The sequence below is a fragment of the Amphibalanus amphitrite genome, unplaced genomic scaffold, assembly GCF_019059575.1.
Source record: "Amphibalanus amphitrite isolate SeventyFive unplaced genomic scaffold, NRLGWU_Aamphi_draft 000531F_arrow, whole genome shotgun sequence".
In the NCBI taxonomy this organism is placed as follows: Eukaryota; Metazoa; Arthropoda; class Thecostraca; order Balanomorpha; family Balanidae; genus Amphibalanus; species Amphibalanus amphitrite.
The window spans coordinates 298,465-439,302 of record NW_024882025.1 but is presented as its reverse complement, the minus strand read 5'-3'; the positions used below and the strand labels follow the sequence as shown (position 1 = coordinate 439,302).

Genomic DNA, 140,838 nt, shown 5'->3' with positions numbered 1-140,838 from the left:
TTGGCATTAAAAGACCACTACCCCGTGCTCCAACGGCGCCTGGTGTCCCGCAGGTCGGACAGCATTTTCATGCTGGACGGTACTCCATCTCATCGATCTTCCGGAACTAGGCGGTGTCAGGACCATCTGTCCGATATCTGGGGGAAGGACACTTGGCTAGGGAACAGTCCTGGCCTAAATCCAATCGAATTATTTTGGAGGATAGTGCAGCAGGAGCTGGACATATACGAACTTTCCGGCGACCTCGGACAGCTCGGAAGGGCGCTCAAGTCCCAGGCGCCCCTTTTTCACATGGAGGACGTCCCTTTAAGCTTTATAGGCACCCCTCTTTCCCGTGTAAGCGCCCATTTGGTCATCAGAGGCGCCCCTATAGGTCTCAGAGGCGCCCCTCTTTCTTGTGCAATGCGCCTCTTTTTCATATGCCATGCGCCCCTTTTTCGCATAAAGGTGCCCTATGGACATTACATGCACCCCTATAGACCTTACAGGTGTCCCTCTTTCTCGTAGAGGCGCCCCATTGGGCTTCATAGGCGCCCCTCTTCGGCATGCAGGCGCCCCTCTTTCGTGCAGATGCGCCATTATGGCCAGGACCTTCGTAGGCGCCCCTCTTTTGCATGGGGGGCGGGAGCGGGGCGGGGGGGCGGGAGCGGGGCGGGGGGCGGGGGCGACCCCATACATAGTTAGGCCTCAAAGGCGCCCCAACAGGCCTAGGAGGCGCCCCTCTTCCCGTTCATCTATAGAGCCACGGCACCACCTTCCCTTAGGCGACGGCGCGCCCCTTGAGGGATGGCGCCTCTGATGACAGTTTGTCCGCACCACTCCGTTCAATGTCCCTGCTTCAGCAATGGCGGAATACATTACACGCATGGTAGTGTGTCGGTATGCAATGCTCTGCAGACAAGAATAAATAGCAGAAACCCCGGTAATGACCATTTTTGGAAAGGCAAAGAACTGGGGCATTACACTATGAGCCATAAAGCCAGACATTGTTGCTCACTTACGAATGGCATAGCAAAAAGAACGTAACTGCTCCATTTTTGACTACGTAAGATACGGTTGGCAGCTTTTGCTGCCACTTAAATATAACGCACGATTGGAGGTACTTAGAGAAATTTATGTCGCACCTAAGCTCTTCCCATTGATAATCACACATTTCTTTACAATAATCAATAATAAAAAGGTAACATTTATTCACACCACCTTCGCAACTGACTTCTTTGGTGTCCGCCGCACGGCCGCCATCGCGCGCCCCTTGCACCCCCGCGATAAATTGTTTATTTCTCAGCCCATTCGCTTTCTCGATCAATAATTCGGAGCGCACATGTCGTGCATTGTTTTGGTCTTCCGTTCGGGTGAGAACTTTGAAAGTTCACCGCAACGTTTAGGAATGCGGCGCTATTTTGTCCTGTGGCAGCAAAAGCTGCCAAGCGTATCTAATGGGTTAATCAGCATTGTTTAACGCCTTCTCCCCGGCCGAGTACATGTGTGTGTGTATGGGGGGGGGGGTATTAAAGCTAAATTAAAGCTCGACCTTCACTTGCGTTGATACTCAAATCGTAGATGTGATCAATGATCATATTTGGCGGATTAATTTTTACAAAAAAACTGGACCCATCACAAGGTTCTTGATCGGGCCTCATTGGTCAGACGGGTTGGTCGGGTACCAGTCGCTGCGACTCATGACGGAGCATACGCTTGTTCCGCCCGATCATTGGCGAAACGGCGAGGAGGCTGTATGCGCCCCTCCCCCCCCCCCCACCACCTCAGCCGAGCCCTATGCAGAAAACCGATCGCTCCGGCCGAGGCAAAACGCAAACACACTCCAGCACCAGCCGAACCGCGATCGCCTTCCTTGTGTCGTGAACACTTTCCAGACATCGAGACATCTGGTTCCTGTAAGCATGAAGCCAAACTTCCTGGAAATATCACAAGTTAAGTCATGTATAAATGATATATTTCACGTCGACAAAAAAAAAAAAGATCACAAGACACTGCAACAAAAAAAGGTTACGATGACATGAAGTTTGCCGCTGGCCTTATTAGCTACGCAAATGCTATCAACAAACCAACAGCGCAATGAGCAATCGCAGACACTGCAAGGACGGTTTGACTGGCCACGTCACACAACACACGGTGTGTTACCATAATAGTCAGTTGTTTTGCAACAGTAACGGTTATACGCCGACCAGTCTGCTGTACGGAGCACAGAGACATCACGTCCCGCCGGCTGCCTGCCTCCCTGGTCGGCAGTGAGAGACCCGTGTGACCGGGGCGCGGTCCCACACCCTCAGAGAGACCCTACAGCGCCCTCCCTCACAACACAGAGACAGTCTCCATCACAGGAACCGAGCCTTGTCCAAAAAATCAACAACCACTGTGTGTTCCCTCCCTCCACCAACAAAGACCAACACTCTCACACAGATTGACGCTTCCCATAAAATCGCAGCTCCCTCACAGACACCCTTCACACAGTCTGGTGTTTGCCCATAGGCACTATACCCACTCTGATAGTCCTTACCCGGAGTCTGGCGCTCTCCATGGATCTGTCTGTCGCTTGGAGTCTGCAGCTCCCCATAGATCACTCGACCTCTCGACAGTCCTTCTCTGGCGTGCAGCTCGCCATGGTTTACCGTCCCCCACTGAGCCAGTCGTTCCCTCATAGAGGAAGTGCTCAGCCATGCGTCGATCGCTCTCAGTTCTATTTGCGGGCGGTTTCGTAGTTTGTGACGAACCAGTCGACCGACTCTTTGACGGCCTGGCTCAGCGGAGTGAACTGGAAGTCGGGCAGGTACCTGCCGGGGACAGGTTAGGTCAGGAACATGACACTTAACAATGTACTCGTATTGACTTCAAGTGAGCGAGACCGCCAAATTAAATTTCATGAGATAATGAAAATGGCAAATACGAGTCAAAATTAACAAAATATAGGTAGATATACAGCGAGGTATACGAGTGGTGTACGCTCCTTATGCTTGCCACACCTAGGTAGGAAATGCCGTTCCAGCAGTTCCACAGTCCACTTATTCGATTCGAAACTGGCGGATGCAAGTGGAGGTATAACAGATAAAACGGCAGATATATACGCAATCTCAATCGTGAACAAACTGCCTCAAAGCTAATTGTGAGACAATAACAAGCCACACATCACTGGCCAACCAGGTTGAACGACATCTCGTTATTTGACCAGCCCAGCCTCCAAGCGCAAGTCATCCCTCCCCGTCGACCATTTGACCCCCTCCACATCCCACCCCACGGACCTCCTCAGTTTGGCGTTGCTGGCCGTCTTCTTAAACTGTCCATCGGCGCGCGTCTCGTCGTGTACGACGGGCCCCTGGAAGCCGATGGCGTCCAGTACCTGCTGAGACACGTCCTTGATGGACACCTCCGCCGACTCGTCCACTGGTGGTCGGAGAAGACGAGTTAGCGTGGGAAGCGTCAGGTCGGAAAGTGACCGGAACGCCAGTGACATCTGGTTACAACGGAACGAACTCTCAGTCACGACAACCGATAGGAGGAACGCACAGTGGTCCGTGATGGTATGCAGTTACCGGCAGCAGCCATCACTGAACTATGTAGTTAGCAGATTGAAAAAGTAATGCGATATTTTCAGCATCAAGAAAACTAGTCGAATCAATATGAATATCACAGCTGCTCACCCTGTAAGACAATCAAATTCGCTTCAGCTAAGCGTACGAGCATCCGTCTCAACATCCTTTGTCCGGTGTCCCCCTTGCTTTTTTTGCATCCCTGCCCGTTTATTCAGCCATCCACCCACGTCTCCCCAGTCTCTGGCCGTGCCTCCTCCCTCTCCCTCCCTCCCCCGCTCTCACCTGACAGGATGATGGGGTCCACCTCGGTGTACTCTCTCAGCGCCCAGACCATGAGTCGCGCCAGGTCCAGTGAGTAGATGAACTGACGCAGCGGCTTACCCGTGCCCCACACCACGAACGGGCTGTCCGACTGCTTGGCCAGGTATGCCTGCAATGGGAGGGGCGGGGAGGTTAGAGAGGTGAGGGGATGGAGGGGAGAGCAGGGGAGGGCAGGGGACACAGAGAGGCTGGTGTAGCTAGACTGAGACGTATGTCTCTCTATGTACGTCTGAGATAAACAATGTTCCGAATTGGCAGAAGGTCACGCAGTGTCGCAATTATCGGTTAAAATACACTGGCCAGTGGCCACTGACTCAGCAAGACAGTCATACATTACGGGCACAGTGTTATCCCACACTAGGGCGGCGATCAAGAACTCAGATAAACATGTCACTCAGCAGGTCAGTCCCAGCATCGATTCATATCAGCACAACCTACAAACAGACGACCCATGTAATCTCACATGAAGTGATGCATCGGCATTTTGGCCCCATTTACAGAAAATGTTCTGCAAACACCAAATACCCATACATCGCCCTAGGGCACACTAACACTAAATACCTCTCCCTAGGGCGATAACGTCACCCTCTCCCCCGCCCAGCCTCATGTATCAGGAGGAACCGAGACTTTGTGAGTTGCGAATCATCTCCCCTGGCGCCCCCACCTTGTGAATGAGGCCGGGCAGGACGTGGCCGTCCTCCACGTTGAAGTTGTCGTGCGGCCCGAACACGTTGGTCGGTATGACGGACGTGAAACAGCGGCCGTGCTGCTGGTGGTAGGCGCGGTTCTGCACGTCCACCAGACGCTTGGCGTAGCTGTAGCCGAAGTTGGACGGGTGCGGCGGACCGTTGTGAACCTGTGGGGGGAGACGCAGGATCAGGGAGCTGCTGAAGTGTGGTGGGGTTACTGACAAAGACGGTTATAGGCAGCTGGTCGAGTGCTAGTGATTGATAGAACGAGCACTACTATTCAGCCGGTACACCTGCAGACTTAATTTTAGGAGGACAAAATGGGCAGTTTGCTCAGTGTGGGTTCCATCTGTTCCATCACCACAGTAGAACGCAACTCTGTAGCCATAGTTGCGAGTTGCGACACCCGGCCAGTAGGTGTCACCCTCAGCGTCTATACCAAAAGCCTTCAATGATCCACCCTTCGTCATACGCCGCACGGCCTCAGACTGTGGCCGACAGGGTCCTCGGGCGACGGACCGCCTAACCATGGTCTCTGGACCACCTAACCATGGTCCCCGGACCGCCTAGCCGTGGTCCCAGGACCACCCAACCATGGTCCCCCGACCACCTAGCAATGGTCCCCGGACCACCTAGCCGTGGTCTCTGGACCGCCTAACCATGCTCTCTGGACCGCCTAACCGTGGTCTCTGGACCACCCGGTCCTCACAATAGTCCCCGGACCGCCTAGCCGTGGTCCCGGGACCACGCGGTGCTCACCATGGTCTCGTCGATCGGGTAGCTGGTCTTGTCGGGGAAGATACAGGTGGAGAGGCACGACACGACCTTCTGCACGTTCAGCTGGTGAGCCGTCTCCAGCACGTTGTCGTTGATCAAGATGTTCTTGCGCTGTGGATGAAGCGTAAAGTGATCAGCTAGCATTCGGGGAGAACCATAAACTTTGACGAGTTCGCTCGGTTTGCAAATTGCGATTTCCGACTGTTCACTGTCAGAGGGGAGGTAAGATTTAGCTTCAAGGGTTGTTGTTGTTTGTTTGTTGGGGTTTAGGGGCGCGCCGACTGCGAGGTCATTTTGCGCCCATTAGCTTCAAGGGTATAAATGAGTATAAGTGAGCAGTTTGGAAATAGTGACAGTGGGCACACGGTGTATAGAAAATATACTGTAAGAAATGCTAACAATCTAGGTGTAAGAGATTTTAGCTCTGAGCAACCCTTGTGCAAATATACTTTATACAATGTTGGCAAAGGACAGACACTTGACACGACACTGCACTGGGTCTGTGTCACCTCCTCCAGCCGCGTCACCCGCCTGAGTCACTGACCAGGAAGTCACAGTTGTAGCGGAGGTTTCGGAACAGGCCTCCAACCATGGCCGCCAGGTGGATGACGTGCGTCGGTCGGTGGCGCTCAAACACGGCACGTGTGGCCGCCGGGTCACTAGGGATGGAGACAAGGGGAGGGACACGGTCAGCTGGTGGGTCAGAGACGCAGAGAAATGTGCAGCCGGCTTCGAGGTAACAGACAGCTGCCCTCGGTGGCTACTGGGTGACTGGGGAAACGACAGGGCGCCAACGGCTAACAGGTGACCGACACTCAACTATAACGAGAGACTGACGAATAGGTGACCACCAGAGTTCGCCAGCCACTCGCCAGGTTTTTGGCAGGAGACAGACAAGCAGACAGAAAGTACAAACAGAACATTCATTCTAACATATTTCCTCTTTCGCTAGATAATTACCAGAAACACAAAGCACCCATACAGCCCGCACGCCACTCGATTTTGGCGATGACGGCGATCGACAATCAGACTATGGGCTCTGACGTTATGATCTGGGTTTTAGGGCGCTCTAACTGGGGGTCCTCAGCCGTCAGCACCTTCAGCCCACTCACGTCAGGTCAGCATCCTTCGAGCTGAGGTAGACCCACGTCTCACCGGGCCTCTTTAGGCCGCCCTCGACCACGGTCTTGATCGCCTGACCCACCAGGCCCGTGCCTCCCGTCACCAGGATGACGTCACCCTCCGACGACATGACGTCACCTGCCAACAACGGTTACGTCAATATCCGACGATATGACGTCACCTGCCAATATCACATTTCATGCTGCCAGTGTTCTTTAAAAAGTTTTAAAGCAAAGGTACTTGAGAAATGACAAGGTCTTGTGATACTAAGCTTTTACATCAGCCCTTGTTTTGAGTAATGAGGAGTGACAATGTATTCACAATTCAGTGGCCTGCCACTGAACTGATGAAAGTATCAGTTTCAGTATCATGTATTCAGCAGCATTCTCAATGCATATAAGGCTTTTCATGAGTCACGTCAAAGGTAAAAGATAAAAGGTGAGTAAAAGACAAAAGAAACATTCATACAGTGACAAATATTATAAAAAAAAGTTTTTACGTGAGTTATTCGCGAAAAACCATGGGGGTCCATCCGACCCCCCTACACATACGAGGGATAAAATGCATCCCTGTCAGCTACAACCCCACCTACACCTCCATGTGTCCAAAGTTAAAGTTTGGGTTTAGTAAGAGTGGACTGCAGTGAGTGCAGTAGAAAGTTTATTTGAGTTCCACAATTCATTGCACATCATGTTTGGTAATCTAGATTTTTTGCAGAGAATCCTTTTGCCCTGGTGGTCCAGTACTGGTCCAAGCAATTTAAGACAATTATCAAACTTTTGAAAGTTTTTTGATATCACAAAAACAATGGCCCGCCATCTGATGTCATTATATTTTACCCTGTCACAATATGTAAGACAATTCATAGGCAGGTAATGTGCTGCTTTTTGATGCAGTGGAGAATGCCATTAGCATTTTGAATATGTGTGAGGATGCTAATCTTTAATGTTAGTGTGAGGTCAGGTTGTGCTATGGACACTGGAAGTGTCAAGAGAAGTGATTTTGGAATGAGTTCTAGAAAGCAGGTGCACCAGTTAGTTTCAGTTGACAAAAAAAAACTTGAAGAAATCAGTTTGTAGATCATAAATGCACACATATCAGTAGGCGGAACTATGGTCATGAGTACCCAAATATAGGAACGTTCCCATTTTTGGGAACGGAGTTCCCAAATATGGGAACGGGCGTTCCCATTTATGAGAACGGGCGTTCCCATTTATGAGAACGGAAGGCAATTTTTCGGCCGTTCGCCCACTAAAACTCAAAAGTGCATCACGTCTCAAAAAAGTGCACGCTGATTTAAGTATCTACTAAATTTCCATAAAGTTATCTTTAAAGGAAATAGTTCACTTTCACGAAATTATTTTTTTTTGCAACGATTTATTATTTTTTATGTTCAAAATAATCAGGAAAGAAAATAAAACCTTTTTATAACAAAAGATTTTTTTCTATATTTTGATATAGGAAGAACTTTTCAGTTTCTGTAAGGCACAGCGATCCAGTATGAAAAGAGCATGGGTCCCGAAAATTCTTCAGAAACAGAGAAATTATCGCAGCCACCGGCATTTGGGCGATCTGCTCGATCTGATAATGTTCCCCTGAATGTCCTAATTGATCAGTACGAGAATTTCTCTAGAGTTCTCGTAGATAATTTCTCTAGTTTCTGAAGAATTTTCGGGACCCATGCTCTTTTCTTACTGGATGGAAATATATGCAAGGCACACATCCTCAACGCAAGACACCTTTTTCGGGACGAGAAATAGAATATCTTTGCCTAGGGTGATCGTTGGGCTGTAAAAGCTCCTGATTTATGCTCGTCTCAGCCCAAGCTACGGAACTGCTATTCCAGTTCAAAACCCATGTTAAAAAGTGAACTATTTCCTTTAATCTGAGGCCTGTTTCACTAAAAACTTGCGATTACAAGTGTTTGAACTTTACAATTCATAAGTATTTTTGCAAACTATGTAAAATCGGATTTCACTAAACTTCATCACCAGCGGCACCTCCGATAAAAAGAGTTGGTAAATAAACTTGTAAACAGTAAAGTTGTTTTTAATCAAGAACTATAACATGTTACAGATATTGCTTCTTTTTATCAACTTATGTCTAGATTTCATGTCAGAAATTGCAGGAATAAATTAAAAATAATGATGCTGTTTCTGAATGGTATAAATGATAGTTCACAATATCTTATTATTGAAAGAAAATAGCACGTAAAGCATTTGACAGCAGAAGACTGTTGAATGCAATTATGGCGCGCGAATGACAAAACATGACGATATTTATTTATTGCTCGTAGCTGGTTCGTAGAGAATGTGCTAAGTGAAAAAGAGCGTATAATGACTCAGCATATCATATTTGTTTTAAATAATTGATTGCTTTGCATCATTGCACAAAAAGTAATAAAATTCCAAACGTAAGGGCCACTGGAATTTCGGGTTTGTAAGTACAACGTTTTCTTTCAAGTTTTTGGTCTTCGTGAAACAGAAAGTTTGCGATTTCGATATTTCTTACAAACTTTTTTCTTGTAAAAAAGTTGGTAAATTTTAAACTCAAAATTCATGCCCGAAGGTTTCGTGAAATCCAAATTTCAAATGTTGGTAATTATTTCTTTTAAACTCAAGTTTTTTCTTTGTAATTACACACTTCTGACCGTGGAACAAGGAAATTGACCGTGGAATGATATTTTTAATGATTTTTTAAAAATGACAGAATGGTGGAAATATGGGTTATACGACATTTAACATGCAATTTTAAGGAAAATGAAGCATTTTTTACATTTTGAGGTCAAGTATAATAATTTTCGCCTGGTTATGAAGTTTCATTCTAGCGACACCAGATGCTGACATATGCAAGCGAACACGCGGACAGTCCCGAGGTAATATTGTTGACTTTTGGTGTCGGGGCGATCGACCGCGTGGAACGTCAGTGATTTTACCGAACTACTGTTGTAAACTCAGTTTCAGTGGTTTAAAATCATTCAGCTGTATTTTATCAGCCCTGAAAGACATATTTTATTTGGATGCTAGCTGTTTAGCGTTGTTTTATAAGCAGCGTCATGAGGGTGGTTTTTGTCTTCGGCGTTTCTAAGCATGATCGTTTGGTGGGAATTTCTCTGATATAGGTCGCTCTGTGTGGCTTATTTATAATTTTTATGCTGATTTCGATCATTCCTCGTGCCCATCCTACCAGGCCTTTTGCCACTTACACTCATTAAGAAAGGAAAAAACTAGATTTTCATTGGGACTAGGTGTTTTGAGGGTGTAACATATTCAGCGTTCCCATTTTTGGATACTTCTTGTGCTCGTCAACTCTCGGTGATTAGCAGACAGGTGCTTGACATGTCTCCACCCTCGGCGCGGACGGTGGATATAGGTATGGAAGACCTTGTTGAACATTGCTGAGCGTTGTGGATTACGTAATCCTGCAGAGGGGGGCGTGCCCGCTGCGAGATCGACGGGAATAAAAGCGCAGAAGACCGGGCGAAACATGCAACGGTCTTGCCGGAAAGGTCATCTGATGATTGTTGCGTTAACAATAATTTGCGGCGTTGGACGTGATGCTTGTTAATGAAAAGAGCCCCTGAAAGGCGTCGGTGAAATCGTCCCCAATTTTGGGTACGCCGTTCCCATAATAAGGAACGCTTGCAGCGCCAGTGTACGAGAGCGTTCCCAAATTTGGGCTCGCGGCCCGGGTGATGGACTGCTTTAGAAATAGGGGAACGATTTGAAACTACGATGGGCCTTACAATATCAAACTCTTTCCCAACAATATTGAGACAACTATCAGGCGGTTCACGATCGTTTTATATTTTTTGGACGTCATTTAACGGTTCTTTTTCTTGTTTTAAATAATGCCTACATGGCGTTCCCATATTTGGGTCTATCGTTCCCAAACATGGGAACGAAAATGCGTTCCCGAAAATGGGTACGCTTGACCATAGTTCCGCCTACTGATATATGTAGATCACAAAAACAAACCAGTCAATACAATACAAATTTCTTGAACACTTCTTGAAAAGTGTCAAAGCCATGAGGCAAAAAAAGAGTGATAGGACAAACTTATTAATATTTCTGAATTCTAAGGTCTTTCATGTGATATCAATAGTTAATTTCATGTCATGTTATGATAAGGCAGCTAGTAACTTGGAGAGCCCTCAAGTTAGGTCATTTTCTCCATATTCCATAGGGTTGCATAATGCATTATAGCCATTTGACACTTTGCACCAATGCTAGCATGCATACACTCACACACACAAAAAATAGCTTGGCAATCATGAAAAATGTAAAATGCATAAAAAAGTTAGCATACCTAGCCTTGCATGGCACAATTTGCAGAATACAGAGATTAGCTGTTCTGCAGTGCCACAGATGTTAAAGTTGCATTAGAATTGGCATACCAATACCTGGGTCAAAAGCACTTTCACACAAAACAATCCAACCATACTGACTGACCCCAACAAAACACCCTATGCAGTAAGTACACTGAATATCTGGCAATAAAAGTGGCAGGTAAAAAACTTTCAATCTATATCCCTAAAAATAACACCGGCATCACAACCAAAGGGGACATTTGAGGCATTTGTCCATTACGCGGCACCCAAAAAATTGAATTTCATTTTTGTCACAAAGAAAGAACACTACATTGACATTTGATTAAGAAGTGCTCAGCAGGGATAAGCAAGCAGAATCTGATGACTTTTTTGAAATTGCAGAACTTGAACTTTTTCATTTTGGAGAGAATATTTATACACACTGTGGGAGAGAATGCCCCCTGCACTCTGCACTCTGCAGTATTCTGTATTTCAATGTAAAATATACCAATACACCATAGTCATCCTAACGCAAAAGCTAAAAAATCTCACCTTTAGGCAATGTTGAACAATTCTATGCTGGAAAATATCACAAAATAGCTCAAAACTGTAAATGTGGAAGAGTACAGCGGCGCGGCCGGCGGGCGGCGGCGCGTTGTCATTTGGTAGCAATTCAGTAAAGGCCTTTTGCTCAAAGAAAAACCCCGTTTTCCTTCACTAAGGATAGGACGCGTGTATTTCGAGTCTAGAACGTCATTTAATAACTGGCAGCCTGTTGCTTGAATCAACTTCGAAGTAGATTTACACAAAGCAGGTCTCCTGATTAGATCGACTCAGATTTGAGTAGAACTACACAGGAAGCCGCTTTTCAGTAGATCAACTTCTGCATGTCGATTTACACACGGACCGGTCGCGCGCTAAAATCTACTCGGATCTGAGTCGATTTACATCATGACGACTCTATGCGTATGTTACGTCGGGAGTTTAACTTTACACACGGACCGGTCGCGCTAAAATCTACTCGTTACAGTCAAGCTAAGATGCCCCTTGACGTCATAGTAGTAGAGGAATTCCTTCACTTTGAGAAGTACATACGGAATTTCTGTACACTTTGCCTCGCCTGGACCTGCCCGCCTTGGAAAAATTCATAAATCAAATGCTTATTGCTTATCATACAATGCAGAGTGCAGTAATGGCGACGCCATAAGCGTTTTACACCATAACCAATGGTGGATCCAAGGGGGGTCACATGAGTCATGACCCCCCCCCCCCCTGGAGCCCGGGGGCACCACCGGCCTGCCAAGGGCACCACCGGCGACCGGCCTATCAGGGATACCACAGGCCTGACGGGCATCACAGGCCCGCCAGGGGCACCACAAGCCCGAACAGGATCACCACGGGCTCGTCAGGGGCACCACTGGCTTGTCAGGTATACCTACCACAAGCCTGTCAGGAGCACCATCGGCCTAGCAAGAGCACCACAGGTCAGCCAGAGGCACTTCAGGCTTGTCAGGGGCACCACAGTCCTGTATGCGGTCTAGCAGGGGCACCACAGGCCTGCCAGGGGCACCACAGACCTACCAAGGGCACTACGGGCCTGCCAGGGGCACCTCAGGCTTGTCAGGGCCCAGGGACACCACAGGCCTGTCAGGGGCACCACAGGCCTGACAGACGCACCACAGTCCTGCCAGGGGCACCACCGGCCTAGTAGGGGTACCATGGGCCTGTCAAGGGAACCACGGGCCTGTCGTTGGCACTTCATGCTTGTCAGGGGCACCACAGTCCTTCCAGGGGCACCACAAACCTGTTAGGGGCATCTGCGGCCTAGCAGGGGCGCCACAGGCCCGCCAGGGGTACCACAGGCCTGCCAAGGCCCAGGCCTAGCAAGGACACCACAGGCCCGGCAGGGGCACCACGGGCCTGTCAGGGCCCATGAGCACCTCATTAGGCTTGTCAGGGGCACCTTAGGCTTATCAGGGTGGCAGGGGCACCACAGTCCTTTCAGGGGCACCGCAGGCCTGTTAGGGGCATCACCGTCCTGGCAGGGGCACCAGTCACCACAGCCCTACCCAGACCAGACCAGAGGCACCAAAGGCCTGTCATGGGCACCACCAGCCTAGCTGGGCCGCTGGGGCACCACAGGTCTAAAAAAAAAACCTGAAAATAGGGAACCACCAAAATTAAGTGGCCGAAACCCGTGTGTGGTTGGAATGGTGACTCTGGTCCTAATTGTTCTCGCTCGTAGCGCTATTGGTTTGGTCTGCAGAAGGGGTGCCTGTCTTACCTACGCTGACCGTGTTAGCCCACTTTCCCCAACATACAAGCTCATTTGCCAGTTCATTCTGAGTAGTAAGTTTATTGATCTTTCCCTGACCACCCTGATTAGTTCCGCTTAGTTACAAAAGTACATGCCTATTGGCTTCATACGAGTCAGCAGCGCGAAAAAAAAAGAACAAGACGGAAGATAAATTTGATGCACGGCACGGGTCGCAAGGCTGATGCGTCCTTAGCCAACACGTCACCAACAGTCACCATACTAGCCGTTTTCACGACGGGCTAGCCGGCGAGTGCACCTAATTTGACCAAATCTGCACCTTATATCTTTTACTGCAAACATCTTTATTTTATGAACTTATTTCAGTGTTTTAATCGATGATACTCTCTCGGAAAATATGACAAAGCAGGCATATGTAATATGAGCAATTAGTGCAACCCTAGCTGATAGCCAGGGCTGTGGAGTCGGAGTCGGAGTCGGAGTTGGAGACGGTCGGAGTCGACAATTCTGCCCGGAGTCGGAGTCGGAGTCGGAGTCGCTAAAATCTTACCGACTCCGACTCCGGAGACGGAGTTAACGCTACATTGCTCAACGTCATGCACTGCACCTGTTTGATTGACTGCACTCGAAATTAGATGTTGTCGAAAAAAGACCATTTTGCTGTTTTGGACGAACGTTTTCAGCGAAAGGAGCAGAAGACGGTGAACTCCCCGGAACCTGCTTTTTAATGCTGCATGTTACTTTAAATGCATATTTGCAACGCAAAGTCTTGGAAAGCACTAGGGGTCGTTTCAGGCAAGATAAAACATTTCCATTAGGAACTTTAATCATGATATGGTTTTCAATAGAACCGTCCGGAGTTGGAGTCGGAGTTGGAGTCGGAGTCGCAGTCGATTTTTGAAGCCGGAGTCGGAGTCGGAGTTGGAGTCACCCTCAAATCCATCAACTCCGCAGCCCTGCATACACACCTCATAAGTCATAACAGCTGAAACATCGAGTAGGTAGGTACTGCGCATCCCAAGGTAGCTGACCGCTGACACAAGCGAGACTTTTGGTACGGCCGGATGTCAAGTACCTCAGGGCAGCTGACACATGGGGTACAGCCGAATACCGGTGCACGGGTAGTCGTTCCACTCGCCGAAGCGCACACCATCCTTCACCTTCCAGCTCGAGACGCAGTGTTCCACACCGCCGGCGTTGTCCGGCTGAGTCGGTGACCACACCTGCCCCTCGTTGTCCGTGACCGGCCGGCCGTCGCACTATGGTTGGAAACGGCCTCACGGATGGCCGTGGGCAATTTCGGAATATATGTATATTTGGGGTGCCATTCTGTTGGAAATTGATGAAATGTTTTGAATTGGGCAGCAAAAATTATTTAGTTGCGCATTTAGTCTCCATTATTGTACGTGGAATCGGGAGTTTCTGATAGTGACTTTTTTGGTGCGCCGTCAAAGGTTTAAACAACCGCGCTGTTGATAGCATGCGGAGTACCTCCATGACGTTGTAAAACTGGATTATTATATATCAAAATAATCCTTGTTATGTTGGCTATCGAGTGGAGTGACTCTTTTTCCCATGCGTGTTCAAAATCAGGAACGGCATTGCATTCTGTTTGCAGTGTCACCACAGCAATATTTGCAAAATTACGTTTATGTTTCATTGGACATACAAAAAGTTCTCCATCGACCTCCATTGAGCTTTTTGGCAGAATAAATCTCTGTTCAATTCTGCGTAAGGGGAACGTAAAAGCAGACTGCGCACTTGTGCGCAAAATCGTCCGTGAAGCTTCATCTCCCGAGGCGTACCTACCCGTCGCTTCGTTAGCACCAGGTCGGCTCGTCAGTCTTGCAATCGCTTATCCTTATAAATGATGGTAAGAAGCTGGGTTGCGGAGTCGTGGTGGCGCCAAATCCGACTCCGACTACGACTCCGACTCCTGACTCGTTGCCATGACTCCGGCCGACTCTGTCTCCGACTCCGGACCCCTGCCAGTGTTTCGGAGTCGTGATGGAGCTGTTCCGATTCGGACCGACTCCGACTTCCACTGCGGGCTCCTGACCGACCCCGACTCCGACTCCGATTCCTGGCTCGTTGCCACGACTCTGGGCGACTCTGACTCCGACTCCGACTCTGACTCCGACTCCGCACCTCTCGTAAGAAGTAACTGCTCGCCCCTGCACCTGGAGTATGGATATCGTGCAAACGTGTATGGATATCCTGGAGTATGGATATGGATATCCACCGACAGAGCAGACATACAGACATGCTGTAAACGCCATTACACTGCCAATACCATGGCAAATCAAATGGCTATCTATGGTTTTTGATCATCGTTCTACATTTTCCAAAATCTTGAACTGAATGTTGGCAATTTCTCGTGACTACTTCACGACCATGACGCATGCATTTCTGAAATTGATCTTTTTTCAACCAGCCAGGTACTCGTATGATAAAATGAATGTCACCATCGTGTTCTACGCCCAAAAGTACGCATAAAAAATGTGTCATGCATGGGCTGCGAATAGGTACCAGTTTTAATTTTCGGGGTTATGTGCTTACCTGATTGACCTGACTTTGACCCTGGCCAGTGGCCTATGTTTGACTGACCCCTACATTGATCTGACACTCTTTTAGCACTTATATGAAGGGTTGTGACAGTTGTGACAGTTGTGACAGATTGTTTAGGACCAACTGATGACTGAATTTATTTAGGACCAACTGATGACGATATAATCGAAACGCGAAACGCGAGGCACCGATTGCGAGGTTCTAAAGTCTATGCTACTGAAAGCCCGATTTCAAGTGTTTGACCTGACTTTGACCCGACCTGTGACCTCGAAATTCAGCTTTAAAGTATTCATGTGAATCGTCTCGTCGCGTTCTTCTTTCGTTTGCCGCGCCTCGTGCGTTTCGCTGCGCCTATTTGTTCGCGAGTTATCGGCTGGGGGCGTTGAACGCCCCCCCCCCCGGCAAACGGCGGATGGGGAAATACCCAGCAACTGCCGGGTTAATCTGACGCATGTTTTGTCATTTGATCGTCATTTTGTTTCTTACTTTTTTGCCCAATCTAAAAAAAATCATAAATACTTTTTCTCCAAATTTTTGACCCTTTATGACCAATAGTAAGACACTGTGCGTCACTACGTTGATATTTCTCGCCCTAAAGCATAACAACAATATCCATTCAGTAATAGCAGTATTCAAAACATGTTCAAAATGCCTCGCGATATCGATAACATAACGAAAGACATAGGCGACTTATAACATACTTGCAAGGATGACGTCACACATGCGTGACGTGACGTGACCTCGTCATTTCTGAGTTATTGTATGATGCACGAAAGACACTGGTATACCTATGCAAAGTTTCATCGCAGTCGGTCTACGCATTAACAAGTTATGGGCAAAACATTTTTTCGCGTTGACCCCCGGCCATCCGTGAGGCCGTTTCCAACCATAGTGCGTCGGCGCCCTGGAAGAAACCCTCCTCGTCGCGGTCGGTGATGCCCAGCCAGACGTCCTCGTGGCCTGCCAGGCCGGCCACGCAAAGACTCTGCTGACGGGAGCGCGGCACGGCCAGGTGGGCGCCCAGCAGGGAGCACTCGCGCTCCGCCTGGGCGTACTCGACGGGACGGTGGAGACGGGCGTAGCAGCGGCCGCCGCACGGGATATAGCCAGAGGGGCAACTGCAGCGCCAGAGCGGGTCCTGCCGGAGCGCAGACGGGAACTGGACATCAGATCGGTTTGGGCGTTCACTGGAGTTTGGACATTGAAATGTGGAATATTATGCTGTACGGGATAAAATGTATTCGAATAGTTCCTGACACAAGGCTACGTTAAAGAGATGGGACAGTCTGGCCATATGCTCATTGCTCATTACTCACCTTCAACCAAAATTAACTAGGCTTCTTGCCCCTTTCAATCACCGATAGGAATTTTGAAATCGAACAGCATCTGTCGGCTCCATGGTATCTCCCAGACCCCTGCACACACTAAATGTATTACAATCTCATCACTAAGCTCTTGTGCAACACTCACTCACCACTCACCAGGTTAGGTCTGCCGCCAGACTCGGAGAACGTTTCGGCGAACAATCTTTTCAGCGCCTTCGTCGTGCCCTCGATGATGCGCTTCTCCTGATTGGCTTCCTGAAATAGAATAACTATTTTCTATCCCTAGTTTTTTCGCCATTTTGCCTGTAAAAAATGTATTTTAACCCGGCAGGCGGTGGGCCTACCAGCCACCTTCCGCGCGGTGGGGGGGGGGGGGCATTTTTTTGCCCCCCCCCGTATCTCCGAAACTACTGGACGGATCCGGAAAATTCAAACGGCGTTCGATAGCCCTGTCAAATTTGTCGAAGGAAACCAAATTTCATTGACCTCGGGGTCACCGATGACGTCACAGGTCAGGTCAAAGACAAAATGTTTCACCGTTCACGGGGCTTCTAGGGAAAGCGCTATAACACCGAGTAAAACGCATTTTGTCGAAAATCAGCGATGAGGCGTCAGTTGTCTAGTACATATGTTGCTATTAGAGGTCACCGGTCATACCAGGTCAGGTCACAGGTCAGGTCACCAAAGGTCACCCCGGGTCACCACATGAGCCCAACTTTACTAAGGTTATGCGATGCATGTTTTATGGCCAGTTTTTCATTTCCAACTCAATGGTGTTGGTTATAAGACCATCAGGTACGGTTAAGGTCACTTTCTGGTGGAGGTCAGGTCAAGGTCAGGTCAAAAAAGGTCAAATTTCAAAGTTGATATTTTTGCATAAAATGGGTATCGAATCGATGCAGCTCGTCACGGGGAGTCTAATGGTGGTCTTTGTTTGGCGCTACGAGGTCTAGAATTGCTAAAAATTGAGTTTGAAAATTTGACGTCATCAATTTTGAACAGTTTTTTCGCTATAACTTGGCCAAAAAAAGAGGTATCGATCTCAAATTTGGTATGTAGATAGAAGGCGGTAGGGACTATCACATATATTCCGTTTTTTTCGAAATTCAAAAAACGTTTTGGATTTTTCGGCTATTATATTCGAAAAATCTATTTTTTGATTTTTGGGGGTCAAAATCCAAAAAAAATCGAAAAACCGAAATAGTAGTTTTGTAGCCCTTTTGATTCCACACCTTTTATGTCTGAAACATTTTTATGTATCTCTAAAGCTGTAGGCCTGACAACTCTTCCCGCGAAACCTTTTTTTGGGTCGAAAATGGCAAAAATGACGTCACTCTGACGTCATTAGCGGCCAACCTATCATAGCCATTGGAAAAATTTTTGGTCACCATGTGCGCTAGCTGCTCCCGGGAGGGTACTGAAAGTTTGGTGACGATCGGCGCAGCGGTTCTCGAGATATATCGAAAAAACTAAAGGGGGGGCAAAAAATTGCCCCCCCCCACCGCCTGGAAGGTTAAGTCGACAACATGGCGTCGAGAAGTTTATTCCTTAGTGGTTAGCATAAAAATGAATAAATTATAACTATAATACGGCTATGATTACGGGCCGTTTATGTGAAAATGATTTTATACTTAAAATGGTTATGCTGCTGTAGAAGCAAGACGGCGGTGGAGCCACACATATTCGTCAAATCATAAACAAGACTGAAAACAAATGGCCATATAAGTAAAAAGTAAACTATCTGACCTGCTGCTTGCTGGGGCAGTGAGCCTGCACCACCTCAGCGACGGTACTCTGCAGCTCATCCCAGAGGTTCGTCACCGGCACCGACGTGCTGCTGGCGGAATGTAGGTAGAAGAGCAGGACGGCCAGCGACCAGCACCAAGTAGATGACGCCATCGTAAGGACGGTGATACTGTACAGGGGACTGGTAGAAGGTAGCCACACGGAACTAGATGGCAGTGACACGGGGCCAGTTATGAGCGTTAGAACGGGAAGGCTGATGAGACCTGCACGGGTGCCAGCGTTATGCACTGGCTGACAGAACTCCCAAGCAATGCGCTGTTCAGATACAGAGGCTGGTGCTGAGCTTATATAAGTGTCGCAGGATGAAATGTCCCAGATGACGGGTGGTATGTACAAATATTATGATGTGCCGGTAGTCGGTTTTCCCACCCTGGAATTCCAGCGTTCGGACCTCGAGTTTACGTCACGGCAGTGCAATGTGCGCGATGACACCTAACAGTTGGCAAGGCGTATCGGAAAGACTCTTGTCTAAATCGACTTTTGACCTGTTTCTCAAGATCATGGTGGTCTATTGTGATTTGACAATACATGCACCACTTATTACCCAATTGGCATTGATGCTTTACTACGCTTAGGATGCATGATAAACAACCCATGAGAGAGGCTTCATGAGCCCTGGTGGACCTGGTATTTTTGGCTGTTGCTAGGACCGTCCATCGACCCACCACTGTCATAAAAAACGCAACTGCCGGCCGCCAGCCAAGGCCTGTCGAGGACGCCAGTCATTCGTACACGGACTACTCTGCTGTCACTCCATACCGGAGGTCAGGGCAGAGCCAGCGTCTGACCCGACCTGACCTGGCGCGTACAGGTCACAGGCAGGACAGAATCAGGCGCCTGATGTCTGCATAGACAGAGACGTCCTCATCTTACCCCGTATGACACGACCTCCGGATGCCGCCTTCGTGGCACCACACTGACCGACTTCCTCGGCCGGCGTCAGCCTCGACCGCACCGCAAAAAAACGTGCCGGTGGCCAGGAGACAAAAAACGGCAGCAAAAAAAGCTCAGCGGCCGATGTCGTCAGGCGGCGGTCAGGCACATTCGGAAGAAGCCGCGAGTCTTGTCGCTTTCGCCGATCGAGTGAATTTAGAAACGGGAATGTAGTAAGGAACACACACGCAAATCATGCGTCCCATGCATCTGATCTGCTTTGCATCCGAAATCACCACTTAAAAATGGCAAGGCATTGTCTTCAAATTTTATCGGGGTCAAAACAATGAGTACCCATGAATTAAATATTCTGTTCTAGTGACAGTTGCCTGTGAGTTCAATTACCGTGTTTCCGTTTCAAAGCAAAACAAACGTGGTCGGAGTTATGTAAGGCATTGCGAAGCTTCAGGCTTCAAGCATTATTTTATATCAATTATCAGCTAATGAACAAAAGTTGATGTTGGTGTTGCTGATGTTGATATTGTTGAAAGTTGTTGAAGAAAGTTGAAAAGTTGATCGAATGCAATATACTACATAGCTGTACCTTTACTTACAGATTACGCTAAAAACGTAGGGGAGAGCGGGGCCAGTTGAAACACGGGGTCAGATGAAACATGGGTTTATTTTCAACAGCATGCAACATATGGCGTTGCCGACACCACTGCACATCCGCGCTCGACCACTTCCTTTGTCAACGGCGTTTGGGCGGCAAACGGACGGTAATTTTGACTTGACAACCTGTTTTTGTGTTTTTGAGGGGCGTTTGGGAGAAATCGTTTTTATGAATATTTTGTGATATCTCATATACCTTTGTTTGCTGAAAGAAGAACTCCTGGCTCCGGAATAACACCTTATTTGGCCCTTCATTCAGCATGATGCCGTCCCTCCAGCTCATTTGACATGTGCTTTACGGCGCGTGCGAGATGGCGGGAGCGGATGGGGTCAATTGAAACGCTTCTCTGAGGGTCAGTTGAAACAGGGTCACAGGCCGTTTCAATGGACCCCGGTGACCTTTGCAATGGTTATTGTTCAGGGGCTGTAAACATTAAAGGAATTAGTCCACCTTTGAAATGAGCTTTTAAACTGAAATTGTAGTTTAATAGAGCTCAATTTTTGACCCCTTTTCTCCAGCCTTTTGCTTGAAAGCACACTATAGCCTGAGATATTTCTCATTTTCCTCATCCGCCCATTTTACCATAGTCTATGTACTTTATATCACCTATTATGAGGAACTTTGCACTTTTAGCTTTCCTACGACCTATTGAATGTAGCATTTGGAAAAGTAAACCGGACAAAATATCTCCTTAAGAAAGTGGCCTTAAAGAGGAAAACATCCCATTGTTAAGGATAGGTGCAATTGACCCCATGGGCTGGTTCAATTGACCCTCGCATCGGGGTCATTTGAAACGGGCGTAGAGCTGTTTTATAAGCATGCGTTTGGCAGCAAAATATGTTTGAAACATAATTTTACATGTCTTAAAATAAAGCCAAAAGAGCATATTTTTTCATGGTATTGTGCATTTTTCGATATGACAACTAGATCTCGCTGTGCATGTCAATATATAAAAAGTGGTTCAAGTGGCCCCGCTCTCCCCTATCACGGCACTTTCATATAATGCCAAAAATGAAAGCATGATACCAGGGTTTTATTAAGTACCTACCATTGCGTAAGCAGCCCCATATTGAATTATTACGTTCTGTCTCGGCAAATGGCAGGCAAAGTTCCTCAAAATACATGGTCTCGCACGCTGGACTATTCTGTTCCGTGTGTGACCCATTTCATGGAAGGAAATGGGAAAAGGGCAACCCGGAGGAGTTTTTATCGGACTTTCTCCACTGACTTTTTTCTAGGTCCCACCCCACAATCTGACATCTTTACAGTAACCTACCGTACCCGGTCTTTCATTATAAGGCAACCGACAAAAAAAAAAAAATGCTGACCGCATACAATCAGCTAGTAAAATGGTGGTCAAAGCTGCATTTTTTGGGCCGATGAGCTTTTAACGATTTCCCTTGACGCTTATGGCGACTTCGCAGACATACCTATGCTGGCCAACAAGCCCAATAAAAGGACATATTATATCGACTTTTGCCACATTCTTTGACATGTGAGGGAACACATCTTTTGCTCCAGTTTAGACGGCTGCATGTTTTATTTGTTGAATGCTTAACCAACCAATGTCCAAATACGTTTCGTCGCAACTGCTTGTCATGTCTTGTTGTATATTCGAATAAAAAAAATAGCAAACAAATACTGGCGAAGAAAACGTGAATTTCCATGACCAGAATACCAATTAGTCTAAGAAACCAAAGTGTAAACAAAAGAGTGTTTGCTTGACTATAGCCGCATTCTGTGCAAATTGTAAGCAGTTTTTGTCGTGCTCATTATGTTCATTCGTAAAACTTTTCTCTGGCTTGTGTCTGTTATGTGATATTTGTTTTAGACCGCATCGTACCGTTTCACTCTTCGCTAGCTGCTCCATTCTCAACTGTTTTGGAAGTTGCGACTCAGAGTTTAGAAAAAAAACTCTGCATAAAGAACACACTACGGTACACCACTTTATTCCGACGATATACTGATATTAAAACTGTACAAGAACATGCCAGGCTGGCGGCCGTCCGGCACTGCCTCAGCCTAAGTACTGCACACACCATGCGAGAAGCGAACGCCGAGAGCCTGACCAATACTCCGCCCCTCCTGACAGCACTATCGTCTAAGAACGTCCTCAACAAGATCCTGGTGACACATACAGCAATCCAAAAAACGAACAGAAACAGGGGCCGGCTCCCCGGGACTGGGCTTTCCCAGCGATCAACACTCATCGAATCCCTGAAGTGACCGACTTCTGCGGCCGTACGAACCTACCACTGATCATAGGTCCGCCCAGTTATATACAAAGGGCTACGTCCCTCGCAGTCCCTGACCCCCAGCGCTCTCGTTCAATCACAACACACCGCTTGGCGCCCTCGACCAATCACAGCGTACCGTCTGTTGCCCTTGACCAATCACAGCGCCGATCACATGACCTTGACCGGCCGGGCGGCGCGCGGCATCGCCCGGCCGGTAGGCGTCGCCTCTCCCTTAGACAGCGTTACACACTGTTTTATCACCGCTGGCCGGTATCGGGCCGTCTCACACACAGCCCCAGGCCACTCACAGGGCGCCGCGACCGGTCAGTGCCAACACCTGCCCGGCGCGAGCCCACGCCATCCAGCGTCCTGCCAGTTCACCTCAGCGAGAGCACATCGTTCAATTATAATACAGCAAAGTACAACGAGACCAACACTGGCGCATCTAAAACACAGAGTCAGATTTAAGCCGCTGTGTTTGAGAGTCAATATGGTATCTCTGCCTGTCGCTTCATCACGTCTAAATACAACGAGCAATAACACTGAACAGCGGCACAAGACGGGCACAACACAGGGATGGCAGCAGCACCGACCCGGGGTGCTGATTCGACCCATGCCGCACCCATCCCCGCCCCTCATGTGCCTGGTCTGTAACTACTAACTACCCTGTTTGTCTGATTGCCCTGGGGTCAGTGGATGATTGCCACATGCGGATGCAGACGCCCGTCTGTCGGATCTACGTGTACCGCAAACAGCGACGGGGAGATGCGTCTCGGATGAAAGAGACGCGATAAAACCGCCCAGAGTCCAGCAGCGTGGCTCACGTATGCAGAGATCAAACTACGATGACCTGGGATTTTAATGAGGTAGCCATTTCAGAACCTGAGTTGGGGTACTTATTGTCAACATAATATTAGATTTAACGTCACGGCCCATTTTTACTGATAATCCTGTCTTTAAACATCATTTGAAGACCCACCTTGAATAATAATGAAGCAGAAAAAATACTGCAAACAAAATTCAAGCCTATCTGACGAGAACCAGAGTTTCCTGAGAGCCATAAAGTGGTGCAGGTACATACACATTCTTAGCTATTCTTATCATAAAATGATATCGATGAATTAACCTCCGGAGCTCAGCTGCAAAACGGACTTGAGTTGAATTGAATATTCCTTCTCGAAGGACTTGCCACTAGAATTAGCAGAATTAGAGCTATTGCAGTAAATACATAATTATTTACCGGGAGTGCTGCTTAGTTATAAGCATTTCTATGCATTTAACAATGGTGAACTTGGTTTGTCTTGAGGTCCTCTTAGATAAAAGCGGAAAACGGCAAAATAGCCATTAACTTCAACAATAAAAGATACAGAAAGGTACACTTTTCCCTGAGCGTTACAAAATTGCCATATTGGGTCGGCGACATACGCGGACACTACAGACTAAACGAGAGCTTTCATAATAAAGCCGAATAAATGCTATGGTAGGGATTGCAGCTCAATACGCTTAAGCGTTTTGGTGCTATTCAGAGTTACGCAATGGTAGTACATTGTCAGTGTTGATGTCTTATTCGAAATTAAACATATCTTGATACGTAATTCAAGATGTGAATAAAAGTTATGAGTTATCGTGTTACCTTAAAATAATAATTCCGCTCTCTCAAACGTGTACAGCTGATTGGTTATTTCAAACAAGAAGAAACTTATGAATAACAATTACGTTTAGGTTCAAAACCGCCTACGTCAATCACTCTCGTGGTTCAGAACCACAACGAAAGCGTAAATCACAAGGTTGTCTCGTGTCATGCTTCGCATGTCACGTGAAAAACTAAACGCAACTGAAACCGTGATTTCTAACCACAGATGGCATATAACGAGCGTGCTAAGAGAACGCACGTAATGCTTTCACGGTCGACCGTAGGTACTGCAGTAGAAGATAAGTTCCTCTACGGACCAGCAAGGGCGTCAGCCTCAGCAGAACACAAACACTTTTCGCGTCTACGGGATGAACGTCAGCTTATCTGTGTCGCCAACAGGTGGCAGCACCGTCTCACTGCTGGTCGTGCGGCGGCTGCGGCTTGTCCCGGAGCTGGCCCAGCAGGTCGTTGCCGATGGCGCCGCTGCGCTGCTGCGCGTAGCTGCTGATCTGGTGGAGTGAGATGAAGCCGGCGGCGTTGCCGGCCGGTTTCACGTCCTTGCCGAGACCCGAGTGGTCGTAGAAGTAGCGCGGCGCGGCCGGCGGCGGCGCCAGCGGCAGCGGCGCGCTGCTCACGGGCGCCCCGCTCTGGATCGGTGTGAACGCCGAGGAGGCGGTGACGGCGGCGCGCGAGAGCGGCTCGTAGCCGGCGCCCGGCGGCGGCTGGCCCAGGTGGTGCTCCTGCCGCTCGTCCAGCAGGACGCGGTGCTCGAGTGTCTCCCGGAGTCCGGCCGAGGGGTGCAGGCGCGGGTCGTCCAGTCCGTCAGCGCGGGACAGGTGCAGGGGTGCCTGCAGCCCGCCGCCGGCAGCCGCCCCGTTCACCAGGTAATCGTCTTTGGGCCAGTAGGGGTTTTCCAGCCTCTGCTGCTGCTGCTGCTGCCGCTGCTGCTCTTGCTGCTGCTGCTGCTGTTGCTGCTGCTGCTGGTGGTGATGCTGCTGCTGCTGATGATGATGCTGAGGTGGCGGCGGCGGCAGTCCAACAGGCGCCGAGACCCGCTTATCATTCCTATCTGCGTGTTTCTGCATGTGTTTCTGCAGGTAGGTCTCCTGCGTGTAGCTCTTGCCGCAGTACGGGCAGATCTGCGTCTTGAGGTGCTTCGACTCTTTGTGCTTGGGGATGTGCTCTAGCAGGCTGGCCTCGTCGGTGAAGCACTTGTAGCACGAGTTGCACTTGTAGGGCTTGTCGGTCTGGTGGCAGCGTGAGTGGCTCTGCAGGTTGGAGAGCTGCGAGAACGCCTTGGAGCAGCCCGGGTGGCGGCACTTGTACGGCTTGTCGCCCGTGTGAGTGCGGATGTGCTGCTGGAGGTGCGACAGCTGCGTGAACTTGCGCTGGCAGATCTCACAGCGGTACGGCTTGATGCCCAGGTGGATGCGCGTGTGCTGCGACAGGTAGGAGCTGTTGGCGAACGCCTTGCTGCACTGACTGCACTTGTACGGCTTGGCCTCCCGCATGTGCAGCTGCACGTGCATCTGGAGGTCGGCCTTGGAGGCGAACATCTGCCGGCAGACGGAGAAGGGGGTCAGAGGTCAGAGGTCAGCCAGCTCCGGCAAGAATTCAGCGCGGTCAGCGATCCCAAGTTCAGCGTAGGTACTTTTATATTTTCGAAACAGAGCTGGCCACAATATAAAATCGGAATGCTAAGATATGCAAACAAGTTTTCTGCGCTATGTTTCAAGATCTGTAAAGGCTACATTCTAGGCAACGATTAAATGAATCGAAAATGATTTATAGTCAGCGCCGCTCATGAGAATGGTATGGACGACCGACAGACGACAGATGTGTGCGGGATCCGGCGAAAGGGGTAGTGATACCAATCACCAGACCAGACAGACAAGGTCACCACCGCGCCGGTCGGCCGAGCGTGACGCTGAACCCGCCGATCGGTCCGTGACCGGTCCGGTCGTCACGCGGCGTCACTCGCAGCCGGGAGGGTGGCGCGATGCTGCCACTGTGCTGATGGGTCACCAACTCGGCACATACGTGGCATACTTAGTCACCAGTGAGTGCTCAGACCCATCTGGATAGATATGAAATTGCAAAAAGGACCAACGAACTTGTTGTTTTATGCATGCTTTTGTCAGACCCGACAATTCATAAAATATTGTGCAAGAAAGCTTCGGCGACGACACATCGCTGCGTCAGCATCAGTGATGAGTCCGTAACGGTGACTCGGACTCATCCCAGAGTCCCGCTCCGCCGGTGAGGCCGAAGGTCACCGGCTGTCTAGACGGTCCCCGGGGTCGGACGCCCGCCTTCCGGTCCGCGTGGGAATCTCTATCTATATCGGACCAATCGTGGGTCTGTCTGGCGATCCATTCATTTCGCCCGGGGCGAGATATAGGGAACGTCTGCCTGGATAAAACTTGGCACATCATTCAACGACTATAGCCAGCTTAGTGATCCACCAGGACCATGAGTTACTCTCGTCGGCAGCTTTCTCAATGGCCAGCCACCGACTGCTGGTGCCACGTGCCACGCCCGACGGCCGACGGCCGACGACTGGCACAGCGACAAAGGAGGCTCCTCCGCCGCCGGCGCCGCCGCCGCCGCCGCCGCCGCCGCCGGTATTGACCGTGGCTCCCCTCCGCTAGCCGTCTCAGGGTCGGCCGGCGGCCCGCTGAGGTCGCTGGCCCAGTGGAACAGTAGACGGACCGGTGGCTGACCGGTCGGATTGACGGACAGATAAACAAACGGACAGACGGATAGACGGCATACGAACAGGCGGAGACACGGACAGATGGGCAGACGGATAGACAGACGGACAGGAGGAGAAACAGATAGATGGACAGGCGGAGAAATACATAGACAGAGATAGACGGACAGGCGACAGACGGATAGGCGGAGGAACAGCTAGACGAACAGACGGTCAGACGGTCAGACGGACAGACGAACAGACAGACGGGCGGGGAAACTGGCAGACGGACAGACTGGGAGTTTAGACGGTCGGTCAGGTCAGCCGGTGGCAGTCAGTAGGTCGGTCGGTTGGACGAACTGACGGACAAGCATGAAATGGTCATCACATTTCTCGTGAATGTGAATACAAGATCACATGAAAAAAGACTTCTTGTCTACGGTTGAAGCGGACCCTTTTATGTACTACATACAGCGGGGCATAGGCGGCCAAAGTGGGCCCTTGTGTGCTGTGTCTTGTGGACCATGAACAAATGTCTCGCATCCGCCCGTCGCTTTGTGCTATCCTGATGCGATGCATGGCCTTGTTGGACAATTATCCGGCTCTGTGTTCAACAATGCTGTAATCAGTTTCCACTTACAGGCCTGCATAAACGACGTGATGTATCTGAGTGCATCCCTAGTTATTGGCACGGGTGTGGATATGCAAATTATGCATATTTTGGGATGAGCATTGACAATTGTTTTAGATAGGTATCAGTGGACTTTTTCGTATAGGAAGCGCAGATGTCGATATGTTGCTGTCGTTTGTTTTTAGTTCGGTAGGTGCACTAAAAATCCTCTGTGCGCCGGGTCAGACTGCCTTGGGCCACACTCCCGGTCAGACTGAGCCTGTATCTCTCCACTCCACAGTCCTCCCACATATACCAGACGTGACCTTCCCACCCGCCGGCCTGCCAGACACCCGGTCACCGACCCCCCCCCCCCCCCCCGCCCTCCCCCTCCGGGTGTCTGGGTCGCCGACTGGCCGTCTGATCATCGCCACCGCTCCGCCGCCGCTGCCGCGCCCTTATATATCGTCATGGTAACGGCATGCCGACGCGGCCGACGCCACGCAGCGCGGCGCCGCAGTTCGCGCACAATTAGCGTGTGTGACGTCACCTCGTCGCGCCGTCTGGCGACCTTGGGCGGCTGTCTGGTCTGGTGGCGGGGGCGGGGGCGGCGGCGGCGGCGGCGGGCGCTACCGACACCGGACGCCACACCGGTCGGCCGCCGCAGACCATATGACCCCGGCTTACCTACCCAGCCTCGCCGCCGCCGGCATACGGACAATATGACCTCAGTGTACCCGGGTCCGGCCCCAGCCGCCGCCGCCGCCGCCGTCGGTGGGTTATGTGAGTCTGGTGGCAGCCGGCCGGCGGTTGAGGCAGGCCGGCGGCCGACCCCGCTCAGGCGCAGGCGCATCGACGATGTTGTAAGTACCATTCGGCTCGATAGGCGATAGCTCAGCGCATCGTTTGGCGGCGTGGGCGTTATATATGACGGTGTGTGTTCTGCACGACGCAGAGTCCGATGTAGTAAGCACGTGCTGCTACAACATCTTCAGCAGGACGGAAAGACTGAGACATGGCAACAGACGACTTATGAGAGACAACACTGACGATAAACGAAACTTGCCGCTCAAGTCCGCCGGCTGCTGAGGGTAATCGCCTACTATATCATCAGGAAGACGATAAACGGAGAAGAGACACGATAGAGGAGACTGGAGAGACGAGAGACGACAGACGGAATCCATTCGCGCTGTCGACCGACGCTCTCACCATGCCCCCAGCAACAGCCACGGCCGTCGCGCCGGTATCCGAGCCGTCGGCTGTGGCCGGAGAGAGCGCAGAGCTCTCCGCTCCTCCCCTCTACCCTCGCCCACGACAGATCACAGACTAATGATACCCCAGACATGCTGGGTCGACGAGTCGACGCCGCTGGTACATCGTCGGCGAGCAAGGAGCGTCGACACCGGCGCGAGAGCGACCGAACCAGGCCAGACGCAGCGGTAAGTCCTGGTGCGACGACAGAGACTGAGTCGGCGACAGGAGAAGCACGGCGGTCAATGTCATACATGCATCGCTGTTGCACTTTGCAGTCTGCAGCCTACCACTCAACAGTCTACCGCCCTCTCTCGTTTCCACTGAGCGGTTCCCGTTTTCGACCGTCACCACTTCTCTCTGCCGTTGGCCGTTACGGCTCTCGAGCGGTCAGGGTCAGTGTCGTCCGAGCGGTGCCGTATCGATCTCTCCCCGCCCCCCCCCCCTCCCACGCCGTCGGCCGCGTGCTCCCTGACCTAGCAACGCCCTTCGCCCCCCCCCCCTCCCTGCGGAGAGTCACAGCTGCCCGGCTGGGCACGCCGTGAGCCGGGCGGGCGATACGCCTCAACCTCCGCGGTAGCGGCGCGCCGGACCTGGGTCAACATCGGCGAGGTTGAGACGCGCCGCCGCTGCCGCCGCCGCCGGGCCCAGCTCAGCCTAACAGTGCCGGATGGAAATGGTGCGGACGGGGTGCCAGAATGTGGGCTGGTCCCTAGAAGTCTGGATGAGTGCGTATGACTCTTGCACAAAGCCCCTTCCGTCGCTTACTTGTGAGGATAATTAGGTACTTGTCTTGGGTCACCTAAAAACCAGCACCGGGAAAAACTACATGGACCATCCCTTCTTTTTGCTGTGGGGCAAAACGCACAGTTGCATAGCTCGCCCTGTTTTTATCAAATAGCAAAACAGGCATTTGGTTCATGGTGTTCCTAATTTTCGCCATGAATAAAGGTTTGCTAGAGAGATTAATTCAAAAGTCAAATGCATGAAATACAATTTTTGAAACTCATGTTGAAAACATAATCGTAAATGTGTTGATAAGCACGATGTCGATGCGGTAAGTCGTTTATCGGCAATTATAAATTGGAGCCAACGGTATTGGATCAATTGTTAAAGGTATTATCAGGGTTTTTTCCGAAATTTCGAAGTTACTCAGTGAAACGTGTAGAAGAAGGTGGCTGAGGCCCCAATCCGAAGTCATTCGTCTCAAAATTGCCTAATTTCCAAATGGTGGGCCTCCAAAGTTGATCCGTCTGCCAGCCAGTACCTGGAGGAGGCAGTACCAAGTACTCGGATACATTTCCCTATAAGTCCATAGGCTTAACACTAGCTAGAGACTTCTAGAGATATTTTTTATGCCAGATAAGGCCGTCGCATACCAGATAAGGCCGCAACGGCCGTTCAACGTTACGTGGGGAAATGGGAGAAATCTAAAGACTTTTTTTCTCTGACGTCTCCACTCCAATATCTCTAGCGCAACTGGCAAGCGTTGTTAGCATTGGCTCGTGTCGTCGTAAATAAGATTTGTTTGACGTATATTCCGTAAGTTGAGTGTGTTGTTGTAATTTCTGAGGCTGTATGAGTTGGACGGAATGGCGCCATCCCGCCATGTGCGAAATCTGTGCGAAACAAAGCTGTTCCTATTCATATTTGAATGTTCAAGACTTGTGGGCTTTGTAGCCAGTGCGTGTAGCTTCTAGATATCCTGTGGGTTATCAAAATAATTAAAAAATTATGTTGTGTGCTTTCAAACTAAGCTCATCCCGAGTGTAATTCAAGAATGTCTTAGTTCAAGCAATTTAACTTGAAAGTGATATAGCTCCAGCAATGAAGAAGCTTGGATGGAACGTTGAATCAAAGTTACCTATCATTTGTAATGCAAATGTTAATGCTAAGTGCTGAACGTTACCAATAATTCGAGACATCCGTTGTAAGATGTATGACGCAGATCAACTTTGATCAAGTGAAGAAAATAGATTTCAGATGAAATAATGTCAATGTTCAAGGCTGAGCGACTGGCAGATTTCGGAGTGAGCACAAGTGGCCTTGAGACATTCTGTTTCTGTAGGTACTCAAAATAAATAAATTATCATGTTGTGTGCTTTGAGGTTAAGTGTTATCAGTGGTGCTTCATGGTTGTGCTTTGTTGTTGGTGTATGGGCATATTTTGAGCACATTGCAGCATGATATTGGTGGTGTGGTGTAAAGCAACTGATCTCCGCAGACTTTGCACTTACTTGCAAAGCCTGCGGACTGACTTTGCAGACTGGCTGACAATGAGCAATGCATTGCTGACTGATATCATTTATTCTGTGTTTGTAGCACAAAGTACAGAAGTGGCACATACATTGTTACTTTGAAAACCTGATGTGAATTTGATGGTGGCTGACGTTGAGTCCTTACGTATTGTGAGTAGTGTACAGCTGGTGCATTGAGCACAGACTTGAGACCAGTGACGTTTGTATCAGTAGACTGTGTTTGAGTCTACTTATATGGGTAGTCATAAAGCAGGCGTCACACTTCTTTTTGCAACCAAGGAGAAGCGCTATACCCAGAGTTGCTTTGTCATCCAACCTTACCCAACCAAACCTAACCTTACCTACAACCTAACCTACAGCGCCTCTCTTCGTTCGTTCATGGTTGCAAAAAAAAAACAAGTGTGACGCCTGCTATACTACTACCCTTATATGGCCTTGGTTTGAGTCATGAGTGTGGTGACCGAGTAAGCTGGTGTGTATAGCCATGCAATAAGTGTTTTGAAATATATTTTTGGGACAGTATTGAAATGGTGTGTTTTGGCCATCTGGCATGGATGATGGAAAGCCACTAACTCAACTTTAGGAACGCTTCTTCATTATGCTCATCTAAGGCACAATTATCTATTTTCTCTTCGCAAGGATTGATTACTAATTCACTGTCAATTATAACCTGGTCCAGAAGGTTTCGCTGGGCCACACGGTTCATACAGATTCATCCACAGTGCTCAGCAGTGCATGTTTTCAGATTTCAACAGACTGTAATTGTTTCTGTATGTACATATGCATCATGCAAGGGTACAACAGATGCGGTATTTGGTAAGCAGTTGGCAGCAAGGTGGTGTTTGTACTTATTGGCAGACCAGTTGAGCAGGACTAAAACTATCCTAGTTTCTCTCCAATTTACTCAGATCCGTCTCAACACATTGAACATATTGAAAGCGTCCATCCATGAAGATGTCTGCATGTATACTCATTTCCGAGAAGGCACGCTCGTCGCTCATCCATTGCCGAGCAGGCACGTGCGTGCCCATCGCCGGCGCGCATTAGCGCGCGTCCATGGCTGGGGCGCACGCGCGCGGCCATGGCCGGCATGCACGCGCGCGCGCCCATCGTCGGCACGCAAGCGCGCGCGCGTCCATAGCCGGCGCGCGCGCCGCGTCCTTACCCGGCGAGAACGCCGCGTCCGTACCCGGCGCGCACCCGCGCGCGTCCACAGCCGGCACTGACAGACCCTGACCGACGGGCGTGCTGCCGTCGGCGGTCCTGACAGATGGGCGGCGGGCCCGGCTCCCGCAGCTCCGGCAGCGGGCGGCAGCCATGGTCGGCATACACGCGCGCGCGCCCATCGTCGGCACGCAAGCGCGCGCGCGTCCATAGCCGGCGCGCACCCGTACCTGGCGCGCACTCGCGCGCGTCCGTACCCGGCCCGCACCCGCGCGCGTCCACTGCCGGCACTGACAGACCCTGACAGACGGGCGTGCTGCCGTCGGCGGTCCTGACAGATGGGCGGCGGGCCCGGCTCCCGCAGCTCCGGCAGCGGGCGGCAGCTCCGGTGACTGTTCCGGCAGCTCCGGCAGCGAGCGGCGTCTCCGGCAGTGCTCAGCAGCGGCGCCAAGCAGCAGCAGCGGCTGAGCCAACAGGCGGCCGCGGAGGCACGCCCCCCCGCCCCCCCCTTTGCACATTGTTCGTCCATGGAGATGTCTGCAAGCACGACCATTGTTGAGAAGGCACGTGCATCCATGGCTGAGCACTGAGCAGGCACGTGCGACCCCTTTGCACATTGTTCATCCATACATATCAATATAATTTACCTTATTGATTAGTGTGAGTCTTGCAAAATCTTAAACTCAGAAATACCACAAGGCAGGCTGCCTGGGTGAGTTGCTAATATGAACATAATGAACATTATACATTAGTGCAGTACCTATAAGTATCCATGCTGTGTGAAGGACTTGGCCCTCACGTTCATTCGTTTGGTGATTGCACATGGTGGCATGTGTACCAATTGTTCTCCCTAACCCTTCTTACAACTTTGACTAGCAAGTAGAAGCTGGCAAAATGCAAGGAGCTTACAAAGCATGCTTATATGTAGATAACTGAGGATGATTCTCTCAATTGAAGCATGATCCACACTCAGCAGCTTCTTCTGTTCTGTTCCACAAACTAAAACTGAAATGACTCAATTTTCCTCAAAATATATTCATTTATCACTCATAAACAACAAAAATATACATTAAGTAGGTACCAGGGCAATAAAAAACATACAACTTACATATTTTTTTTCAAGTACAGTCCTTTCACAGCAACAATATGTAGAAACGCACCAAGACGTTCACGGAGAGCCCACCCATAACAAACTATAGTTGAAGCCGGGGCTCTGCTGCAGCAGCAGGGGTGACGTACAGGGCACAGAGGTCATGTCACATCATGTTGTACAACCTGTTGTTCGAAAAAACAGATCAACATTGATTTTGAAAAACTGTAGCGCTTTCTTCAGTCACTTAGGTAAGCTTTCTCGCAAGACGTTACATTAGATTCACCACTCTTGACAAAATAATCAGATTGAAGCTTAGCTCTTGTGCCTGATGCACTTACATTTCAATTTATTGAAATAAAACACTCAAATTTACCCTTGAAAATTGTTGACATTTAAATGATATTAACATCAATGTTTTGATGATCAGCAAACAAGCTATTCAAATCACACCCATATAATAATTTTGGCAATGTTGATAACTCTTGCTGTCTTATTGAAAAGCAAATCTTCAATTTGTTCATATCCAAATCCAATGCCAAGCACTGAAATCTTGTTGCAAGGCCCTAAAAACAACAGACAAAAACAAAACAGTCTTGTGGAAATCGCCAGTGCGGTGCGGCGGCCTTGGCGAAATTTCCCCAGGCTGCTCTTTGTTTACATTTTAGCGATGGGCCAACTTGGCCGCCCAAGTACTTGTTTTGCGTGAGTAAGTACAATTTTGTCAATTTTGAAACGGCTATATCTCGCAAATTTTGGTACCGATTTACATTTTATGCATATCTTTAGAATCGGCAGAGTCTGGGGAGTTCATTGATTGGAAATTTATGCCGATTCCTTTCAATTTTTAAACCCTGATAATCCCTTTAATTGGCTGTGGTTGCTTCGATTGCTCCAAGTACGTACCGTATTAGGTTCTTACCATCCCCCGTCAGTTCGCTCGCTTTTGCGTGAAAAGATGGATATTTGTATCCAAAATTGCACTCGCTTATGTTTTATCGGTGTGCAGACACTAGACAGCTTATGTAATATTTTAGTTTTCTATGCTAAAATTCGTAAGCTATCTATTACACCATGATAAATTAAATGTCGATTTAAATATCCGCTTTCGACAGGAACATTAATCAAGCGTTCCCACGTGAAGCACCAGAACGTCCCATTTTTATCGACCATCTGTTCAACGTCCTCGGCCTCATACATAGTTCCCATGGGTTCCAATCACCCTGCAGTATCCGGACTGATATCGTCTCACCATCGCGACTTGCCAACTAGCGAGCTATCGCTCCCTCCCTCATCGGCGAGCGAGCGGGCCCGTTTGTGGAAGAATGGATCTCCCCAGCTGGGCAGGTGGCCGGACAGCCTGGGTGCCAGAGAGCTGAATCGAGCCCTCCGACGGCACCGGCGTTCTATCGTTCAGCTCAACAAGTGTGTCGGGGGTGAAGGGGGAGAACGCACGCCATCAGCCGGCCCTCAGCGACCGCTTCAGTTCCACGTGTCCTTCTCCTTCCACCGGCTGTACGGCACGTGGAGCCACCCGCCTGCCGGGCGGACGTTCGAGTCGTAGGATAAATAGTGCCACTTGAGGTAAAGTGATTGGTATGATTTTTTTATCTATGCACGCTCACCATGCCGTCTGGACACTGGATCCACAGTCATAGACAACGAACGATGTGATTCGAATCCCATTGGAATCTGAGCCAATACATGGGAAGACTATCGCATCAGTGCCGACTTATCAGAATTTATTGCGCATCATGTTCTCACGTGCTGAGATCATCCTTACATTTCTCTACTGAACCCTAAGCAAACTCAACTGGACTCCGAATCCAACAGACCTAGTAGCCACTGGCCACTGGACTCCCTTAGATTTCGTTTCAGTTTGGTTCCAATAAACTCAATTGGACATCGAGAGAGCTCCACTGGCGTTATACCTCAACTACAACTAGGTTCCCTAGGATGCCCTCGGACGCTGTTGGACTCCGACCAGTCCACTGACTTATGGACTCGCTCTCAGCTCATCCAACCACCACCGCGCGACTGTCTGCGGCCGACACACCTACCTTCTCAGCGTGCTGAGTCGACTCGGCCGGAGTCGGGGGTCCGGAGTCGGGGCGACTCGGCGGCCGCGAGACTGACTCATAGCTGGGCGGTGGGGAGTGGCCGGGGGAACGGTGCGTCCCCGAGCCGGGCGACGGGCCCGGTCGGCGCTCCGGCTCCCCCAGCAGCTCGTACTGCCGCCGCTCGTCAGAGAAAGCACGGCCGTCACCGGAGTAGTGCCGCGAGTCACCAGAGTAGTGCCGCGAGTCACCAGAGTAGTGTCTCGAGTCACCCGAGTAATGTCTCGAGTCTGCGGAGTAGTGTCTCGGCTCGCCGCCGCCGGAGAAGCTGCGTTGCCTGTCCAGTTCTCTGCTCTGTCCGTCCGCCGGCGGCTGGCCCTCGGCTGCAGTGTAGTCCCTGAGCACCGGCTGAGGATAGTCTCTGAGCACCGCCTGGTAGTCGCGTGAGCCGCTCTCCTGGACCGCCGGCTGGCCGGGGCTGAAGGCCCGCTGCGGGTTGTCGCTCCGCTCACCGGCACACGGGGGCGGCTGGTAGCCGCTGCTGTAGTCGGCCTGAACCATCTCCATGGGTCACACTGGATCCTCGAGCTCCGAGCAGGGGTCGACGTTCACTGCATCACTGACCGCTCTCCGCCGCCACGCCGGCCGACGCACCGCCCGCCCGCTCCGACCCGACGCTGCAACTGAGCCGACAAAAAAACGGCACCGCCACCGCCCGGCCCCAGCAGACGACGAAAAAACGACGGTAAAAAATCGATCACGTGACGCGCTCAGGGTGGGGACTGCGACCTCCACCGCCGCCTAGCGGGCCGATGGTGAACCAAGCTCAGCCGCCGCCAGCGTTACCGACTGGGGCACCGGTGACGGCGGACCGACCGGCGCGGCGGCGCGCTCCGTCAGGGCCAGAGGAAGCGCGCCGTGAAAGGGTTGGCCGGTGCCGGCGGCGGCGCGTCGCTCTGCTGGTCCAGTTTCAGCCTTTCCCCTCTCCCGGCGGTGGCTGACACAAAACCGGCAGCCTTGGGCGGCCGGCCACGTGCAGCTGATGGGACAAAGGTTTAAAGGGGCGCAGCGTCCGGCGCAGATAGGGTTACCGGTGCCACTTGGCAGCGTTTGGCAGCTCGAATGGGAGGAACGTCAGACGCATCGGCTCCCAGCTGAGACAGCCGCCTGACGGAGAGCGACTACAGCGCTCTAACCGAGTCAGCTGACAGCCCTGCGGAGGACTAGAGCTCGAGCTCTTCGTGCCTGAGACAGTAGTTTGCACAAATATGTTAGGAACCGGAGGTTCCGACTGTAGGTAACACACTCCGTCCAGTGGAACCTCAGAACTGCCCATAGTTACTCGTACTTCGAGACACGATTCGAGAGCTGCCTGCAGAGGGCCACCGCTGCTGCCCAGCTGTGCCTTTGCCATACCGAACGCAGTTGGCGGAACGCGACCATCGTAACCCTGACATTGACACACTGCCTGAACGTCGGTGTCAGACACCAAATGTGTCACCATTCCATTGGCTCACGTGTAATTGCTTGTTTAGATTTTTTGTTGACTGTGGTGCACAAAAAATGCCAGCCGGCTAGACAGTGTTTTTGTGCGTGTGTGTGGCCGTGGCCGGGTGACCTTCCACAGACCGCCGTCTAGACTGCCGCCCGTCGGCCGGTCAGACGGCTGCTGTCTAGACAGTGTCTATAGTCAGACAGCAGGTCAGACGGCCGCGGGCAGTCGGCGGGGCCGTCCCCGCGCCGCCGCCGCCGGCGCAGGTCGGGGGACGGTCACACGCCGGACCGGATACGGACAGACGACTCACGGAGCCGAGTCGGACAGAATAGGACATAACATAGAACTGAGTTAAACAGAGGGGAGGCTAGCAGAGGGCTATTTCGGGCGGGCGGGAGACTGACAGAGAGCTGCGTCGGAGTGATGGGGACAACGGCGGCGCTCCCGATGCACCCAAAGGCTAGAGTTGGCACTGTGTGATCTAAGCAGACACCGTTATAATTTAAACGAAAATCTAATGTATTTTTTTCTAAGTGAGGCACTAACGTTATTTAAATACGGGACACTGAGAGAAATATTCGCAATGGCCGATGCTCCTCAAAATGAGTCAATGCTTAGTTATTTGAACATATTTTCATATCGTTCTTTAACCCTCGCACGACCAGGCCATTTCTCATAACACGAACGACCAGGGGGGGGGGGTTGTTACGACCCCCCCCCTGGCGTTTCGAAACGGAAGGTCGTAGAGCTTAGCGGAAAAAAACCAACGGATTGCTATCAACGAGATCTCGCGATTGGTGGTATATTTTTTGGTCCTAGGTCAACATTTGACCTACTTATGACCGGTCAAAGGTCAAATTTTCCGAAAAAATCAAACTTTTTCAACTTTCCGCGGCGATTGCGGCAAAACGGTGGAAGATATCGACTTGAAACCTTCACTATCGTGTTCCTTGATCAATTCTCTATCGTTTGGTATGTATTTCGTTTCCCTAGCTCTAAAAATGGCGCGTTGGGAGCGCCGGAAGTCGGCAAGGTCACAGTCGGCGGCAGAAATTCGAAAAATCAAAATTTAAATTTTTGAAATCTGATTGTATTTTTGGATTTGGGAGGTCCATTTGCTCTCTATAGAAGCTAATATTGCTGCATATTCCCATTGAGGTGACAAGAATTATCAAAATAGTGGTTCGGGCGCTTTTCAAAAATAGTACCGGACGCTGTTCCTCTTGTGACGTCATAGCTCCGTGACCTGACCTGACCCGGTCAATTTTCTTGCACCACACGATAGCCAATGCTTGCCCCAACATGCATGGGAAGTTTCATCATGATCCATCAAACAATGTGGGTATCACCGGCAGAAAACCTAGGGATTCGGCGCACACGTTTGGTAACTGTCGGCCGGAGGCTGTACCTCTTATGACGTCATAACTCCGTGACCTGACATGACCCGATCAAGTTTTTTCGGCAAAAGATGCGCAAAGGTTGCCCCAGAGGGTATTGAAAATTTCAGCCCGCTACGACAAGCCGTTTAGCGTGCACTTCGAAAAAACCTCAGGGGGGGGTTGATACAACCCCCCCCCCCTAGGCGTTCTAGGGTTAATGGCCTCTGCTGAGGCAGCCAATACAAGTGATTTTAGTCTTTTAAGTACCTGTTAAATACTGCATATATCGATGTATATAGATACTAGATACTTATAGCATGCCCCCCGTACCGTGACCCTGACCTTCACCCTGACCTCCGGGCCTCAGCAAGCGACTGGGTCATTGATCTCCGATAAAAACTGGCACAAGAAGGTCTGCAAAAACGGTTACCGGGGCTGCGCTGACTTTGTTGCTGAATGTTGTCCTTTTTGTGATCATTTTTGCTGCACTTTTTCAGGCAGCCAAACCATAAAACGTTGGCCTCTGGCGATAAAAACGTAAAGGCCTTGCGGATACAATTAAGGTTCATTGTGGGTGTCCATAACCCTCGCGGGCCCGGGGGGGGGGGGGGGGGCGTTTTTCGCCCCCCCTGGCGAATATTTGCGATAGCTCCCGAACGCTTAGGGATAGGAAAGCGAAACTTTCAGTACCTTTTCTCCCATCAATTTGACATCTTCTGAAGTAAAAAATTTGGACCTAGCGCCATTGATGACGTCACAAGGTCCATTTTTCTAGACCCCTGCACGGCAAATTTCGGCGTCACAGACGCAAACTTCAAATAGCTGCTAAAAATAGAGTTTTAGAGATAAAGACAAATTACGAGCACGGTTGTGTAGCGCTTGACCTAGAGAAAAATAGAAAAATAGTTTTGGTGACCTGAGGTCAGAGGTCAGGTCAGCGACCCCGAAATGTGGTTTTAGTTTTTCGCAAATAACTTCGACAAAAACGGTCCTAGAGCTACGGCAATGGTACCATCGCATTCGCCTTGTCAAGCCGCGTCGAATGATGTATATTTTGTTCGGAAAAGGTCAAGTTTTATGTTGACCTCATGTGACCTCGAATGACCTCTGGTTGACCTTGACACATGAGAGGTCATTTATGATGGATGTTTACCCGCTGATCACGAATCTGGCATCTATTTTCCTCTAAGCCTTCATTTAGAGCTTCTGGACGGCAAAATTGTCTTATTTATTATTACTAACTTGAATCAGTGAAATAGCCTCTAGCAGGGATACTCTTCTGTGACCTTGACCTTTGAGCAGCCTTGTATCGTAGGATGAACCACAAATAGGGAACTGATAAGCCTCAAAACATTTCAAAACATCTTGGAAGCTAGCACGCAAGATGTGCGAAAAAGTGCCAAGTTTGAGGTCAATTTTTAGCGTGACCTTGACCTTGACCTTTAATTTTAGGCACATTTTCGGAATCCTCAGATTCTCTTCTTTCGTTTGACACCCAATTTTGCCGGTTTGATGCAGCCTGCCGTCCTTTAGAAGGCTTACTTTGAGATCACTACACATGTGCCGGTTTTTGCCTTTGACCTTGACCTCTGACCTTGAAAATTGACCTGAGGTCAAAAATTTTAGGTGCTTTAGAATCGTCTCGTAAGGACCTTTCGTTTGGTATCGCTTTTGTTTCCGTAGCTCCCTTATTTACGGAGTTAGACAGGGGGGGGGGGCGAAAAACGCCCCCCCCCGGGCTGCGGTGGTTGGGATTACCCCCCGGGCCCGGCCGGGATAATTAACAGAACCAGAAACCGTTTTCACGACGGCCATCTGGTACACATTTGGTGCACATCTGGTGTAGATTAGGTGCAGATTTGGTCAAATTAGGTTCAGTGCGTCTCTTAGTAGCGATCAGCTAGGGCTGCACTAATTGCTTATATGCCTGCTTTGTCATATTATCAGAGAGTATCATCGATTAAAACGCGGAAATAAATTCATATAATAAAGATATTTGCTGTAAAAGAGATTATGTGCAGATTTGGTCAAATTAGGTGCACTCGTCGGATAGCCCGTCGTGAAAACGGCTAATGTCGACCAAGTGTAAAGAAATGCGAGCAGTGGGATAGGTGAGGTAAAATCTAGTGAGGTAGGTCAGGCTGTGAGGCACACCACGGTGGGCAGTGGGGTAGGTCAGGCGGCGCCACCCGGCGCGCTGCCGTCTACGCTACGATACGGAGACTGTGCGAGTTGTGAGCTCCAACGCCCGCGTATTTACCGAAACTTTCCACGCTTCGAGCTGGTTCTATAACGTAGCTTGCGGAGCCGCGATAGGTTCAGAGCCACCAGTGAAAGCACCCCGGCGTTACTGGGGGCTCGGACCGGACCAACCCCTTTTCCCGGCATGTCATTACGTGGCCGGCGCGGCGTCCGGGGCTCATCAGTGACGTTACGTCACCTCAATTACTGGCGCCTCGCTCCGGTGAAGCTGACGCAGCACATGAGGTGAGTTGTGCCTTCGCACATTGTCGTCCAAATGGTGGCATAGGTAGGTGTTAGCATCATTATATAAAGGTCTCAAAGTTTGATAAAGTCTCACTGGAAAATTACATACTGGAGATGATAGAGGATGATGGACAAAAGTGCTTGCTTATCTCAGTTTCAACTCGAATGCAAAATGAAAAGCTAATTACTACACATTAGGGTGGTCCTTATTTTCGAAAATCGTATTTGGATACCTTGCGCCCCTTCAATCGGTGCCGTTTAACGAAAAAACATGTCTGTCAAAATTTCAGATCCCTACTTCATTATTTACTGGTAGCTCAACGCTCGTTCGTTCGTCAATGTTCGCTCAATGTCCGTTTCGTCGATCAACGTTCGTTCCCTCTTCCTCAGGTGTAACGGTTGTCTGCGTCGCAAACTTCTGGGTACATGGTGTCCCCCAGTTATGAACTCCTTGGCTCCAAGTTCCCAGTAGCGGCGGAACACCTTCAATTAGGGGGGGGGGGGGGGGCACTGCCGACTTTTGGTCCCATTCTTTCCATGCAACGCCCATAGGGCTATACTAAAATGGCAAAATTAAGGGGGGCACGGTGCTCCGGTGCCCCCTCCCGTTCCACCACCTATGCAAGCTCCCATCCCGCGGCCAATCTCTCGCCTACTTCCTCCACCGCCACCAAATCCTCTAGGAAACGGTCCGGGAAGCGGCCAACCGGACGTTAGAGAAGGTACTAGAGTAGAGGAGTTCTGGGCCAGGGCCAGGAATCCCACCCAGCACAAAGGGAGAGCGGTCAAGAAGGTGGAAACTCTCTTCGACGAGTGGAAACGCCTGAAAAAGAACAAGAACAGGACTTCCGCCACCCAAACAAGCAACGAGGACGTATTCAAGAAACAACGGGAAAATATCTTTGATATCGCCCACGGTGACGCAATGTCCTTGATACCTAACCATCCCGGAAGATCGCGCCTTCCTTCTCGCCCAACGTGAGCCAGGGAGACGGGATAGAATGACAGAGGCAGACATGGCGCTCCATTCCCAAGAAAAGAAGAAGAGGAGGAGGGATGACGCCGAAGAGAGGAGGAGGAGCAAGGCGTCGCGTCGGAGGAGGCGCGGGCGGCAGCCGACCAAGTGGAGCTGGAAAGCATAACCTCGAGTAGCTCCGAATCGTCCCCACTTCGCGGAGCCGTGAGACCTGGCCCCAGCATGGGTACAGCCACTCTGTCATCCCGAAAGCGTGGTCGAACCACGGCCATCACGCCGCAACTTTCCGCTAACGTCTAACGTGTGTGTGTGTGGGGGGGGGGGGTCGGTTGGACCCCTCTGCCTTTTGGCTCCAGATCGCGCTAGAGCTTTGCGAAAAAACGAGCGTGTTGCCCGTGACGAGAGGAAACCGATGATATCCAATTTAAGGTCCTAGGTCATTGGTTGACCTTCCAGGTCAGGTCAATGACCCAGTGGTCAGAAAAATCGGGACCTGCAAGAGCTTCGTACAGTGAAGCTGTATTGTTTTTGGGGGTGCTGATCACGAATTTCATGCTAGTTTTGATCACATATGATGTCTTCGTGCATTTAGACCAGGTCGGGTCAGGTCAGGTCAGGTCAGCCATTAGGCGTCCTGCCGGCTACCCATAGTAGGTCTCAACTACCACTGGTGGCGTCGTAACACATAACAAAGGCACCAAAACTACTTCGTAAATGTTCAAATGGATGCTAAATTCGAAATCAGCCCGAAAACTGCCCTAGAAACATTATACCTCGGAAAAGTGACACGAGGTCATCATAGGTCAATGACCTGACCTGACCTTCAGGTGACCTTGACACCCACCGTAATGCATGGGGCGAACATCATTTCACATGTTTGGACGTTTATAATCGCAAAAATATTAGAAACACGCGGATAATGAGAGCTGACATACGCTGAATCGCGACTCCGGCCAAACATGGTCTCGAGAAATAGGTCACAGGTCAAAGGTCATTTGGGTCAGGGTCATGAAATTTTCAGAGTATGTATAAAATTGATCATCTCGAGGATACTGAAAGTCTCGTCGCGATCGGCCGCTTTTTACGTGAGTTATTCGCGAAAACTCATGGGGGTCCATCCCACCCCTATACATACGAGGGTTAATATGCATTGAGCCACCAAAAAGCATCCGCCGATTTCGCTCTTTTTGCTCTTTTTCCACGTTTCTAGACGAATGGCATCATTTGAGGGGGCGCAAGCGCGAAAAAATAAAAATAAAAATTTTGTATGGAAATAAGGACCACCCTACTACACATACCTATTTTGTTACAAAATCGAGAAACCCCGAAGGCAGTTTTCCAGCCGGTTCAATCGAAGCAGATTTGGCAGAAATCACGGAGTGATGAAGGGCATAGGGTAAAGGCGAGTGGGCTCCGACCTAAGTCGCCGAGTTTAGACGGTCATCGTCACGGCAGACGACCGTTGTGTCGGCCTGGCTCTACAAATTCAAACGACCGGCCTTGTTTGTTTATCCCTAGCCAGTTCAGAATCAACAGAGCCGGTAGTCCGACCCTGCGCCAAACCCAGCACCAGCAGCGTCCTATGCACAACACTAACGCTCCCATGGGTACCATTCCCGACTCACGGGTCACGGGAGGCGACCGTGATGTGACCGGCAGCGGCCCACCGGCCCGGCGTCACGCGGCGGTGGCGTCACGACGCGTGACGGTCGGCGTTACGTCGCTCGACATCAGACAGTCGCACTGATAACTGCGGCAGCGGCGGCGTGGCCTGCCTCTGGGTGGATGTAGTTATGTACATAAACCGATAATACCATCCGAGGCGGGGTCGGCTGGCAGCGTCAAACCCTCGCCGGCTGTAGCCATGCGGCTGAATAAACAGACGTGCTCACGACGAGCACATACGGCGTGTTTACTTACAGCTGGGTGCACAGTCCGCGTGTTTTAGGGATTAGGTTGAAATGTGAAATGCGGATGAAATGTGACTACTGCAGTTGAGAAAGTGACTTAACCCGGCAGTTGCTGGGGTATTTCGCCACCCACCGTTTGCTGGGGGGGGGGGCGTTAAACGCCCCCAGCCGATAACTCGAGAACCAATAGGCGCAGCGAAACGCACGAGGCGGCAAACGAAAGAACGCGACGAGACGCTTCAGATGAGTACTTCAAAGTTGAATTTTGAGGTCACAGGTCGGGTCGAGGTCAGGTCAAACACCTGAAATCGGGCTTTCAGTAGCATGGACTTCAGGACTTCGCAATGGGCGCCTCTCGTCATAAACTCTGTCCAAACGGTGCACAATCCATCATATAAGGCCTACAAGAGTGTCAGCTCCATGTAGGGGTCAGTCAAGCATAGGTCAGGGTCAAGGTCAGGTCAACCGGGCAGGCACATATCCCCGAGAATCAAAACTGATATTCGTAGCCTGTGACACAGGTTTTATGGGTAATTTGGGGCGTAGAACACGATGGTGACATTCATTTTATCATATGTGTACGTATTTGGCTAAAAAAGTTCTATTTAAGAAATGCATGTATCAGGGTCGTGAAGAAGTCACGAGAAATTGCCAAGATTCAGTTCAAGATTTTGGAAAATGCGGAAGGATAATCAATAATCTAAGACAGCCATTTGATTGTACATGGTATTGGCAGTCTAACGGCGTTTACGGCATGTCTGTATGTCTATTCTGTGATTTTATATGATTTTTTGAACATATGCCGTTTTTGGTCGAAAACTCAGAAATCATGACGTCACTGAAACCTCGATAACTCAAAAATTTTCCGACCGATTTTTTTGAAACTTTGTCACAATAAGCTTCAATCAATTCCCTACAGGTACCCAAAATTTGGCGCGCCTGCGGCGCGCCGTTTTTGTGCTATGGCCCGGCGAAAAAAGTGGGGGCGTTTAACGCCCCCCCCCAGCAACTCGCGGGTTAACATTGGAGGAACGAAGCCGAGATAAAGAAGTAAAGAGAAAAATAGTGAGTGAGAGAGAGAGAGAGAGGGGGGGAGAGAGACGGAAGAAAGGGGAGGGCTACACGGTCCGTCATCTCCAGATACTGCAGCCGTCGTGGGAACATTCACCGTTCACCCCTCCTGACACAACTCGGGTGTATGGGAGAGGGGGAGTGCAAGGGAATGGTAGGGGAGAGAGAAGACGCGCGAGGGCATCAGGGCGGCCCCACGCCACCTGAATACCAATGCCACCCCGTCGGCAGTTAGCCATTTCATTTCCTTTATGAGCTGTGACTGAGCATTCCCAAAGCCGGTCGTTCAGTTGAGACCCCATATGCCCGGTTCAGTTACTCGATAAAAAGCTTTAAAAATCGGGCGGCGTGTTCGGCCGCCGGTCCGGCGCTATCCCGGCACACGACTGTCTAGAGCGCCCCTCTCTGAACGAGAGAATTGGGAGTTCCCATGACCTGTTGTTGAGGCCGGCAGTTTCGGCGAGATCGGAACGTGACTTCCGTACTGAGCGAGCGGCACAGACTCGCACATAGCAGCCCCGGAGCAGACGGCATTCACTGTCCGTCACAGCGCGGGATAAGTAAACTGGATTAGCGCTACAGCTCAGACTCCCAGCCGCCTCTGGACGGTCCCCGCTGGTTTAATTAATGGTCCGGTATTGTCTCAGACTGCTAGCCACATCAGCTGTTCAGGGATGTGTAAGAACGCGTGATGCTGCATTTGGAGAGTCTCGAATCAAGGGCTGAACTGGGTAAAGGCGATGCCAACCGTCAGACCTACCCGTCCAATGCTCACCGACCTGGAGGCTGGAGAAGGCAGCGAGTAGAATGATTATACCGTTAAAATTTGCGTTTATAGTCAATCGACCCACCAGCAGGTAATATTGGTGTGCTTATGTGGTGCCAGTGCCATTGAGCTCGTGAAACGCAGCGCAGTGGACCACTACCACTTCACCGGCTACCGTCTACCAGTTCCCCTGCCGACCGCTAGATGTCGGGTCGATCGGAGATTCTCCGGCACCACACCCAGGCAGGGCTGAAAGATACGGCTCCACCGAACAGTCTCCTGACGGCTGTACCGTGGTCTCCTGACAAATGTAACGCGATTCCATTATGTTCTGGCCTTCTCAACAAAAGGTGATGCTTACAACTCGGGCAAAAACGCTGTCAGACTCTCCAATTCGACGTTTTCCTCGACAGGTCGCTCAATCGAATTATCGTCCCTCGTCTCAGTCCACGTCATCTCGAGCTGTGGACGCGGCGAATTCGTTCCCGGTACTCACCTGGGGGCACATTTTGCACTGGTACTTTCTGCCGGCGCCGGCCAGTCCGTTGGTGCTGCCCGTGTGACCTGTGAGGCCTGGCTGACCTCCAGGCCCGCCGGCCGCCAATTTGGAGGTGAAGAAGGCCGGCTGGGGCACCACCAGCATGTTCGCCGGCTGTCCGCCAGGCGGCGCCACCGGCGGCGAGCCGTTCAGTCTCGGTGCGTACAGCTGGTGGCCGGCCTCCTCCACCGGCGTCGGAGCTGGGGAGGGAGGAGGGGAGGTCAGAGGAAGGAGGTCATAGGGGTGCAGAGGAGGTCACAGGGGTGCAGGGGAGGTCACAGGGGTGCAGGGGAGGTCAGAGGGGGAGGTCAGACGGTAGAGCAGAGGGGTGGTCAGAGGGTGCAGCCGTAGGGGAGGGAGGTCAGAGGACTAGAGGGAAGGTCAGATGGGAAACGAGGAGGTCAGAGGGGTACGTAGGAGGTCAGAGGGATGCACGGGATGCCAAAAGGGGGACCTCAGCCGTAGGGGAGGGAGGTCAGAGGGAAAACGAGGAGGTCAGAGGGGTACATCAGAGGGGTCCGAGGGTTGCACGGGTTGTCTGCGAAATATAGTGGAGGTCAGAGGAGAAGAGGAAAGGTCTGAGGGGATAGGGGAGAAGTCTGAGGCGTATAGGAAGCTCAGAGGGGCGCAGGGAAGGGAGGAAGATGCAGGGGAGGTCAGATGGGAGGTCAGGTGGAATGTGAAAGGGGTGTAGGGGAGGTCAGAAGGTTGTAGTGGATGTTTGAGGGGTGCCGAGGAGGTAGGTAGGACCACGGGGAGGGAGATGATTGCTAGTTACCGCACTCCTGATCCGATTGGGCAGTTATCGATGGTCAATATTCCTCCCACATTGACTGAATCAGTGCAAGAAGATTCTAACACAGGAAAAATGAAGAAAACTCATAAATAAAGCACCTCAGATCCCCTGAAGACAATGTTTCTCGCATCAGCTGACGTCTTTCCTATAGATCTGTCAAAAATATTGTAAGCTCTATTACAAATCGTACATCCGTTATACGACACATTACTACATCAGTCAATGCAACTCAATTCGACGAAAAAGTAAATTGATTCGGCGTTATAATTGTCATTATAATTGGCATTCCACAATTGCATTGTATGCGTGTTGGCCGGTTCAAATAACGCCTCCATCAAAGGTATCTCCCATAGTCTATGTGTATGTGCACGTAAAACTTCCTCAGTCGCCAATGCGGACATTTGTACCCATGGCACGTAACATCGTTATGCTTTCCGGTACAGCTGACATCTTTTTGTTCCTTCCGTCGACCTTTAAACGCTCAGGTGTGCCCATGTTTTCTGACGTGGTTAAACGGTGTTGTTTTTACACCAGACTCGTGCTGAAATTTACAAAAACTCGGGCAAGAACTGCTCCAATCCTGCGCAGCCTTATGCAAGTTCAGACTAAACAGGGTGAACAGAATGACGGCTGCCTGGGCTACTATTTTATATGACTACTGACTAGGACCTGCGTCTTATTAAAATACACATCAGTTTATATGGACAGATCCAGCCTACCGCTGCTTTTGAGCTATGCAACCTATCAGTTCCGTGCAGTGGAGGGTCACGGTGAATGTCGTCACAGCTACACCGGCGCCAGCCGAGAACAGACAAAAACAGCGCACCGCCAGTTTGGCGCAGCAACAAAAACGGCAATAGCTGCATGGTGTGACTGACCTCAGCCGGGGCGGGCAAAAACGGCCGACGGGAACGGCCCGAGGCTGATTTACCGGGCCGGCGGGGGAGGAGGGATCCACATGGGCGCTTCTGTGGTCTGCTGCTCCGCCGCTCAGGCAGCCGCAGTGGAACGGAGGGCTGACTGCTGAGGTGGGCAGAGAAGGAACTGGCAGGGACCGGAGACTGGCGCCGAGGATGGAACACGGGCGGCGAATCTTTGCTGAAACGACGTTTTACATGCTGACTCTAGGATCACCATGTTACATTTTTACCATGGAAAGGGCACGGTGACGGTCCACAATTATAGCTCTTCAAACTTTATCTTCGCGTTGGTGACTAGCCTTCATTCACCGTGGTAAAGATATAAAATAGGGAAAATTGATGCTATTTGATAAAATCAAATGCAGTTAATAAAGCAAGAAAAAAAGTTGAACGCATCATCGTTCAACCTGGTATCTAAATATTCAAAAGCAAATTTAACGATATATGTAGTTAACTACCTACGCTATCTCAGCTTCAATAGCTTTTGTATCACAACCAAAGCAAAATATTATTTGAACAGGCAGCTTCCATTGCAGCTTCACCGGCGAGTTAGCTTAGTCGTGTTGTTGAATGTTGGCCACGAATGCGCACCAGACACTAGCTGAACCACGCTCTTTGAACCTTCCGTAAGCCGTATAAGAATATACAAGCCGTATAGTGACATGGTATCCCGGGACTTACCATAGTAATCTTCTGGGCGCCACCACATGTTAAACAGGGTCATAAAGCTGTGTGCACCTCACTGACACTTTACCGTCGCTTTTTTAATCACTCCTCCTCACAATAACACACCAAACACCGATATTTCGGTTCCTGAGAGAAGGCAGGCGGTGAGGGAGCACTGAAGAGAGCTACAGGACTCAGGAGCACCAGAGAGCACACAAGTCCATGGAGACAACCCCTGCTCACTGCCCACCAGACTGGCACTGGTCTGACCAAACCGTCTCTCCATGTCGCAATCCGTGCTTTTTGCCCGCCCCAGACATGCTTTTTGCTGGCTACAACATTTTTTAACCGGCCGAGCGTTTTGAGGCTTTTTTTGTTGGCTCGTTGCCATGGGAGCAGACTGAGCAGTCAGCGACTGGAACAGAATCTCTCGGGCGACTCCAGACACCAGTGACCAGTGACCTATGACCAGTGACCTACGACCTCAGAGTACCGACCACCAAGCTACGAAGACGGTCGACGGAGCCGTGATGCCAGTAAGTGAGTCACCGGCCACCGACTCCGACTCCGAGGGTCTCCCTCTGACTCACCCATGAAGAAGCGGGACGAGTAGAGGAATCCATCTGTATTCGGCGCCTCTCCGTCAGCTGACCACATTTCGATAGCGGGGGTATGCTGGTCCCCTCTCCCCGTCACAGCACCGGCACCGCAAACACCGCCACTCTCCGGACGCATTTGGCAGCCTTTTTCCGCCGTCAAAAAACCTCTGCCGGCGCTTCAGTCAAAAAAGCGCCGGCAGCACCGGCTTGTTTTTGTTGACAGCCTGGGGCGCGGCGAGGGCGGCCCCTGATTGGTCGACACGGAGCCGGTTGTCCGCGGATTGGGCGGCGCCGGCTGTGCCGCCCGGGGCGATCGAGGTGGTCCCTGAGACGGCGAGCCGGGTCCTGCCGAGGGCCCGAGCTCGCCTAGCGGGGGATATCGACGGTCAGGGTGGGACAGGAACAGGACTGGACCACAACGGTGCTGACGTGACAGCGATGAGAACACATAATAGTCGGTAAAAACCATCCTCGGCCTCAGCTGATTCAATATTATCTTTTTTTAGAAATGTTCATTACTTCAAAGCAATCATTTTGCACTCAATTTCCTTCAGTAGACATAACCCGTAACAAAAGTTTGAAAAGTAAGTTTGTTATCAGGAGAAGGAGTCAACACTTCGCACAAATTGCAGCCTGCAAGACATACTGCTCTTCCAAGCGCCCATCCTGATATGCTTCGGCATGCCTAAAGCCTATTTGACTACCACAAAGCAGCCACTCATAGTGCATTCCTGCGGTTCATAGGTATGTCTTCACCCTTTCTGACGGGCGTCTGAGCCTTATCAGCCCAGTTTTATAAACACCCATCAGAGCGATTCCCGCATACAGCGTGGTTCGACCCGACGCGATGGATGGCGCCGGGCGGGCGCCAGCCCCCTGCCAGGCGTATACCGCGGTATCTCCTCTTTAGAGCACGCTGTCATTCTCTGCCTCGAGGCTACATCGTGCACAGGGCCGGCGGCACGCGAGTCCCATATCCGCTACCACCTGTGGCATTTCCTCCCGGTCCCGGGAACTATGACGTCACAGAGCGCTGCGCGTGCACGGCTGGGTGCACAGGGGTACACCATGGCAGCACGGGTGTAAGGTGCCCTTTTGGAGTGCGCTGATGCTCTTTGGTTATGAATCACTGAAGACAATTAGACGACACTCATAGTTGCGGTTGTGGAGGACAATATCCCGGTTGTTGATGACAGCAAAATGTTGCTGGAAAGGTGCAAATCTGAGTGGGTGTAATGAAGGGTCTGGCAATGTGCCACCACATCACAACTATATACACTTACCTCGGTTCAGACTGACCGAGAGCTCCGGGTTCACCTTCATCTGAAAATAAACAAGCAAACGTCCGTTTGATATCGAGTCATGTTTTACATATTACAACCAGTCTGGTTCCAGAGAATGTTGAATCAAGACGCAATATAATTTGCTGTCTGCGAGAACCTTCTGAGGGATGCCATGAATGCATTAAATGCTTGCAATTTTTTTGCCAGAAACGCAACTATTAATCTTCGCATAATTTACTCTTGATAGTCAATAAATTGGCGAGTGCGTGGAATGAAGCAAATCCAAATGCATCGAGTGTATCTATTATTCGGGCTTAAGAAGGAACGAACCTTTTACAAAGGCAAGCTGCACGGCACCAATTAATCCACCGAACTGACCTCTGCGGTGACCCAGGGGTAGGGCACCTCTGTGTGACCCATCTGTTCAGCCACCATGGATACCCAGCTGCTGAAGATGCCCTGCGGCGGCGGCTGACCGGTCAGCAGTGCTCCCCCTCCGCCCAGCGGGGCTGAGGTCAGGGGCACGGGGGTGGGTGCCTCTGCCGGCGCCGGCCACGGTACCGACCGCTGAAAGAAGCGGAGGAAGCCTGCAGTTAGTTGCAATAGTTAGTTGTTTACAGACTGATCGTAACGCTCCCGACATCAGCAGGAGCTCACTCCGATCACTTCGTCATTACGCGGTGGCAACGTCTGATCTATTGCCAACCGGTGACACATCAATTATTGCACATCCTGCAAACAATCGTTCCCGGTAAGAACAGTGTTCTCGGAGCTTCCCGAAGCGTCGGCCACTCGCGCCACAGATCGCTGGCCTTGGCCATGAAGAACAGAGCTTTTTTGGTGTCTGGGCTGCCGGCCGAGGGCTGTCTGATGACAAAAACGCGCGGCGCCGCAAAAAGTATGGCGCGAACGCCGAACGCTCCACCAGGTGATTGAGGAAGGTCGGGAGGTCGCATCGGCAACACGGTGCCTGCCCGCGATAACCACTTATTAGTCGGGGGAATACAATCAATCGTTTATTGAATAATTCTGGAAACTTATTCATATGTTTTGTAGCTTGTATTAGGGTAAACTTTAAGTGGTATATCTTTTTTAATCTTTACTATTTATATAAGTATTGGCCACGCCCATGCTCATAATCAGAAGGTATAAGGTATATATAAGGTATATATAATTACCTATAGCGTGACATAAAATATTGACCAGTTTTATATAACTTTGTGTGAAAGTTTTCGCAAAACACAATCAGAACCAATGACCAATGAAAAATAATTCAAATAAAAACATCGGTACACACTACACATGTATGAGTCAATAGTTGACAAAAGCCAGATTACAAAAATTAGGTATCTCTTTTCTAGGTGACAGCTGGCTCATTTATGATTGGCAACGCTATTGCAATAACTTTTTTCATCTAAGCTATAGCAGTGCATGCCATATTTACAAACTATAAAAACAATTACTTCAACTAAGCAATTCAGAAATACTAGTAGGTAATGCCTTCGACAGAAAATAGCCCAGACCTCCCATGGTTTAGAGGTGCACAAAAAGTGGCACCCAGACAGCCTTGGTGAAAGTATGACAGGACAAGCCGCCTTCAGCCATCCAAGGACAAGTGTAACGAGTCTAGTTCACGGGTACTTTTGAATTCAGAAGAATTATAATATAAATAAAACTATTCACTAAGGAAACTTATTCTAAAGAAGCTGAATAACGAAACAAATAGCGTAGATTCACACCATTCTATAAGCTGATGGAGTGTATCGGGAATATGAATGCGAATATCTTCTTTCGAATGATGCTTCCTTACGTTTTCCTCTCTGACTCCTCGTCAGGTCTCAATTTAACAGCTAACACCTCTTCCATTCTAGCCTTTTGATGGGTTTGCCTACCTCCCACCTTTCACCCACCATCTCATCACCTTCGTTCATGCCAAAGCATCGTGTAATATGTGGGTTACGATCCACGCTGCAAATGCAGTACTGGTAAATGCCTGCGGTGGTATACTGTGCCGCACTACGTGAGTGCTCGGCGGTACAGTATTGAAGAAAGCGCTCGCCGCCGGGAGCTGAATGGAATGTACATAATAGGCGGAACAAAAGTAATGGACAGCTGCTCGTCGGTATTGCGATCATCAATGTAGTTTTGCATGACGCCTTCAATGATTTACCTAGAATACATGGCCATTTGCCATTGCCATGGGGCCATATAACTGACTGCGATTTCTACTCATAGTCATGCTAAATGCAAATTAATCCAAGCCTGTCATTTAAATTTTAACTTGACTGTAGCTGATGACTGCAGTCCTTGCTCTAAGCCCTCGGCCCTGTCCTGATCAGGTGATGTGACACTGCCACCACCCACCGGCCGCGCCGGCCGCAGTGTGGCGGCCAAGGTCATGGTCAAGGTCACCATGTCTAGACACTGCACAAGAGCCGCGGGTTTTTGTTGTGACGATGACGTCACGTCTGTTCCCGTCCGGTCGGGATTGGCTTGCCGCCGCCGTCTGGTAAAAACTCCACCGGGAGAGTAAAAAAGCATCGACTGATGATAAAAAAACTTCACCGTCTGACTGAGACTGGCTGCGCTGTCTGGCGCGGGCGGCATTCGTGTAGGTGCGTCGAGTCGGCCGGAACCCCAGTGAATCATTAGCGAGCCCGCCGGGCCGCGGGGAGGGGTCTCCTGGTGCTTTTTGCCGTCGGCCTGGCCGATCTAATGACGAAAGTCGCCGCCTAGCCGCCGCCGACTGGCGCCCAGACCAGACAGCAACAAAAAAATAGCCTTGACCGGTGCGTCAGTGCAGGTGGCAAAAACGGTTGCAAAAACAGGGCGTTGGTGTGTCGTCTAGACGGTTTTTTGTGGGCTTTTTGCAGGGCGCCGCGCTGCGCGCTGGCGTTCTGCGTTGCCGGAGTTTGGCCCAGTCCCCCAGATTGTCGGTGGCGAGTGGACGCGACTGCAACTTGTGCGAGCGCTGCGGGCTGCAGCGGCGGGGGATCGGACTGCGCTCGTCTGAGACAGGTGAGTCTCCGCCCGCAGAGCGGGGCACCCGCTGGGCTGGTCACAACAGGGCTTCCCTGGGTTTGGTTGCAGTGCAGCCTCAGTAACAGGCTAACTTTTCTGGGTAATTCTGCTCCGATTTTCAAGAATACAAAAGCTAAAAGCTTTTCGGGGACGTGTGTCAAAAAGGTATTTCGGAGCAAATAAATAATTTTTGAGAGCGTACAAAAGCGTTCAAAATATTTGCCTCAGAATTATAATTAGCTTTGCGATGGCGCAACGAGTTAACCTCGCAGCCAAACAACAAATGGCTGTTCAAAGTTGATGTGCAGGCGGCATTTTTGTCTAGTTAGCACGTCACGAAATAATTAATCGTTTGTGGTTGTCAGTATTAGCTGGTTTTCTTGTTGACAAAAGTGAGAAATAATATGATTTAACCGTAAAAGATAAGTTGTTAAATTTGATTCCAGTCGAGGTCACGACGTAATCGGAAGGGTATAGGTAAATGAGAATCAGTTAGAACATACGTATGCTGTTGAGCGTTAAAAAATAATGGCTACGCTTCCATGGCACAAGTTCAGCCGATTTTTCTAAATGGATTTCCTCCATCATAGTATTTAGGCATCATTTAAAAATATAAATCTAGGATTAGGTGCTAGCTAAAACCATATACACCCTCTTACAAGCTGAGTCTTACTCTCATCCTAGAATGAGAAGAAATTTGGAAAAGGCGTAACATAATATTTATAGGATCGCGGGGTCTCGAGCCAGCGATCCTGGCTCGAGGGAGCTCGAGGTCTCGAGCTACAATACGAGTAAACCGTCCTTTTACTGCAGAGGTCGACGGTTGGTTTCAGGTGGCGGTTTGGACTAATGAGGAAAACCAATAACAACGTTTTGCGGGAAGCGTATTTAGGCACTTGAGGAACAAATTTCTATGAAAAATTAGTAAGATATGGATCTAATTACCATCGTGGTTTTCTTGTTAAAGGGACTATCCCACCTTTAACATGGGGTTTGAGTTGAGATAGCCAAGTTTGCGGCGAGGTTCAGAAACCACTATCTATCTATGTTGCAACCCCCGCGGCCTCTTGGTGTTGAAGAAATTCGTTCCCTTCATTTGAAAATGGGCCTTGTACAAGGCCCTATCTTCAACATGGAGCGACCGTTAGTGTGACGTCACCTCGTTTAGTCATTCTGATTTAAATGGGTTTGTTCGTTGAAAAATCGCTTAAAACTTGGTCTGAACTTTGTTGTGGTGCCTACAGAGTAAAAAGAATCAGCTTTATGACAGTAATGTGGCCTGAGGAAGGAGGTAATTTTGGGCTGTGACGTCACATATTTGAAAGTTTGTGTTTGGAATATGGGAAGCCTAAGATGTTTAATGAAAAATAAATGCCAGAACCGTGTTCCTGGTCATCCAATCTATAAAGTCGGGCACAATTTAACTGGTTTTAACAACATTTTAGAAGGTGGGATAGTCCCTTTAACAGAGTCAAATAATTATATGCCTTCAATTGTAAAAGATAAGCTGTTAATTTGATCTGAGTCAAGCTCTACATGACCAGAAAATTGGTTGGGGATCTAAAAGAACCTTATGCTGTTGAATATTAGAATATAAGGATTTTCACCGCTCATTTATGTCAATGTCGAAATTTTACTTTTGTCGAAAAAGGTTACCATTTCACGACCCAGCAAAACCGAGATAAAGCTGAAGCGGTTAGTTAATGTGCAATATTTCAATTTAACGCTCATTAAACACCTTGTTAGCGATACCACGCTAGCATGTTTTTTACCCGAAAGAGGCAGAGCATCATTTTGTTATCGATCAATCTACAACGAGGAGTTTCTCATTTGTCCTGACCCTGGATCATCAATGTAAAAAGCAGATAGGTATACGATTCGTGCACGTCATTCGTAACCAAAGTTAATGGTGTAATGAAATTATTCAGTTTTTGACTGAAACGAGCATTTCATCTTATTTTGTGAGGTCACTTAAGTGACCTGACCTGACCTCATGTCAAGTAGGGTTGACAATTGACATCGTATTCATGTGTGTGAAAAAAAAAATATTTGCAAACCGCAAATACCTTTTTGTAGAAATTCAGACAAAATTCTTAGGAAAGGCGCATGAAACCCTTTCCCTACACTTCGCGCGGCTCAGGTAGACAGCCAGTCTATTTCTCCGTAGGACACTTGTCCGGCGTAAAAAAGCTGATGACCACCTAGCGGGAGGGACGTGAACTAGGAGCTTGGTTTCCTCGGTGTCCTGCCGTCTGCTGCACCGCCATCTACTGTAGATGGCGCTGCCAAGGGGTGAACATTTACTGTAGGTGTCGCTGTAATACGTAGCAGCTCCGCGCCGCGAGACGAGTGTATTTGGTCAGTCCTGGCCAGTGGCCAGGCCCAGTCAAGTGAACGCTTTTGGTGGGGCGAGAAGATAGAGGTTTTGGTTTTCTCAGTTGGACTCGCACAACAAGCCTGAATATGGATTATGTTGGGCAGAAAATTAGCACTCATTGAGTTCCGAGCCCATCGGTCATCTACATAGGTATTGATATATCCGGCCCAGCTGGCACGGGAGATTGGGGGGGGAGGGTGGGGAGAACTGGACAACATTATGATAGATAAAAATCCCTCGTCGATGTCCTGCTAACTGAGCTAGAGCTTTGACAAAAGAAATAAATGGGCATTGTGTTGCTACAAGAAGAAATAACGAGACAAAAACTTTTAGGTCTCAGGTCATCCTGTCACCTCTAGGCTCTAAGGTCAGTTCACAGTCTAAAGTCAGCGGTTGACCCTAAACCCTAAACGGCACTACTTATCAGTTCAACGGTCAACTTGAGAATTGACACCGGGTGAAGTCTACGTCAAAGCTAACTCATGCAAAGTTACGACCATTTTTAGCCTCGCCGAGGCTCACTTATGAGGAAAAGACCAGTGAACGGAAAATGTGACTATTTTCACGCCATTCGGCTTGAATCGAAGGTCATGTTTACCAACTTTCATATCTCTATCGCTAATGCTTTCTAAAAAAAAAATCGCGGAAAAGCGTCAAGGAGTGGACAACCAGCGTCCCCTCCCTTCGGCTGGGGAAAGTAGTCTAGAACCGAAAACGGTTCCTTTCTGAGCACAGACTCTGATCACTGAGAATTGTACGTACCTCAGCCTACGACACCGACCGTGCAGGTTGTAGCTGAAGCCACATGCATGGGACGGTGAGGTGCCGGCCTGGTCGAGGGATGCGCCCCCGCGAACAGGCGACATTCCAGCGTACCAGAGCCCGTTTTTGTGCGCGTTTTTGTGCGTGAGCTGTTCGCGCGCCAGGGTCAGTGGACTTTGTCAGGTTGTGCAGGTGTAGTGAACGGGGTAAAAGGGTGAATGAAGAGTGAAACGAAAAATTGAATCGGAAACAAAGGGGCTTATGTGGAGAGAGCACGCCATAGTTCTTTAGCTGATGAACTCTCGCATATGAACGTTAAAAGTGCTCAATGAATGCCTTTGTGTGCCGTATAAGATACGGTCTCATGAGTGGCTCTTTTATCACTGCTTCCTGAGCAGAGTAGATGCAGTGTTGGTTCCTATTTTGTGGCGTTGTTCTGCATACGTGTTCTAATTTCGCAAAGCCTCGGGATTGTCGTAAATTAGTCCTGATATTGTCAGTTTTTTGCTGGGGAGAAAGAGCGGCTTTCCAGAGCGTAGTACTCGCAGTCAATGCCCCGTTATGCGTAGTCGTCAGCCATGGAAAAACTGGCACGGCTCAGCACAAGAACTAGCACAAAACAGATCCGCTTCGCCGTACAGGAGAGCGTAGGTAACGTGACAGAAAAACGGCTATTACTGTCAAAAATATGAAATGAGCTATTGAAGGTCAATGGAACAAGAACCTCGCTTGTATTTTGCCAGGGTTTTTGCTCGGGAAATAGGAAGCTCTCTATAGGTCAAGGCCAGTTTATTTGGTTCACTGCCGCAATGCGCCACAAAGGTTAAATGGTGGCTAAATAGGTCCAAAGGGCAACTAAAAAATGTATATAGTTAAAGCGAACTGAAAGGTCAGCATCCGAGCGCAGACGACATTCTGTTTTTATCTTTAGGTATTTAGATACATAGGTAGGAGCTATAACTTATGCCTAATGATAAACTAACAATGCCGTGTTTGGAGCAACTTTTGAGCTAGGCGTATGGGCCGTAACTTGTTACACTCAATCATGCGACACACCAATTATTTTAGGAATAAGTAAGTGCCAAGTGGGTATCACCTACGTGTCTTCCCTCAACCGATCACGGCACTGCGACTAAAAAAAATCGAGACTTGAAGTGCCTTCATCGGACCTCCGGGCATCGTTGAGTACTAAATTACTGTTCTATTTAAGTACCGAGGGCGAAACAACATAATCCATTATACATCAAGCACGGAGCCTTGCGGCACAGCATCCCTTCAGGCGCTCACTGCTGGCGCCACCTAGGGAGGGAAGTAGGACATAACCTAGCACCAAGCGAACGGGCCAACCTCTTTGCCCACAGCCACCATTTACATATTCGTAATTCAATGTTACCATTGTATGAGCAGCCGACCGGCAGCCATAGTCATCAACCCGACGGCCAACGGGCCTATAAAAATGCATACATGTTTACTCGGTAACCGGACAAAAGATCGTAAAGCAGAAGATCGTATGGCAGAAGATCGTAGGCAGTTGATCGTATGCAAAATATCGTAATGGATAAAGATCGTACGACATACCTAATGCTCGTATAGACAAAAGATCGCATTCGCTAAAGATCGTCAAGGAAAATGATCGTATGCCAAAAAGTCGTAATGGATAAAGATCGTACGACATAATGATCGTATGGACAAAAGATCGTATTCGCTGAAGATCGTCAAGGAAAATGCTCGTATGCCAAAAAGTCGTAATGGATAAAGATCGTACGACATAATGCTCGTATAGACAAAAGATCGTATTCGCTAAAGATCGTCAAGGAAAATGATCGTACGCCAAATGATCGTATGAGATAAAGATCGTACAGTCAAAATATGGTATTCACATGGTGCAGCCCAACTCCAGCGCATACAAAGCTTATCAATTTCTGTGTTCGCGTAGTAAGTGGCAAGCTCGACCATACATTGATGTTATTTCAGAGCTTAGATGGCTCAATGACACCTAAAAGCAACGCGTTGTATATGTGCCGAATAAATGAATGTATGTGCTGCCGTTTTCATGTACCTGTTTGAAGTGAATACAACTAAACCCATGTTTCCCCCCAACCCCCACCCCCACCCCCACCCCCCAACGCCTGGAAGGTTAAAATGTTGCTTAAGCGGCTGAAGTAAACGGCGTTAAAAATACTTTTTCCTTCACACTGTTACATTTTCATATTGAATCGTCATCGCTTTACAAGTCATCAACAGATGTTTATCGCGTTATCACTATCGAAGTCGCAATTCTCCTAGTTATAGGCTCCTAGTTTCAATCCAATCCTAGTTATAGGAGTCATTGTTATCGAAGGCCGGTTAAAGATGTCAATTGTCCGTCATTGGTTTGAAATCGCCCCAGTAATTACAGAGTTACTGAAATGGGAACAAATTTGGCACCTCTTCTTTTTGTATTTTGCACGTGCATTGGGGGTCACTCACATAGATCAAGGGTATCCGACCTTTGGTGGAAGAGATGCAGCTACCCTATAAAAATTACCGCAAGACAATCGCTCAAGCCGCTGCTGAGATATGGGCCTCTCAAAATAATTACTTTTGCAAAACTGCTTGAACACCCTTGACTTCTCACGTGGCACGTGCCACGACGGCCACTGAGATGTATCAAAAGTAGTCAATTACGGGGAAGAAGGGATGGATGGGGCTACCCAGCAAAAAAAGACTGCAGGCCAATCGGTTCACCGGTTGCTGAGATATAAGCCTCTCAAAAGCGTTACAGGCCGGGCCGGGCCGGGCCGCTCATACTGAGATTTTCCCGTTATATTCAAAAGACTTCGCTTCCCTCGCTGCGCTTGCTCGCTCGTAAAAACACTATTCTATACGACCAGTAAAACGCCTTTTGGGCGAAGAACGAGCGAGCGAGATAGTGAGCCCTGCAAGTGCGGAAGGGCGAGAGGGTACTTCCAACGGGCTTGCGCATAGCACCCTTCCAACCGGTCGCTAGCGGTGCACCAAATTTGAACGCAATCGGCCCAGCCGTTCCTGAGATCTGGAAGCGACATTCTGCACGTGCGCACGTGCAAACGGGGTCCAAACTGACTTTTGCACGGCACCCTACTAACTGGTCCCCAACCGTGTACCAAATTTGAGGGCAATCGGCCCAGCCGTTCTCGAGATCTGGAAGCGCCCCCTGCACGTGCGCACGTGCAGTAGCACCTTAACCGCAACACATGGGAATGCATTGTCTGGTGGGTGCCTACTTGTATGCCAAGTTTCAGCGAAATCGCCCCAGTAATTACCGAGTTATTAAAATGGGAACAAATTTGACACCTCTTATTATTGTATTTTGCACGTGCACTTGGGGTGACCCACATGCATCGAGAGTATCCTATTTTTGGTAGAAGGGATGCTGCTACCCTACAAAAATTACCGCAAGCCAATCGCCCAAGCGCCTGCTGAGATATGAGCCTCTCAAAATCACTACTTTTGCAAAACAGCTTGAACACCTTTGACTTTTCACGTGGCACGTGCCACGACGGTCACTGAAATGTATCAAAAGTAGTCAATTACGGGGTAGAAGGGATGGGGCTACCCAACAAAAAAGACCGCAGGCCAATCGGTCCAGCGGTTGCTGAGATATAAGCCTCTCAAAAGCGTTACAGGCCGGGCCGGGCCGCTCATACTGAGATTTTTCCGTTATATTGAAAAGACTCACTTCGCTCGCTGCGCTCGCTCGCTCGTAATTATTTACTTTACGAACGTAACTTTACGATCTTTTGTCGAACGATCTTTTACAACATACGATCTTTATCTTACGATCATTTTCCTACGATCTTTTTTGTACGATCCATTGCTTTGCGATCTTTTGCTTACGATCCTTGGTCGTACGATCTTTTGCGACATACGATATTTATCTTACGATCATTTTCCTACGATCTTTTTCATACGATCAATTGCTTTACGATCTTTTGCTTACGATCTTTTTGTCGTGCGATCTTTTACAACATACGATCTTTATCTTACGATCATTTTCGTACGATCTTTTGCATACGATCAATTGCTTTACGATCTTTTGCTTACGATCTTTTTACCGTACGATCTTTTACAACATACGATCTTTATCTTACGATCATTTTCGTACGATATTTTTCCATACGATCTTTTGTCTTACGATCTTTGGTCACGTAATCGTTTACTCAGACATCTTCTTGTGCTAGGCAGCTTCGTGCTGCCGTCTACGGTCAGGCTCCGAACTAGTGGTTTTGTAGGTGGCGCTAGAAGCAGGGGCTTAGTTCTTTCGGACATCGATGTTCGTCGGTTGCGTGGATACTAGATAGCAACTGATCGAAACAGCTTGGTGCGCAATGGTCCGATTGGACCGAAGCACCTAATTAACAAAAGAAAGAAAGAAAAGAAACGAGAACAGCTCTTGATGCTCTTATTGGGCTCCATATATCTAAAGGTTCCAGCAGCCAGTAGTTTGGATGCGGCGAAACCGATAGGTGTCAATGTCCCTCAATCTAAAAGCAGATTGATATCCGCAAACCTGCTGCTGTCACTTCAAGTCAGTCAGACATTCGGCCGGACCTTTATGTATGCTGCTTATAACGGGCAGCGGATTCGCCGAATGTATGTCTACTAGCAGCAAATTCGGGCCGATACCGTAGGCAATTAATCCGCGCATGATTGGGGTATTTTCCATAGCGCAGCTGACTTGGGGGGGGGGGGGGGGGGTTGGCTCTATGCAGAACAGAGCCCACCCTTTTTCCGAAACTACCGGACTGATCGTCAAAATTCAAATGGCGTCTGATAGCCCTGAACATGGGCGTCTGATGCCGAGCGAAACCTAATTTTACTGATCTCGAGGTCACCGATAATGTCACAGCTCACAGGTCAGGTCAAAGTGGTGCGAGCGACTTAGAGCGAGTGTCGGTTGAGCGAACGCCTATTGAGCGAACCATTTTCAGCGACTGTCTTTTCAGCGATTATCAATTTGAGCGATCATCAATTTGAGCGATTATCAATTGACATGTTTAGTGACATGTTGAGCGAGACATTCTCCTCCCGTCACGGTGCATTTTTTTGCGTTTGTAAGCCTTAAATGACACAGGAAGTGTTGCCGAAATTTCTTATTATTATCAGGGACGGGATGGCAAATGTAACGTTCAAAAATCATACATTGAGCTCCAAGTTTAATGGTACATTTATAAACAAATCCAAAGGGTTTATTTCGTCGTCCTATTCTTTGCCAATAATGGTAACCAAACGTTTATTCAGAGATTCATATTGCTTTAGCTGTTATAAGCAAACGTTCCGTGTTTGAATTTGGATTCCAAATATTTGGGTGAGGCCCCTGAAACATTGCTTAACCCGCGACCTGGTGGGGGGCTATTTTTTGCCCCCCCCCCCCCTCCAGACTTTTCGATATATCTCCAGAACCACTGCGCCGATCGTCACCAAACTTTCAGTACCCTCCCGGACATCAATTTTACACATTGTGACCAAAAATTTGTTTTTCCAAAGGCTATGATAGGTTGGCCGGAAATGACGTCAGAGTGACGTCATGTTCTGCCGTTTTCGACCCAAAAAAGGGTTTCGCGGGAAGAGCTGTCAGGCCTATAGCTTTGCAAATACAGAAAAATGATAAAGACATAAAAGCTGTAGAATCAACAGGGCTACAAAACTACTATCTCGGATTTTTGAAATTTTAGGATTTGGAACCCCAAAAATCAAAAAATAATTTTTTTTGGATATAATAATCGAAAAATCCAAAAAGTTTTCTGAATTTCGCAAAAAAAAAACGGAATATATGTGACAGTCCTTACCACCTTCCATCCACATACCAAATTTGAGATTGATACCTCTATTTTTGGCGAAGTTATAGCGAAAAAACTGTTCAAAATTGACGACGTCAAATTTTCAAACTCAATTTTTTTAGCAATTCTAGACCACGTAGCGCAAAACAAAGACCACTATTAGACTCCCCGTGACGAGCTGCATCGAATTGATACCCATTTTATGCAAAACTATCAACTTTAAAATTTGACCTTTTTTGGCCTGACCTTGACCTGACCTTGACCTGAACTTCACCAGAAAGTGACCTAAGCCGTACCTGATAGTCTTATAACCAACACCATTGAGTTGGAAATGAAAAATTGGCCATAAAACATGTGACACAACCTTAGTAAAGTTGGGCTCATGTGACCTGACCTGTGACCCTTGGTGACCTGACCTGTGACCTGACCTGGTATTGTCAGTGACCTCTAATAGCAACATATCTACTAGGCAACTGACGCCCTATCGCTGATTATCGACAAAATGCGTTTTCCTCGGTGTTATAGCGCATTCCCTAGCAGACCCGTGAACGGTGAAACATTTCATCTTTGACCTGACCTGTGACGTCATCGGTGACCCCGATGTAAATGAAATTTGGTTTCCTTCAACAAATTTGACAGGCCTTTCGAACGCCGTTTGAATTTTGCGGATCCGTCCAGTAGTTTCGGAGATACGAGGGGGGGGGGGGGCAAAAAATAGCCCCCCCCCCCCCACCGTCGCGTTATAAACAGACCCCACCAGGGCGCGGGTTAACCCGCGCCCTACTGGGGTGTGCGTATAACACGCCCTACTGGGGGGGGGGGGGGCTCTCCATAGCCCCCCCCCCTCCTAACTCCGAAACTATTGGGCCGATCGTCAAAATTCAAACGGCGTCTGATAGCCCCGGAAAAACTGTCGAGCGAAACCTAATTTCATTTACCTCAAGGTCACCGATGACGTCACAGGTCAGGTCAAAGTAAAAATTATTAGCATTTCGGCTTGTTCACATTTTGGGCTCTGGCCGCCGTCTTACAAGTCAGATCAGGTTCATTTTTGGTTTACACACTCGTGAACAGATGCTCTAGATACCTTGAGGGTACCAAACTTGTACTTTGATTTTCAGGTCAGGGTCAGGTCATCACAGGTTACGGAAATATTATATCATGCGTCGGTCACGTGACACATGTTTTATGGTCCATTTAGGTCATAGATTTCGAATTTGATGTCGTCTGTGTCATTCGAGGTCATTTTGAGTCGAATTTAGCTTAGGTCAGGTTACTTTCAGGTCAAAAAAGGTCAAATTTTGAAGTTTAAATTTTTCAACAATAAAAGTTGTCTATTGGATGCAGTTTGAGCTCAGGAACACGATGGTGCTATTTATATTGGTGTACGATGTACATACGTGCGGAAAAATTGATTTGAAAAATAAATAATTGTGAACTTTTTACAATAATGCGTATAACTTGGCCATTTTTGAAGATATTTAACTAAAACTTTCTAGAGTTAGTCATAAGCGTGCATTCTGTCACATATGTTCCGGTTTTTCCGAAAAATCAAAATTTTTCGAAAAAATATAGAAATATAAATTTTGAATATTATTATATAAAATTTTCGAAATTTTCGAGATTTTGAAAATCCGAGATAGCAGTTTGATAGCGCAGTCAATTCTGAGTCCTTTCATGCAAAGAAATTGGATCTAGCTTAAAAACTGAGCTCTTGGGAGCGATTGCCGTGGTTCAATGTTTTGCGTCGAAATCGGCCGAACATGATGTCACTCTGACGTCATTTCCGGCCGACCTATGGTAGCTACGAAGTTCAAATTTGAATATAAGGTGTCAAATTGATGCAGCCGAAGGTACTGAAAGTTTGGCGCGTCGATACGTCAAGTGGTTTGGAAGTTATTGCAGAAAAACGGGAGGGGGCTCTGTAGAGGCTTCCCACAGCTATGCGCGGGTTAATTGCGCCGTGGAGACGCACAGCAGCATACTCGTAAATCTGCTGCTGAAAATGGAGGTGTTCACCGAATCTTCATATAGTTACCACATATTTTCATTTGATATGAAAAAATTGTGGATATGAAAATCAAATAATACCGTCAGATTCGTTATTCCTAGGGGCCACTTCTACTATCCACTACTGAATTCCATTTCGCGAATCGCGAATTCAACAGTTGACATTGAAATGGATATTCCAACGGTGGACAGGCACTTCATCATCATCAACCAGTTTATTAAACACTTTGTAAGACATAGCTTTTTAACATGCTGCAGACAGACGCATAAGGAATTCGCTTAAATTAAAGCGTCGTGTCTAAAATCAAACTAATTAAATAAAAATACACGAAACAAAAGAAACACCAGTAGATAGACAGGAAACATAATGACTGTAACCGCCGCCACGGTACAGTTAAATAATATGACGGGTGGAATAAGCACCGCTAGTCGCCTCCCCGCGGGCAGAGCCGACCGTACGTAAAGATGTTCAACTGAATCGTTTTGCCCGAATCTGCCCGAATCTATCGCGGGCAGCAGCAGAATCGAACATATCCATTCTCAGCAGCAGACTGGCGAATATGCTGCCGCGCGGCTCCTCTGCGGTATCAATTGTCACGGTATCTATCGGTCCGAATCTACTGCTAGTAGACAAACGTTCGACGAACCCGCAGCTATTAGCAGCATATCCGGGGCCAGCGAATTTCTGAATCTGCTGCTTGTATAAGACAGACAGACATTCGACGAATGACGAATCTGCTGCCAGAGCAGTATATTCAGCCCGTCCGGACGTATAACCGCCAGCAGCAGATTCACAAATAAAAATCCACTGCTAGATTGACGGACATTATAGTTGTCAGCTGTCGGAACGATCGAGTTGTCAGCCTTAGACCGAGTGCACCCGAGTGTTCGAGTGGGAAACCCTTGACTGAGGTCCGGTTTTTGGTGAAACGCTACCTTTGCCAAAAGCGGACCAGAACAAGTTAAAATTCTGAATTTCTTGGCACCTACCTTTTTCGACGTGCTTACTCATCCTGACCGGGAGTTATTGATCAAAAGCTCCAACGACCCAATGCGACCTTGGTGCAGCGAACCCGCACGGTTTTAACTATTGGGATGAAGGGGTCCGACCACAAAATTGAAATGCATACCTAGCAGCTAGCACCCTTATGCATGTATGTATCTTTTATACGCAAGCAGTGAAGGTTAGTGAATGTGATAGTGATGAGACTGAAACTGACCTTGTGACAAATATCGTTCGCCAACAGTCATCGCTACAGGTAGCTGTTGTTTCCTTTGTTGGAAAATGATGCTGGCGATGACAAAAGTCTTTCCTCCATTTTCTCGGCAGATGGATCGAAATCGTGCGAGTGAGTCGTGCGGCAGCTCAGCCTCGGCTGTTCGGTCCGACAACTCGGAAAATTTCAGCAGAGAGGCTCAAATGACCCCAAGAGGCTGAGCGCTGTTCTCGGTTCGGCCGTCTCTGATGGCATGGTCAAACGCTTCCGGCTGCTCTACTCAGCACGGACGGCAGAATGAACCGCTACGTGTCGACAGAAAAGGTCAGTGTAAAACGATGCAAACTGAAAGTAGTGTGATTTCTTGAACAGGTTGCGTTCATGGCATTGTCTAGCAGATAATGTACCAAAATTTGTCTTTTGAATGGGTTTAGTAGGTAATACAAAAAAGAACCGTTCATATGTTATCCAAATCTATACGGTGGAGGTTTGCTGGTAGTCATTGCTCTTTATAATTGCATGATACTGTTCCCCGTTGGCCTGGTTTTCATACGGGGCCAACGATGTTCAATGATCACCGCGCATACCACTGTCATTGCCGGCTGAAGGCCGCGTGTCACACGATCCGAAGGAATTTGTGTCACCGGGACAAAAACCACCCATATGGCAGCCCGTGTGACGTCACCGTGGGAAGAGGCCAACGGTCGCCAGGCAGCACCGACGGTCGTCGCCAGGGGCGAAACTGAGACTGGGGTCAGCATTAGCAACTTACTAGTTACTTGTTATGGACTGAGCATGAGGCTTTCCTACATTTGTCATCTTATTTTGGGTTGGAGGTTCAACGAGATGTCAATTGCACCGCCTTTTGTTGTGATTGAAGAGTTGCCCTTCTTCTTCGCTCATCTGCTGGTGATTCGTTTTCGCCGGTGTTGTTCAGACTGAACAGCAACCCTGCATCTATGCATGATACGTTTGCATTGCTCCTCCATGTTTGCAAAAACCCTTATCAATGGTAAAAAGTGAAAAGAAAGGAACGAATACCTGTAAATCGTGCGTTCCTAGTTCCTACGGATGTGCCCCATGCGCAACATCACACTTGTATGTATTCCTAAGTTCGCATTCGACAGGCATCCCATATAGATTGAAAGCATTAACCCTAGTCGGCTCTGGACGATCAGGTCGTTCTCAAAAGTGGCTAATGGTTCTCGAATTAGCCCCTATCACCCTCAGAAAACCAGTGGGGATATCACAAGGGTCTGAGCGCGCAGCACCGTGAAATAACCATGACTTTTAGGACGGAACCGGCAGCTCCATGGGTTATTGACAAAGCTGCTCAAGGTGGACTTCTGGGGAAAACCTGCAAAAGTGCACATCGATGCAGCGGATAGACCACTCTTTTTATCCTCATGGGAGCCAACCACCACTCACGGTCCGTGTGACCCAGGAGGCTTACTCTCCGTACCTCCGGTGGCGTCTGTCCGCCCCGCTCCTGCTCCTGAACGGCGGGTTGCTGCCACACCTCCTGCTGGTAATCCTCGGACCACATAACACCTCCCTCGGCCATAACTCGCCCTCGGACGGCTCACTCCCCAGCCTCACACGCACTAGCGACCACTTTTTCGGGGCGATTTTCTGTCGAAGGACTTGTACAGCCTGCGTCCGCCGGCGGCCGCCGCTTCTTGCGTCTGCTCGTCCGGGTGCCGCGGGGCGCCGGTGGGTCACGCGCGCGCGGCCAACGCCGAAACGCACCTTTTTGCAGGCGTTTTTTGCGCTCGTTTTTGCGCGGCCATGTTGGGCGTCCTGCGCCGGCGGCGGCGGCGGCGGCTCCGACCGCCGCGCCGGCCGACGGGCAGCGCAGGGTGTCGTGTCGTGGAGGCGGCTAATTGTCGACGATTACCGGCGTCGCGGGGCGTTACCGCTCACCTCAGATTGGAGTTGAGATGATTGCAGTTAACTCAAAGGAGAGCTGTCACTGAAACTACTCCCTGAAATGTCATAATTGGGATTCACCAGCGTTGGCATTGCATCAATTATTTCAATTGGTTAGGGTTCGACATTCGTCGAGAAGAACGAAGCTGTTACGCAAAGGATTGAGCCGTCGCTCTAGCTATCGACTATCGAGGAAGAGAGCAAGAGAGGGAGGGAAGAGAGAGAGAGAGAGAGAGAGAGAGAGAGGGAGAGAGAGAGAGAGATAGAGAGAGAGGGAGAGAGAGAGAGAGAGAGAGAGAGAGAGAGAGAGAGAGAGAGAGAGAGAGAGAGAGAGAGAGAGAGAGAGAGAGAGAGAGAGAGAGGAGAGATAAGAGCGCCTCTGAACAGGCTGCCAGCGCCTCTGAATCCAACTGGGAGGAACAGCCGGCGTCTCTCAGCCGCGGCCGGTCTCCGTTTGTTTGGACTGGGTCCGACGCTGTGCTGGTTTAGCGAGCTGTCTGGCAACAGGCCAGCTGGCCCGAGCTTAGAGCTCCAGTGTCATGGGAAATCAGACATTTTGAGTTTGGAATAAGGTGCATTAAAGCTGTCCTCATCATACATTTCCTGCTACGCACGAATGATCTTCCACGGAATGATCACCTCTTTTGGCTCTTTTTGCTTCGTGTAAGGTAACACACATGTAATATATGCATGAACGTTTTCTTGATAATTATGAATCAAATAGCATCACTTAGGCAAAATAGCGCATTCTTGCAATTTGGTTGGTATAACGTTAGCTTATCGTTATGACTTATTGTGAGGCAATTAGTCACACAATTAGTCACACTATTCCACATTAGGGCTGCGTCACACGCGCACTCGTTATTATTCCCCATTCGATGAACACCAAGCTTTTCGCTTTGTTTACATTAGCTAAGCGAAACAGCAGGTCTGTGGGGATAATTGCGTTTTTGCCGCCGCCGCTCGGCTCTCGTGCGGCGCCATAATTTCGCGCCATTTCCGCCGCCGCCTACCGGTCGCTAGCCAATCTGGGTCACTCGATATCTGCATTGCGATTACGGCTATCCGTCCCCCGGTTTTGCCGTCCTCTGTGGGTTTTTACCAACTGAGTGAGCGTGCTTTTTACTGGGGTTCTTATCCCCGGAGGATTAGTGCTGTCCTACATATCAACGGGGCTGGAAAACTGTGAGGGATAATGCTCACCCAGCGGCATGGGGGATTTACCCCATGAGTTGCAAAATGTAGTAAAGGCTTATTATTCTTAAACATATTTTCTTTAATAAAAACGAGATTCCGTCGGCTAAGCAATGCCATGCTTCGCCCTTATTCCTATAAAATGAAACACTACCTTGACATATAATTCTACCTGGTGATATATCAGTTAAAGGGACTATCCCACCTTCTAAAATGTTGTTAAAACCAGTTAAATTGTGCCCGACTTTATAGATTGGATGACCAGGAACACGGTTCTGGCATTTATTTTTCATTAAACATCCTAGGCTTCCCATATTCCAAACACAAACTTTCAAATATGTGACGTCACAGCCCAAAATTACCTCCTTCCCCAGGCCACATTACTGTCATAAGGCTGATTCTTTTTACTCTGTAGGCACCACAACAAAGTTCAGACCAAGTTTTAAGCGATTTTTCAACGAACAAACCCATTTAAATCAGAATGACTAAACGAGGTGACGTCACACTAACGGTCGCTCCATGTTGAAGATAGGGCCTTGTACAAGGCCCATTTTCAAATGAAGGGAACGAATTTCTTCAACACCAAGAGGCCGCGGGGGTTGCAACCTAGATAGATAGTGGTTTCTGAACCTCGCCGCAAACTTGGCTATCTCAACTCAAACCCCATGTTAAAGGTGGGATAGTCCCTTTAACTTTATTTCATCCGCCCTATTATTAATCGTACCCAGGTCCCAGCACCTCGTTCCCACCGTCTTCTCCCGCTGTGCGCCGTCGGCCGTGCGACCCGCGCGCGGTGTTTCCTTTGTGACGTGGTATCGCTGCTAGAGAGTGTATTTTTTCAGCCGGGCAGTCTCCCCTCTGATTGGTCGAGCAGCCACCAGCGTCACGCCCGACGCGTGACGTCAGCGAGTGGGCGGGGCCTCCGGGGAAAATCGTTCTTCCTCCGCCAGGCGGCAGACCGTGTTGGTGATTTTTTGCCCGATATTGACCAATGAGAGTGGAGGCGGCGCCGGCGGCCGGCCGGCCGGCGAAGATGGAGGACTGGTCCTGCGCGGACCGACTGCGGACGGTCCTTCGCCCGGCGGGCGCTGAGAATCTGACTCTCAGGACCAATATTGCTAGTTGGGAGTTGATTTTGAGAGTCAACAAACACTAAAAATCGCATCGACAACTGCCCTTGCAATTGTTGTGAGACTTTTATGGGACGTAAGAATAAAGGAGTTTTTCTTGCACTTCAATGCTTGCGAGGAGCATCTACAGATCGGCAATCGCTAACTCGGAAAAGGAGCACTGTAGCCGTGTGACGTGTACATTGTTCTTATCCCGATCATTTTTACCAAAAGAAAAGTCGCCGGCTGCCGTTTTTAACCATAAAAGCATTTCATAAATCAAACCGGCCACAAAAAAAAAGTTGAAAATAAACACACTGATGTGAAAACATATCAGTTAAGCTGGCTTGGCTAGGAAATAGGTATTATTTTTTCCCATCGGCATGTTCTTTCGGCTGGCGACTTTCGGCGGAATTCAAGGATTACCTACTTTAAACAAAACATAATTCACATGACGATTTTTCTGCTGGCAAAACTGGCCACGATCTGAATTCAACTCAGTTCCGAATATCCGATAACCACACGGTAGGAAGGTACAGATAGGGAGTTGTTAGTAAGGACGGTGTCAGAGCCACTGCAACAGGGCCACGTGGTGTCATACCGCGGGGCTTTGCGAACCCTCGCCGCAGTCCCGAATCCCTCCGCCTGACTCAGCGCACTCGGACGCCATCTTGCGCCACCTGACCTCGATTCGCTGGCCGGAGCGCCGTTTTTGCCGCCGCTGCGCCGCTTTTTGTGCGCCTTTTTGCGACCGTTTTTGCAGAGCGGCCATTGACCGGGAGGTGGGGCCGTGCCAACAGAGGCGATACCAGGTCGGGGTGTGGGGGAGGCCGATAGGCTCCTTAGTCCTTGGCACCTCTGCAATGGGCGGCTGTAGGTAACAATGGAACAAGTACCTAATTTGAACGGGACTGTGCTTGAAACTGGAACAGCGGTGTCCATTTGATGGTAGTAAACGACTAAACGTTAAAAAGATATGTAGAGCAGAAGCCAACAGACATTTTTCTACTGCATCGTTCTTACCAACGTTACATAAGGCTGGGACTAAGAAAGTGCGCTGATGAGTCGCCCGCTTTTCGACTCATATAAATAAATATGGGACACACTTGCGGTGGTTGACGCTGTGTGACGAATTACTCAGACCGGAGGGATCAGGTGGCACGGAGGGATCAGGGACCCAGCGCTGCTGAGTGCTGTCCAGTTTGTGAGGGCTGACATCTGACTCACTCGCTTCTAGAGAGGAGCTCAGCGCAGTGGCGGCGGAAGGTATTTTGGGATGGGGGGGCACACCTGATCCTTCCCGGAACCTAGGGTACCCCCAGATCTAGTTTTCTCACCGGTTTTAGGCCACTTATTTTTCACCCCTTGGCCTTTACAACAAAAATTAAAAAAAAATAAAACATTTGCAAATAAGTGAGATATTTAGTCTCATCTGAGTCGAGAAACTACCTTTTTGGTAACCTGGAATAAACGTTTAAAGCTTCCACACATGAGCTGTCAAGTCAGGTACGGGGACCCGCAGTTGCTACTGTACAGCGACCCTGAGTAAATTGTCCCAGCACCCTCACAGGGAACAACGATAAGCCGTCAGAGGGCACGCACAGAAAACCTCAGCTGCTCTTGTGCAGGGACCGGCAGTCGATATCAATGTTATCGGTTGTTACTGGACAGGACAGACGGCTAGAGTTGGGGTTCGTGTACAATAGCAACTGCGGTTCCCCGTACAGAGGGGGATTTTTTTACTTAAATAGGTATTGTCTTCCATTCAGCTTTTCTTTGAGGCCCACGGCCGCTAATATGGGGAGGACAAGCTGCCCCGACGGTTCCTGGCCCTTTGAAACTTTGTGGGGGCAGCGACCCCCACGGCCCCAGAGTTGTGGGGGCAGGCTGCCCCCATGCTGCCCCCCGGCTCACGCGCCTATGCCGGCTGGCGTCTGGCAGAGTCGCGGGGAAAGGCATGTGGCACGCTCAGACGCGCTTTCGTGACGTCCGTGCCGGGCCACTCGCGTTCCGTCCTACTCTTCCAGACTTCGGTTACCGGTAGCTCGTAGATAGCTCTGCTTGATTTCTGAGCATTATGTGTGGAGGGCGTTTGGTGGAAATAGTCCGTCACGGACTAGCTCGCCGGATAGCCCGTCGTGAAAACGGCTATTATCAATCCAAATTACTCGCTATATCAACTTAATAAAAAGGTACTCAGCCAAACTGGCATATGTTCCTGACGTAGTATGGAAGTATTGTGGTACTTCGTCGTTAGGTTAGGTTAGGTTAGGTTAGGTTAGGTTAGGTTAGGTTAGGTTAGGTTAGGTTAGGTTAGGTTAGGTTAGGCTAGGTTAGGTTAGGTTAGGTTAGGTTAGGTTAGGTTAGGTTAGGTTAGGCAATTTTGGGGGGGCAAAAAGATATGTTTGCCCCCCACCCTGGAAGATGGGGGGGCGCCGTGCCCCCGCTGCCCCCCCGCTTCCGCCGCCACTGGCTCAGCGACTTCGTTTTCTGAGATTGGGCTGAAAACGACTTAGGAAAGTTATTTTGTGTGACATTAAGCATCGCTTTACGACAAGACGTATCCTGTTGAAGTAGATACGGACAGTGGACACACCTCTGTTAACACTATCTAAGCTACTAAAATGAATTGCTTCCTACAACTAAATAAAAGCATAAGTTTTTTTCTCTCTTTATCTCTCTCTCTCTCTCTCTCTCTCTCTCTCTCTCTCTCTCTCTCTCTCTCTCTTTCTCTCTCTCTCTCTCCCTCCCTCTCTCTCTCTCTCTCTCTCTCTCCCTCTCTCTCCCCCTTGCCGCCTTCATTTACCCAGTTTCGTCGTTTTGCCGGCATTCGCCAGGCTGGCATTGATCGCCGATTTTTTGCCGCGCGGGCCACAACGCGAGCAAAAACGCGTGGCTCTTGCGAGCGAACAGCAATCGATAGCAACTGCGACAAAAACGGCGCACTGGCTGCCGCCGGCGCGCCGCGGCGGTGATCTGAACTGGGTCACCTCTCTGTTCTAATGCCACGGTCTAGGTCAGCGCAGTGTGCAAGGGCAGTCGCTGTGTTTAAGAAACCATTCAATAAGCATGGCTGATTGAGCAGCGGTGTTTTTATGTAGCTTATCAATGGAAAAAGAACACATCCAGTGGATCACCGTAACGTGGGTGTATTGGATTAAGATACAAAAAAGAAGTATTTGGTGCTGATCAATTATTCAAAGCCTACAACATACTTGATGACGAATTACAATTACAAACAGGCCTTGATTCTTTCTTCATCGTCTATTCGTAAAATGGCATCTCGCAAATAATTATTGTATTGGCTCATTGTTATTCGGCAGCATATTCCCTCACCGACCAGCTCAATCCTCACGACAAATAAAGACTGCCGTCGACCGTCGTGGCAAGCCTTTGTCATTTGTCACCACTGACAGTTTCTTCCTGTTTCAGGTCTGGATTGGTGAGCGCCCAGACCTTCGGTCCTCGGAGCCAGGTGATGGCTCTGAGACACCAATGGCCAGCCCCTCTGGTCGCTGACCATTGGTCAAGGACGTTACGCTGAACGGTCTCTGATGTCACGGTCTCTGGGCTTTGGTCCACATGATCTGTTTAACTTCATATGTAGTTACGCGACTATTACGGCTGCCTCTGCCGCTGAGAGTAGTGCAAGTGCCAAGAAACCGTGGAGAGCCTGCATCTACATCTCTCCTGCAACTCCGATGGGAGGAGGATATGTGCCCTGATCCCACCACTGCAACCAGCTAGAGCGCCTGCTCTATGAGTGAGTTGACTCGTGACTGATGTGGCATGACGAAATGCCATCAAGTGGTGAAAGATTGTCGTCGTACAGCCTTGAGCCTATGACTGAGTATAAGCACAATTGTGTGCGGGGACCCGCAGTTGCTACTGTACAGCGACCCTGAGCAAATTGTCCCAGCACCCTCACAGGGAACAACGATAAGCTGTCAGAGGGCACGCACAGAAAACCTCAGCTGCTCTTGTACAGGGACCGGCAGTCGATATCAATGTTATCGGTTGTTGTGGACAGGACAGACGGCTAGAGTTGGAGTTCGTGTACAGTAGCAACTGCGGGTCTCCGTACCTATAGTGTTGTGAGGACCGAGGACGGACGAAATGTGCTGCCGTAAATATAATCAGTCTTACAATGACGATAATGGTCGATGGGGCGTGTATCAGTGAATATCGCGTAACTGAGACTATGGACACCTGCCTGTGACATGGAACCACGAGATCGTGTATGGTAACATTGTTTTGAAGCACTGGTGTAGTAGCTCGTAATGTGTGACTCACCAGCGCGATGGTATGTACAAGTGCGTTGTATAAAATGGAGGAAATCGGCTTGAGTCATTTGTTGTATCAGTTGCTGGCCGTTACTTGGTTGAGTCTCAATCTTTATTTATAATTGAAACATTTATTTTGTAGCTCCATACCAATATACCCTTGCAGAAGCAAGTTTAAGAGGGCATGTCATGCCGTTCCATTTTTGGGAATGCATTCGATAATTCGTCATTCGTCGAGCGATTATCTGGAACTTTTCTCTCATGCAATATGTATAGAAATATGGACAGGCTGGTCAGTTATTACAAGATGTATTAAATATTTATGGATGTAGCTTAGTCCGCTCATGCTGAGCATGCATAATGCATGGCCACATGAATGGTATCATGTAAAACTATTTAACTGTTCCGAAATTAGAGGAACTAGAGCAACTCAAATGTCCTCTTTATCTCTGTATCAAGATAAACTATAAATATCTGTGCACAAAGCGACGGTCAGATGATTTGTATTTAGTTTCCAGATGTGCGGTAGTTATCTATAGAACATATTGAGCGAGCGTGTCGTATGCGACTGCAGCTCAGCTTCTAACCGATCTACCTCAGTAGAAATCATCTTCAACAATAGCCACCTGCTAGCTAGCCTGATAGACAGATCAGTTGATTGACATTTATTAGCCGTGTATAGTGTATATTGATATCAGTGGAATTTGTTGTCCATTGTGTAATAGTGAAGGCACCATGTATTTACTTGTTTCGTCTTATTAGTTTTATGTGATGTGATTAGGCACATGACAAGGGTTTGAGATGAATAATTTGTAAATTGCTCTACGATGGTATCCTCATTATTCTGAAGTTTAGAGTCGACAATGAGGGATAACTAATTGTATATAAGCATGTCAAGTGTTCATGATTATCCCGTCATTCTATTATATGAATGCGAGAGATAGATTAAATGTTTATGAACGTGCTGTGTGCATAAAATGTGCATGCACATTGCACATGTGGCACAAATATGAAGTACAAAACACTCAGGAATACATAACAGGCCCAGAATATGTGTTTGCTGTTCCGTCTGACTCAACAACGTTTCAAACCTATATGTTATAGCGCTATAGGAAATCATATTCTGCATTACCTGCATTCGATAAATGCAGTGTTATATAGACTATATAGTATGTCTGACCTTACATGAGTCTGAATTGATAATTATTTTGATTAGACAGATTAAGAAATAACGTAATTTTTATCTTCCATCACATTTTATCTGCTGTCTGAACTGACCTGTCTCGTTCCGTCGCTGCGATACCGCCGCATACAGTCTCCGTAGAGGCCGTCCTCTGCTTTGACGAGTGGCGGCGGTGACCCAGTGGTGGTACCCGACCGAGGCACACTGTCCCAGTACCAGGGGTACATGGCGGTACGGCGGGCGCACACACGGGTACCACGTGATCCGGCTGGCTGGCAGGGCTCTGTTCGAACTTCGTATGAAACGGCGCACACCTGGGACTCTGGCCGGTCCGCTGCTCCTTGGAGATACCTATGTATGTGCAGCTGTTCTTTTCAATTACTCTCACTGGATTTCTTCTTTTGATCTGGACGCCTATATATTTTTTTAACCTTGTCTACACCTTTCAGGACTCCAGGTTTTGCTTCGAAAATTTCGGTTGATGATGATACTTGGAATATATCCCAATTTCTAAGTTTCTGAAACACGAAATATCGTTATTGCAAGGCATAAAAGAGGCGACATAAAAATTTCATTGCCGTGCTATCGGCAGTTATATTCAGTTATGCAAGCAAATGACAGTTTAAAACGTACGGACCCATGAAGTAGGTACACTAATTTAGGAGAGTGGCCGATCTGAGCATCAACATTACTGTGGATTAGGAAGGCATTATACCTACAACTTACAAGTGCCACTTTTGGAAATTTATTGATAAGGTTCTTATAATTAATTTTGAGTTATCTACCAACCAAATCCATTCTCATAATGCCATCATCTTTGGCTTCTCAAAATGCCAAAATAATGCCCTAACGATGCCCAGTAATGCACTCGCCCGTATTATCAAATTTATCAATACTGCAATAAAAATTAAATTTGATAAATCTATCAAATTTATTCGCTTTACATTATTTATCCCAACCCATCCGGACAACAAAAACAGCTCTATCATCCAGGTGCGGCCGGCCGTAGTCGCCGGGTGCTAGTGCCCTACTCACCGTTGCGGTCCCGGCGGCCCGAACAGGCGCCATTCATGGCACGGTGCTCGCGGTCTCGTATGACGTCACAGGTATCAAGCGGCGCCGCGCTAAAAACTGTCGAGCCGCCGCCGCCGCCGGCCGTCTGTGAGTTCAGGCCACGTCGGCCCCGACGAACGGCCGTCGAAGGCGACGCGCAAAAACGACGCGGCGGCTGCTGGAGCGGAGAGAGCGCAGGATGGAGCGGAGAGAGGAGATAGAGCAGAGAGCGCCGGGGATGGGAGGAGAGAGCGAGGGATGAGTGGAGAGAGAGAGGAGATGGACGGAGAGAGCGCTTGATGGTTGGAGAGAGAGAGAGCGGAATTGAAACGGACGGAGTTGTGTGGAGCGAGGTAGGGCGGATGAGCACTCGGTGTATAATGTGGGGAGGTCGAGGATACTTGAGAGTTCAGCAACTGCATGCTTATACGCCTGTCTGTGACTGCAATCAGTGCAATGTGCATAGGCGTGAAGGCAACTTAGAGACGCCTAGTGAGCCAACCGGTTCGTTTTAGCAAAAAATATTTATAATTTTCACTTACGATGAAAAGTAGGTCAACTGTTTAATGCTTGCAAGCAATGAACGTGGGCAATTGATTTTGCCATTTGTGCACAGTGCACACAACATCGATGGACGATGGTAGGAGTACAAAAGCAAATACCGCTAAGTGTAAACTCTTCACCCAGGCTGTCTCCGTTGAGCCTCGAAAGTCGAACAGTCGAAGCACATGTACCTATGCTCACAAGTTAACCATCGCACATTTAAACGTCTTTCCATTCCATGACGCTGGGAAACAGCTCAGCTGTGTGCTCTCACTGTGTGACGTCACACCTACAGACTGACCAGACAGATGACGTCACCCGCGGCGGGCGGGGCGGGGCCGGTCAGGCGTGGTGCCGAAAACCAGGTCACGCACCACGGGGCTTCCACGTGCCGTGAAACACCTGCACGAGCCGTGATAGTCTAGTGGTTAGGACCCTGCGTTGTGGCCGCAGTAACCCCGGTTCGAATCCGGGTCACGGCAACGGCAATGGTTTTGGTTTGGTTTTGGTTTACGGTTTGATCTTTTATTCTCTAAGCATTACCAAGCATAGACAAGATCAATAAATAAATGTGATGGGACCTCTGATGATAGGTAATGAGTACCGAGCAGTCGTGAAGGCTTATTTGTGTCAATTTTGCGCAATAGTGATCGAATTCCATTCGTTCGTTTATTCATTTAAATTTATGAACCATTTACTTATTTATTTACTTTTTTGTTTATTCATTCATCCATTCATTCATTCATTTATTCGAAAAACGTCGCTCGTAGAACTTCCAACATTGCCATCCTTGATTGCCTGGAAGAACACGCGTTCAATAGGAGCATCATCATCCCCTAGGCTACTGCCCTCGTGCAGCTAGGGTCTTTACGAGCTGAAACTCCGTGTGGCGTGGCATCGATCCGAGGGAGCTACCTTTTTACGTAATTATTTGAAAATGCGATTGATTTTGAGAGAGGAACGCTGCCATAATTCAAAGCAAAAGGCGCACACAGAACATGTGCAATGTTCATTGTTCAAGCTTCAGCTAACATCCCATAGACCCATACAAACGTCCGGCATATCAGTTTACTGTCGAAGCTTATTATACGACTACCTACTAGGCATCACGTTGCAACGCCATATTACAAATGCTCGTCGTACCTAAGTGTCAAATAAGCTGTATGAAAAATTTCTGGGCTCTGTCCCCAACTCTCGACCTTGTGCCCCCCATTCCCATCCTTTCACCACGTGTGACGACTGACGTCAGAGTGACGTCACGCCCTACTCCAGACGCCGCCGTCCAGACAGGCTGTCACGCCCGCGCCGCGTGACGTGACGAAAGCAACGCAGAGCCGTGATAGTCTAGTGGTTAGGACCCTGCGTTGTGGCCGCAGTAACCCCAGTTCGAATCCGGGTCACGGCATTGGCAATGGTTTTGAAGCCAAAACCAAACCAGTAACCACTATACGGTCTGCTCAAAAGGCTCTAAAACCGGCACTGACCCTTGAATGTCCAGTTCAAATACGCTACAAGCCAACCGGGGACGCTGCCCTCAGCCCTGTCTCCAAAAATAGCTTCGTGTGGCGATCGGGATCCCCACCCCTTTCAAACAAATCGAAGTCATCAGCAGAACCCGCACCGACGAGGCAGGTTTTTCATATCGGCCTGTCCACGGCAATAACCTGCCGACACCCCTGTTCCGGGGACATTTATCATAAGCCGGTTATGAACACGGACGGTAGGAATATTGACTATGGACTGGTGCTGGGTCGTTGGCGAAAGTGGTAAAACAAGGACAAGGCACAGCGTGCTGCAATCTGCATGGGGTGACCGTACCAGGCTGACAAGAACTAAAACGACTACACCAAAATGAAGGCATAAGAAACAAACCTTCAAGTTTCAACTTTGAAAAATCAAAGTCATACCAGAGAATGAGCCATTGAGCATGAATGAGTGTGTTAGGTATGCAGAGAGTTTGATTGGAACCACTAATGGTATCCTTTGAGACAGTGGCGGCGCCACGAATTTTCGCCAGTGGGGGCAAGCTTGAGGTGACCCGACTGTTGTCTGATACGCCAATCTGCAAAATCCATGAGCAACTTGCCCCTAGATGTTGCCATTCAAAATTATTATGGTACTCATGTGACCTCGAATGACCTTTGGTTGACTTTGACCAGGCGCGGATACAAGGGGGGGGGCCATGGGGGCCATGGCCCCCCCCTTGGCCGATTTTTTTCAAAAATAAAATAAAAAGTTAAAAAGCTGAAAAGGGGGCCTCCTGAAAATAAAGTGGCCGAAATCCGATGAGTTTTTTTAACCTACCCACTTAGTTATTTCTTAGAAGACTAGCTGAGAAGACTTCTTTGTTAGAAGATTGGTAAAGCTTTTCATAACTTGGAGGTCTCTTATACTCACAGAGATGACCACTTTTACAGGGCCTCCTAACCTGCACAGAGGGCCTCCAAGCCTGCACAGATGTCCTAACAAACACAAAATCTCTTAGCCTACACAGAGGCCTCCACTCGCATCCGAACAAAGGGCCTCCTAGCCAACACAGAGGGTCTCCTAACTCACACAGAAGGTCTCCTATCCTGCACAGAGGGACTCCAAGCTTGCACAGATATCCTCTTCGCCAACACAGGACCTCTTAATCTCCACAGAGGGCCTCCACTCGCATCCACTGAACAGCTAGATAAGTTCAATAGACGCAGTTTTTTTTGGGGGGGGGGGCCCAACAAGTGGGAAGATGGGGCCTCCAACAGGTGGGGGGCCTCCTGGTTTCTAATGGCCCCTCCCTTGGAGATTTTCTGGATCCGCCCCTGACTTTGACACATGAAAAGTCCTTTGTGATGATTTCGTAGCCACTGATCACGATTCTGGCATCCATTTTGCTCTAGTCTAAGCATTCATTTAAATGATGGGAAACATGTCTTAATTAGGTACTAGATGCCGGCAGCGCTCTTGCGTTGCCTTGGGCCAGAATTGGATGAACGGAGCTGAGGGCACACACCGGGCAAAACCACCGAAACCCAGACTGAGCTCGGACTGAACCTGAAACCAACCGAAACATCCCAAAAATGCTTGAAAGCACGTGAGATGGGTGTCCCATAAGTTCGTTTTCACCTAAATGTTACGTTTATAGGCTCTCTTGCTTAAAGGCACGCTGGAATTGGTTCGTAACTGAGCTTACGTGGTTGCCATGGCTGGTAGCAATATGCTCCACAGTAACTAATTTCTGTAGACAAAATAGCTTTTGCTAGAGAGCCCGCTTCCTACAGAGACGGCTAACGCCGCAACATAGAGGTCTCCGATACGGGTGCGTCTTGGTATTTAGTCAGCACGTGACCATTCTCGACGATTAAGGGTGATTGAGGCCTACCAGTCTGTACCCAATGTCCATCGCTAACTGGACGCACAGTCAGCAAGTGACGCCGATGATTTGTCGGGAGTCAATCACGGTGAATGAACATGAGTAGGAGAATGAGTGGGAGTAGGAGATATGCGACAGACGGTCCGAGAACGAACGTTTTGCTGATGCACTTGATACGGGGACCGTCAAAAACAGGCGTACTATTATAACCGCTTATCATGAATGTTGCACTGGTCTTCTGTTCCCTTTTCAACATCAGCCAAATTTTGTGGGGGCAAAAACATAGTCTTGCCCCCACGGCCTCCTACCAGTGGGGGCAGTCTGCCCCCACTGCCCCCACGGTGGCGCCGCCCTTGCTTTGAGACAATGCCGGGAGGTAATAGGTATCGATCGAGGAATGCGTCGACTCAAATAGGTTTTCCACGTTACAGGCGTGGATCAGCAGTTGGTTAGCTATGCTGTGCCGCCGAGCATCCAGGAGCTGCGGCACAGTCTAACTGGACATCGAGGAAAATGAGATGCGGGACGAAAGCACCAGGAAATGATTGCTCAGCAAGGAATTTCGAGAAATGAAATTAGAAAACCGTGAGAGGCAGATCGAGCCCCTGAGACCACGAACACGGAAGAGCGAGAAACGAGAGCCGACAGTTTGTTTCACTTCGCTGCCGTATTTCGCTAAAGGAGAATCCCGTGGTAACACGTATCGCCGCCCGCCGTTCACCGAATGTCAGTGTATTGCCGGCCAGCACTCTGTCCGTCGGAACTGGATATCTGCTGCCAGCCAGAGTTTCAGACGAGCATTTCCCCCGAGCGGCCACTGTCCAGTGACCAGCCTCGACCCGCAGCTGAGGTTTCCCAACGGACCAGGCAGCGCACGAACGATTCGCAGCCGGAGTGGCTTTGGTGTCCGCATCCACGGTACCCAAGCCAAAGCCGAGTCGTCTCTCCGCTGAAGTGACCGCCGATCAAAGTCGGACGAAAATGGACGATTGGGATGGGGGAGATGTCAGGCCAAATGAACCCTCCCCGGAGACACCGGCAAATGAAAGATCACCGGTTCGAATCAGTCCAGACTGAGGAGAGAAACCGGACAGGGACCGGAATCCCTGGGGACAGCCGGGACATCCATCGGAAAAAGCCGAGACACAACCGCGTCTTTTTGGAGCGACGTTAGCTCTGTCGACGCGCTGCGAGACTGATCTAGAGGGAGGCTGGTCTCTTGGCTGAAGGCAGCCACTGGCTTGCAAAATAGCGTAATGTGCAAAAGCAGCTCTAAGATCCCTCACGAGCCTCGTGAACAGGAATTGAGAGCTTCACCAGCGGTTCTCAGGAGACAAACTTTGTTCAACTCGCTGGTGCCGTGGATGGCCACGGAGCCAGTCATGTATTTGGCTTTGTCCGCGAGTGACTGACTAGATATCCGATCGGGAGAGACATGTAACACAAATGGCAGCCAGGAGGTTACAGGAGTGACCCGAGCGGTCACACGCATGACCCGAGAGGTCACATATGGCACGCGAACGAGAATACTGTCACTCCCCCCCCCCCCCCGCCTTAACCACAAACACCTGACAGAGAAACACGACCCGACCACCCCGCAACGCAGCTGACCCGGGACGAAACACTCACACACGACGCATACAATGTTGTTACGGCTGGGCAAAGCTCATGTAAGAAGTTCCGAACGGTAGTTCATTAACAGCTCGCTCTCCAGAACGGCAGTCATGATGTTATCTACGCATCGTATTATCACGTCACGGCAAAGCTGTAGCAGTGGACCTCCTGAGCATTCTCAAACTTCTGACTCCCGAAGACCCCCGAATGACAGGTGCACTGTGTAGTGTATCGTAGAACGTAAGTCACGCTCAGCAGTCCACATAAGACGGCGGCCGTTACAGTGCGAGCGACAACAGATACGTGCCAACAGCGAATTGACTGACGATTGCTACATTACTCACGCATACATTACACAAGCTACATACGCACAGGACAAACGTCATGGGTAAAATAGTTCGCAGCCGTTCTATGACTGAGTCCACCACGATAAAGGAATGAGTAGTTGGCAGTTAGATGAACACATAACATACTTACGGCACCTCATTCTTTAGTGGTGGCCGCGACTTGAAAGTCCGTATAACTGAATATCTGGTATAAACTTAATCATGCAATAAATCCATACATATTGCTAGTTAAAAGAGTACCTACACTCGTAAAACGGTACAATGTAATAAATGATAAATTGGCTATTCAGTCTCCAGACCCCACTCTTTCATGCACATGCACACTTGAACACTTTACATGATTCCTGACTTTGATCGATTCCTGTGCCTGACAGGAGACAAAGCGGAGTAATCCACTGGTCCAGAGATGCGGCATCGATCAGAAACACTGAGCCACGACTAATCGGTACCGGTCTGTGAATTCTGGCTAGGCGGTATTATATGGGGAGCCAGACCACAGAATGGCGACTGAGGCGTCACGAGCAGTATCGGGCGAATTGTACCGACAGCCACATAGTATGCCCTGATGACTTGATGACTTGCATGAGTTGCAGGTGACAGACCTGGCAGATCCGGCATCACGGCTGTCATACTGTCACAGCTGACAGACCGGTCAACTGACAGAGTACCAGTCGCAGCTGACAGCTTGACCACTGTAGCTGAGACTCACAGCTGATGACAGACCGACCTCACGACGTCTGACAGAGGACCAGTCACGGATGCCATACGGCATCCACAATCCCAGCCGTCTCTATACACTTCCCCGTCACCCCGTCGCCTGCCTGTATGTGTTGCTGCAGCAGCTGGGCGGACCGGTGGGTGAGACACCGATGGCACGGGCGATACGGCGAGGGAGGCCGGAGAGACACGGCCGGCAGAGGGCGGACAGACGACCAGCAGAGGGCGGCACGGCGCAGTTACTCGTTTTTCTCGTGGTACGCGTAATCTGCCGGACACAGATTAAGAGTCATCAGACACTAGATATTAAATGAAGAGAGTATGTGATGACTTTGGGTAGCGACGGCGATCCAACTAACCATTACTACTAAATTCATACGAGCTGAACATGTAGACAAACAGAACAGAGCTGCAGAACAGAACAGAAAAGGATAAGTACGCATCGGTGGTTGAAAAGGGGTAAGAAAGAGAACACATCGGAACCATGATTGTTACGATATGACGGTGGAGCTCAGCGTATATTTACAACACTTTTCATTTTTTGATCGGCACAGCAGTTCACTTTCACATCAACGTATCCTCAATCAACACACAAAACCGCCACAAGTCCTTTGATCCGTGCCAGGCACCAGCATTAGAAACCCCTTACACAATCCCACGCCTTCCCACCCCGCCCCACACCATCCCCCATCTCGCCGCACGTACCCTCGTCCTCCTCGTCGGCGTCCATGATGTCCTGGCAGCAGATGGAGTAGCAGATGAGCGTAAGGAAGCCGGCCGGAAGGCCGAACAGCAGCGCAGTCAGGATCGGGTTACCGCGCCACATCCCCTCGATCGAGCTGCGCGCCTGGTACACGGCCCGGTACACCCGCATCGGGTACGAGTCGCCGCCGCCAGCCTGTGGTGCAGGTACAGGTACAGGAGTTATTACAGTCGTCTGGTACACGGCGCGGTACACGTGCATCGGGTACGAGTCGCCCCCGCCAGCCTGCGGTACACGGTACAGGTACAGGAGTTATTACAGTCGTCTGGTACACGGCCCGGTACACGCGCATAGGGTACGAGTCGCCGCCGCCCGCCTGCGGTACCGAGAGAGGCACACAGGTCAGTACAGTACACCTGGTACACGGCCCGGTACACGCGCATCGGGTACGAGTCGCCTCCGCCAGCCTGCGGTGCAGGTACAGGTACAGGTGTTAGTACAGTCGCCTTTTACACGGCCCGGTACACACGCATCGGGTACGAATCGCCGCCGCAAGCCTGCGGTACAGATACAGGTACAGGGGTAAGTACAGTACACCTGGTACACGGCACGGTACACGTGCATCGGGTACGAATCGCCGCCGCCTGCCTGCGGTACAGGGAGGTACAGGAGTCAGCACACACGGTAGTTCTGTATTCGGTACCTACATGTTGCCGATACACTCGTCATTACACTGAGCTGCCTCGTCAATGAGCCACTGCCTCTATCCGAAACAGACAGTGACCGAACAGCGCACCCCTCACCCTCTCCGACTTCACTCCGTCTAGTTAATGGACATTGGACGGCACCCCTCACCCCTCCAGATGATCGCAATATCACTACGTCCCTCTCTTCACATCTCCCCATTTGGACGCCACTTCCACAAAATAGCCTGCTGCAGCTAACAAGTACTCCAATAAATTATATCATCAGAAACATCTCCCCAACCCTCTCCTTCCATACGCGGCACTACATCCCCTTACTGAAAACACCCTTTCCTCACTAAACAACAACCACACTCTACAAGCAGCGTCCCTCTCTAAACAACCACACCCCTCGCTCCCTCATCCCCCTCTGTCCCCTCACCTGCACATCTCCAGCCATCACCCTGTCCAGGAACACCATCACCGCCTGTTCAGTGAGCTGATCCGGCTCGTCGTCCGGTACATAGTGGGTATAATCGGAGGCGTTAATCACCACCAGAGAGGGCACGGCCAGCGTGCGCGCCGCCACGCCGTTCACCAGACTCGGCTGGGCCACCCAGCCGAACTGAACCTTACGGCTGCGGCGGGGGGGGGGGGGGGAAGGTCAGGCACCGTTCGGCTGACTATCATGGCAGAGATATTGTAAACGGAGACTTCCAGTAATGGTGCGACAGCCAACTAACAGCCGGGTGGTGACATGATTCAAGTCACACCAACACCAAATATTTTCTTCAAAAAGACCAGCTGTAGACAAAAACTCCTCAACCAAATAAGCCAGCATACGTTAAGTATCATAAATGCTAATGAGCCGTGCGCGATATCTAAATCTTAGTTCCAAACGAATACCTCTTACCAGGAGTATTTGTCGGCCGTGTCGATGGCCACCGCCTCCAGCATGTCTCGGAACTTCTGCTCCACGGCCGGGATCCGCCGGACCGGGTCCTCCTCGGCTACGGCGATCACCAGCAGACGGCCGGTGCTCAGCAGCTGGCCAAAGTTACCAGCAGTTACCTGGTAATAGAGACATGGGTTATGGTTAGAGCTGGTAACAAGTCCCGGTGCTCAGCAGCTGGCCAAAGTTACCGGCAGTTACCTGCGGACACGGGAGGCGGTTAGAGGTGTCAATACGCCGTTAACCGGTTATTTACAAAGGTGGCGGCCAGACCTGTCGATACACAGACACGACAATGGATGCAGTAAGAGGCTAGGGTCGCCCCATGGCGTACAAACCAGCATAAAAGAGGCATATACGGTCATGGAACATTACTGGAGACACACCCTCTCGTCTCGCCCTCTCGTTTCTATCGTCAACCTATCACTAGTCATGTGGCACATTCTCTGTCAAACCAGATGCAGAGTCGTCTACCTGACTCACTACCCACTAACCTTCATAAACCTCGTGAACCGCTCCGTGTTGACAAACTGGTAGAGCGAGGAGTTGAGGTGCGGCTCGGACGGCGAGTGTTCGAACGGACGGAACCGGCCGTCCTTCCAGACAACCACCGACGGAGCGGATACGCTCTTATCCACCTGAAACACGCGGATGGTGCCGTTTACAAAGTTCATCTAGCCCTCAACTTCAATGTATCGTCTTACGGTATTTTCCTCGATTCTCTTCCAGGTGAAAATAATGCGATTATGTTTCATGATACCCTGGCTGCATGATTGAAAATCCGCGCCCAGCGACGGACAGCATTCCAAAACTTTGTATACACCACCATCCCTCCCTCGCCCTAATCCCCAGGCCCACAGCCCACCTTCTGAAAGACGTTCTCGTCGCAGCTGTAGAAGTAGTGGTGGGCGCGGAACTTCCCCGCCAGCTCACTATACGCCTCCCACAGCGGACCCTCGTGCTCTCCGACATAGACGAAGAACAGCACGTGCTTGGAGCTGAGCTGTCGGACCGCGGCCGGGTCGGCCAGGGGTGCCACCACCGGCGCGTTCATACGCAGAGCGTACTCGACGATGTGCTCCCGCTCCCGGTCGCCCTCGTAGGTGTCCTCGAATTCGGAGCCGCGAATACTGCCGACAGGGGAGGGCATACGGGGGGGGGGGGTCAGGGAGGGGAGCAGACGCGGCGCAATGGGTCACATCCGGCCAGCCACACAGTGTAACAGAATACAAGTGTTAATAAGCAAATTCTTGTTTGTGATAGTCTAGATTTGTAGGACCGTAGTTGTTCTTGCCGTTCAACCACGCGATTCCAATAATAAACAGAATGTAAATACAAAGTTGGGCCTGTATTCAATTCACGGCCACCGAAACCAAAAGATAACAAACAAATTGACTTTGCCAGGGTCCGAAGACAGACTGGTCCGCCGAGCAGTAAGGACAAGTGCACGGCTGCGACTCAAAGACCGAAGTACTCTACCGCGCGGCACCGGCCGAGTTCACGACACACACACACATACGTCACATATACACGTCAGACATACAGATGTACGTCATATCATAGCACCAATCAGAAGCGGGCAAGGACAGGCGTCGCAGGTGAGGAGTGAGGACCATATAAGGATATTGTAAGTGGGCGAGAGGGCTGGGCAGTAAGTAGGTACAGAGGGAGGTGGAGGACGGGGTAGGAACGAATTTCGTCACACACAGTCAAATAGACTCGTTAATTGGGATCATAAGTTACGTCAGGAAGCCGTGGTGAGGGGATGGAAGCCGTACAAGGCGTTTACAAGCAAGCGGGGAAGCGGACAGGGCGTACCGACACTTCGATTCGTGTGTCGGTATGCCCACATATGCTACCTATCGATTCGTGTACTTATTCACTGACAACTGAAAACGTCCCGATTTCCTTGCCCTTCAGTGACACCACACAGATCATATACCACACCTCCATTCCTAACTTGCCCATATCTCACAATTTGATGGTGGGGTAGCCGCGGATGCCGAAGTGGCTGGCCACGCCGCTGTACTTGGTGCAGTCCACGCGGCCGACGCGCACCTCCGAGTGCGCCAGCTGCTGAGCCACCTGCATCCACACGGGCTCCAGCTTCTTGCAGTGGCCGCACCAGGGAGCGTAGAACTTCACCAGCCACGTACCCTCCTGGTAGATGTCCAAAAACCTGGCGGGGTGGCGGGAGATGATGGAAATGCTCCGGCGGAGACGGGAGAGGGGCGAGACAGATGGGATGATACAGCTGCTACGGCACAGACATCATAACCTCAGGCAAACAGGCCCAGGCCAAAGGACCATGTTGAAAGTTAAGAATAATATCTGGAAGTGCCTAATTTCAAGTAAGAATAGAAAATGTTTGATAAATGTTGATTGTTGGCCTATCTGTCTTTCAGTTATGCTCCAGTTTTGTCCAAATCAGGCATTAGAAAATGGGAAGCAACACTACCTATTTATTAGCTTTTAGCAATCATCCACAAATAGTACAGTGTTATGGTGCATCAGAACACATACCTGTCACTGAGCTCATAGACCCGTGTGCTGGCCACACTTTGAAAAGCTCCTGCGGTAAATAGAAAATACCAACATTAGCTGTATGGAAACATGGGGATAAGAAAATTGGAAAGCTTGAACAAATTTGTGTACATTTATACCTATGAAGAGAACTTATTTTTCTTTTTAGCTATAACCAGGCAATTATAAATGGTCTTTGTTAGAATGAAAGCAAACACACACATTGAAATCATACATAAATGTAAAAATGATCTAAAAAACAGTTAAAACACACAAATATTATGCAGATTTGTTGGTTTATGTGTTCAGCAACTGCACAATGGATGGGTAGAGTATCACATACACTCTACTAACACAGTCATCAGTTATTTTATTGCATGGGTTACAAACCATTCTAGTCCAGAAATAGTATTTTTTTTCTGAACTCACCTAGAAGTAGAGCAAATAAATATATGAGGAGCTTCATATCTAGATATGAAGCTAAGGTGACACTTGATCAACAGCTCTGAAAAAGAAGGGACAGAGAGGTTGTCAAAATTCCTAACTCCAAAATAAGCACTGGCATAACAAGTAGAAAATTTTCAGACCTTATTTCCTTACTTTCCTTTCGCATTGCTATGGCCATACAGTTCAAAACATTTTTTCCATTATTTTAGTGTCCTTACTACCTGAGAAAAAGACAGTGACACAATTTAGCCACTTACAGATGCTGTAGAATGGGCTAATACTCAAATAAACCCCTTGGATATGCCAACAGAGGGATATAAATTTTGTATCGCTTGTAGGGGGACTTAGACAAGCTGAATCTATGGTGCACATTTTCATGCTTTCTTCAAAGTTCAATCATAAATAATATTGATGTATGAATCTAAATCCAAGCTTTGGCTTCTGGGAGCTGTCTAGGGCACCTTGTTAGCTCTGCAATGATGCAGTCACACTTAATATTCTGCAATACAAACAATTGCAATTCTCATTTCTCAGCCTTAGCAATTTGAATTGAATCCACAATCCACATTCAATCATCCAGCTATTCTGCTTCAGAGGGCTGTTCACAGGCACTGCACACCGCTGCATGCGGTGAGGCAGCAGGAGTGCCGCGTGGGAGCAGGGGAGGGGTAGTCGTCGCGTCAGTTTGTCACACGGCTGCGTACGGTAGACCGCACTCAGCCAACGCTGTCCCAACTGGCCACAGCGGTCGCTGTGTGCGGTGATGAAAGGCTGACCTAGGACGCCATGGGCGGAGATTGAAGCCTGCGTACGGTCCTACCAACTACCAAGCACAGGGCCCGAGAACAGCCCTCAGAATAACTATTAAAGGAAACAGTTCACTTTCCTGAAATTAGTATTTTGCTATGGATTTACGATTTTTTATGCTCAAAATGATCAGAAAATAAAATAAAACCTTTTTGTAAAAACAATTATTTTCTATATTTTAATATAGGATGAACTATATTCTATGTAAAATAATGTTTGACGCGGAAGCTTATTACGCGTTGACCAATCATATTGCGTAGTTCAAACCTGCGTATGCTGCATTAGCTGTAAGCAGCATGCTGATTGGCTGATGATGAAGTGGCTGCATTCCTGTGCAAGGCACACATTCCTCTGCAAGGCACTCTTTTCGGAACGAGAAATGGAATATCTTCGTCTAGGGTGATCGTTGAGCCGTAAAAGCTCCTGATTTGTGCTAGTCTCAGCTCAAGCTACGAAACTGCTATTCCAGTTCAAAATCCCATGTTAAAAGTGAACTATTTCCTTTAACTGCACTAAAACAACTGTCATGCCATCCACAGTAGAGCATGTATGGCATACAAAACAGTTATTTTTAGAATAAATCTCCCAATAAGCACCAATATATCCCCATAAAACACTCAAAACGCAAGAATATTGAACTGCGCTACATTTGTCGCGAAGGCTTCGTGAATTGAAATCGTTCTCAAATTGAAAGGTAGTAAGGCAAAAATATCAGCCAGCAATCAACAAACCAATGTTTATGTATACCAACAGCTGAAACAGTCAAGAAATTACAAGAATTTCCGAAAACATCAACAACTGGCTACAGACAAATGGGAGTTGGCCCGCGATTATTTGTTTACATTCAAGGTGTGCCCTAAGAAAATTAAAGATAATTCTAAAACAGTCAGATCTTATGACGTCACACTTATTTGAAGAGAACGACAGAGAGAGGGAATCACTCCTTGAACTCAATAATGGAATCACTTCAACGGTTGTACTGGTAATCAAAGCGGAACTGGTCAAAAGGGGACTCTGATGATCAGTGAAAGCTGTGCTGTGCTGAACATTCACTCGACAGGTACTGGATACTACGTAAATTGATGAGGAGATTGGGGGCACGTTCGAGTTCACAGCACTTGCCGTATCATTCTCGCAGAGTGAAGTCAGATGTCATTCTCAACCCATATGAAAAAAAACTGTCAAGTGTCTGCGACCTCATGAACCCGTGGGGAGCTGCTGTTTATGTATATGGCAGCCATAATCAGAATCCCGTGCTCGTCGTTCGCCAATCGCAGCGTAAGGCACTTCCGAACGCCATGGAAAGATGCACACACAATAAAATCATAGGTGCAGCTTTTCACCGGAATTTAATTTAATTGAACGGTCCACCAGAACATGCCTCATGTGGCCATTTGTATTTGGTAAACTCGCGTAACAAACAAGCACCGAGCAGCGTGACCCGACACACCCAGAGGTCAACCCACCGCCGCAGGGTGGTCTTATGACGTCAGCAATACTCGAGTGACATTCTATAGCGCCATGGACTCTCCACTTGAGACAGAAGGCTCCCGCAGTGGTCCTCTCAGGTCACCCGGCTATTCCTAACTCATCAACCGACTGCCACAGCACGGCGACACGCATCAAGCATCACAAGTTATCGCCCGCGGTCGAGCCGGCGATATCACACAGATCACCGCTCAGAAGGCATGCCACTCTCCACCCCCGGCTCTCTTTCCCTGACCCGCGGTGCACGACCCTTCCGGCGGCTGCTCACCGACCCTGGACATGGACGTTACGCTCTTCGTCTTCCCTCAACAAAATAACTGTTTCTTGTCGAACATTCAGGCTGACGTTTTGGAGGTGAGGTGACGTTCACTCTCTGACCCTCTTCGCCCCTCACCGCTTCTTTTCCTGGCAGTTGAGCTCCATGCTTGACGGTCCGGGATCGGACACTTTTCTCCGACCTCCTTCACCCCTCACTGTTCCTTGACCTTCACGTTGAGTTTGACGTTCATGGCGGCCAGCTGGATGGCCAGGTGGAGCACCATGTAGGGCAGGTGGACGGTCACCACGTCCCTGGTGCTGTCGCACACTGTACAGACGGGCCGCCGGCCGGTGCCGCCGCTGCGCGGACCCCGGCTCCGCTGAGCCTGCAGCTCCACAACGGGGGACAGCAGCGAGCCGCAGGACGAGCACACGTGCATCTGAGGGACAGCGGGGTAAGAGTGAGGTCAGGCGTGGTATATATCACATAGGGACGCAGGCAAGCACAAACACAAGGCACACGACACTACGGAGTCTATATATCCATATTTTTCACATATCTTTTGCATTTATCTATCACTCGCCCCTTGCCGTAGAAAAGCTCTGCTCCCTTTCATCAAACATTCCTCCTACATCAATACTCCTTGCTTCCTCCCCTCCCCTGCCCGTAACACACGTCTACGCTTTACCTAAGCCTCCCCCTTTTCTATTCCAGCCTTTCTACCTACCTACTTCCTTTCTTCCTAGCCACTCTCAACGACCCTTGCCCCTCCTCTCCTAGACCTCAGTCCCTCCTCTCCCTGACCCCGTCCCTCACCTCGGCCTTGTCGGAGCAGCTGAACAGCCGGTCCTGCACGATCAGCGTCGTGCCGTGGGCCATCACCCCGTCCCGCTCCATCTCTCCGAACCGCACGCCGCCGCCCTTCTTCCGGCCCTTGACCGGCTGGCGTGTGACGCAGTTCACCGGGCCTGTGCTTCTCACCTGGAAGGGGGGAATGGGAGTTATTATAACGGGCTGCACTCAGTGCCCAGTGTGGATAGCTCGTCATCCATTGGTACATAGCACGAGAGGCAAGCGAGATAACAAGCGGAAGAAACACGCCTGGAGACAATGTTCCACTGGAGTGCGTAACACGACAAACTAAATAACTAAATGCTGATTCATTGATAATCGCATTTCGGATCAGCAAATAGCGCATGTTGCCAGACAGAGAGGGCAAATTGCATAGCTAAAAACCCGTCTCATATCTGGTGACCATGAGCGAAGCAGCTCCACCATGTTTGCCAGTAAAAAGCGCCACAGTTCGGGCACATGTAGAATACCGGCCGACAGGGTAGCTAAGTACCCGAATCTTGGAGCATGAAAAGCTAAGGGAAGCGGTGAATGAACAGCAGACCTTTGCATGCAGCTGAATGGATGGTTACACAAATGTAAACACTAATGTAAGAGTCCGTTTTTCAGCAACGGTCAACAGTTAAGCGAAAGACGGCTTTGAGATAAGTGCTTATGATAGCTGTGTCACATGGGTGACAAATGACATCGAAGACTGACGAGCGACATTATGTAGATAAAATCATACGTGTTTGTCACATTACTCAGCTGAACAGAACTGTATTAGGTGGCTGCCGGGCAGAGTGACAGTGTGTGAGGCAAATCCCGATCAGTGAGTCACAGACGTGTTGGCCACTCAGCTGACCCAGTCCCCATACCGGTTCCAAAATGCTTCCCCAGCCCCACCGGCCGTCCCTGAGGCGACTGTCACCGGTGACCACCCGGCTGCCGGGCGCCCTCTGTCTGCACTGGGGCGGAAATGTGCCGGGCGCCCTCCACCCCGGCACTGGGGCGGAATCGAACCCGTCATCAATGTCATCCGCCCCCTCTCCTGTTAACCCCCACCGCTCCTGACCATTGAGGACTCTGCCAGGTTACCCAGACCAGCTGCTCAGCCCCGGATCCACCTGTCCCAGGGTGCGGGTACACGTATTACGTAACATTACAGCCCTCACGCGCAGCACCCACCTGCCATTTGTCTGAGACCATGTGCCTGAGCCGCTGGTAGTGGATCACGCCGAAGAAGATCTTGGCCTCCAGTTCGGTGCCGGTGATGCCGCTGTACATGGTCTCCGTACCGTAGTAGTTGTAACCGGCTGACGGAGGGAGACGGGGAGAAAACGTGAAAAAACGCACACACAAGGCAGATGAAATGCAGGGGCTAGTGAGCTAGCAGCCTGTGACTCAATCATGCATTAAAGGTAGTGTGCCACCTTTGAAAGATTTCCCATTTTATTTTTCCTAGGATAAGAAGCTTCTGTTTTTACCTAATATCGCAAAAAAAATCAAAAATGGGCCTGGAATAGTGCCTTTTTCGCCTAAAAGTTTTTCGGTTTTTAGATATGTATAACAACTGTAGTGGGCTCACCTGCAAACAGGCGTCGGGCAACAATCGCGAATGCGGCGCACTTGTGACAATAAGCAAAGGTCATTATAGTGTTACGACCATACGACGTACGGGAATGAGTTATCAGCTGTCTAATCGTAGACAACACAATGTCGAGCCTTAAACTGTAAGCCCGTATTGGTATTGTTTCTTTTATTTGGCTGTCGAACATTATTTATGGTTTGAAATATGATTTTATGTAAAATAATTGATATGAAAAAGCCGTCTTATAAGTTATGAGCCCATTTCACCACACGCAAGTGGCAGAAATGACAATGATCAGCTGACGCATTTTTCTTGGCCGAAGTCAGAGCGCGCGGCCCGACGCACCACGCGTATTTGGAAATTCCGACCTCGACGAGCATCAGAAGCCACCTAACAGGCGTGTTCGAAACCGCAGGAGATGATGATGAACGGGTTTATCGAAACTTGATTGGATGAGCATATCGGTAATAGCGATTTCAGTGTGTGCATTTATTGTTCATAGTGGTGTGAAATGTGGTTGGGGTACGACCGACAACCCGTCGGGGCGAATTTCGCACTGGGGTACTCAAAATTTGAAGAATTTAAGACGTTTCCATGAGTTTTGAAGGTATGGATAAGTTCTAAAAATCCGGTTCTCCTTATCTGGGCCATTAACTCCATACGGTCCAAGAAAGCTGGCACACTACCTTTAACACGTGTCACCAGTGTCGCGTTACGCATCGTCCAGCGCAGCAGGTCTGCTTTCTTTAAATGGATAGGTGCCATTATTACTTGAACGAAAATATCCCGGACAAAAGGTTAACAGACATTCAGATACAAAAGTCACCAAAACCCTTCATCGCACTTCACTTTTTACAACACCAATCTACCAGGCGAAATCGGCGCAAGCCACACCTGCATCCCAAGTGCATATAACTCCAATTAATTTCACGCAAATGTAAACCACACCGGGGACCTAACGTCGCACAGGATCCCGGACCATTATCAGACCCCGCCTAACGCACGCACCTCGCTCCAGGACCTGGCCGAAGTAGTCGATTGCCGTGCTGTCCTCACTGAATCGGAACGGCGTGGCGTCGTAACAGTGGCCGTTGACGGCGCCCGCCTTGCCCGCCATGCACTCCACCATCATGGCTGCCGACAACAGAGGCGTCAATGTTCAGGGCATATAGCGGTAAAATACGGGCAAAACAGCCGAGTCCAGGCGGCATGATTAACATTTTTTAGCATGCTTAATCATTTTGTCTTTAGTTCAACATACACCACGCATTTTGATAAAGATATCATTTGTAGATGAATCAGTCACAGAGAAAACAATGCAAAGAGTTATATGGTGATATGTCTTACATAATTCCGTTCAAAGCTTTTACATGATGGCAGATGTTTAAGCCAGTACAGAACAGTCATGCGGTGGCATCCGTCCGTCGTCTCACCGATGGTCATTCGAGAGGGGAATCCGTGCGGGTTGAAGATGATGTCGGGCACCAGGCCGCTCTCCGTCCACGGCAAGTCCTCAGTGGCGTGCAGTCGGCTGCAGATGCCCTTCTGGCCGGCGCGACTGGCGAACTTGTCACCCACCGTCGGCTTCCGCTGAAAAACACGGAGAGTGATTGTTAACGGACGAACTGAGGGGTGTGAAGAAAACGAGCAAACTGAGGACTGATGAGACAGAGAAGTCCAGACAAATAAGCTAAGCAAATATTGCAGATACACGGTATATGATGTGATGTGATACACATGAATGCTGTCTGTAAGGCCAGGCCCAAGATCAAACCTAAGACGCATATGATTATTCAACGACCATTGCATGAGAGCAGCAGCTACTCCAGCAATGCGCTCGAAAAACATGGCTTTCGAGGGCCGCCAGCGGTAACAAAAAGTGACCCGTTCTGACCACGGTCACGAAGATACAGACGGCACGGGTATAAAGGCAGCGCGCCGGCCGACTGACGGCATCCCGGACCGCCGGCCGCCCACCCCAGACCTCTCCCGCCGCCGCCGCCGCCATGCTGCGCTTCGCCCTCCTCACTCTGCTGGTGCTAGCCCTCGTCACAGGCGAGCCGGAGCCCCACAAGAGGAGGAAGTTCTACCGCGGATACGGCGGATACGGATACGGATACGGCGGATACCGCTACAAACGGTCCGCCAGCCCGGAGCCCGTGGCCGGACACCGCAGAGGCTACGGCGGCGGATATAGAGGCGGCTACGGTGGAGGCTACGGAGGCTACCGTGGAGGCTACGGCGGCTACGGAGGAGGCTACCGCTACAAGCGGTCCGCCGATCCCATGCCGGGCCTGCGTGGAGGCTACGGCGGCTACGGTGGAGGCTATGGTGGATATGGTGGGGGCTACGGTGGAGGCTACGGAGGCTCCCGTGGAGGCTACGGCGGGGGCTACGGTAGAGGCTACGGCAAATAAGCACTACGCTTGTCAATAGCCGTTATAAACCAGCGCTTTCATTCGTAGTGTCTCTGTTACGGGTCCTCGTTGCCTTTGCTCTGTATGCCACTGTACCACAATGATATTGCCATGTCGCTATGCTGCTATGCTTCGCTTGGCAACCAACATGTCGAGACAGTGTCACTGTTGTGTATGAGGCGGCGTTTAAGCCTCCAAAGACGGATTAATACAAAACCCATCGGAACGCCAGTTATGTATATCTCGCCTAAAAAGTTAAGGCACACCTTCTACGTAACTCGTAAGCCATAGAAACATTATGGTTGGAGGCTCCAACTTGGAGCTAGTGTTTGCGATGGTTCGTTGAATCACTACACCATGGATGAGCATTATATCATCCATGACTACACGATAAAACTATTTGTCCAAGGACAGCCAAGTCGCTGAGTCAGGAATACAAGTTAACAATAGCTGTTCTGCCAAGAGCCATTTACATAAACAATGTCAATCACAGTTAATGACTAAATCATGGGAGCGACAAATAAAAAGGTGGGTATCGTAAAAATATGATGCTCGCCACTCACATCACACCGTTGCAGAAGCCAATACGATGGGTCGATGATAGCAGACTGACAGGTGACTTTTGGACAGGTGACTACTTCGGCCGTGGTTCTTTGCTCACCATTTGCTCACCTGGGCCCAATCTCACCAAGTGGGGTAAACTCAATTTGGGGTAAAATACCAAACTACCCCACTCCGTAACTACAAAAATACTATCCCGAAATTAGTTAAACTAGCTTGGTGAGGTTGGGCACTTGGCCCAATCTCACCAAGCTAGTTTAACTAATTTCGGGGTAACTAATTTTGGGCACTTGGCCCAATCTCACCAAGCTAGTTTAACTAATTTCGGGGTAGTATTTTTGTAGTTACGGAGTGGGGTAGTTTGGTATTTTACCCCAAATTGAGTTTACCCCACTTGGTGAGATTGGGCCCAGGAGAGAATCTTATATCATTCCGTTACGTTTCAAACGGGACGAAGCAACATTACGAGCACAGCTATATAAAAAGGAATAATATAGAAGGAAACGTTTGGCATCCCTACATAAAATCGATTAAACGGGTTATTTTAACTAAAAAAGCAGCAACAACAACACAAACAAACAATTGTTGCATATCTGGCACCGTCATAAAATAGAGCGAACTGAAATACTAAATAAAAAAGAGCGAAAATATTCTCATTTTGGCAAACTTGTCGGCAACTACTAGCAGCTAAGTCATATTACACTGATCAACAGCCAAAAATGTACAGAGAGGTGAGCATTCGTTTTTCCCTAATTCGAGGCCGCTGATTCCAAATCTGGTCACCGTTTTGCCCCATCGGGCTCAGTTTTTTGTCTGGCACATACTGATGCCTTAAATTCTCACTTTTTATGCATTGTTGTTGGCCTATTGTAGATATCCTTAGATCTAGATGATATATCTTTTTAATCCATATTTACCACAGCCAGGCAACACAGATGAGCACAGAACTATTGAATTTGTTGGAACAGAAATGTATATCACACATCACAGCGCAATGTAGGTAATCACATATTGTACAATCACGGCAAAGTGCAATCAACCAACGGTATGGTCATCCATCTGTGCTACCTCTCGACCACAGAGGCAAGATTTTTGGTCATTTCAAACACTTTGGCATCTTCCTTTCGCTCAGCAACTCTTCTTGTTAGAATCGCTTCTGATTCTTGCTTTGTCTCCTCCCCTGCTGACGTTCCTCTCTCTGCAGTGTCCAGCAGTAATCACCCATCATATTCGGACCAGACTTGCCCTGATATCTGCTCTCCATCACGGCGATGTCCTGAGATAATACTCATTCATGATCCATGGTGTAGTGATTCAACGAACCATCATAAACGCTAGCTCCAACCATGATGTTTCTCTGGCTTACGTAGGTGTGCCTAAACTTTTAGACGAGATATAAATAACAGGTGTTCCGATAGGTTTTGTATTAATCCGTCTTTGGAGGCGTGGCCGCCGCCTTATGCACAACAGTGACACTGTCTGGACATGTTGCTTGGCAAGCGAAGCATAGCAGCATAGCGATATGGCAATATCATTGTGGTACAGTGGCATACAGAACAAAGGCAACGAGGACCCGTAACAGAGACACTACGAATGAAAGCGCTGGTTTCCAAAGGCTATCGACAAGCGTGGTGCTTATTTGCCGTAGCCTCTACCGTAGCCTCCACCGTAGCCCCCACGGGAGCCTCCGTAGCCTCCACCGTAGCCCCCACCATATCCACCATAGCCTCCACCGTAGCCGCCGTAGCCTCCACGCAGACCCGGCATGGGATCGGCGGACCGCTTGTAGCGGTAGCCTCCTCCGTAGCCGCCGTAGCCTCCACGGTAGCCTCCGTAGCCTCCACCGTAGCCGCCTCTATATCCGCCGCCGTAGCCTCTGCGGTGTCCGGCCACGGGCTCCGGACTGGCGGACCGTTTGTAGCGGTATCCGCCGTATCCGTATCCGTATCCGCCGTATCCGCGGTAGAACTTCCTCCTCTTGTGGGGCTCCGGCTCGCCTGTGACGAGGGCTAGCACCAGCAGAGTGAGGAGGGCGAAGCGCAGCATGGTGGCGGCGGCGGCGGGGGAGGTCTGGGGTGGGCGGCCGGTGGTCCGGGATGCCGTCAGTCTGCCGGCGCGCTGCCTTTATACCGTGTCCGCGGGCTGCGGTCAGTCGGCCCGGTTTTTGTCCCCACTCGTGACCCTGGGTCAGCGAGGTCAGACACAGATGCCATGGCAGAAGTGCAAGCGGCTGAGCACGGCACATTATCGCGACCATTTCGGCTCGTTCATTCCAACTGCGATTATGAGGTTTCCCCCGGCTACCAACAAATCAGCACCCACCAGCTCAGTAGTTTCAGAACAACCGGGAGGTGGCCACTGGCCATGCTCTTATATTGAGACTATCGATAATGGCACATTTGGTAGTGTTTGTAAACCAATCCATGATATGGAGTCAGTTTTTCAAACGAGCTTCTCTAACCACTGCGTGTAATGAAGGATTCAAAAGATTCCCAATAACGATCGTGTCGTGTTTAGATTTTAAGGATTAAGTGGTGCTGTTGCATTATGCATGTAATCAAACATTCTTTTTGCAAATATTGCTGGTGTTCGTAACTCGTAATGAAGATTTACAAACGTGGAAAGTGACACTTTACTCAAAAACATCAAACGTCATTTTATCATCAAAAACATAATTTAGTCAAACATCGTTCAAAGACCGTTTGTAGACCATATAATAAACGTGACAAATGTCAGGCATTGACTCCACAGGGCGGGCGCAACACTGCTGTGCAATGTGCATTTTTGACTATAAAAGTGTCCCAAGGTTGCCACTTATTCAATACAACCGAGTCGATATCACCAGTAGACAAAAACGGACCGCGCATGTCCAAATTTGGACCATTTCATTCGACAAGTTATTTTTGACCGGACACGTCGTGACGTATTATCCCAATATGATACTCGCTACGGTTCCGCATGCGGTACGATTTAATCAGAACCATCCGTGTCAGGCGCTGTTAGTTAGCGGAGAGGGCCTCAACCTAGAGGTGGCAAAATGTGGACCCGGGGACCCGGTCCAAAGAACCCAGACCGGTTCCTGGAAATTTGCTGACCGGTCCAACCGGGTCCTGCCATAAACCATACATTTTGCACACTACACATGATTGCAAAATATTGAAGTGAATGAAAAGAAAACATTTGTTCGTGTATGTTTCTTTACACACTGTAGCTCATAAGTGTTCCCAGTGGGAAAAGGCTGTTTTACATGATGCAACTATTGATACCTACAAATAGTTTGCATTAATTGACATTTGGGAAACGTGTCCAACTGGTTCCGATGCCAACTTAAACCGGGTCCGACTGGTTCCAGAAATGTCCAGTCGGGTCTGGTTCGAGTCTGGTTACCAAAATTTTCACCTTTTGACACCTCTACCTCAACCCGTTAAAAACTGATAAAAAAGAGACTGATCGACTGACTATCTAACATGTTATGGCGACCGGCCATTCTAGCAGCTCCCGTGCTCTGTTTAGATCAACGTCTGCCGTTGGCATCTGGGCTGACCTCGCTGACCCAGGGTCACTAATACCGACAAAAACCGGGCCGACTGACCGCAGCCCGCGGACACGGTATATAGGCAGCGCGCCGGCGGACTGACGGCATCCCGGACCACCGGCCGCCCACCCCAGACCTCTCCCGCCGCCGCCGCCGCCATGCTGCGCTTCGCCCTCCTCACTCTGCTGGTGCTAGCCCTCGTCACAGGCGAGCCGGAGCCCCACAAGAGGAGGAAGTTCTACCGCGGATACGGCGGATACGGATACGGATACGGCGGATACCGCTACAAACGGTCCGCCAGTCCCGAGCCCGTGGCCGGACACCGCAGAGGCTACGGCGGCGGATATAGAGGCGGCTACGGTGGAGGCTACGGAGGCTACCGTGGAGGCTACGGCGGCTACGGAGGAGGCTACCGCTACAAACGGTCCGCCGATCCCATGCCGGGCTTGCGTGGAGGCTACGGCGGCTACGGTGGAGGCTATGGTGGATATGGTGGGGGCTACGGTGGAGGCTACGGAGGCTCCCGTGGGGGCTACGGTGGTGGCTACGGTAGAGGCTACGGCAAATAAGCGTTGCGCTTGTCGATAGCCTTTGGAAACCAGCGCTTTCATTCGTAGTGTCTCTGTTACGGGTCCATCGTTACCTTCACTCGTCATCACCTCATTGTGTTTGTGCCTGCATCGGCTACCATGCTACCAATATGCCGAAACTGCCGTGGGTCTGAGATTGTCACCTGAAGAAATATATGGCGAAACAGTCACCACTCGGGTTGGACCATTGTTTTCGTACTGTACATAGAGCAACGATCTCATGGGACTGCCACTTTAGTTTGTCGGCACGGGCTCCCGGACCCCTCCCCCACCTCTCCCTTTCCCGTTTGCGTCTCACCTCCACCCGCAGTATGAGCATGACGACCTGCAGGATCTCCGAGCCGCCGGGGTCACCCAGAAGTTTCACCGAGTCCACCCGGGCCGGCTCCTCGTCCATGTAGCGGGTCACGTGGAACTTGTCCTCCTCCAGGCTGTATGAACTGCGGAGAGGGAGGATAGTCACGTGATATTTTGTACAGCGTTCTGTATCATTCATGCTTCCTAACAGTTACAGCCAGAGGTCAATATATTTGGCTGCAAGCGCGATTGGTCTAATGTCCGGCCTCCACGGTGCTCGCTGAGTAGCATATGAAGAAAAAAGTCCGTATCTCCCGCACCGTGTTATGAAACGGCGGGCGTTATCAGTATTCAAATATTAGAGTCAAAGGACGGAAAAGGTATATTTACAAGTGTATTCGAATGTTTATTCCTGTTGTTCTGCCACCAAGATAGCAAGATAGCAATCAATAGCTATACCAACAAATTCATCAGTAAAGAGCTCGTTGCGAATAAGTACAAAACACGGCAAATAGCACACCAAACAGTCCATTCTAGCATCATGGTAAGACACTAGCGCGGGCCCATCCGTCAACAGCACCAAGTTCTGTCCCAGTTGATCAAATACTTTCCAGTTACTATCAGCTACGCCCTTCATTGATCCACGGCCCGCCCAAGTAGACCCCCTCACGGAGAGAACGGTTCCGAATCCCCCGAGTCCGCGGTGCCCGGCGGAGGCGGGTAGCCCTCCGAACAGCTCTCTGAGAGGGCTGGCGAGGTTATCCGACTACCCAGCGTCGACAGCTGCCGGGTCGAGCCCATACTGCTCAGTTGCGCAGGCGGTGAGTCAGCGCCGGCCAGCAGCGGCGTGCCCGAGTCGTCTGACCCCTCCTGAGAGTCGTCCGAACCGTCCGGCGAGGGGTCCTCGGAGCCGTCAGAGGCCGCGTCCACGTCATACCCGGTGATCCGGCCGCTGGGCGAGAGGTGCGCGTCGGTACCCAGCAGGGTGCGGGCCGTCACCACCCGCCCGGAGCCGGTCACCGTCACCGGAGCGCCCGAGGGGGTCTGTGTCAGCGCCCGGCCCGAGGGCGTGCGGTTGACGCTCAGCTGACTGGCAAAGCGCACCTGTTTGCTCGGCTCCAGGAAGAACTCGGTTTCGCGTGACGGAGTGATGCTGATGGTCCGTGACGGTGTGGCCAGCGAGTGACGGGACCGTGACAGCAGCAGGGACTGTTTGGAGGGGCGCAGCAGGCGGCGCCGGGAGGGCGTCACGCGCACAAACTCTCCCGTCTGCAGCTGCAGATAGTCGAGCTGGTCCTTCTCGGACAGCCGCTCACCGTAAATCATCCTCAGTAGGCCGGGAAACAGGCCAAATCGCCCACTCTTACTGGCATACAGGAGTCCCGCGGCCATCAGAAGCAGCACACAGCCAATGAGCGCGCTCATGACCGCCACCCACTCCTCCGCGAGCGACTCTGCCACCACCACTGTGGTGCGAACGAACGACACACCGAACGCGTGTATGAGCCAGGTGCGAGCCGGGGTCGACACCAGACACCCGTAGAAGCCCTGCACGTCCTTACTGTGAGGATCGAGCCGCAGCACAGAGAACGGCGGCGAGCGCTCCACCGCCGCGCTGTCCGCGTCAATCAGTTCGTCCAGCCGCAGCCAGCGGACACGCGCAGAGCTGGCGTTCTTCCCGGCGCCCTTTCCTTTGCTCTTCCCTCCCCCACCGCCTCCGCCGCCGCTGTCCGGGGTCGTCACGTCCGAGTAGTCGCAGGAGAGCGCCGGCGCGTGGCCCTGCTGGTAGACGGCCTCGGTGTAGTGGTCAGCCAGCGTGGCCACGGCCGAGCTCACCATGCCGCCCCACTCTTTGACGGACATCTGGCGGGACGTGTCACGCCGGCCGTTCAGCAGGAACGACTCCACCAGACCCTGGAAACCGTTACTCTCGCCGATCTTTTTCAGTGTGTCCGGGGGACCGCCGCCCACGTATACGATTTTACGGCAGACGCTGAAATCGAGTCCGCGCATTAGACGAGTCCGGTGGACGAAATTCACCACCATGGTCATCACTTTGGGTTCAATGAGCACCCGCAGTCGGTACCACGTATCCAGCTCAGCGCTCTGACTGGACGCCAGACACTCCCGCGCCGCCGCCAGTTGGGCGCACACCTGGAACACACCACCCGTTTTGACGAACACAAACGACGCCTCCTCGATGCCGCGGGTGAACATGAGCACACCGTGCTGGCGGATCATGAACGTGGCGACAAAGTCCAGCCGGCGGCCGTGACTGCCGGCTCTGTCTCCGCTACTGTTGGTCGGACACTGCGCCGTGAAAAAGTCAGCCGCCTCCAGGCGCACATACACGTCATCCGCCGTGGCCACGCTGGTGGTGACGCCCTCGGCGATGGCCGGCACGCCGCCGGCCGTCCAGTCAGCCTCCATGCGCAGACTGTACTCCATGTAGTTGACGGCCAGCGCCGACACCGTGCCGTGGAACGCCGAGCGCCGGTTGCGGTCCGAGCCCACGTACATGTCCATATCGTAGTTGGGTCCGTCCGGCACGCAGCTCAGGTACGCCTTGCGGTGCTCCTCGGCGTTATCCAGCCTCATAAAGGCGCGGTCGCCGACTATAGCGACGGCCACCTCGTGCCAGTGACCAATCTGCACGGCCGGCCGGCCTTCGAGCTTCACCCGGCACTGACGCATCGTGCTCTCGAGTACCAGGAACCCACTGACGAGCGAGAGTCGCGCCCAGTCGCAGTGGTGCGGCTCGGGACACTTGTTCTGGAACCGGTGCAGCAGCACGCTGTCGCCCGACTCGGGCCGGAAGCGGACGTACACCAGCAGCAGCGCAGCTGGGATGTACAGCGGCCGGTAGATCAGGTAGCCGCTGCCGTTGAAGGCCGCCAGGAGACGCGTCTCGACCGTGCACGGCCGCTGGAAGCAGTAGTGCACCTCGGAGCCGACCCCCTCGCAGTCGCGTCCGCCGCCGGCCGGCGGAGGGTCGCCGCACAGCCGGTCCCGCGTGCTGACGCCGGGCCCGCAGGCGGAGGAGCAGGCGCTCCAGGCGCCCCACTCGGACCACTGACCGTCCAGGGCGCACTGCGGCTCACAGACACGCACCTCGCGGCTCGAGCCGCCGCACAGAGCCGGGTCCACGCCGCTGCCGCCGCCGGGACTGGGTACAACAACATCAACATCGCCGCCGCCGCCGCCAGAGTCATCAGACTGGTCGATTTCTTCATCGGAGGTGTCAGACTTGCTACTGCTGCTGTCAGACTTGCTACCACTGCTTCCAGACTTACTGCCACTACTGGAAGACTTACTACCACTGCTGGCAAATTTTCTGACACTGCTAGCAGGCTTACTGCCACTGCTGGAGGATTTCCCGCCGCTCGAACTGACTCCAGCACTGTTGTCACTCTGCCCACTGGTTGGACGGCCCTTCATCCACTTCCCTAGTGTGCCCCCGCCACTGCCTCCGCTGCCTCCGCTGCCTCCCCTGCTGCGCGGGCCGCCGCCGGCCGCGGTGGTCGTCTGTGGCCGCCGGGTGGCCGGCCGTTTCTTCATTCCATCCGGCGGCAGGCGCAGGTCGATCCGTTTCGGCCCTGTATAGGTCGCCCGGCGGTGACGGGTACGGTGCACCCGCCGCCGCCGGCGCAGGGTCACCTCATCGGTCTCCGGCACTCGGTCCGAGTCCTCGCTCCTCAGCGACACCAGCCGGCAGCGGCGGTGGCGCTGCTGCGTGCCCACGCCGCACGAGGCGCTGCACTCGCTCCACGGCCCGAACGGGGCCCACTCGGCGCGGCCGCCCACGGACGACTCGCACGGCACGCTGCAGTCGCGGGCCGAGAACGACTTGCCGTGACAGCGGCCCTCGGACAGATTCGGCGCCGGGTCGGTGCAGGTTCGGAACCGCAGCTGCTGGCCGTCTCCGCAGGGCGCAGCCGAACACTCGCTGTACTGCGACCACTCGGTCCAGCCGCCCACTATCGGGCACGCCACGGCCTGCTTGAGACAGTGTAGTGACGCCCAGAGCGCGTGGACGCTCCCGTTACCGACCACATCCCGCAGGTGTTCCAGGCTGCAGTGCTGACGGATACAGAGCGTATCCAACTCTGGATGAGCATGCACCTGTTTCTGAAGTAGTTGTAGCGCTAGCTGTTGAGACGGGTTGTGTTCCGTCATAAACCCAGCCAGCTTATCCAGCCCGCAGCCGCGGGAGACACAGTACTGCACCTCGGAGGCGCGGCCGCGGCAGCGGAGGCCGCCGTGCGCCGGCTCCGGTCGGTCGCAGAGCCGGCGGCGCACGCGCTCTCCGACTGCTCCGCAGGTGGCGCCGCACTCTGACCAGTGTCCCCAGGAGCCCCAGCCGCCGTCCTGCGGGCACGCGGCGCCCGGCTGCAGCGAGCACACCAGCTGGTGCCAGAGACGGGTGCGCGCGCGCTCAGACACATCCGGGAGGATCCAGGTGAGCCGGTCCCCGATCACCATCTCCTCGGTACAGGCGCGCTTCATCAGACAGACTCTCTTGAAGAACTGCTGACTGGCCGGTGCCAGCTGCGTCAGACTGCGCGCCAGGCCGGCGGACATGACGATCGTCCGCGTCCGCTCGAAGAGGGACGTGGTGACCGTCTTGTGTACGGGTTTGGACGGCGGCGGCAGCTCCGTGGAGGAGGAGGGCGTCGTCCGGTGCTCCGGAGGATCGTCATCCTCGTCAACAGGACGCTCCAGAGGGGACAGCGTGGTCGTCGCGGCGGTGGAACGAAACTTGGACAGGTGCTTCAGCGCCATCGAGTTGTTGTTTAGCATCTTCCTGGCCATTTTCTTGGCCTCGGCTGTTTTGTTGGGGTTCCGTACCAGACGATTGAGGGTAAAGTTCTCGTCCTCTTCATCGAAATCGAAGAAAATCGGGTCTCCGCCAACACTGAGACGAACATTACACGCCACAAATAAAATAAAACAAAAGATGACCAATTTTATGTCTGTACGAGCAACACGCATGACGACTGTTCAAACACAATGAAAATATGTCCTGATTAATTATAAGCGGATGATTATCTGAGCAATAGCACAATAATTTCAAAGACGGTGCATTTACCGGCCTTGATACGTGGATGCATTGGGAGGCTTATTGAAGTAGGAAACAAGATAAAACAATCAGAAACAGAATGTTCAACATAACACGTGAAAGGCATATCATCATTCCTCCATGAAGCCAGCTCACCAATAAGGAGATATATACACGTATACAACAGCGATGAAAACGGTACGGTTAATAGCACGGTGACTTTAAGTTAATAGAAGACTGCCCATGACTGCCCCCACCACTCACCAACTCATGGGTGAGTCCTTTTCAAGCAGGATGCCCACGTGAGGGATGCCATCCTCGTCCAGGTAGTCGGAGAGCCGCTCAGCGTGCGCGTCATCACGTCGGAACACCTTCACCACCTGAGAACAGATAGAGGGAGAGGGAGACAGGTGAGGTTGGGTCGGGTAGCAGATAGACGGGACCAGGGGATCTGTATTGTCTCAAATAGCCGTGCGTGAAGTGACATAGTTATTTTTGCAGCGGTGTTCTCGCAAAGTGGCACAGTTTATCGCCTGACAAGAAACAATCTGCTCACAATGAATCTTCCGCAGTTTGCTAGCAGCATTCCAAGTAGTAATCCTACTCAGTTCAAAAGTGGCATCTGAAAAAAAGTCCGAAAAAAATCATTCGATTCAGTGGAAACGCTGAATCCCGAAAGTAAATGTTCCTAGCACCAAACAACAGACACACAGGGGTCACAAGACGACATTATACAATACGCAAAAAAAAATGTTGAAAATGTATCGCACACAACTCACTCTACCAAAAAATGGCAATTAACTAGTCAGAATCATTGACAACGGACCACCGTTCAATCATTACCAGGCACAGAAAAGCCAATGTCCGCTCCGCTCATGCCATCCATCCGTTCGCCTTCAGTTGAGCCGAGGTATTGGAAATAGGAGATCGCATCCAGGCGCGGTGATCTACCAGAGTACAGAAGAGCCGTTTGAGATACGGCACGGGCGACACGGATCTAAAACTCGAATCGCATTAAAAAAATTATCAAAAAAATTACAGAGCGTTCAAGAGAGGAGTTTTTTCAGACATATTTACCATATCCCAGAGGTTTCTACTTAAATGACACAAGTGATAACTTTCACACAAAGTCCAGTAAATGAGTGTATAAACTATTCGACAGCATACAACATATTTCCCCATAAGACGATGGCATGACGGGCCAACAAAACAAGGAGTGATACAAAAATATAGGAGTTCGAAATGTCTGAAGAAGATCTCAAAGATAAAGAGCTTGTATTTTCATTTAACCTTACAGCAGGTAAATTTTTAGTGAAGAAGCGAAGATTCAAGGAGGCAATTGAAAGCTTTTCCAGGGCCCTTGCCCTTACACCAAATCACGAAACATGTTTGACGATGAGAAGCAAGTGCTATCTTCTCCTTGGTCAACATGACAAAGCGCTGAAAGATTCGGAAGATGCGTTGGCAAATAATCCCACGTCGAGCACAGGTATTGTGCAAAAAGCGGAAGCGCTATACGCTCAAGGAGAGTTCGAGTACGCTCTGGTTTGCTTTCACAGAGGTAAAAAGCTGAGATCAGATATCGAAGAATTTAATCTGGGAATACAAAAGTCTGCCGAAGCTATCGAAAACGCTATCGGAGATAAGTCTGGGCTGCGATTCTGCCGCATGGGTAAGATACTCCGACAAATACAGGCCAAGAAAGAGAAAGAGATCCAGGCCAGCACGTGGCGCGGCCAAAAGCGTAAGCAATCACCCACCGAGCAGGACGACGCCAAAAAGAACTACGGCTGCAAGACGCTGCTGGAGGAGCTGTCCAAGGACAAGGCGTTCCTGCAGAAGCTGATCCACCACCCGGAGCTGACGGGGCCGTGTAAGGACGAGATCGTCAAGGAGGCCAGCGAGGTGCTCGAGTTCATGCAGACTCGCCAGGAGTTCTGGGGCCAGCAGAAGCCGCTGTATGCCCGCAAGATACAGCGCAAGATGGCCGAGGGCAAGACCACGGTCGACGAGGAGGATGAGCAGCTGCGCCGGCGCATCGACGAGAAGAAGAGCCGCGTGCAGGCCAACCACGAGACGGTGACGCGCCTGCTGGTGGACATTGACGCCACCCTGCAGCGCGCCGAGTACGAGCGCGCCCTGCAGATGTGCGCCGAGGCCGAGCAGACCATCAAGTCGTACAGCCTGACGTGGCTGCCGCGCCGGCAGGCCTACCTCGGCGTGGTGTACAGCGCGCTCGGAGACGCCCACCTCAAGCTGGGCCACTACCGAGAGGCGCTCAAGTGGCACAACAAGGACCTCGAGCTGAGTAAGGACAACCCGCGCCTGCTGCACTCGCGAGCGCGCGCGCTCGACAACCTCGGCCGCACTCACGCCACATTCCGGCGCTACCAGGCGGCCATCGACGCCTGGGAGCAGCGCATCCCTCTCTCTCGCAGCCCTGAGAAGCGCACCTGGCTCTTCCACGAGATCGGCACGTGCTACCGCGAGCTGGGCCGCCACGAGACGGCGCGCTTCTACGGCACCAAGTGTGTCAAAGAGGCGCGCCGCTGCGAGCAGCAGGCGTGGATCATGCGCGGCCTGTGGCTGCTCGCCGAGGCCGAGACCCAGCTGGAGGTCATGGACGCGGCGCTCAAACACTTTGACCAGGCCATCGAACTAGCGACCGCGCACGGCACCAAGCAGGAGGTGAAGGCTCTGGAAGCCGCCTGCCAGCGTGCCGTCGAGCTGATGAAGCAGCGCGATGCCGACCGCGCCAAGGCCAAGGCGCTCTATACTACCGTGGGTGTCATCCAGCCGCGCCGCTCCGTCGGAGGGAACGTCAAGTTCGACGAGCCCGACGAGTCGGAGGAGGAAGCGCAGGAGCGCATGCCGCGGCCCAACATCGTGCTCATCGAGGGAGCCGACGAGAGCGGCTCGGTGATCGACATCAGCGACAGTTTCGACGACACTGGCAGCTACGTGGACTGGACGGACGAGGACACGCTGCCGCCAGAGGAGCCCTCCCAGGAGCAGCTGGCCGCCGCGCCGGACGGAGAGGAAGGCGAGGACGAGGACGAGTCCTCCGGCGAGGACAGCAGCCCGCGCTCCTCCGGAGAGGAGACGGGAGCCGCGGCGGCGGCGAGCGGCGATGAGGAAGGTGAGGCCGCCGCAGAGACCGAGCAGGAGACGACCGGTGGCGAGACGACGGCGCTTGAGGACGGGGAGGAGGATACCGTCGGGGAGACTACCGATGGAGAGGACGACGGGGAGACCACAGAGGGCGAGGAGGAAACAGACGTCGGAGAGACGACCGAGGGCGGGGAGACGGGAGATACCGCGGCCACCGGCGAGGAGGTCGAGACCGAGGACGGCGGTGAAGAAACGCAAGCGGAGGACGGAGGGGAGGCTACAGAAGAGGGAGGAGACACCGAGGCGGCCACCGAGGAGACAGGGGAGGAGGAGGCCACCGAAGAAGGAGCAGCGGCAGAAGAGGCTCCTGTGGAAGAGGGAGCAGCTGAAGAGGGAGCGACCGAAGAGGCTCCCGCTGAAGAAGCGCCTGCCGAAGAAGCTCCCGCTGAAGAAGCCCCTGCGGAAGAGGCTCCCGCCGAAGAAGGGGCGGCAGAGGAGGCTCCAGCCGAGGAAGAGGCGGCTCCTGCAGCGGAGGAAGCCCCAGCAGACGCCACGGAGGGTGGCGAGGCGGAGGCACTACCAGCAGAAGTCGACGGAGCGGAGGAGGCGCCAGCAGAGCCTGCTGAGGACGCTGACGCCCCCGCCGAGTGAGGTCAGCGGACTTTCGCCACCAAGCCGTCACCTCCCTGTCGTCCTTGTCTGCTGTCAATTTTAGGAGTGCTTTCGGTCGGAAATGTCTTTTGACAAGTGACGTGCTTGGTTGGGAAGTGTACACATATGTTCCATCATATCTTAGGGACGTACCCCATATTCTTATCATTAAAATCCTAGGTGAGCAATTGAATACACGACTACGAACTGACAATAATAAGATATCGTACAGGAAACTTGTCCTGAGTTTAGAGTGGATAGTCCATTGTCTGTTCCGTCGAATACCAGCCGCAGGCTGTCCACAATGGCCGGAATCGCTGGCCTGCATACGTGCATTACAGGCCCGAGCGCGGATGGAGAAGGGGAGTGGAGAGCCTCCATCCACTGTCGCCAGCCGGCAGCGGACGTATCTCTCGTCCACACCATGACCTGGTGCGGACCGGATGCTCCACCGTCTGCACTGCCCTGCTTAGAGACAGTCGCCGGCCCGAACCAGGGCACGCGTCTTACATCGGAGGGCCGACTCGGCTGTGGCGGAAGATCCAAACCGCCGCGGCTCGGTGGCCGGCTGGAGACAGCGCACTGATGCCTCGGAAAGGGACCGGAAGTGGCGCACTTCCGTCCAACGGAGGAGCGCAGCTGGAGAGCGTGTGAGGTCAGTGTCCGGAGCGGTGAGACAGCTGCTGACCGGTCTCTGTGACCCAAAAGCCAGTGGTGTGTTGGTTCCAGATTAGAGATGCCACAAATTTGCAATTTCATTACCCGCCCCGCCCCGCAGCTACCCCTTGCCCAACCACAACTACCCGCAAGCTGATTTTGGCTGAGCCGAACCCACCAAAAACCCGCAATTTCAAAAACCTGCTTTTGCAAGAAAAAAATACAGCTGGGTCAATGCTAGAGCTATATAAACCTTACTTGCTTCATTGCTGTGCAGAAAAAGACAGCCAATCAAATAGTAAGGACTTGAAATTGCTATGCTAAGTCCTCAGGAAGTGCACACTGTAGTGGAAAATGAATAATGCATCAATACATTTGAAATCCCTTTCTGAAAAGAGTTCAGTAAAATTTTTCTCTCACCTTACCCTTCAGCATTGGCTGAGGATCAAAATTTCACTCTGGCTCCCTCTCAATGTTAGGCTTCTGGAATGATATTGCTATCAAAATGAATGTTGATATAAAAAGATATGCGATTTCCAGTTAAAAATAAATAGTGACACGGTGAATAATGAGCATCCGGTCGATCTACACATAAAACAAATCATGCAAAATCCGAGCAAAAACCAACTAACCACCAATGAACTACGCATTTCTGAAAACATGCGTCAGAAGCGTCACCAACAGCTGATTGCAAGGAATGTTACAGCGACTAAATTATTGCAGCCGTAGTTAGTGCGAACTTGTTGCGAAAACACCGTTGTACAATGCATATTCATGTGCCATTCTGATAAAATTATTTTACACAACAGCTAAAGTTTTACAATTCAGAGATTAATCACCGGTTAAGAAATAAAGAGACAGCAAATACTAAATTAAATGTAATAATTTTATAGATGGTCTTGGTAATGCTCTCCGCCTGGTCCTCTCTCGGCATACAAATAATAAGGACGTAAAAAGACAAAAGAAATAAATGCGACCAGCTACGTGGTTTTGTAACATGTATAACTGCTGTTTTGAGGCATTCAAAAACCAAGACAGAAAAATTGATTGTAAAATTATTATTGCGTCATCAATGACAGCTTTCCTTCGCCTCAGAGACCAAAATTGACGCAGTCAAATACCAATCCTTGTCATAATGTCGGAAGTGCGCCAGTATTGTATTGCGCTGTGTTTGGGCCGCATGCCAGTCAATATTTTGATTTTTTGTAACAGTAAGGGTAATTGGTGTGCTATTTTCGTTATATAGGGTGGGACAGAACATAGAGTAGGATAGGTAATCAATAAATTTGCATCAAATTTTGTTTAGCTGATAGGTCTTTTTTATGCCGACCAGACGCAAATAAAGTAACATGTGGTATTTGCTCTGATTTTCAACATCTCATTTAAGTCTGGGTTCTTCCATAATGTATGTATATCTAGTGCACACTGCACATGGACTTCAGTTCAGCTTCCTATAAGTTTGCTTTCATGTTCTTTTATGTTTTATGGAATGCTTTCATCAGCATTTATTTATGCTTTGTAGTTTGTTGCTTGTACCCTGGTTTGGTCATTGCTAGACTGTGGATGCTATTGCTGGTTGTTTTCAGTTTTGCATTTAAAATGTGCTGCCATGATATATTTTTATATTTGGTTCTGTTTTAAAAGTTGTTTCGATCAATATTGTATTGTTAACCTGAGCAAATGCACTTGGCATTGTTTTGCATCTAAAAAAAAAAAAAAAATAATAAAAAAATTAAAGGTTCTTAAGTCTGACCGCCAAATACCCGCCACACGACAAGTTTTGCTTCTCGAACCCGCCAAAAACCCTGCGGGTTTTGAAAACCCGCAGAAAGCGGGTTCGCGGGCTCAAAAGTGGCATCTCTATTCCAGATCCCATCACCCGCACTTTTGTCTAAATAGGCATGTTCATTACATGCCCGACTGAAGAGGTGAAGCATGTAATTATTTCATAGAAGCCAATCATCCGCCTAGGAACATTTCTATCAACGTACCAAAAAAGACTTTAATGAAATCATTAACAAACTGACGAAAATTATGTAGGTATGCCTAGTTACTATTCCAGCTCACTGAATAAGATGCTAGCAACTTTGGAGAGGGAATTACGAGGGGGTACTTCCACCTGACTTGTGCACGGCACCTTAACTCTAGCGTCTCTAGCGGTGTGCCAAATTTGGGCGCAATCGGCCCAGTCATTCTCGAGATCTGGAAGCAGTACCCTACTCGTGCACACGGACAAAATGGGCCCCAACTGAGTTTTGCACGGCACCCTACTAGCCGGTCCCTAGCCGTGCACCAAATTTGAGCGCAATCAGTTTAGCCGTTCTCGAGATCTGGAATCGACCACTGCACGTGCGCACGTGCAGCAGCAGCCCAATTACAATATAGCTATATAAAAGCGCTTTTGAAAGGCCTATATCTCTGCAACCGCCGAGCTGGTGCGATTGACTTTCGGCAATTTTTGTAGGACAGCTGCATCCCTTCTACCAAATATAGGATACTCTTCATGAGAGTGACCCCGCTGCACGTGCAAAATGCAAAAGGAAAATGTGTCAAATTTACCATTTCAATAGCTTGGTAATTACCTACTTGGGCGAATTCGCCGAAAGTTGGCATGTGGGTAGGCATCTACCAGGCAATGCATTCCTATGTGCTACGATTAGGGTGCTATTGCACGTACGCACGTGCAGGGGGCGCTTTCAGATCTCGAGAACGGTTAGGTCAATTGCGCTCAAATTTGGTACACGGTTGGGGATCGGTTAGTAGGGTGCTGTGCAAAAGTCAGTTTGGACTTAGTTTGCACGTGCGCACGTGCAGGGTGCCGCTCACACAGCTTAAGAACGGCTGGGCCAATTGCGCTCAAAATTGGCATACCGCAAGAGACCGGTAAGTGGGGTGCCGTGCACAAGTCACTTAGAAGCACCCCCTCGCACTGGCGCATGTGCAGGGCTGACACCGCGCTCGCTCGTTTATCGCCTCCAAAGGCTGGTTTCTCTGTCGCCCGCCAGGCGGCAGACCGGTCGGTGGTCGTATCTGGGCCGGAGTTAGCAGTCAACCGCGGCCTCCGGGCCGTCGGCAGCGGTAGGCCGATAGCCGCGTCAGTGAGAGCCCAGCACCCGACATGAAGTGAGAGTAGTGCCGTCATGCGGCCCGCGCTGCAGCTGTTAGTGCTGCTCTGCCACATCGCCGCTGTACCGGCAGGTAGGAAAGCAAACATCCCGTCGGGCTAGTGTATGTATCCTGCCGTAACTGCGGAGGTAGGGCCGACCTTGGACCAGGTGACGGAGCGTGTCTGACGTACGCCCGAGACCGGTCCGCTGCCTAACATGGTGCTGCGGGTCGGCAGGAGAGAGTGGGGAGATTTCACACCGCGTGGGATCCGTCACCGCCCGCCCACCTCTCCTCTACACAGCTGAGGGCTCTCTCAGCTCGCCGTCGACAGCTACAAATAAGCTGCCAAACACCGGCCGGGCCCGGCACCGGTCCCGCCAACCAAAACATACCGGGGGCGGGCTGAGCTCTCAAGACAGCGACCGTGCTAAGAGGGACGTCCCAGTGAAAAAGTAGGTGGACTCATACTGAGCACCAAGGGAGGTCACAAGACTTGACCTGAGCTGACCTGGTCCTTATAGACTAGCTCTTCTTACTGCAGAGGACTGAATATACCCGATTCCAAGGTGATTTCAGGTCCCAAAACGTCGCAAACTTGAACGTCTCCAAACAAAACATATCGATCAAAAACTGTGGCGCCAGATAACGGCCGCTCATAAACCCCCACATCCCCATGTAATAATTTAGTGTGGGTCATTGCGGTTGGAATAAACAATGATGACCTCGTTGAGTACGATTGAGGCGACGTTAGTAAGCTGGATGATAAGCACTAACAGCTGGCATTTATCTAACTAAAAGGATGGTTGCATGAAAAAATGGACTTGCCTCACAGAGCAAAAAGCCAAATGAACATCTTGCGGATGGCCCTCAACAACTGCAGGACTATGCATGTAAATCAAAGGAAGTTGAAAAAAGCAGAGAAAATCACACAACTTTACATCAGTTACAAGTGAATTAAACTGACCTACCAAAGATCTAACTATCATTGGCCGGGGGAAACGTCTTGGTGAAATTGGCGGCGTTTTTCTTACATGGGGATGTTCGGCAGGCCTGGTATCTGACCCGTCATACGTGGCATACATACATATTCATATCTATACATGCATATTCATATCCATACATATGCAAGGCAGACTGATAATCTCCCTAATGGCTTCCACTGACCCCAGGGCGATGACTGGTTCCATCAACACATCAGACGATCCTGCACCGATGATGTGATATGTTTGTGGGGAGACTGACATCAGCTCTTCTGCCCAGCGGTCAGCTCCACCACAAACGTCAACGGAATGGCATCCAGCCGATAAACGGTCAATGATGTATCAGAGTTTAAGGGTATAGCATCAATCAGGGTGTGGTGCGATGGACCCTCAGTTACCATCCAAAACAGCATGGCACTACAGTCTACTATCCGATCGAGCCGGATCATGTAGGGACACAAAATTCACCCTGCGATTCAGTGCGTCATGGAAGCAAGACTGACTACATCATCCATCTAGGCCATGGAAAGACTCATGTCACTCAAGACATGGTCAAAAACGCTTACCCCATAAGGGCTAAGAAAGACCCACTATTCACATATCTACTTCAATCTGGCCATGAGGACTACCTGCCGTTCACCATGGACGTTATCTGATCTGCGATGATCATGAAGGGATCCCAGGTCATCGTTTGTTCCTTCCAACCCCATCGCCCCAACCCGGATCTGCTGACGGCAGGGCGACGTTCATTAGTACAGCGAGTCCACCGGCACTCCAGCTGCATCTAATGAGATAATGGACGCTCTATGCCAGCGGGCGTGGGCGTGCAGCAGAGACCCGTTAGCCCATGGTTCAAATTCAACCGTCCGAGTCCGTGCGCGGTCCGGACCAATCAGGCAGAAGCAGCTGCAGTTTGCAGCGCTGCGGAACGGCAATCAGCACTAGCCTCGACTGGCTCCCACACTGGGAAATTGCCGGTCCGACATGAGACCTCCACATTCAGTCCAAATTATACCCTCAGGTTCAGTCCAACATTGGACAAAGGCGATTCAGTCGTTCAGTAGACCTTCATATAATGTAGTTGGTCTATAATACTATTGGTCTCAAGATATTGATATGGGGCCCAGGCGACCTGTAGTTCGGATGCGATGAATACCCTCACCCTCGCCACAACTCGAGTGGGGGGGGGGGGAGGAGGGGTGCACTCGGCCCGAGCTGTGGCGAGGGTAAGGGTATTCACCGCATCAAAGCTACAGGTCGCCTGGGCCCTTAGCTTGAGACCAATAGTCAACGGATCAATAATAAAAACACTCTTCAGTGGTTAAGCCCTAAAACAAACCTCCGTTAACACTCTGTCCGGATGCCAGGCCGGACCTGCAGCAGACCCTCGCCGACCATGCAGCAGTTCGCTCGGTCCAAGTCAGTAGATCCTATTTTTGTCTTCGCCCGAAGCCGTACAGTATGACCCCATCGCCATCGACCATCGATTCCCTCCTGGAACTCCCGAAAGTCGATCGCTAAAGTCGACCCATCCCGGCACCATGATTAGCAGCAGGATCAAATCCCGGGCCGGCAGGCACATCATTAAGTCCTGCCGGTTGAATTATAACGACGAGTGCAACACTGAATCCGTGTATCATTTAGCGTGGAAAGATTCATGAAATAAAGCCCGTAACATGGAGGACCTCTGACAGGATATCTCAATATCCCAACAAGCCACTTAAGATGATCTCACAAAATCCCCCCCCCCCCATCAGGAATTGAGCTCGGGCCTCGGGTCATCCTCAACGTTCAGTCTTCGCCTTTGCTCGTGACAGGCCCCGTCCTAGGTCACATTCAGGGGGCGGCACCGGACAGCGGCGGCGGAAGGGGGGGGGGGGGGCGGCAACGTTCGATAGCGCTCGATCGGGGCCGTCGCCCGACCTCTGAAGATGGCAGCCCCGGCGCACCGAGTTGTTTCCAGTGGAATATGTGCGTGAGTTGAATCCTGAGCTGGTGCTCAGTGGCCAGTGCCTTTTTAGTCCTCGCAGTCCTAGCCTCCTCAATTCGAGGTCGGACCGTCTCGAGGTTACGAGTCCTAAGCTCTCAGTAAGTAGCTGTGAGGGATGTGTGGATGGAGACCGGACTATTCACTCTCCTGTGAAGGAAGCGATCAAAGTGATTGGTCCACCCACGTGATAAGCAAAATACCTGATCCTAAATGAGGCTCTGCAGATAAAGCTGCTGGCCTGAATCGGCATGAAATTGGTCAGATTTGTTCAACCACCCATCCGTGACCAGAATTGATTACATCCGGTCTCCCCGGCAATCGACCCCGTCTCTCACCAAACGCACATGCTGGCATGCCTCCGCCCCACGTTACGTTTTTTGTTTCTATCACTGCGCGGTGACAGTCCTTTCACAGTGCAGTCCGCACCGCATCCCAGTCTGACCTCCCCTAGCGCGGCCAGCTCTGCCCGACGACAGGCGGTCAGAGAGACCCAGACGCACACAAACTCAGCGTCCTAGGCGGGTCTGCATTATGTATGAGCGGCGACAGTCGCAGACACCACGCTCACCGAACTGTCCAAATATGTCGGCCAGTTTGAAATGTCTTCCAGGCCCGGCATTGGTGTGGTTGTTGGTCAAAATGGAGGCTTATTTTAGATATTGGATAGATAGACTGGGGGGTCAGAAGAATACAGAATAATACCAGTAATGTCAAAATAAATCAGATAAACAATCTGCAAAGACTGGGCACAATGGAAAGGCGTAGACGTTCTACCACCAACTACTCTATTCCACCCTGCAACAGACTGGTTTCGGCGCTCCCAACTCGTACCACGCCGCAGTGGCCAGCTCTGTCAAAGCGTCGTAATTAGAGCGGAGCGGAGCAGTCCGGTCCTGCCAGCGTGCCCAGGGTCTGCGTCACTGAGACTGCCAGACGCCCGGTCATTTGAGCGACGCCCATTAGCTACGACTGTTTATAGCTGAACCCTGCCCCGCTGCAGGCCGCCCTCCAGTGCGGCCCTGGCGTGCCCCGTGGTAAGCACTGTGGCCGTCAGTCCCACAGGTGAATTCGTACACGGTTGTAGCCGCGCTGACCAACCCCCGCAGTCCGCTAAGTACGGACGCTATCAGTCTCGATCGCCGAGCGCTGAATGCGGCCGGCGCCACCACCACCATACCAGTCGAGTGGCAGTGACAGCGGCCGGCGGACAGACATTCGCAGTGGTCACGACAGTATGGTGGGGGTCGGGAGGGCGGGGAGAGGCAGTGGGAGCGAGAGGGGGCGGGGTGGGTCGGAGCGGCGAGCCAATATGGCGACCTTGGCCGCACCAACGCCAACGCTCCGTCAAAACAGCTCTGCTGCTCTGCGGCCACCGCCGCCGGATAGGAATAAATCGAGCGGGCGCACCCCGCCGACCATCTCAATGCTCCGAGTCGGCGAGATATGGATCCGAGTCGGGCAGTAATTATCCGATAGTGGCGCTATCTCGGACAAATCACCACGCGTAGGAGGAGAGCGGTGGAGCGTCCGCCCACTTCTCGCCAACACCACGCGGTCAGTGCACAAACTCCACTCTGACAGCACAAACACAGCGAGGCGACAGAGCAATCAGCAATAACAGACTTAGTGTGCTGCTAACACAGTACTGAGAGCAGACACCGCGCCGCTAGACTCAACCGAACCGGAAAGAGTCAGCCCCGCCCGGCACTGTCTACCGTCGAACAAAGTCGCGCTGACGATCTATTTGTTGGCCACAGAACAGCAAATGTCGCTCGACGACAAACGACGGTCGTTTGCGCACCTATGACGTCATCTGTTAGAGCGGTTTTCCGAGCACAAAAGGAGCATTGTCCGGCACAAAAACGGTGTTGGACGGGGTTAGCGACAACGGAAACGGGTCACTGAAAAACGGGGTCTGTGTGGCAGATCACCCGTCCAAACGGCGTCCAAATTGGCCCAAAAACCGCCGGCCGACCGGGGCCTGACGGTCATCTAACGACTAATGACGTCTGTCAATGCTATCTGTTAGCATTGACACTCATCAGTCACTGGTAATGATTATTCCATAATTGACCAGAAACGGCCATTATTGGTATATTTCGAGCCCGCCTACATCCCAGAGGCCAGCGGGTCGAGGTATAGCCGGCTTCAGGGTCGCGTGACAAGGATGGCGTCACAGAACATCACTGTTAAATGACTGTAAGTTGCACAGAGGCAGGTCAGGTCAGGTCAGGCCAGCGTCGCACAAGCTTATTTTCAGACTGATCTGATGTCACGAAAATAGACGCAGAGCAGAAACGAAGTCCGAAACGACGCGCGACGCCCGCCGTGTTAAAAACCGCCGTCCTACGTGCTGGTTACGACTCCGGCGGGTAAATATTTACATATACACAGCGTGGCGCCATGTCGCCATCTGCGGCACATCAGCAGCCACTCATGGAACGTGAGATTCGCCACCGGATTCACCGCAGACGGCGCTGCGGGGGCGGCGGACGAACCTCTCAGTACCAGCCGCATTGAGATGTCACGGGATACATCAGCAGACTCACGATGTGGTCAGACCGTGGCATCGCGTGATGGTACCGTGACACATTCCGTGGTGCAGCGCCGACGCCCAGCGGGAGGTCACGCGAGTGACGGGAGCGTGACGTTACTCGCACGTCTGAGGGCACGCGAGCCATTCCTCAGAGTCGAAAAGGTCATCCTATAGTTAGCCGAGGACGGTTACCCTTGTTCGTTCTCAATCCCGGTCTCATCATCACAATTGAGCATCTCACACTGGCGCCCCTCAAGCTCAGAGCGAGCTTTTCAGGGCATGTGCACCATAGACCACTGGAGTTGAAAAATCAATCGACGCAGTGAGACTGCAGTGGAGGCGGTGCCACTCCAAGCTCCAAACTCGTGCCTCCAAACTCCAAACTCGGCCGCACAGGATGCGCGTCAAAAGCGTTTACAACATTTCCGCCCGGCCAGTGTGGCGGAAGTCCAGTGTTCTAAAATTGGATTTTGGTTGGGTGTGGCGATGGAGAAAGGAAATTCCTAGGATGAGAAAGAAGGAAGTAAATACCAAAAGTATTCTCGCAGAAGGGTGTAACGCCCTTTTGCACCATTTGATGAAGCAAGATTTCATGTCAGGGTTTTGACAGGAACTGAAAGAAAAGTATGTGGATGCATCGACTGCCAAGTGATATGTAACCTGGCTGTTTGAATGCATGAAACATTTTCTAAAGATGACATAGTGTCACTTTTTCTTATTTTTGGGACGAAAATATTATCTCCATTAGGTGTGATTTTCCACCCAAAATTCTGAAAAACGGAACACTGGGGGGGGGGGGGTCACTGGGCACTGTGCCTTGGGTCGCACCGACTACGAGGAAACCATGTATCATCGACGAACTTCTACCACAAAACATTCATGGAAAAATTGAGGATAGGAACTGGTGTCCCATGCAGTGGTATGAGCATTAGTCACTACATCCCACGGCCACCTAGCAGCCCGCAACGGTTTTAACTAAATCTCTACTGAGCTGACAACTGACTCACACAGCAGGTGGAGTGGAATGCGGACATTATGTGAGCCCCATATCCTCGACATGTGACACCCGCGGCGCTGTGGAACGCTGACTCTTGTAACCTACTCCCCACCTGTGACACCGCCCCCCCCCCCCCCGCCGGCGGTATTCACTACTGACCCCTCCCCCTGTGACCACCAGATGTGGACGGCATGCAGTGTTACAGCTGCGGCGGCCTCGTCTCTGACCAGCCCGGTCGCAGCTGCGCCGAGTTCGACGAGGCGCTCTCCTGGTCCCTGTTTGTGGTCACCTGTCCCGAAGACCACATTTGTGTCAAGACATCGTCCCTCTACAGCGGTGAGGAGGACCGTGGGTCATGGAAGGGGGATGGGGATAGTTGGATCAATGTTGGGAACTCGAGAAAATCAATGGTTGGACCGGGGCAGGGAATGAAACGGAGGGGGGGGGGGGGGAGGGGAGGAATGGAAGTCAGGGCGCTGGCCAACGTCGCTGTGGTCGAACCTATGGTGAAGCTGGCAATGTGAGGTCAGCTGCCAATGTATGTGTGTTATAGCAAATATGACACCATTTGTGACCCGAAACAAGACATTATCTCATGTCGATCTAAGTCACGCTGCTTGCTGACGCATCCTTATTTCCCGCCTTTCTCTACACGATCTAACCGCTACCTCACTCCTTCCTTCCAGGCGAGTTCCGCGGCTGCGGCGCCCGGCAGTCGTGGTACGGACTCAAACACGAGCTCGGCTGTCGCGAGGCAGACATGCCCGACAGCCAGACGCAGTTCTGTTTCTGCGACACTCCGCTCTGTAACGCGGCGCCGTCCCAACGGACCGCTCCCGGCCTCGGCACAGTGCTAACTGTGGCAGTGATGGCAGCAGCCGGGGCGGGTGTTCTCAGGCCACATCGGTGACACGAACAGATCGCCCCAGAGGGACATAAGGACGACCGCAGCCCGAGCTTGCTAAAACTGCCGACAAGGACCCAACGGTGACATGTATCGCCGTGGTCAGAGAGTGTAAGACAGGAGTGACAACCAGTCTACTACACTCACAGTCTACAGACACCGAGCAAAGGGACCGCCTAAGGCAGGCGCCGTGGGCGGCGGCTGCGTGGGAGAGGAGTGTGAATCACCTCGGGCGACCACCGCCCCCACAGCAGGACAGCGAACCACGGGGTGGCCAGAGGCGCGACGGACATAATGTGACAGCGAAACTGGCATTAACACGTGACAGTGACGGCTGACGGCTGTCACGGAATACCATCCACACAGCAAAGGAACGACTGTGACTGACATGACATGTCAGTCACAGTCGTTCCTCACACATTGTGTGAGACACAATCCACAGCTGAAACCGAGGCATACTCGTAAGAGTCATAAGTCACTACTGTGAAGCGGTGATGTAAGCCACGCCACAGCCCGGTCGTGCCGCTCTGGGGGTTTGACTCTGAATAATGCGGGCACGGATCATATCGCTAGGGGGTCTGAATAATGCGGTATACCCAGAACGACACTGGGCGACTAGTGTCACCGACCACCCCCGCCGCCCCACGTGGTGCAGCGGGGGGGGGGGGCGGGTCGGGGTGGCGGGGCGGATACAAAAACGTGATAGCGGTGCGCCCAGTGACGATATCAGCTGACCTGCGGTTTGCAGTGGGCACCACCGATCTAATATTCAGTCACACTGCACGCAGTGGTGATGCATTGCCAACAGTCATAACCTCAGTGATTGTGGTTGTTTTCGCCTCTACAAGTCAGTGTATGTATGCATCCGTGTATGAAGTTGGATTTGAAGGGAGGGGCTTCTTGATGACGCTTACGAATATATGTGACAATAACAGAACACAAACACACCATTACTAACCGTGCGACACGCGTGAAAGCCAGCCCTCTCTCCACATCAAAGCCCGCAGCCAACCCGACGCAGATCGGACGTGCCTCCCGCTGAATGTGCGCCAAACGAGCTGGCAGACCGGGCTCAACTATGAGCAATCTCCCCGAAAAAATCTTCTCGGGAGCTAAACTAGGGTGTGGGATAAACACCTTCGCTTGCCAGAGACAGGCTTACTCAGTTCGGCTGGGTTCGCTTGATGACGTCAGAGGAGCGTCATCAACGATCTAAAAAAGGCATCAACCGTCGATATGAACTACAGAAAGGAAATGAATCCAAAAAGCATTAATCCTCAGCTGATGAAAACCGAGATGAGCTCCGAATGTACCATATATGTAACCGGACAGAGGTCTGTGCCAGAATCGCTAGCCCAAATACCGCCATAAAATAGTCGAGCATAAACGAACGTATCTGCTGTGGTAAACACTGGGGTTTGATTGCGGGCTCGCGTACTAATTTAGCTGATAAACGGTGACTGGCAAATCTGGTCAATAATCACCGCCCGCGCGGCCAGTCAATCGCAAAGTTAATTGTCATTTGAAAAGAACAGAGCTCCACGCACCAAGTCTAGAGGAGTTTTCAATAGGAGATGCTTGTGTCTTTGAAGTGAATAAATTGTTCGACTTAGATCACCAGCGCTCACCCGAATGAACCAGCCCCACTCGCGTCAGGTACGGACTGTCCGGGAGAGGTACTGCAGAGCAGAGCCAGAGGCGGTGGCCGCAGCTGTACTCACGGGCGCGTTCTGTCGGTTGTGGTCCCGCAGATCCAGCGCCCGCATCTTGTAGATGAAGCCGCAGGCCAGGCCGCGCTCCTGCGCGTGCTTGTTGATAATCATGGCGTCCTCCATGTCGTAACCCTGCCGGACAGAGTCGCGGGACGGACGTTAGAGGACTGACAGTATGCAAGGGACACAATACAATGGGATGGGACAATGGGATTCCTTTCCTGCACTGGCCTGTTAGCAGATTTCCTCTTCAACTCAATATTAGCCTGACAAAAACTATATGAACTTACACGCACTATTAAGAGCTAAGCTCACTGCGATGTGCCAGTGTCGCCAGCCACTGACTATCCGCACCATCCGAAACCAATCACTGCAACATCCCAGCTGCACCACATGGAGATCCACATGCCTGCACTCACCGTGTACGAGATGACGGCCACGATGGCGTTTGTGCCCTGTCCAAAGTCGTCCATGGCCAGCGCGTCGTGGTGGGTGGGGCGAAACAGCGGCGCGTGCGGCGTCTGGGGACACAGTAGTCCGGGGTCACGGCTGGGGCCGACGGGGTGGCCAAGACATGTCAGTGTGGTGAGAATGGTAGCGAGTCGGAGGCGCGTGAGCGAGTAGCATGTCCACGGAAACGAATTACCAACAGACCAAAACAGCATTTTATCTAAAATAATTCAACTTAAAAATGTGCACTTGAATGGAAGACATACGTACGGAAATTCCCCCGGCCAGCATTTAACCATACTACGTATAAGTTTGTCCGAAGATAGACAGATTGCTTTGCCCCAAAGAGTACATCCAGACACCAGCGGCAAGTGTCCCACCCGTACGGACCTGCAGCCGGTAGAGTTTGTTCTCACTGCAGGCCGGCCAGTTGTGTCTCGGAGTGCCCATCGTCTGCTTACTCATCTGGCACTGGTACATGTTTCGGGGCGACTGGTTCAGGTCGGAGAGCGGCACCAGCAGTCCCAGACTGGAGAGCAGCGAGGTATCGGCCAGCTCCGCGTGAGAGTACAGCGCCAGGGACTGCAGCGGTGATGGTAGAGGAGGGTCAGACCACGCGCAATACACAGACAGCCGCATGGTGAGAGTACAGCGCCAGAGACTGCAGGGGTGATGGTAGAGGAGGGTCAGACCACACGCAATACACAGACAGCCACATGGTGAGAGTACAGCGCCAGAGACTGGATGGGTGATAGTGGAGGTTAGAGTACGGGGTTAAACGTGGAGGTCAGCAAGGTATTGCGTAGGGCGTACAGAGTGTACACACTAGACAACCTTAGACGATTGGCGAAGTCATCGCCGCAGGTCATACATAACATACTTTGAAATGTGCACCAGCTTGGAGGGTTGTATAAAAAAAAAAACAGTTATGTCTCTGGCTCATTACATACGGAACTCTTCCTACCCCAGCCGCGGGTACCAGCGCGCGCTCCACGTACCTCTGTGGGCACCTCTCGCAGGTTGACGGCCACGTTCATGTACACCTGTTCCAGCGTACCGATGTACTCCACCTTCTGACACGCGAGGTTCAGTACTGGTCGCATCAGGCGCGCGTCACTCGAGTACAGGTACAGTGCAGGGTACTGTCCGCCGGGCCCGCGGGCCGGGATCAGCGCCACCTCCAGGTACTGGTACACCTGGTGAGGAAAAGAGGTACGTTAGTATGTCAGGTACGGTACTCAATGACAGCCGGGTGTGTTAAACATAATATATGCCTGATGATTAGACAGAGCAGAGATATGGTAACCAAATCAGGGATCAGACACTAGGAAAGATCAAACACGAACAACTTGATAGCCCGGCAAATTAACATCCTAACTTATGAAGCATGAGCCCTACAGGTTACCCCAGAATCTTCTCAGGCACATAAAGCTAGCAGGAATCGACCAACACAATACACGACACTTGTTACCGACACCCCACACCAGTGCAGCTGCTGCAATAGGGCTCAGATCTAACATCAATCCACACCCAAGCATAGCCTATGTCTCCGCCGGCGTAATTGGCGATCCTCACCTCTCCGTGACACTTCATGTGCCGCAGTTTGTTGACGAGCCGCGGGGCGGCGGCGTGGCTGACGTACCCAATCACGGCTCCGTCCAGTAGAACCGTGTAACACTGCCGACATAGGGCGAGGGTAGTAAGATCGCGTCCGTAGACGGAAACACACCGGGTAGCTCACAAAACTACAAGGGCATTCGCCGGGTCAGGTAGCTGATGGCTCATTGGTACTGAAAGTGTAGCCAGGGCTGGTCAGAGCAGAGCACACTTAAAAGTAATACACCTGGGCCAAATCTTACCAATGCCGTAGATAGGATTTTGCAGCACTGGCCGGAGTTTACGGCACTGATATCAATGATATCCTTTTTATTTACATCCAGCTAATCTTTTCCAATGAATTTGATAACGCGAATGATTATGAATGTTGCCCAAACGAATGAATAAATGAATGCTGAATAGTTTTGAATGTTACCAAATGCCGTGAATGCGCATTCACGGCATTTGGTAAGATTGGGCCCAGGTTTACAAGTTAGCTACAGGGACATCCGATGATTGCGGGTCAGTGTTAGCATGGTAAGGAAAGGTCAGACCGCGCCCCTAGTCAACATTCATCTCCAAGGCAATGATGTTCATACGGCCTGGTTGTGTCATGTCGCGTCTACCATGACGACTAACGGTACCATGACTACCGTGACAGCCTGGTGTTCACCGTGACGCACCTGTTTGGCGGGCCGCGGCTGCGTGACGGGCGTGACGCCGAGCGCCGTGACGGTGGCCGTGATGGCGGCCCGGTCCGGCTGGCCGGCCGTCACGTGGCACGTGGTGGTCAGGTGGTTGAGCAGGCCGCAGGGCGCGCCGTCAGGGGTGTGTACCGGGCAGATGAAACCTGATGGAGACCGGCGGGTGGCGGTCAGATGGGAGTCATCGAATATAAAATGTCACATTTAGCCGTGAAACCGGAAAATTATTCTGGTTTACCAAAATAAACTGAGAAATGATAATTTCTCGAACGAAAAATAATAATTATTATTTATTTGTGCATATCACCATCAAATGTCTACGTCAAAACCATGACATCGAAAGCATTTCAAAAAGCCCACTCTGTAAATAATAAAAATATAAAACTGCATCGCATCTCGCTTCATGACACTGCTCCTCCTTATTGACTCGCTCAGTCTCTCACCCCAGGCCTCTGGCAGCATCTGCCGCACCGCTGTGGTGCGCATGGTGGAGAAGAACGAGCCACGGTGGATGGTGCGGAAGTGCGACATGTAGCGCGTGTAGCTGATCTTCTCCGCCGGGACCGAGAGGCCCACGTTGTCCGAGCAGATGATGTTGGGCAGAGCTGGGATGTTACCAGTGCTGACAAATGACCGTACCATGGCGCCGATCGGGTTGAGCTGCTTGAAACAGTGGGCCACCTCCACTGCAGGGAGGGGGAGCGGGACGGTCAAAATCCTAAGTGAGTCGGTATGGAGGGTTCAAATGAGTAGGCGGGGCTGTACGAAGCGGGCAGGTGGGGAGGTGTGTTAGGCTGAGTGTGCTATGACTGTGGTGACAGAGACACTGATAAAAGGATGGCACTCTGTCATCTTACTCACCCGCGGCGCACGACCACAACGAACGGTCGGTAAAGAATGGTTCACGATTGTATGCAAAACAAAGACACACTGAAAAGGTCACCAATTTATGTGACAATTTAGAGAATCCAATATCCGAACCACAAACAAATTAAACGATAAAAGCCATGGGCTTCTCAAGTGCCGGACTCCGATTGCCGACGTCCACTCACTCTCTGTGATGTTGTACTCGGTGGGGTTCTTGTTGTAGCGCTTCACCATCACCAGTCGGAAGTTGCTGCAGAACATCTGCACCTTGTTCTTGATCACCTGCTGGTAGATGTAGCTGCCCTGCTGCGCTTCCTGTGGTGGTACGGGAGAGTGTGTCACCGGTCAGAGCACAAAACCTGAGCCCCGTGGCAACTCACGTCAGGTCACATGCTGGACAACGTTCATGAGATAATAACGAAGTTTTTTACATGCAACCATGAACCAAGACAGCCTACAAATAAGAAAACCAACCAGGGTTACCAATAAATGCATGTCCTGTATTCATACTAACGACCTACCACCCAGTCCAACTTTCAGAGGACGAGCACGCGTCAGTCGCGGATTTCCTAACTCACCCATAGCATGGGGTTGTCGGCGCTCTCCTGAGCACACTCTTTGCGCACGTAGGCGAACAGTTTGCGGATCATGAAGCAGAGCACGTTGACCTTGTCCTCGCCGGAGTTCAGGTGGATCAGCACCGTGTCACTGCGGGGTCAGGATAGGTCAGTGGGGGGTCACTGCGGGGTCACGACGGGTCAGTTAAGTAGGGGTCACCGCGGGACAGGGCGGGTCAGTAGGGTTCAGTGCGGGTCATCTGGGGATCAAGGTGGGCCACTCAAGGTCAGGAAAGGTCATCTGAAGGAAAAGTCAGCAGGGATCAATACTACCACTTTTTTTCAAAATGTTATCAGTTCAGTAATGGGCAAGCAAGCAACGTTAGTACCTACCAGACTGCGATTCGTTGTCGTTAAACTCCCATTAAACGGTTGTTAAAAGTTGAATAGGGTTCTTTGCGCTGTTCCTCCTCACAACTCTTTCCCAACTTCCCAAGCCCACAACCGACCCTCCCCTCCTCTCTCCCAGACCGTCTACCTGCCCGCCGACCCGCCACTCACTGCAGCAGCGCGTCGCAGACAGCCTCGTCGGGCTCCCAGTCGGGTACCCTGCCCAGCAGCTTTCCCCTGTACATGGCTCCCAGGTAGCGCCGCACGCTCAGCTGACTGGTGAGCGGAGTGGCCACCTCGGACTGGACGTCCCGCAGCATCGTGGCGATACAGCTGAAGGAGCGAAGAAAGCAGTCATTAAATCAGAGAAACGCGGTGGGGAAGAGGCTGTTTTATATTGATTTTACCTTCAAATGAACGCAAATATGTAGTGCAATAGCTAAGCTAGCAAGCCTTGCTAGTGGAGCATCGATTTCTAAGAACATGATCACACAAATACATTATCCATTGTGCAGCGAATTAGCGCTCACTGACTTTCTGTAGTAGTCGGAGTCGCCTGGTTCGGTCAGCCGCCGGTAGATGTCTCTGTCGGTGATGTCCATCAGGGCCCGGATCACCAGGATGGGCGAGATGCAGAACCGCTCCTTGCGGTAGCGGAAGATGAACTTGGCGCTGCCGTTGCTCAGAAAATGCATCACGTTCATCTGGAGGCGGCGCAAGAGAGTGGGGTGTATCAAATCAGTGTTTCACCAACACACAAGGACTCATAAACGAAGGCACATTCAGGACGTCCATCGTCCGATATCCAAATTATGTAGGAATTCAGGCCTGTTTTTCAATAGAAAACACGATTCTTAACAGGAGTGTTTCTGTTGGGCACAAACCCTCTGTTATAACTACCTGGAAACAAAAAGCCACGTTACGGTAACGCGAAAAGAAATCAGCAATCAATCACGCCATGTAATAGCCTAGAAGTCATCCTAGCGCCAAACATCACCATGACCTTTTTATATTCCCTGCGTGGATAATCAATGGTCCAAGCGTCCTGCAAACCCTTAACCCAGTCCGACTATTATCACACCCCTCCCCTTTCCCGCGGTTAATCTCATCTACCTACCATATATGTATAATGTATATCCCTCTCTCCCGAACTCCCTTCCACTTTATTCCCCCTCTCACCGCCAGCGAGTGGTCGTCGGTCATGCAGCGCATCTGCACGGCGTGTTCGGTGAACAGACTGCCGTAGCTCTTGTACGAGGTGCGGGTCAGGCAGACCGGGTAGTTGCGCCGGGTGGCCACCTGAGGGGGGGGGGCGAGCACGGGTCAGATTGAGGGGAGAGTACGGACAAGAGACAGACACAGATACTTTAGAGCACAGGTGGATACACGTCCGGTAGGAAACATGAGGGTTCGGCAAACACAGATAAGGCCAGAACAAAAAGAAAAAAGAAAAAATCCAGTGGCATGGCAGATGATGCACACACAAATACGTATTCAACTGTCGAGTCTGCACATTGGCACCATTCAGACATAAAAAATACGCACACAAACACAAACCGAAAAGTAAAATATCCGCACATGGCGACTGGAAAAAAGCCATCAGTCGAGTGCACCTAACTGCTCGTCAATATTGACACACTCAACGCCCTATCCTGCTACACCACAAAGTTTAGCCATCACTGTGCACGTCGAGCCGGGTCTAAATAAAATAACTAGATTAAGTATCACTATTCCCTATCTATCGTAAGCTGACCTGAAGTCTGAGCAGCCGCTCCTGTCCGCGGATGATGAAGTAGCCGCCGAACTCCGAGTCCGTCTCTCCACGTCGGACCAGCTCGGCCGGCGACAGGCCGTGGAGGTGGCACAACTTCGACTGGTGAGGGACACGAGGCAGGGTGGGGTGTCAGAAACAATTGAATACATATAGTGAGAGGGCGAGCTAGAGCGAGGGAGAGTGAGGGAGAGGAGTGGGAGGCTAGAATCAGAGAATGAGTGAGAAGGAGTGACAGAGTGAGAGTGAGAGGCCAACAATCTAATAAAAATACCCGCAACATGCTGTCATGTCCTCACACACTGAACCACCGTTCTAGATCACAGAGCTTATCTTTTTCGTAATACTGTGCCCTTTCCCACTTCATTTCCCTGTTCTAAGCCCTTCCGGTGACACCCCTCCCCTCCCACCCCTCCGTCCAACTCACGCCGACCATGACGGGCACCTCTCCCAGGGATCGGTCCATGGCGATGCACGTGGCCCCGTTCACCGACACGGCAAAGTGCACCACCAGCTGCCCGGTGTAGTCCCTCAGTCCTGTGCGAGCCTCGCTCGGGAACACACGGGCGTCTGTGGCGCCCACGTTAGACATTGGTACACGCGGGGCGGTGATCCTGCCACCCTGAAATGGGGGGGGGGGGGGGGGGGTCACGGAGACGGGCTGGTCGAAAGAAACGAGGAGGAGTTGGGCAGATCAGAACGATTTGATTTGAGAATGTTTCTTATCGTGATTGCAAAAACAACTGATGGTGCTTGACTGAAAAAGAGCTCTGGTTAGCCTAGACAAAATACCTAAAGGTCATAACTAAAATACATTGACCGCAGATAATCGATGGATTCTATTTTGCTTCAATAAAAATGGATTTTGTTTCAATTTCTCAGAATTTGTTGTTCAATTAATCGCAAAGTGTTACAGAGGCAGATGCCTGACACCAGCTATGCTCTGCCACAGTTCACACCGCCGCCTCACCAGCACGCGCAGAGCGACCTTGGTGTTGTCCGGGAGGGCAAACTGCACCGGTGGTATGGCGGCCAGCGACATGGTGAGGCCCCTCTCCACGACATCGTTATAGGCCTCTATGTGAGGCTGCGACAGAGCACGCAACACCTGGAAAACGCAAAACAGAGCGTCAACAGATGCACAACAAAGTAGTGTATGTACTACCGCCAAGTGATCGCTCGGAGACTTTGGACGCCCGTTTGGCGGGGACGTGGCGACGGGGACTCCTCGGTTGGAGGTATCATGTGGGTCTGCCGCTGGGAAGTGGCACAGGAGACCTGTCTCGACTCTCGGGCAGAGGAGCAACGCAACATGTGCTATATCTTTTCCACAAAATGGGTAGTTGGCATACCTTTAGTTCATTTACACTAGCACTATATATTCATTTTAATCATTAGGTACTACAAAAAGTCTGCTAGTTTCTAGCATAGATCACTAAATACATAACTGAAGAAAAAAGTTCAGAATAAAGAAGCAATTATTTAAAACTAAGGCAAATGAATATGCAACATCACTGTCATACCTTGTTCTGAGTTTTGCTAATTTTGCCAAAGTCCTTTGTGAGATTCTCCAGTGACGGTTTGGCTGGAGGCACATAGACTTCTGGTGTGGGCCCCGGAGCCATGGCAGAGCCACCTGAACAGCTGACCTTGTTTGACAGCTAAAGCAACAACTGGGCTGAAAAGAACACTTGTAAGTAGCAAAACCAGCAGAACCTTTTACCTTCCTGAAAGGCAATATAAAACCTAAAAGCAGTGCCTGACTTGCTACCTTAAATTTACTTATTTATAACTCAGAATATATACATGATATAAGCAAAAACATTAGCAATGTATAATTTATAATTATTCATTACCACCTACATTAAAAATACAACTACCCACCCATCTCAAAATTCTCAATTCTCATAAAAAATGCAGATCCTGTCCTGCCAACAGCTGAAATGTCCAGAACTCTAAATCTTTGATTACTACCTAGTACCTACCTAATGAATATTCAAAATATCTGGGACAGACTAATGTCAACCAGGTGTTGTAAGTGTGAGCACATTGAAAATCAGCAAAGACTTAACGATAGGCGGTGTGGATTTGTTTGGAGCTGAGTGAGCTCAAGCTCTGCACTGTGCTGAACACATTGTCCCAGAAAATTACAAACACAATCAAACAATGGGTCATCCAGAGAAGTGGGATTAATGACCTTTCAAAGCCTTCTTCCTTTTTGGAAGTAAAATCTATCACTTCTCTTTTAAATTTGTAGGTAAGCCTTTTTGTTGCAGACTAATGCAAGTTATTCATCCTGACCTGTTGCAGCTCATCATATCCGCTTCCATACTTTGCATTGCAATATCGCCCTGAGGCCTGGATATTTGGAATTTCCTTATCTGTGACTTAAAATCCTGTCAATTCTGCATGTCTCCTTCTCATATGCCTATGACTGATCATGGTTGCCATCTTGACATACATGAAGCACAGCCAACCTAATGTAAATACTAGGTAACCAGCTGGCACCCAATTTAGCTTTAATTGCAAATCAACTTCAGTGTCACACAAAGTGTCTGCAGATGTGCGGCTCCTGAGGTAAAAACGGCGGAGGCTTAGCTAGGTAGCCCGTAACCGCCAATCGGGATGGAGGGAATCAAGCGCCAGCGTCCGTCACCTGATTGGCCATTTAGCCCCACCTTTTTTACCTTGGGAGCCGTGGCGACCACAGACACTTAAAAGTTGAACAGGGCCCAGATGAACTGGAACAATTTAGAAAATCAAGCAGGCCATGTGGGCAACAAAGTTGAAGTGGATGGCCTGGGACGGGCATTTCATTGATTTAAAAGCTAGGCTGCAATCTAACTAATCTTGAACTAAATAAAAACTTTTCACTGTCCGCCACGGCATGAAATCAGCACGATGAAAGAAAAATTAAATGGTAAGAAACGCGACAAAAACACAACAGGGATTACTATATATCGATATAGAATCCTCTTATTTCTCACGCGTGGTTTAGGCACATGTGGTTCAGTGCCAGTGGTCGGAAGTCACAATTTTTCTTATCATGCGTGCAACGGCTCGCGATAGCAGTATAGACAAAAATGACGTCAAAGCCTGTTTGATTTTGACTTTGACGCTTTATCTTGCGTTTTATTCACACTTGATAGCATCAAACAAAAGACAAAAAGCACATAAAACAGAAATGAATTGTGAGACATGAATTCAAATTGCTACAAAGTACAAAGACTGAAAGTGTTAAATGCTATAAATACCTTCAGTACCTACAGAACACGTAATTGTATGTCACAGCTGCGCAAGAAATGGAAGATCACTGTGAACGGGCCCATGTAAGCGACTACGAAATTTTAATTGCTGCGAATCAATGTTGCAGTAGTTTTGTGATATGCCGCGAGTTCACGAATCTGCTGCAGTAAGTCAGACATTCGGCCAGGCAAAATATGCTGATCTGGTAGCGGATTCGCCGAAAGTCTGTATACTTACCAGCACTCAGCAGCAGATTCAGAATTCGCCTGCCCCGAATATACCGGCTGCCGGCAGCGGATTCGCCGAGCCGAATGTTTGCCTACTAGCAGCAGATTCGGACCGATACTTGAGACGCAGTGGAGACGCGCGGTAGAAGTAATATTCGCGAAGCTGCTGCCGATAAAGGAGATATTTGCCGAATCTGCTGATCGGGCTAGTGTTTGTCCGCCGTTGGGACATTCAATGCCTACTGGTAGGTTGCGGAATTGAATTCGGTAGGGAATTCTGACCGGTGCCACCAGTGAACACTGCCCCGCATTGCCGCCACTGTATTTATGTGCCTAAATAATGTCGATGGTTGTCGACTGCGTCTGTTCACCGATCAGTCAGCGGCCCAGTGATCGGTTAATGTAAGCGGTCAGTGATCGGGGCGGGTCACTACCCTGTCAGTGACCTGGTCGCTATCCTGGTCGGTGACCTGTTTACACATTTGTATTCATAATCGACATTCACAGCTGAAATCTCGCTGGCCGAGAACCGTTTTGGAAAACCAGAGCAGCACCGATCGAGTTCATTTTGTCGTTTACAACCACCGGAGTCACGCGGTCTCCCTGCGTCTGACTCGGCGGGTGGAATCCCCGCGTCGGGCGGTGGCCGGGGCGGCGGCAGGCGATAGCCCGCTCCAGCAGCAGCAGCAGCAGTCCGAGGATACATCCGAGAGGCGCCACCATCAGCACGGCCTGTGTGTCTCCGGCCGACATCGGCAGGCCCTCGGTCCAGTGGGCGGCGCAGCTGACCCGGGAGTCGGCGAACCAGAACTGGTACAGGTGCCGCAGCACGCCCGTCTCACGGAGCCGCAGCAGCCTGCCGGCGAGAGGAGGTATAGTCGGGGCAGGAAGTACCGAGCAACGCGGGTGTTCCAACGTAAAGCGGGGAGCTCACTCAGACGGAACACTCATAACTGACGGACGCTCAAAGTGAGAACTGTCACGAGCGCCTCAGACACTTATTCAGCTACATTGATTTTTTTTTTTATACATTTTTGTCGGAATGGATGAATGGGTGGCTATGGGCCCGGGTGCCCCGCTAGGCAATGCTTTTTGGGAATGACACCACGGACCCACCTTGCCCGCGCCCGGTTCACCGGTGATAATTTGGATAATTTGGCCATCTGCCGCAGGTAGATGGCGGCACGGTCCTCCCCGGGTCTAGCGTGGCCCCCTCTCGCCGAAACGCGGGTCAAACGAGTGGAGCTTCCCGACTGCGAACTGCCTGCTACCGAGTTAGGAGATGGACGCCTTATCCACTAGACCACGGGGAGGCCACGGGGATTTATGTCTCACCCGTCTATTGTATAGTGAATACGGTCACTCTCAGACACTCTCAGACACTCTCAGACACTCACAGACACTCACAGACGTTCACCACCTCCGCTCCCGGCCACTCACGCGGCGTTGGCCCTCTGACGGAGCGTTCCGAGACGTTTCCGCAGCACGATGTAGTTGTTGGTGACCGAGGGGCGCTGTTGCTCCAGAGGCTGCAGCACGCACGCGTCCGCTCCGGTGGCGATAAAGTAGTGGCGCAGGTCGTAGTAGCAGAGCACGCGCGGTCGCAGACACTGCCGGTGCGACTCCTCGCTGCCGTCGATGTCCAGGAACTGGTCGCCGGCCTCTCGCATCTGGTACAGGTGCCGCTCGCTCGGATTGTCGCTCTTCTGAAACGGCCGTCGGGTTAGAAAGGAGTCAGCATCTATACCTACTTCTTTTGAAAATTGAGTTGGTTTCTTTTTACGATCCTGTATCGTTTCGCTGGTTAGAATTTACGCCATTTCAGTCGAAATAACCATGTCAATATCTGATTGATGATTCCCGGATCCTAAGTATAGTGCTGACTTCTGTCGTAATGTGTTGGGATAAGAAATCGTATAGATATTTCCATCCGGCATATCTCTGATGATGAACGTTCAATCATTCTTCACTGACCTTCCACACATCGAACGCCGGCGCTTCTTTCCAGGTGGAGAACTTCCAGTCGGTTCTACGAGCGAAGTCGTCCAGGCACGTGAGGGGCTTGGGGTGGTCCCTCACAGTCAATGAGGAGATCAGGTTGGCCGTGTACAGAAACGTCACCATCAGACCTGGATGCCGGACAATAGGTAGATAGGTAAGTCTCGCAAAATATAAGACAAGTATGCCGTCCCGCACTCCTAAGCCTAAAGAAAAACAGCCACATAACCCAATTTAGCATCGTGGAAAAACGTACGAATTGTATGCTTATTTTCCAAGACAACAGCTCTGCCATGCAAAGGCAAAAAGCTACTATGTATGTGAGGTCAGAGTCTGACCTCACATAGTAGCTTTTGCCTTTACACGGCAGAGCTACTGCAAGTCCAATCAGTGAGGCTCATCCGCATGAGTTTTATGCGCATTCCCACCAAAATGACTCACTATGTGACTGAGATGTATCACCGCTGCTTATTCTCGACATAACTGACCGAGAAAGCGTGCGGTGATTGCCACTGTGCGCGCTGCCAGCGAGTCGGGCGCCACCGCCCAGCCCTGTCCGGTGAGCGCCATAAATGTAGCGAGCTGACAGTCGGCCAGTCCGAACTGACGCACAGTGGTCCTGCTCTCGGCCGAAGAATGGTTGTAGTGGATCGTGAACCAGAGAAGAGCGGCCGTGACCAGCAGCGTGAACACTGAAAGAAGGCGGAACACAGGTCAAATAGCACAGATGGAGAGACGGATGCGTCGGGATGATAGGTATGCAGCACCTCGGAAAAAGACTGGAGACGTGCAATGAGTGATACTGGGACTCAACTCGCCTTAACTGTATGATTTAATTACTAACATACATTCGCAGCACTGCTAAGGGAGACGAAAACTTGCATCACGTTTATAATATGAAATTGAAATGGACAACTTATGTAGCCATTTGAGACCCCACAAACATCTGCAAAGCACTGGGAATAATAGATACTATAGCTCATAAGATATTTCGAGCTCACAAACCCTAGCTGAATGAGCTCCCACATTAGCACTTACGGAGAACGATCCACGATGCAGTGTGCAGCGGTTTCAGCAGCGACGCGAACGAGGCCCACTCGACCGAGACTGGCTTGCTGTCCTCTGCCAGGTAGAAGGCGTACTCGGTCTGTTCCACGGGCGCCGCGTCCAGGAAGTCGAGCACCTCGCCGCGGCCCGGCGCGTGCATGAACCACGAGAGGAGGACGTCCGCCCGCTGCTGCCCGAGAGAGGCACGCGTGTATGTGAGGGGACTTGATATTTACTTGATTAACTGACTTAATCAATTGGTGTTTATAATTGTTGAGGGGAATCGATATTTACTAACCAATTTGTCATCACGAATACTATTTGCTAAATAGAAATATAGAAAAGTTTTTATCAATTTTTATCAAAAATAAGCGGTTTCCGCATCAATCAGGCGAAATCAAAGCAAGTAAAAAACGATATTCTTCAACAAAACAAAAATATTTATTGAAACAAGAAATTCAGTCCTTTTTGTTGTAAAACTGAACATCTTATTTCCCTCAGGCATCAATGAGTTTTGCCTGTGGCCGACAGTGCCGAATAAACAATAAACCATACGGCAAGTGAGACACACAGCCTGCATGACACAGGTAACCCATTCACAGCTGGTCTCACGTTGTTGGCGGCCTGTCCGATGAGGCCCGTCCAGCTGCCGTTCTCTAGGCGCGTGCCGTAGTCGGAGCTGTTGAACGAGCTCAGCTCGTACCGCAGCCCCAGGCGGTCCGAGATCAGGTGCCAGATGTCACACAGGTAGCCCGAGATGCTGACCCCGTCGGAGCCAACGATGAAGAACGGGGGGTTCTGGAGGAGGGGCGAGCGGAAGTGGCGAGAGAGAGAGAGAGAGAGAGAGAGAGGGGGGGGGGAGAGAGAGAGAGAGAGAGAGAGAGAGAGAGAGAGAGAGAGAGAGAGAGAGAGAGAGAGAGAGAGAGAGAGAGAGAGAGAGAGAGAGAGAGAGATGATTGTGGATTTCGCCACGTTTGTCGATTTGTAGGCGGGGTCGTTTTCTAGGAAGCCTGGGCATTTGCAACGAGCTATGGCGTGCCTAAAATTCAGTGAGGCAATAAAGCTGTAGCTGGTCGTATATTTTCTTACAGTCGGTGCAATTGATGAAATTTGACAATGGAATGTGACTAGAGTCAGCATCAGATATTGATAGGGGTAAGGATTGTCATGTGATCACGGAACCGAAGGACGCAAATGATCGCCTACTTACGTGTATTCCTGTTACACGGAGCACCGCTCTGGCATCCTCCGAGTCGGGCGCCGTCCAGTTGATGTTCAGAAGGCGTGCCATGACATCGGTCTATGCTGTGCTCTCAAACACTCAGAGCAAAGGCCACCACCTTCCAGCACTGTGGAGCCCCGAGCTATGACCGGGCTCCCACAACCATAACTACCGACGGATTCTGACGCCCAACCGCTCATATACCGACAGACGAACCGATCTGACCAATTAGAGAAGCCATCGATCGCCTGATGTTTTACATTGTTTACCGGCATTGTTACTGTTACTTGTGAGTTACATGCCATGTCCATTATCCGTAATGGAAAATCAAGCCGGTTACCTAAAAGCAGTTTTCACGACGGCCTATCCGGCGAGTGCACCTAATTTGACCAAATCTGCACCTAATCTCTTATACAGCAAATATCTTTATTTTGTGAACTTATTTCAGTGTTTTAATCGATGATACTCTCTGGTTAATATGACAAAGCAGGCATATAAGCAATTAGTGCAACCCTAGCTGATAGCTAAGTTAAGAGACACACTGAACCTAATTTGACCAAATCTGCACCTAATCTGCACCAGATGTGCACCAAATGTGTACATACCAGATGGCCGTCGTGACTAACGGCTATTGTGCTCTTTTTGTATGCTGCGGCTATCGCGCGCTATGCTGTGCCGCAGTACACTGTAATGCGGTGCAGCATCAAACAGGCGCACACGCTGCCTGCCATCTAGCGGGAAAGTTTGAAACATACCTACCCTTTTGCAGGCTGCAGCATGGATCAGATGTGGGCTAAGTAAACCACTTAACAGAAATCGCGAACAGAGCACTCACGTTCCGTCGGTCATCGAGGGCCAGGTTTGAAGGAGGTACTTTAGTAACTGCTGCATGTCGGTCCGTACTCTGAGCAGCTGAAACTAAAAGTAAGACGCATTTTAAATTATTTGCCAAATGTATGCCGACTTTGTATATTTACTATCGATGCGTTCACCCTGTGCGGACCCTTCCGCAACAATCGGCCAACACCCAACTCCCCAATGGAGACCGATCGGATTCGCTGATATTGTCGATCGGTGTGTGTGCTACAACTCAGACTTTCACGACACGTCGGACAGCAATTATCCCCATAGGTGAGACCAGTGAGACCTAATCGTTTCAGTCAGTCAGGAGGCTGAATAAAGAAATTACCAGGAGAGTTAGTTAGCCAAGGATTCAGGATTGTTTACGGCAATTACAGCAGGCAGATTAATTATTTCCAATGTCAGAGCTCAGAGAGCTGCAAGCTTACGTTTTTTTTTGTGCGACAGCTAACCACGCATTATCGCTCCGTGGTTAAACCGATGTGGCACTTATTATGTATGTAATGCATAAGAAGCGTTTTATATGATAAGGTAGTGTGTCGGACTATTACGTAGTCTACCACTTTGAGATGTTTGTTGCCTTGGCAGTGGCATAATATAATTCCCATAAAAAGTGCAGCATATTTTCTTTCGTGAGCTCTCTTTGTAACAATTGTGCCACTCTATGACCAAAAAAATATTGAAAAAAAAGTGTTGCATTTGGCTCAGACTTGTAGCAATCGATCCTAGCCAAATTCCCATTGGACGCACTCACTACCTATGGGGCTTAAAAACAGCGGCCGGGTGTCACGTCATACCGCGTGATGGGTGTTCCGCTGGCCCAATTTCCACAGCTGTCCCATAATTAAAACGAATTTTTCCTCCCCCTCATACACACACGGGTATACGTGACATCTGGCCACGTCCCTGGCATTCACACAAAACAGGTAATTGGGCCTATTATAAACGTTTTACCCGCCGACCACATTGACACAAATGGATGCCGTGGGATTGGGAACTGAGACATTAAACATGCTGTTAATTTGAATGGGCTTATTTTAGCGCATATGCTTGACACAAATAGCTACTCCAACTGATCACTTCTTGCGTAGAACAAACGGTCATTTTGTCGGAACGGTTAGCGTTACCTGCCCGCATTTCCCGGCATTGGTTCTTGGAAAGGTAACGTAAAACGGAATGTAGAGAACTATGCAAAGCACACGAATTTATCTATACCTATCGGAGAACGCTGCTGTTTGTGGACGCCACAAAACGATCGATGCATCAAAAACTTTTCAGCCCGAGCGTCATGAACAATGAATCCTCGCCATTGCTCACTCATCTGCATCTCCAAACTGCATCTGCTGGCACTTATGCGACCAAAGTTCGCTTGCCTAATAATTATTCTGAAGGAGCCTTTTGGGAGGATGACGATGTCAAGTCAATTATGTTCCAAATTTTATCTTTTTAATCGTCTTCCACTTTCAGCCAGCCTTACGATCCATTCAGTCATCCTACACATATACCAATGGCTCTCTGCGCTTTCTTTGGACTTAGGGCTTCGCTGGTCATGGCAGATGTGAACACTATTTCGATTCGTGTGAGAGGTCACCCCATCGATCCATTCAGCTTTAACCCGGCAGGCGGTGGGCCTACCAGCCACCTTCCGCGCGGTGGGGGGGGGGCACTTTTTTGCCCCCCCCGTATCTCCGAAACTACTGGACGGATCCGGAAAATTCAAACGGCGTTCGATAGCCCTGTCAAATTTGTCGAAGGAAACCAAATTTCATTGACCTCGGGGTCACCGATGACGTCACAGGTCAGGTCAAAGATAAAATGTTTAACCGTTCACGGGGCTTCTAGGGAAAGCGCTATAACACCGAGTAAAACGCATTTTGTCGAAAATCAGCGATAAGGCGTCAGTTGTCTAGTACATATGTTGCTATTAGAGGTCACTGGTCATACCAGGTCAGGTCACAGGTCAGGTCACCAAAGGTCACCAAGGGTCACCACATGAGCCCAACTTTACTAGGGTTATGCGATGCATGTTTCATGGCCAGTTTCTCATTTCCAACTCAATGGTGTTGGTTATAAGACCATCAGATACGGTTTAGGTCACTTTTTGGTGGAGGTCAGGTCAAGGTCAGGTCAAAAAAGGTCAAATTTCAAAGTTGATATTTTTGCATAAAATGGGTATCGATTCGATGCAGCTCGTCACGGGGAGTCTAATGGTGGTCTTTGTTTTGCGCTACGAGGTCTAGAATTGCTAAAAATTGAGTTTCAAAATTTGACGTCATCAATTTTGAACAGTTTTTTTTCGCTATAACTTGGCCAAAAAAAGAGGTATAGATCTCAAATTTGGTATGTGGATAGAAGGCGGTAGGGGCTATCACATATATTCCGATTTTTTCGAAATTCAAAAAACTTTTGGAATTTTTTGGCTATTATATTCAAAAAATATATTTTTTGATTTTTTGGGGTCAAAATCCAAAAAATTCGAAAAACCGAAATAGCAGTTTTGTAGCCCTTTTAATTCCACACCTTTTATGTTGAAACATTTTTCTGTATCTTTAAAGCTGTAGGCCTGACAGCTCTTCCCGCGAAACCTTTTTTTGGGTCGAAAACGGCAAAAATGACGTCACTCTGACGTCATTAGCGGCCAACCTATCATAGCCTTTGGAAAAATTTTTGGTCACCATGTGCGCTAGCTGCTCCCGGGAGGGTACTGAAAGTTTGGTGACGATCGGCGCAGCGGTTCTCGAGATATATCGAAATAACTAAAGGGGGGCAAAAAAATGCCCCCCCCACCGCCTGGAAGGTTAACGGCACTGCAGCGTGATGACAGCCGCACGAGAAGTGGACTCCTCCAATCGGTGTGTCTGTGAGCCCCATGGTCTCGGCAGAGTTTTATCGCTTCGATTGCATTTCTTCGTTATACGAATTTATTAGATTTATATTTTTCACCACAGCAAATAGAAACAATGCAGCACATCATCAATGTCATCGCTTCGCACCATAGGCATCAACTCACACGCCTAATCAGTGAATGCAAACATTACGTCATTACTATCATCGAGTGCTATTTTAAACCCACATTTTACATGTATCTAGGTCACGCATACTCCGGAAACTCCTGGACCACCGCCGGCGGCTCCACTGATGAGCCGCTGATGGGCCTCCCCATCTGTCCGTATCCGCCAGCGCCGCCTGCCGGACCGACGCTGCGCCTCCTCCAGCCGGACCACCCTGAGGGAGGTCCGACTGAGGCTCAGACAGACAGACAGCTCATTCACAGCCATGGCGCGGTGCTGGTGCCACCGTTCGTCCGCGGTGCTGGGATCGTTAGTGCTGGTGGTGGTGTTTGGTCGGTCGATCCAGGCCACTCCAGTGCTGCTCTCAGATACAAGCCGTCACAGCAACGCGTTCGATCTTTACAACGACATAGACCGACGGAGTACCTACAATGGGTTCACGAACTACAACGACATGGACCGACAAATTACTTACAACTCCCTTGAGAGCTATCCTGGCATAGAACGAGGGAGCAGCTACAATGATTTCGAAAATCATCCCGACATCGACCAACGAAGCAGCTACACGTTCGAAAACTACATTGCATACCCTCCATACAGCGCTTCCAGTAACTACAACCCGTCCAGCAGTTACAGCTCATCCAGCAGCTACAGCCCTTCCTACAGCTTCAACACTCCGTCCAAGTCGTACGGCCCGCCAGGCGCCGCGGCTGCCTGGGCCGGCTGGGGCGGCTGGGCCGGGTCCTTCGGCGGCTCCGGGGGATACTCCGGAAACTCCGGGGGCTACTCCGGAAACTCCGGGGGCTACTCCGGTGTCACCCGGCAC

General features: G+C 50.4%; 8 protein-coding genes, 1 long non-coding RNA gene and 2 other non-coding genes across 21 annotated transcripts; 5 read left to right on the top strand and 6 right to left on the bottom strand.

Annotated features, from left to right (window-relative positions):
* Positions 1 to 1,937: 1,937 nt before the first annotated feature.
* Positions 1,938 to 11,453, bottom strand: LOC122393351 (GDP-L-fucose synthase-like). 2 transcript variants are annotated; one of them, XM_043389292.1, is made up of 8 exons: positions 11,319 to 11,453; positions 6,448 to 6,595; positions 5,880 to 5,994; positions 5,318 to 5,446; positions 4,534 to 4,725; positions 3,831 to 3,978; positions 3,258 to 3,399; positions 1,938 to 2,792 (listed from the first exon to the last, which is right to left on the bottom strand). In XM_043389292.1, the coding sequence occupies exons 2-8, from the start codon at positions 6,585 to 6,587 to the stop codon at positions 2,699 to 2,701; spliced, it is 960 nt and encodes a 319-aa protein (XP_043245227.1). In that variant the 5' UTR covers positions 6,588 to 6,595; positions 11,319 to 11,453; the 3' UTR covers positions 1,938 to 2,698. The 2 variants fall into 2 exon arrangements, with proteins under 2 accessions (XP_043245227.1, XP_043245228.1); XM_043389293.1 differs by lacking the exon at positions 11,319 to 11,453 and adding an exon at positions 11,210 to 11,227.
* A 1,653-nt stretch (positions 11,454 to 13,106) lies between these two features.
* Positions 13,107 to 19,001, bottom strand: LOC122393349 (perlucin-like). 3 transcript variants are annotated; one of them, XR_006258681.1, is made up of 5 exons: positions 18,681 to 18,999; positions 17,091 to 17,189; positions 16,509 to 16,747; positions 13,616 to 14,298; positions 13,107 to 13,571 (listed from the first exon to the last, which is right to left on the bottom strand). XR_006258681.1 is itself a non-coding variant. In XM_043389291.1 (4 exons), exons 1-4 carry the CDS (start codon positions 18,831 to 18,833, stop codon positions 14,118 to 14,120), a joined length of 672 nt encoding a protein of 223 aa, XP_043245226.1. In that variant the 5' UTR covers positions 18,834 to 19,001; the 3' UTR covers positions 13,107 to 14,117. The 3 variants fall into 3 exon arrangements, 1 of the variants encoding a protein (XP_043245226.1); XR_006258680.1 differs by having other exon boundaries at positions 13,107 to 13,577; positions 18,681 to 18,998; XM_043389291.1 differs by having other exon boundaries at positions 13,107 to 14,298; positions 18,681 to 19,001.
* Positions 19,002 to 22,219: 3,218 nt separating this feature from the next.
* LOC122393357 (zinc finger protein rotund-like) lies at positions 22,220 to 49,102 on the bottom strand. 2 transcript variants are annotated; one of them, XM_043389301.1, is made up of 3 exons: positions 48,873 to 49,102; positions 45,859 to 46,100; positions 22,220 to 25,712 (listed from the first exon to the last, which is right to left on the bottom strand). In XM_043389301.1, exons 1-3 carry the CDS (start codon positions 49,015 to 49,017, stop codon positions 24,570 to 24,572), a joined length of 1,530 nt encoding a protein of 509 aa, XP_043245236.1. In that variant the 5' UTR covers positions 49,018 to 49,102; the 3' UTR covers positions 22,220 to 24,569. The 2 variants fall into 2 exon arrangements, with proteins under 2 accessions (XP_043245236.1, XP_043245235.1); XM_043389300.1 differs by lacking the exons at positions 45,859 to 46,100; positions 48,873 to 49,102 and adding an exon at positions 35,282 to 35,963.
* A 3,839-nt stretch (positions 49,103 to 52,941) lies between these two features.
* On the top strand, positions 52,942 to 73,413 carry LOC122393353. The gene is made up of 3 exons (XR_006258682.1): positions 52,942 to 53,182; positions 65,466 to 65,676; positions 73,017 to 73,413. It is a non-coding gene; the product is annotated as an uncharacterized LOC122393353 (long non-coding RNA).
* Positions 73,414 to 77,056: 3,643 nt separating this feature from the next.
* On the top strand, positions 77,057 to 77,128 carry Trnah-gug. Its single transcript has one exon. It is a non-coding gene; the product is annotated as a tRNA-His (tRNA).
* Positions 77,129 to 77,979: 851 nt separating this feature from the next.
* Positions 77,980 to 78,051, top strand: Trnah-gug. The gene has a single exon. It is a non-coding gene; the product is annotated as a tRNA-His (tRNA).
* A 3,286-nt stretch (positions 78,052 to 81,337) lies between these two features.
* LOC122393337 (protein disulfide-isomerase TMX3-like) lies at positions 81,338 to 89,638 on the bottom strand. 4 transcript variants are annotated; one of them, XM_043389267.1, is made up of 10 exons: positions 89,602 to 89,638; positions 87,967 to 88,042; positions 87,538 to 87,586; positions 86,990 to 87,193; positions 85,880 to 86,144; positions 85,509 to 85,652; positions 84,976 to 85,133; positions 84,505 to 84,700; positions 83,382 to 83,574; positions 81,338 to 82,944 (listed from the first exon to the last, which is right to left on the bottom strand). In XM_043389267.1, the coding sequence occupies exons 2-10, from the start codon at positions 88,001 to 88,003 to the stop codon at positions 82,916 to 82,918; spliced, it is 1,275 nt and encodes a 424-aa protein (XP_043245202.1). In that variant the 5' UTR covers positions 88,004 to 88,042; positions 89,602 to 89,638; the 3' UTR covers positions 81,338 to 82,915. The 4 variants fall into 4 exon arrangements, with proteins under 4 accessions (XP_043245202.1, XP_043245204.1, XP_043245205.1 ...); XM_043389269.1 differs by having other exon boundaries at positions 89,543 to 89,610; XM_043389270.1 differs by lacking the exon at positions 89,602 to 89,638 and adding an exon at positions 89,059 to 89,089.
* A 534-nt stretch (positions 89,639 to 90,172) lies between these two features.
* LOC122393335 (DNA-directed RNA polymerase I subunit RPA2-like) lies at positions 90,173 to 131,646 on the bottom strand. Of its 3 annotated transcripts, none has more exons than XM_043389263.1 (24): positions 131,388 to 131,646; positions 129,924 to 130,078; positions 129,371 to 129,508; positions 128,828 to 129,022; positions 128,383 to 128,502; positions 127,809 to 127,928; positions 127,164 to 127,333; positions 126,801 to 126,962; positions 126,261 to 126,390; positions 125,868 to 125,997; positions 125,259 to 125,501; positions 124,795 to 124,961; positions 124,091 to 124,192; positions 123,514 to 123,711; positions 122,906 to 123,097; positions 122,485 to 122,586; positions 122,075 to 122,197; positions 105,684 to 105,799; positions 100,362 to 100,503; positions 94,394 to 94,550; positions 93,969 to 94,094; positions 92,558 to 92,685; positions 91,355 to 91,519; positions 90,173 to 90,977 (listed from the first exon to the last, which is right to left on the bottom strand). In XM_043389263.1, the coding sequence occupies exons 2-24, from the start codon at positions 130,023 to 130,025 to the stop codon at positions 90,750 to 90,752; spliced, it is 3,456 nt and encodes a 1,151-aa protein (XP_043245198.1). In that variant the 5' UTR covers positions 130,026 to 130,078; positions 131,388 to 131,646; the 3' UTR covers positions 90,173 to 90,749. The 3 variants fall into 3 exon arrangements, with proteins under 3 accessions (XP_043245198.1, XP_043245199.1, XP_043245200.1); XM_043389264.1 differs by having other exon boundaries at positions 131,355 to 131,402; XM_043389265.1 differs by having other exon boundaries at positions 131,088 to 131,396.
* On the top strand, positions 106,437 to 109,421 carry LOC122393336 (outer dynein arm-docking complex subunit 4-like). The gene has a single exon (XM_043389266.1). It carries the CDS (start codon positions 106,662 to 106,664, stop codon positions 109,179 to 109,181), a length of 2,520 nt encoding a protein of 839 aa, XP_043245201.1. The 5' UTR covers positions 106,437 to 106,661; the 3' UTR covers positions 109,182 to 109,421.
* LOC122393338 lies at positions 112,885 to 121,959 on the top strand. Of its 2 annotated transcripts, XR_006258679.1 has the most exons (4): positions 112,885 to 113,036; positions 119,630 to 119,785; positions 120,136 to 120,714; positions 120,755 to 121,959. XR_006258679.1 is itself a non-coding variant. In XM_043389271.1 (3 exons), the coding sequence occupies exons 1-3, from the start codon at positions 112,979 to 112,981 to the stop codon at positions 120,357 to 120,359; spliced, it is 450 nt and encodes a 149-aa protein (XP_043245206.1). In that variant the 5' UTR covers positions 112,885 to 112,978; the 3' UTR covers positions 120,360 to 120,714. The 2 variants fall into 2 exon arrangements, 1 of the variants encoding a protein (XP_043245206.1); XM_043389271.1 differs by lacking the exon at positions 120,755 to 121,959 and having other exon boundaries at positions 119,630 to 119,797.
* A 1,582-nt stretch (positions 131,647 to 133,228) lies between the features above and the next one.
* LOC122393334 (glutamate receptor ionotropic, kainate 2-like) lies at positions 133,229 to 134,485 on the bottom strand. The gene is made up of 3 exons (XM_043389262.1): positions 134,360 to 134,485; positions 133,848 to 134,002; positions 133,229 to 133,579 (listed from the first exon to the last, which is right to left on the bottom strand). The coding sequence occupies exons 1-3, from the start codon at positions 134,439 to 134,441 to the stop codon at positions 133,310 to 133,312; spliced, it is 507 nt and encodes a 168-aa protein (XP_043245197.1). The 5' UTR covers positions 134,442 to 134,485; the 3' UTR covers positions 133,229 to 133,309.
* Positions 134,486 to 140,838: the final 6,353 nt, after the last annotated feature.

Bases quoted from the DNA above. Each gene is read 5' to 3' on its own strand.
- LOC122393351 (XM_043389292.1), bottom strand. From the start codon at position 6,587: ATGTCGTCGGAGGGTGACGTCATCCTGGTGACGGGAGGCACGGGCCTG. The intron at 5,447-5,879 runs GTCAGTGACTCA...CTTCATCCACAG, and splicing joins GCTACAACTGTGACTTCCTG to CGCAAGAACATCTTGATCAA. The intron at 4,726-5,317 runs GTGAGCACCGCG...CTCCCCCCACAG, and splicing joins ACCCGATCGACGAGACCATG to GTTCACAACGGTCCGCCGCA.
- LOC122393349 (XM_043389291.1), bottom strand. From the start codon at position 18,833: ATGGCGTCATCTACTTGGTGCTGGTCGCTGGCCGTCCTGCTCTTCTAC. The intron at 16,748-17,090 runs GTGAGTGGTGAG...GCGCTCCGGCAG, and splicing joins CTGGCGGCAGACCTAACCTG to GACCCGCTCTGGCGCTGCAG. The intron at 14,299-16,508 runs CGACGCACTATG...CCAACCATAGTG, and splicing joins GAGGGTTTCTTCCAGGGCGC to CGACGGCCGGCCGGTCACGG.
- LOC122393357 (XM_043389300.1), bottom strand. From the start codon at position 35,845: ATGGAGATGGTTCAGGCCGACTACAGCAGCGGCTACCAGCCGCCCCCG. The intron at 25,713-35,281 runs GTAGGTGTGTCG...GTCTGCCGGCAG, and splicing joins CGACTCAGCACGCTGAGAAG to ATGTTCGCCTCCAAGGCCGA.
- LOC122393337 (XM_043389267.1), bottom strand. From the start codon at position 88,003: ATGAAGCTCCTCATATATTTATTTGCTCTACTTCTAG. The intron at 85,653-85,879 runs GTGGGCTGTGGG...CGCGTGTTTCAG, and splicing joins ACGAGAACGTCTTTCAGAAG to GTGGATAAGAGCGTATCCGC. The intron at 83,575-84,504 runs GTGAGGGGACAG...CCTGCACCACAG, and splicing joins TGATGGCTGGAGATGTGCAG to GCTGGCGGCGGCGACTCGTA.
- LOC122393336 (XM_043389266.1), top strand. From the start codon at position 106,662: ATGTCTGAAGAAGATCTCAAAGATAAAGAGCTTGTATTTTCATTTAAC.
- LOC122393338 (XM_043389271.1), top strand. From the start codon at position 112,979: ATGCGGCCCGCGCTGCAGCTGTTAGTGCTGCTCTGCCACATCGCCGCT. The intron at 113,037-119,629 runs GTAGGAAAGCAA...TGTGACCACCAG, and splicing joins CATCGCCGCTGTACCGGCAG to ATGTGGACGGCATGCAGTGT. The intron at 119,798-120,135 runs GTGGGTCATGGA...CCTTCCTTCCAG, and splicing joins CTACAGCGGTGAGGAGGACC to GCGAGTTCCGCGGCTGCGGC.
- LOC122393335 (XM_043389263.1), bottom strand. From the start codon at position 130,025: ATGGCTCCGGGGCCCACACCAGAAGTCTATGTGCCTCCAGCCAAACCG. The intron at 122,587-122,905 runs GTCCGTACGGGT...CTGTGTCCCCAG, and splicing joins ACAAACTCTACCGGCTGCAG to ACGCCGCACGCGCCGCTGTT. The intron at 122,198-122,484 runs GTGAGTGCAGGC...TCTGTCCGGCAG, and splicing joins TGGCCGTCATCTCGTACACG to GGTTACGACATGGAGGACGC.
- LOC122393334 (XM_043389262.1), bottom strand. From the start codon at position 134,441: ATGGCGCTCACCGGACAGGGCTGGGCGGTGGCGCCCGACTCGCTGGCA. The intron at 134,003-134,359 runs GTCAGTTATGTC...TCCGGCATCCAG, and splicing joins AATCACCGCACGCTTTCTCG to GTCTGATGGTGACGTTTCTG. The intron at 133,580-133,847 runs GTCAGTGAAGAA...CGGCCGTTTCAG, and splicing joins CGGCGTTCGATGTGTGGAAG to AAGAGCGACAATCCGAGCGA.